Source organism: Alligator mississippiensis, chromosome 3 (assembly GCF_030867095.1).
Source record: "Alligator mississippiensis isolate rAllMis1 chromosome 3, rAllMis1, whole genome shotgun sequence".
NCBI lineage: Eukaryota > Metazoa > Chordata > Crocodylia > Alligatoridae > Alligator > Alligator mississippiensis.
Genome location: NC_081826.1, coordinates 196,642,504 through 196,786,682, shown reverse-complemented (window position 1 = coordinate 196,786,682; position 144,179 = coordinate 196,642,504). Strand labels below are relative to the sequence as shown.

Below are 144,179 nucleotides of genomic sequence, written 5' to 3'. Positions count from 1 at the left end.
TATAGAGAAATGATAATATTGATACCTCACTGTACACATAGTGAAGGTACAGAGGTATACATAAGCGACTTGTCAATACCAGATATAGCTCAATCCTACCAGATACCAAACACTGTCCTTGATCCGCAGAGCATGTCAGCACATGCTAACTTTTAGGCAGGTTAACATGGGAATTCTCAGATGCTTGAGGAGTTTTCCAGGATTGGGACCATGGCAACTCAACATTTAAAACAAGACTGGAAACCAGATATCATGACTCCTAGATCAGAGTCCTAACAACTGAAAACAAAATAATCTATGTAGAGCTTGCCATTACAGTCAACTCTGTTCAGAAATAGAGGGCAGTTTGAATGTAAATACAATGACTATCTTTTGTGCATAAGTTTGTTCTACACTAAAGAGTGCCTTTTTATAATTTAGCTGAATTGATTTTTAAAGCAGACAGAAAAAGGAATTTACTGCAAAATAAGAACATCCATACAATAACCTAGTAGTGAATACCTATTGTGGAATAGCTCTTCTACATTAGTTCTTCCAGGCCATTTCTTCATATAGACAAGTCCTTATGAATATACAGATAGATTAGTTTAGTTAAGATTGTTAATGTATCCATTAAATTTTAATCAAACTCATAAGGCACATCACGATGAGCATGCACATGTGGGTTCAGGTGCCACAAACTGCACATGGTGCATGCACACCTGTTCACCATGCTGCTAATTAGCAGTGCATTGGGATTTTTGACACTGGGAGATCCCAGTGTAAAAAAATACTGCTGCTAAAAAAAGCAGTGTGGTGCATGCAGCAGTGGTGTGAACCACCAGAAACAGAACCTGGCTGGCCAGAGCCAAGCTCTGGCTGCCTGCCAGGCTCTGAGTGGCTAGCTTAGCACTGCTGCTGCCCCAGGAGGCCATCAGGCTCCCAGATAAGGCTGCTGGGGCCAGCATAGATGCTGGCCCCAGCCTCCCCTACTGCACCTAGGTCAATTGCCATACATCGGAGCACATGTGCAGGGGTCTGCCTAGGGACACATAGCAGTGGCACAGATATATGCCACTGCTACTTGTCCTATGGGAAATGTATGTCCCTGCATGTGTACGCTCATCAGGATGCACCCAAAGTGGACTAATCACATACATACATACATACATACATACATACATACATATATATATATATATATATATATATATATATATATATACACACACATCATATGTGATTTACCTCTCAATACTGCCATGCTATATGGTAACTTGTTGGAGTTTTGAAGGTGTCTAATACTGTAACAAAAATATGGCAATGATTTGTTACTGTCACGCCAATGTGTCAAATACAATATTTTCATCTGGTTTAGCACCTGGTACACCATAATCCAAATACTCTTTTTAATAACACATTCAATTAAAATCCTGGAGTTTATTACTTCAAAATGTCAATATTTTGACAATTTATTTCAGTCTAAACATAGGATATTTTAGCTTGGATTTCTGTGAAAACAATTAAATTTCCTAGGTATTATTCCTAGATATTTCCTAGGTAGAATAAATAAAACATAATTATGTGCCCATGTCTTCATTTTTTTCTCTAATATTTTAAAGTTATTACGTTAACCTTTTTAATAGCTCCTTGGTGTAAAAGCTTCAAGGGAAAAATGCCTTGTTGTGAGTAAGCATGCATGTAAGGGTCAAGGTAGAGAAGATGTTCTCTGTATTAGTATTTATTAATTTCTATTTAAGTGGCATCAAAGACTCCCACTAAGATCAGTGCTTCATTATTCACGGCTCTGTAAATAAACATATGTTAACAATCCCTACTTCAAAGTGTTTGTATCTGTTCCTAAAAAGACAAGATAATCAAAGGAAACAGATCTTCACACCACTGGTTAGTGTCTCCTGATTCCCAGGATCCACTGGACTATCCTGCCATGTATGTATGCATTTGAATAGAATCAGAATAATATTTAAGGAACTAAGTTACAATCCAAAATCAGATCTGAAGCTGAATTTTCCAGTGTTTGATTTAACAATGAAGTCCAATAGACATGATCTTGATCTGAATGCCCATCTGATATGTCAGGTTGGAGACATCTGTTTCAGAACCATGTCAATGGTTGATCCTCCAAAGGAGTTCAATTTGCCATGATTTTCACTTACGTGTTTCAATCTGACCTTTAAACTGAATATAATTTAAAACATCAAAATGTGACTCACTGGGAAATCCTGGCGTCAAAAAAACCTTTGCCAGGAAAAAGCAGGGCTGCACATGTGGTGGCAGTGTGTGCAACCTGAAAGCAGAGCCTGACCGAACAGAGCCATGCTCTGGCTGTTGGCCGGGCTCCGCGCACCTGGATCTCCACTACTGGAGCCACAGAAGGGCCCCAGGACCCCAGGTAAGGCTTATGGAGCCCCCCCTATCTCACTGGAGCAGCTACTGTGCACCAGAGTGTGCATGCAGGGACATCTCCCAAGGACAAATATGTGCTGCTGCTGTTTGTCCCTGGAAAATGGACATTCCCCTGCATGGAGATGCATCATAATAGAGTATTTTATCTATCTCAATACCAGAATTCAAGAGAAAAAGAAAATAATGTTTTCCAAAAGCCTAATTAATTTTGATTAGTTACTTATTTATTAGATTTATTTTCTTCTCTGTCCAAAAGGCTCATGAGAACCCCTGTATCTTAATGAGGAAAACAACTAATGTTATCAGAATGTTATTTATTTTAATTTGATGGCCTTTACCCAAAGTGCTGTCTCAGTGTTGCTTAGCTTTACCTCTTGCCCCACAAAACCCTAGGGATTCAGTAGGTGTTATTGCACAGTAACACATGCCTTCTTGTTTCCTACTGCACAATTTTCACATGAAATAAAAAGCAATATCATTTATCCTTATTGCATTATTTTTCATTATCTTCCAACCATTCAGGACCTAGTGCCCTTATTTTCAGGGTTACAAAGTTTAAAATATTTTCAATTTACACATGTAACTGTGGCATTTCATTCTTTCTTTTTTGTCCCTTCCATTTTGCTACATATGACTGTGTCCATACAGAAATGGTATGTTCAGTTTTGTTCTTGATAAAACAACACCACCAAAGATTAATATAGTTATGTTTAAAGCTGTGTTTTGGAGCGTATGGTTTGGCAGATAGCAAAAGCTCTAATATCCTGAAATCCCGTGAAATTCATGCACCAACTCTGTCACTTGTGCTTAACCAGCTTTTAGAATTCTTTGTCACTTCTAGAAGATCTATCAAATAAGATTTGAAAAATAGTTACAATATTTTTCATTTCCCAGAGTTAATAGCACAGGGTGCATACAGGAAAACAGAAAGACAGATTTCATTTGCAGGTGCCATAAGCCTGATGTAGCTTGTAAAAATGGGGTTTGTTTTTGTAATGAGAGATCTGGTTCTTAGGAAACATGAGTATTTTCTTTCCTATTGAAAATTTCATTTTTGCATAAATATAGTCAATGTAAGAACTGGATGTGCTGCTTTAGCAGAGAAACATTCTACTGTGAAGCCTAGACTCATTTCATTTGGTAAATATGGGAAACAATTGTATAATATAAAAACACTCATATTCGCAAGTGCAAAGTAAACTTTACATATTCAACTTTTAATGTAGCTCTATAGTTTTATGCAACCAAGGTTCCAAATAAGATCCTAAGGAGAGGGATAGATTTGGAAAAGCACTGGCATAGCATGATTAGATAGGCATCTGCCTGGGGTCATCTGACCCCAGCACTCTTTCCTGCCTAGGCAGGGGGTCAGACTTGATCTCTTGAGGTCCCTTCTGATGCTAGCATTTATGAATCTATGAATCTATGACCCAGAGCAGGAGACAGCAAGAGGAAGAATGAAAACAAGTTCCAGCAACGGTAGGAGAAGCATGCCATGCTAGATTGCTATGCTTATCTGGTACCAACTTATCAACATTAGGCAAGGCTAGATTCTTAAGACGTACCCAGATTGTGAGTTCACTTTGTAAAGGAACCTCTTTGTAGCTTCCACAGTTCTTTTCAGCACCTCTGCAACTAAGAACTTTCTCAGAGGCATAACAGTGAGTTTTTGTGCCTTGGGTAGTGTTGGTGGCTGGGTTGGCAATGTCAACACCTGGCACTCATGCACTCCCTCCAAGTCAGTGCCCAGGGCTGGAGCTTTACCACCCTAGTTACACTACTTAACTTTCCTGACACAGAATAGTCAGGGACGTATCCTCTTACATACCTACACCAATGATGGTGGGTTCCAGGGATGGTATGAGGGGGATATGACAGACATCCTATACCTATACCAGGGATGGGCAATTTTTTTAGCTGGTGGGCTGCGTAATGAGTTTTGGTGAGCTGTTGAGGGCAGCAAAGGTAACTTCACCCCTTGATAGGTGCCCTGCCCCCTGGTTACCATCTTGGGACCAGAAGTTGCACCCCTAACCCCTGACCTTTGCCACCCAATGTCCCGCCTCTTGCCCTCAGAAGTACTCCTTTTGGGAAGGGGGTTTGCCATCTTGGAACCAAATTATATACTAAAAATGAAACATATACAATAACATATTTTCACTGTATTTAAAAAAAAATAAATCTCCTGATTTGTGTGCTTTTCTGTTGCGTATATAGAGGTGATTGCATAACAGCTCAAAATGAACTCTTACTCTTGTATATTGTGGAAGAGTTGTGGCAGTCATGCACCCGCTCCAGAACAGAAATCCCCACTGCTCCCTATGACCTGCACATAGCAGTAACTGGGGCCAGGCTGCCAGCTCCACCTTGTGTGGATCCCCCCAAGAGGTATGCAGCTTGAGTGGAAAACCTGGAAACTGCACGTGAGCCCTGTGCAACGATCTATTTTTGTGCCTTGGGCAGCATTGGTGGCTGGGTTGGCACTATCAGCATCTGGCAGTCATGCACCCCCTGCAAGTCAGTGCCTGGGGCTGGTGCTTTTCTAGCTGGGCTGCCAGCTCCATCGTGTGGGTCTCCCCCCAAGAGGTGTGCAGCTTGGGTGAAGAACCTGGAAACTGCATGAGAGCCCTGTGCAATGGAGCCAGGTAGACCCTGTGCTCCTGCTGGCCCAGGCTTCATTCTCCTGCCATCCCACCCTGGGTCCCTGCCAGCCACAGCTTCCCTACCTGTGGAGCTGGGGTCAGGATCATCCTGCATGCAAGGTGGGGAATGCACTGTGGGAATGAGCAGATCTTGGTCTCATGCGAGCACAGCAGGGGGCAACTCAGGGCTGGGCATGATATAGTGAATTGGTAGGAACCCACTTCTGGGTCAGACGAAATCACCTGGTGGGCCAGCTTTGGCCCACAGGCCATATTTTGTCTGTCCCTGACTTATACTCTCCCTCAAAAGCATATACTACTTGCCACAGTCAGAGACAGGATTACTGAGTTAGATGGTCTGATGCCATGGGCACATCTACACATATGCTTTACTGTGCAGTAGACTAATTTACTGCACAGTAAAGCATCACCATCTACACATGTGCGGCAATTAGGTCAGTGTAGACTAATTTATTGTGCTGTCAGATAGTCTAGTCAGACACAAGTACTATCTGACAGCACAGTAAATTACTGTGCTTAAACACATGTATCAATGGTGATGGGGCTGGCTGGGGCATTTCAGTGTGGGGCTAGCCGGCAGGCAGCCCCCAATGCTGAAGCACCCTTATGCCAAGCATGTGGAGCCCTGCCAGAGCAACCAACCTAGGGCTGCTCCAAGAGGGCTCCATATACTGTGGAGTGACTGGCAGCCCTTGTGCTGAAGCACCTTTGTGCCACAACCAGTCTCTTCATAGCACATGGAGCCTGGTTGGAGTGGCCCTGAGCTGGCAGGGCAAAAAAATGTCACATCCAGGAGCAAAAACCTCCAGAGCAATACGTTCTGGAGTTTATTCGTGCACAGTAATTGCATGTGTAGATGGACCCAGCATGGCATTTCTTATGCTCCTATTAAATATTTCCATCCATTTCTCCATTCAGTTGTAGGATTGGCCATAATTTTTTTCAAAATTTGATGACAATCGTTGACATTTTTTGTTGATTTTTTAAATTAAAATTTGAAATATTTTCACCACCAAATGTTGCATTTTATCTTCATTTTTATCAGCTCTTAAAGAAAGACAGGAACCAGGCTGTGACTTCAATTTTCTTTCTTTTTATAAATTCAGTTCTGTTCAGGTCCTTCTCTCACCCTGTATATTCTTGGTGATGGCCTTTGTCTGCAAATATACTTTGTTATTAAAGTATAAGCATTCCCAGTAGACTGATGTATTATACTTCTTTATTCCATATATATATATATATATATATGATTCAGTCACTTCTAAACATAGCCAGTGCTGAAGGGGCAACACCATTTCTTTTTGTTTAAAATAACCAAAAAAATTAAGCAGATGAATTTAGGGAAAGGACAGGAAAAAAAAGGAATGGTAATTTTTAGCATTATATATGCTTCTAATTTGAGCCATATATATAGCTCAAAAGGAATAACCGTTGTATGCTGACAGCAGAATTTAGCCCAGAATTTAACAACCTCTGTCAAGTTAGAGATAAAGAACGAAACTGAAGTCTCTGCCTTACATTTGAGGACCTGTTCATTTCTTGAGTAAACCACTAAGGGTTATAAAGTGATAGCAGGGATGAATTTGACCCAATGACAACTTGATTTTTGGAAGCATCCAAAACTTCAATTTATTCATGACATCATTGAGACTTTATTTTAGCCTCTTTAAATTGTTTTTGTGTCCCTGCATCCTAATTTATATATTAACACAACGAATCAACCAAACTGAGAAATAGGCATGGAACATTTCGAGATTAAGGTAGTCCTTTTATTTCATGTTTTATTTTCCATGGCACAGCTTCTACCTTTTTGCCAGCTGCTTTCTAACAGCTTGGTTTCACTGACAGTTTTTGATAAAAGCCCAGATTTGAACAGAATCCTACACAATCCAATGCATCTTTGCAATAAAGGGAACCTTCTTGAAATTAAAATTAGCTAATGTGACTTTTATTTAAATCTACAGATCAGCTTCATTTTTGAAGTAAAAGATAGGTTTTGAAAATCAACACAGCTGAAAAAATACAGACACAACGTTTAAGTTTCTGGATAAAAAAAGTGATCAGTCCTGCTGCAGCCACCCTCATAATTCCACGCAACACCTAGTTGTAAGGAGTCATTTGTGAAACAATGACACCTCTGACACTACAACAGGATGTTTTTTGTTGTTGTTTTGGTTTGATGGCCATATTGATTTATGCCAGAGAATGTGCTGAGATTAATAAATGAGAAGCAACAAAAGCTCAAGTTCAGTTGAAATGAAACGCTCCACTGCAAAACTGAACCAGCTATTTCTATGGTTGCATCTAGAAATTAAACAACAGCATCACCTAACACTCATACTGAAATCACTTTCAGTTATAGTTTATGGATCAAGGAGCATCTCTCCTGGTGAGCATTTCTGTTGCTGAATCTTGTCTTCACAAATCCCCTACTTCCTTTAAACATGTTGCATTACTGCATTACAAACAAAAACATTTGCTTTTCTTAAGCAAATAACATTTTAAGCTATTAGTCAACTTGTGACCTGTACAGGCTTTTGTAAGCCATCAGCTCATGCAGTTCTGACTCCTTACAATACCACTGCTGCCTTCTTTTGCAAAAACCTACCAACATACGAGCAATTTGGTACATTTCTCATATGAAGAAAAATTGCTGCCTGCAACATGACAGCAGTACCTGAAAATAGGTAACCTTTTTTTTTTTTCCAGGGGTATGGGAATTTATCAAAGATCTCATCATGCTATCCACTCTTTGATTTGTTCAGAATTTTCTCTTCCCTGGGTTAGAAAATGCAGTGAGGTACATGTCCCTTGAGAGACACAGAATCACATGCCATTAAGAATATGCTGTGAATTTATGGACCTTGCTTTTACATACACTATTTAATAGCAATGGGATAAGGAGGGAAATGTTGCCAGTAAATTCGCTTACAGTGTGTAATTCAGTTGTCATGTGGAAGCCTCCAATAAGCATGAGCAAAATATACTGTGAAGCATATGTGCCTCAATATTATACAGCAAAAGTGAACTTTGCAAATGCTTATGCATAATTAACTGCTTGGGACTAGTCAACTCTTGTGCAGCATGTTATATAATAATAAAAAATTAAAGGGGAAATACAGACTCCTAGGTAACTGTAGCCGTTGTAAAATTCTGCCTTCCTTTGCTTTTTTGTCATCTGGCTGTTTCTGGCATTCTATACAAACACATATTTTTGCATACATTTTGTTTATGTGCGAGCCTTGGCATTTTAGCCATCTCCTGCAGAGGCCCCTTAGTACCATATGCTTCTGTTTTTCTTCATTGTGTGATGTGATCTCTTCTGACTGTTACATGCATGTGAAAGGACAGTGGGCTTTTGGGGGAGAAGAAGCCATGCTTTAAGAGAGCACACGTCAGTTGGACTTCAGTCGTGTGGAGCTGATTGGATCTGACAAGTGTTGTAGCTACTCATCGTAATGGATGTCTCTGCTTTAGCCAAGGAGAGGTGAAAAGGATGTAATTCCCAGTGAAAGAAGGCAACATGAACTATTGTTTAATTATGGGCTAATATAAAACTCCCTTGGAATCCCTTGTTGGTTTATAGAGTTGTTATCTCTTCCTCCTTTCTTGGTTATGGAACTGCTTTTAATGCAGCCCAGTTACCTACACTTGTTCCTAGAGTGATTGCTAAAATAATACCTTCTGCACATTTTTTCTTTTATTAAGAATGAATGTTAGTATAGCTTGAATATATCTTCTCAAATTTAGAAATCTTTCTGTTTTAGCCTGCTTAAAAGATTCCTGCTCTTAATACCCAATCTGCAATAATAATTCCACATTCATCAATAACTTTCTTTTTGTTCAAGATTTGGGGGTTTATTTTAGTCACCACGAAAGTTTAATTACTCTACAGACTGAACCTCTTCAGCTGTTCTCTATTCACATACTAACGTTTCAGTTCCATCATGAACACACACAGTCCATTTCTCTGTGAAACTGAAATGCATAGTATGTTCTCATCTGGAGATATCTTTTTTCTTTTCGCTGTTGCTGTAGGAAACCTAGAGTGTGTCTTTTTTCTTTAAATAATTTATCTCTGTTATTAACTTCATGTTTTCATGGCTAAAAACTAGTGATATCAAAAATAGTGAGACAATCATAGCTTAAACTGGGGAAAACCAACCAAAATTATAATAGTGGATCATTATGGTGTGAAAATAAAAAAGTGGAGGAAATCAATAATCTGTTTGGCTCAAACACATTTAGCTAGCTTAACTCAAACCAAAAAATGTTCTGAACCTCCAGCTGATTTCAGGGGGGGATCATTTGCAGGACATAACGTGTGGCAAGAAGCATGTCTGTAGATGAAGTAGTGTTTAATTTTGCATGTTGAAATCACACAAGAAATACCAAATAAAAAAAGTATGTAGGTTACAGATAGGACCTTAAATCCCTGAAAATAAGAAGTATAGAAAATATAACTTTTATTGTTCCACAAACCCAAAACTTCATCAACAGAGAAAATATAAAAATTTTTCAGACATAAATTATCTCATATTCAGAAACTGTTGCATAGATAAATTTATGGTGGGCAATTTTGGGGTAGTTTAAGAAAAATAATTATATTTTCAACCCTCTGTAATATCTGAATTTTCTGTCAAACTGGCATTTCGTACAAGTCCTTGGACGTGATCTTCATACAGTAAGTAGGCAAGCTTTTGTAACTATTGCAGAAATAGTTTGGGAAACGGGTCATTGTACATGAAAATACAGAGCTATATTTATGCTTAGCATTTTACATATATTGGATGCTGTGCAGGCAATGCAAAAATAATTTTCAGAATTGCCCTATGAAATAAGGGGAAAAGATGATAGAAAGATGAAGTGATTTGCACAATTGTAAGTGGCAGGTTTAGGACTCACCACCTCTTTACTTCTAGAATGCTTCTCAGTCCTCCAGGCCAAACTGCCTCTCTGTTGTGTGATATGTAAGTCCCACCAGTTCCACATTTTTTCCAACTACATTTCACCCTTAATAAGACAATCTCTGTTTAGGTAAGCACTTTTTCATGTCTTTTTAATTCTTAACTTAATGCAATTTACAGCACATTAATATTTTAAACTGGAGAGACAATGTCCAGAAATTCTTACAGTACACATTGCCTTGTTGACATCATTTTATGCCAACTGAATGATGACACATCACTCTTTAAATTGTGAGTTAGCCTAAAGATAACAGCAATAGCAAAGAAAGCAAATCATCCAACTTCTACACTGCCTTATATTTAAAGAATGATTTCTACATCCCATATCTTCAGAGTTGTTCCAGTGGGGATATTGATCTCTCCAGTAATCTTTATCAATGCTCTGATGTCCCTTTGCTTTTTACCTCTTCCATGTTCCCATGATACCCAGGCAAGGACAGAGGCACCCAGACTTGTCTAACATGCCTGGTAGCTTGGCTCTGTCTGCTTAGAAAAGGGTATGCTGTTTCTCCAGAGCATGGCTGCAAAACAGCCAGTGATTCCCTTTAAACTTCCCCCACCTTCTCATCCCAGTTTTTGCCTCAATTTTCTAACTTTAATAAAATTTAGTTCATCATGCCACACTTACTGCAACCATGCATAAAATAGTGCTGCTCATAAGGGAACAATACATTGTTGTTGATGTGCCTGTACTAATGTGTAAGCTTTTTGCATTGTATTAACGCTTTCTGGGCTAAAGAAAAACTCTGCTTTTTAAGTTCCCTCCTTAACATTTTGTTTAACTTCAAACAACAACAATGAATTCCAAGGAAAAGTGAGACTATACATAAAATATACATAAACATTTTCTCCCCAAATATATGACTATAATTACTTTTCTACGATATCTTTAAAGATTGCCCTCATATATTGTCTTTTCTATATTTAATTTCCTCTATACATGCAAGACACGTGCGGTTTTTAGACTGACATCTGCACGTGCAGTCATTACAGCGCAGTAATGTTTTGTCTGCACCAACTTGGGAGTACAGTTACTTCCAAGTCAGTCCAAATAAACAGTGTTACTGTGCAGTAAGGCATCTACATGTGCCTTACTGTGCAGTAACTAATTGGAAATACATTTGCTACCTGCATGATGCATCATGCAGGTAGCAAATTTACTCCTGAGTCAGCATAAGTCACCATAGTTATGTAATGGTGCATATATAGACATGACCTTAGACTGCAACATATCTTTGTCATGACAGTGGGTATGAACCACAACCTGAGTTTATTATTGATGTCCTGTACTTTTATCGTTTTGGTTTAAGGAGAACTCCCCAAGACATCATTTTTAAATTTTCATAGACTCACAATGTTTTGCTGCCTCTGAATTAGGTGGCTCAGAACTAGAGGCACTTACCAGGACTTCTTTTTTCCTTTGGTTTGATGTAATTTCAGAGAAGGAGGTGGGCACGGAGAATTGGATAAAATTAATACACACCTTGATCATCTCAGAAACTTTCAAATGTAAAACATAATATTTTGCAAAACCAAAACAAAATTCACCCTAATTTAGTGAATAACTCATCATAAGTATTTCTTATCAACTCAGAGCCTGTTTTTATATAGCAGTCTAGGTAAAGCTTCACAAGCTATAATGACAGACAATGCAAATCAATGTAGATCACATTAATGTTTTAGTATTTTATACAAACTGAGGATTTACTCCAATTAAGAATCTTGTATAGGATTCTAATAGCTTAATATGAATAATCTGAAAACAATGCAGAGATAGCAAAAAGAAAGACGATAACCTCCTATACATTTCTCTTCATGCCATTTAAAGAAGAGAATAGAAAGAATATGTATTTGGATGAACAGACAGTGCATAGTGGACTCTACATCAAACTATTTGCATGGTTAGTTCATGTTGTTTCTACAAATATATTTGTTAGTGAGTAGAAAAGGAAAAATGCCACTATGACTTTGCTACATCCTATGCTGTGGGTTAATTATACAAAAATAAAATAACAGTTTATAAATATAAAGCCATAAGTACAGCTCTTTTGTAACTCTAACAGATTACAATATTCATATTCCAAAGAAATTTAAATCCACTTTTACATTGTTTATACCAGCAGTTTCAATGAACATAACACAGCCAAATTTGAATATAGGTGGGTTGACATTTTAAACAGAAACCAAAGGTTTGTGTCATCATTTAGTTGGCATAAATGAAGTCAACAAGACAATGTGTCCTGTAAGAATTTCTGGACATTGTCTCATCCACATTGAATGTCATGTGCAAACCTTTTCTCTACAGTGTAACATATTAATGTGTTTTAAGTTGCATTAAGTTAAGAACTAAAAAGACAACCTGTCTTAAAGTAACCTGTAGCTGCATGATCCCTAAGCTCAGACATGGACCTAGAATAACACATTTTTTGTGCTCTCCATGTCCCCCTTAGATGGGGGCTTACATGGTAGTGCAACTTCTGTGCCATCTGCAGCACACACCAATACAATGCTGTCTGCATATGAGGAAACATAAGGGCTGCTATTATTTTGTACTGCTTGCACCATTTTGCACAGATGGCACGTTTATGCTTTTCCATGCTCCTGCATACTGGACAGGATGATCAGCACAGGCACTTTATAATGGAGCTCTTTGGAGATGAGTTTTAATCTACAGTAGCCTCATTTCATTGGAAGCTCCATGAAGGACTGCAGTATGCCTCTGGCTAACTGTGTTTCTTTACTAAAGCTGAGCGTAGCACACTTGGAATAAGGCAGCGCTCCTATTGTTGCTCATGAGATTTGGGGAGCTTTAGAACCCTGGCTTTACTCCTATTAAAAGAATTTTCTCAGAGATTTATTTTCTTTTTCCTCCCAATTACCTGATATCTATTTAATCTACAGGATTTTAGGTGACAACATGTGCATAGGCTGAGAAGCGGGGGTGAGTGGGTGTACGTATTTGGGACAGCGGGAGGTATTTGTCAGAGCATGAGAGAAAATGTAACAAAAGCAACTTTATTCAACAAAAATCTAGAATTGGATGATCCATCACAATACCTGAAGACTGTAATGTAAGGTACACTGTATTGCAGGGTAAAGGCTTGATCGCAAATCCAGGAGAAAACCTTTGAGATTTACCAACTACTTCTCTTAATCATGAAGCAGGGGGTCCTTTCTTCATTTGTGGGTCCACTCACACTCCAAACAAATCTGAAACCATTACAACGCATGGCAGTTGGTCGATAGTGTGGAAAAACCTCATTTACTGACTGGCCAGACAGTTTTAAAACCTTCAGATTTTTCTAAGTCTAGGTTATTAACTGTCTGACTGTAATCACATCTTCACCATAGGGAGCTTCAAAAGCTTTTCATTTGCATTGAATCAGTTGCCTTCCTCCCTGTCTTTTTTCCCCCTGGAAATAAGCTTAAATAATTCAACAAACTGCACACATGGCTAGTGATTATTGAACCATTCTGAAACACTCGAGGCAAATGGACCATTATGTGGTGGGAATTAAAACTTTCCTTGCAGTCATTGGGAGACAGAAATATAAATACGTACATACATGTATACATGCATGCACATCTATTTGTATATATAAATAGAATCTCACACACAGGTATGTATATGTGTGTATGCAATCATTCACTACTCACACAACCATAATGACTAGAAAGAAACCTTGCTACATTAGTTACTGCAGTGCTGAAAGACTGCACTGGAGGTGATCTACTTATGTGTTATGGTAAACAGATGCTCTGTCTTCTGAAGGTAGTCCAAAAATTCCTCTTCTTTTACATTATGTTTCTCCACAGAGAAGGAATATGAATTTGTTTTCTATAATACATGTGTGTGTAAGACAGTCATACAGAAACCTGCTGCTAAGCTTTTCAAGCTACATCACTATTTTCTCAGACGCAGAATAGAATATGAATATAAAATATTCTATATTTCAGAGGATTCTTCAATCTGTGTCTATCTATAGCTATGATTCCTAATTTTAAAAAGTGAAAACAATTATACATAAATGTTGAGCTGAGATACATTTTTTGACCACAGTAGGAAACCCCCCCCCCCCCAAACATGATTCTTGCTCCCTGGTTGCACATCATATTTACATCAGTTAAATACACGCATGTATAATGAAAAATGAGCTAGAATTGGTAGGAAATAATGCTCCACAACTAATTATAATTTGGAAGTCATTTTTAATGAATAATCCTCCATGTCATACTAATTAGAATAGAAATGTTGGTTTGCATGAATATTGAAAACTCCAAAAAATTCTTGGCATGATTCGATATACGCATAGAATTAAGGGGGAAAAAGAGAGATTACTACTATGGCATGGTAAAATATTACTTTGTCAGCATAGAGATGCTAATACTATGTGATAAGTCCCTACTGAAAAAAATACTTTTTGTACTTGAGCCCATTTCAGATCTTCTTAACAGATTAAAAGAGAGCTGCATGTGAAATAGAAAAACTGACAACTGCTCACGTGGATTTGTGGGGAAATGGTCTTCAGGGTCCTGCCGCCTTCGGAATTATGGACCAAGGTAGTGCTATTGAACCATTTGAGGCATATTCAGAGCATGAGAGAAATAGGCAAGCTGATTTCAATGAGAGAAATTATCCATTGTTTCCCTGAACTGACAAAGTAGGAGGGACATTTTACTATAGGACCGTCAACCCTCCTTTTTTTTTCTCCTCATGCCATCACATTGTGTGTGTGTGTGGGGGGGGGGGGGGGGAGGGGGGGGTCCTGTGGTATCTATTGATGGAACCTATGGGATCAATTTTTTCCACAGTTAGTTGAAAGGTTGCAGACTAAGTCCACACATGGAAAATGGGCCTCTTCAAGAGTGAATATTCAAGTAGGGGTTCTAGTGTGTAAACTAAGGCTCTCTTATTTTTAGTCACATGAATAGCCAGTCCACCAATATTCACTGATATCACGAAGAACACTCACATGAGTAAAGTTCAACAAAGGCCGAAGCATTTTCAGACCAAAGACAGAGTAAGGCCTGGCAACAGTGGGAGATATTTGTATTCTGAACAGTAAAAATCAGACCTCTTAGTTAAGGTTCAGGTTGGGAAAGCCCAGCTGCTTGCCCCAGCCTTAAGACTGTGCTCTTCCTTCTCTCCCAATCCTGGTTGGGCTGTTTTCAGCACCCCGACCCCTCCATCCCCAGACAGACAACTCCCCTACTGGACCCACTAACTCCATCCCGCTTCCTATGAACCCACTAGCCCCTTCCCTTCCTGATCTGAGGTACAGAGTGGGCCACAGGTACAGACGGCTATACCCTGTACAGGAGAGATCATGCATAAAAAAGGGGTGGGGTGTAGCTTTCTATGTCAAGAAAAGCTACGTGTCCCTGCAAGCTGACATTGGCATCCATGGAGGATGACTGGAGACCCTCTCTGTTAAAACACATGGGGAATGTGGCACAGGGGACACAATGGTAGGAGTTTAACCTCCTAATCAGGAACAAGAGATTGACCAGGAATTTGCCAGGGAACTGGCTGAGGCTGCACACTATTGGTGCATGGTTGTCATGGGAGACTTCAACTACCTGGACATTTCATGGGGAGGGCACACAGCCAAATCCAAATGGTCACAAAGCTTCTTCATGTGTGTGGATGAGCTCTGCCTGACTCAAGAAGTCTATGGACTGACAAGAGGTAAAGCGCTACTGGACCTGGTACTAACCAAAGGGGATGATCTAGTCAGTGACCTAAGAAATGAAGGAAACCTGGGAGACAGTGATCATGAGCTGAACACTTTTACTATTACAAAGCTGGCAAGTCATTCAGCAATACAGAAGTCCTCGACTTTAGGAAAACTGACTTTGATAGCTCAGGAGGCTTGTTGTCAAGGCCCTAAGGGGCCATGACTCGACAGGGAGGGGAGTCCAAGATAAGCGGTTGCTCCTTAAGGGAGTGATCCTGAAAGCACAAGGGATGGCCATCCCATCTTGGAGGAAAGGTAGCAAAAGGGCACAGCAACCCCCTTGGCTCGTGGACCTCCTACATCTAAAAAAAGAGGCTTATAAAGGATGGAAGACAGGAATCACCACTAAGGAGGAGTATTCTGCAGTGGTCCGTAACTGTAGGGAGCCCCACCTAGCTAATAGAGCAGTGCGAAGCTTTGGGTGTTGATTCAATTCAGAAGAGATTTGGCCCGATTTGGTTCTCCGAATAAGGGGACCAATTAGAAGGTCCAAATCAATGTAGCGCTCTCTGAATCAGAAAAAATTTGGAGAGCTTTGATGATTCGGGCTGTCCCCCGTGGCTGCAGCAGAGACCTGCAGCCGAGTCCAAACTGGTAAGTACTAGGGGCAGGGGGTTTGGGGGAGGGGACCATGGGGGGACCCCTGCCAACCCCCATCCCCTGCCTGTTCCCCCAGCTCCTCCCCCCTATGGCTACCCCACCCACCCTAGCTCCTAGTGTTTTAAAGAAAAGCCCCAGTGATCACCAGGGGCTGCCAGGTGTGTGGCAGGGGGTGATCCCTGCTGCCCCCACTTCCCCACACTGCATGGCAGGGCTCTGCATGTGCTCCGTGACACCCCCTGCTTCCTCAGCCCCACCACGGGTGCCCTGCCCAGGTCAGCTATGGTCCTTTAAGAAAAAAAAACCTGAGAAAAGCCCCGGGACTTCCCACTCCTGCAGCGGCTTTGGGGGGGGGGTCATGTAGAGCCCCTCATGTGGTAGGGGGGCAGTGGGAATTGCCCGCTGCTTGGCAGGAGCAGTGAGTCTGGGATTTGGGGGGGTTTTTTCTTAAAGGGCCAGAGCTCCAATGGGCGGGGCAGCCATGGTGGGGTTGGGACGGGGGGGGTCAAGGGCTCATAGCAGAGCCCCCCATGCAGCATGGGGCAGTGGGGGGCAGCAGTGATCACCCCCCACCTGGCAGCACCCGCTGAAGTGGGACTTTTATTTAAACAAGTGCCAGGAGCTGGGACGGGTGGGGCAACCATTGCCAGGTTGGGAGAGTGGGTTGGGGATGGGCCTGGATGATTCAGCTGAATCAATTCAGGGCAGTGATTCGAATCACTGAATTGAATCATTGTCCCCTGAATCACCCGAATCCGAAGTGAATACTAGTCACTTTGCACAGGCCTACTAGCTGAGATTCTGATTTGCACAGGAAATTCAGTACAAGTTTTGCCATTGATTTCAGTAGTTTAAGCCATTAGTCTTGCATTTAATTTAATGGAGTACATTCCCTCTGAATTAGATACTTCTTTATTTTTAAGACACGTGCAAACCTCCTAACCTGACACATATAATCAAATAATAAGTACATTCCACTAGAATTTTATTTGTAAAAGGTATCCAGCATGTATCATTGCTTTAAGCTGATAGCTATATAATTTTACAAATTTTGTCTCAGCCTACAAATGTTAGCATCATATGTTTGAAATAACAAAGCTGTTTATTTTAGCATATGTTTATTTTAGCAAGAAAACATGATGCTCATATATGAACATGTGCTGATTGCTCAGATCAGCAAAATTGTAATAATATTTTTCATAAACGTTCAGCCAGTCACCACAAAGCACTACTTGTCTGGAAAGCGGCTATTTAAAAATGTCATGTGCCACTCAGGATATTTGCTTCATGGACTATTGGTCTTCACTGCTACTGTTATCTGGCTTCACCATTTTAGAAAAGATCGAAGATGTCACAGAACTAACATAGGCTCCAGAGTAGCAAGGAAAAGGCTTTGTGGATGGAGAAAAGAGACATGGTTGAGGACAATGTCTCTGTGTTTAGTCAGAGCCAGCTATGCTGACTTCAGTAAAAAAAATACAGGTGCTTTTTATCTATTAGCTCTGTATAGCGAACTTAGTGATGGGAGTGAGGGCTGGACTTCATTCTTTCTTCTATATCAATAGATTTGTTATTTTACACCAGGGCTCTTCAACTTCTGAGCAGCCAGGGGCTGCAAGCCCTGTGGGTCACAAGCTGCACCCTGTGCAGGCACCTCCACGCTGCACTGTGGGCACCACTCCCCAGAGGGCCAAAGTGTGCTGAGCTGGGGTATGAGCCGTGGAAGGAAGGTGTTGGCCTTCATCATGTTCTGGCTGATGGGGAAGGTCATGCTCCAACTACTGTTTAGCACCTTCACCACTCACTGCTTCAGAGCCATTTTCTTACTGCCCAACTACTCAAGGCTGCTCAGCAAAGTGTTCTTCCACTCTGCCACCACTCCAGTCCCCCAACTCTGCTGCTCCCTGAGATGGAACAACATGCCCTGCCAGAGCCCAACACCAGTCCCAGGGCAGCAGTAGTGGCGATAGCAGTGGCAAGGGAGAGACAGAGTCACAGCAGCTGCCTGCTCCCCCGCTACCTTGTATCCAAACCTAAGACAAGGGGCTTTTTCCCCTATCTTAAATGAGGGGTGGAGGATCTCATTTGGATTTGAGTAAATATGGTAAAGTTAGGAGATCAGGTGCTCAATTAACACCTCTTTTTATTAGTTTTTTAGCCACTGCTGAATAATGTCACTTATCTGTTGGGCCTTTCTGTTCAGAAATGTTCCCTTTTTCTGGTAGGTGCCTTTTCTTCCCTTTCTCTTCTCTTAGTGTAAGTAGAACTAAATTCCATTTGTAGAACAGCAGATGGCTGAATCTGTGGAACTAAACCTATGTTAATACTTATGCCAAGTTTCGGACCCCCTTTCAGTAAACCCCACACTTGAAGCACAGTTTAGGCACAGACAGAAGTCACAATTTTTGCCTGATCTAGCCCCTGAAAGCACCCTACAGCTGTGACCAAACAGAAGTGACAGTTCAGATGAAGACATTTCAAAACAGTGTCTTCAGTCACGTGCGTCTTTGCTACCTCCTAGGCTTGGAGCTGTTTTCAGAATGGGAGGGGGGAAAGGGTGTGGAGGGAATTCAGTCTGAGAATGTTTCAGCTGCTGCTGGAGAGTAGTGTGGACGGATTCGAGCCCCCCACCAACAAAAGTGGGGAGGGGGCTCCAATCTACCCACAACACCCTCCAGCACCAGCTGGAGGATACATAGAAGAACTCCCTCTGCTCCCTTTCCTCCCTCCCTTTCTGAAAACAGTGCCCAGGCTGGGAGGAAGGAGGACCCATTGCTAGGGGGAACTGGCTCCTGGCTCCAAGTCAGCAGCTAGATTTCACAACCCCCTCTCCTCCCTGGACCAAAGAGTGAACTTCTGTTTGGTCTGGGGAATCACTGTAACTGAGAATACATCCTACAAAGTGTTATGAGTTACAGCAGGGAGTTGCTCTCCTAGCTGCACCTTTTAAAACAGCACTAGACTGGAGACATTTGTGTGTGCTAAGATAGATAAATCTAGTGAGAGTTAAATTCTTTATGATATACACCTCAGCCCTATTGGTTTAAATAAGTCTGTCTGTGCATAAATGAGACCAGAATTTAACTCACATTTTTTGGGTTTTGTTTTTCTTTTAACTAAAAATATTTGCTAAATGTGATGGACAATGATGAACCAACATGGAAAAATCACACACACATATGCCATAACCAGATCTCCACCCAAAATGTGGTGAACCAAAACTTACTTGAAATTCACAAAATGTAGGGGCTTTTTTTTTCCTCTTTATTTTTCATTTTCCCATTCCCTGACTAGAAATACAAGAAAGCTTTTTTATTTTAAAGAATTCCACCCAGTTTCATGACTAAAAAGACTCAGATTTTTCAATTAAGCATCTGAACTTGTGGGTTACCTGAATTGCAGCCCTCTAGGATTCATGTCATACTATTCAGTAGCCCCTGCCCTGTTATGAGGTCTTGGTTAAATTATGCATTATCTTTCCATGTTATGAAGTAAAATTATACCTTGGGCATTGACAGCCAAGATTTTCTGCCACTAAGTGCTAATGAAAATTGCTAATCCCAACTCATTTTGTCAAGGGGATCACATGGGGCAGACATCATCCTTGTATCAAGGAATAGCCAAAGGGTATTACGCGAGTCCACACATTTTGCTGTATTCAGCAGTTTTACACATCACTTGTAATAGGTACTAAGATGAAAGAGTAAATTGTTTTCTAGTGTTAAATGTATGGTACAAAGTGCTTTTAAGAAACCACACTCACAAACACTTGTTTGTAAATATTATCCATGGTATTGCATGGCTATGAGAAGATGTCCAGCAATTGACTAAGGTTCAAAATCTTCATGTGTTTTGATTTTAGTGGTATATCTTTGTCAGTTGGGAAACAATGTTAATCTTGGAAATTTAGGGACCATTTGTATTGAGTGCACACTAGTTCAGTATAAACTCCACTGAAGCCTCGATGATGCTCTAATTTACATGGAAATAAATAATTGCACTATTTGGCCTAGGGATAAAGTTTGGATGGCGCCTTCTAGGCTACCTAGACTTTTGTACTTGCATTACTCATTTTATTTACATTTCATTTTGGGGTTTTCTTTATGCCATTTCAAAAAAGAAGGGTTTAATCAGATTAAATGTGAAGCACAGTTGATTAATTACTCTGTTACTGAAGCAGGATTGTGCAGCTTTTAATTCTAAGAATCAGCTTCTTCAGTCCCACCTCCTGCCATCATCTGTCAGATTATACTTCATTACTAGTCCATTCATTTTACAGATAACATGGCTTCTCGTTCGTATGAGCTATCAAAGAAAATAGCCTTTCATTATCACAAACTATGGAAACTGGAGTTAATAAAAATCAATCACTTTCTATCCTCCTGTACTATGATATCTGAAAAGACAGCACTCACAATTTCTGCTTAGCAGCAATATTATATGCTACAGAAATGTAATAACCTGGAGTTTGATTTGTATTTCGTGGCCTTGAAACAAATGTAGAAGGAAAGGTCACAGTTCTTAGAATTTTTTGGTACCTATTCCATTGGGAAACATGGTGAGGGATACCTTTTATAGGTTTTTATCTAGAAATGTAAATGTTTTGCCACTACATAATGAGGAACAGAATCAGATGAAGCCTCAGAAATGTGAAAGAAATCATGCCCCCACATGGAATGATGAAAAAAAATCTTACAGAATACAGAGGAATGCAAAAATATTTAGGGGACTGCTTTCTCATTTTCTCCTAATGATTAATTATTTTTCTAAGTTGTCTTCTGAAAGTCTGGCATGATACAATTAATGACAGCATTTCCTAAAGTATCACCTGTAAATGACACAATTGAACTTCCAACACATTGCATGAACTGATGCAGTTACTGGCACAAACTGCTACAACTTTTGTATGCTGTTAAGTAATCTGCTTCAATATTTTCATTGTTTGTTTGTTTGTTTTTAAATCTCCCTACTCTTCTCTCTCTGCTTGCTTTATCCATTTTTCCAAACAATGTGCATTTTGATTTAATTGGTGAATAGTGTAATAATTTTATTATGAACAGGTTAGAATTATAAAGTAGAAAAAGAATATAGTTGGAAAACTACTTATGGAAAAAGATACAATATTTTTCTACCATTGCTCCTTTTTTATTTAGAAGCTATAAAACACATTAGAAATTATTATTTATTTCCAGTGAGAGGCTTACTAAATAAACTTACTAAAATAAAAGCTACCTGAATAATTTTCAAAGTTGTTGTCTGCCTAACCATTCCTATCATGTGCCTACATCTGACAATACCTGAAAATGTATTTCAAACATGATGATTCGTATTTTGGATATTACAATAATATTCAAAATGTGCTACCTGCTGTAACAATATATAGAAAGACAGTCAATACAGGTAATAAACAACTGAGATTAAAAGTTAGATTTTATTGTAATTTTTTATTTTAAATTTAATTTACTGAAGAAATTTACCATTTTCAGACTTAGAAATAGCATAAGAAACATACTGTTTTTAAAACTTTCTTTTTTGGCCTAAACTAGGACTTTCAAAATGTTGATTGGTCAGTTTTTTCCATACACCCTACATTTGCACTGTTTTTTGCAACTGAAAGGAAAAAAAACCCATTGATTATTGTTTTATACTTTTTTATTCTTTATTTGCAATTTTAAGTTCAAAGATAACTTTTCAAAACTTCTCACCTTTTGAAAAGTTACAGTAGCAACAGAATATACATTTTTGTGAAACTTTATAAAGTAAAACATTGGACTGAAAATGATTTTGAAACCTCAATTTCCTATTTTTTTCTTTAGCTCTATACATAGCCAAATAGCAGGATTTTTTTTTCTTTTGCTTTTCTTTTTGCATAGGTCTCGGTTTTACTTCATTATTTGATATTAATATTCAGTATCCATACTTCTTTTTGCCTCTTCATAATTAAATAATGATTATTCAGTTGTCAGGATGAAGATACCAATTAAGAGTATATGAGAAGATGAGACCATCAAAAACTGGGTGAACAGAGAAAAGAGAGGCAACTATGAGAAGTAGAGAGGAAAGGATGAGAATCTTCCAAAAGACTGGCCAAAAATAGACCATGGGAAAAAAAATGGAGATTATTTGTATTTTGAAATGGATGAGAGTGGAAAGAGTGAAAGGGTAGGAATACTTTAGAGATGGTTTCATGAAGTTCTTAGGTGGAGTTAGAGGTAGAAAGTAGAAACTTCAGTAGAGGTTGGAGACAAGATGGAAGACAAGGCATTAAAGGATAAAAAGAAAAGGTGAGGGACAAAAAGTGGAGAAGGTCTGTCTGATACATTTCTAATAGCCAGCAAGGTCTTGTATAGAGAGGGAAGAGAGCTAATGGTATGTAAGGATTTTAGGAGGAAGTCAAAGGTTGAAGAAAAATTACAGAAATTATTGTCAATGATGTCACTGATGGAGAGGTGGTAGCTTTCTTTGGAAAGAAAATGGCAAAACTGACAGAAGATAAATCAGATGTACTAGAGGAAATGTATATGACATGCAGTCTGCAACAGACAAGAATCAAGATAAGCAAACACCTAACTACTGTAGAGCCAACAAGCTCAACAGGCCAAACTAACACTGGCCTAATCCTTATGTGTCCTTTGGATTAACAGAAAAATCCTCTAATCTCTATTTCTAATCCTGCTCTGTTTTTACTGACACATTCATCAAATAACTGGGACTGGGGGGGCAAAAGTAAGTGGAATAGAGACATACAGAACACCTCTATCAACACACGAACCCACAGGCCAGTTGTAAAGGCCAGATCTGAAAGACTCAGTCTGATCCACCTCTCACTTTCAGGAATGTAAACCTGCTATAACTCCACTAAAGCAATTGTGTTACACCAGAGTATTTTCCAGGGCATGCCAGCAGTTAGCAGGGACATGCCCAGGAGTTCTTACTTTCTAGGGATTTTCTATTTCAATAATGGCCGTGGGAACAGGCTCACAAGTTAGGTCTGTCTTCCGGCAGTAGCAAAATAATGGCCCTGTACCAACCAGAGCCTCTGCACTGGGATTTCTGCGGCCCATAGGTGATGACAACTGAGGTACCCCACTCTAAAAGACCAACTAACTTGAAGAAGTGGAAGAGCTCCACTGAATTATTCAAGCCTCCAGAAGTCCCAAATTATTTGTGGCTGTGGTACTCAGGCCATAAATATGCATCTCATTCCCTCTTCAGCAGAGAAAATAGTGGCATTTCTATCCTTTAACAATGGGACAAACTGAAAATGCATTCCTACCATGTAGTGAGCAGATAATTTGTGTAATAAGCTATTTTAGTTTGTTAGGCAGTGCACATGTGTAAATCAGGACTATAATTCATATAGCACAAGGGTTACTAAATTAGTTATTCAGCAATTTTTTTTGATAGAACCCGGGGGGCCTGATTTTTCACTTTGCATTTATTTTAGGCTTGCACCTGTTTAGCTGGTAGGTCCTTTTTCCTCTTCATGTAATTTTTTTTTCTGTATCCCTTGTACATATTCTTTTGCTCCTCCATTCAATATGGCTTCAAACATGCTAAGAAGAAAGCTCTTCCATACCTGAAAAGAAAACAAGTACTTTCATTCTAGGGTGTTTTACTTTAAATAAAGAGAAACAGTGAGCACACATAACATCTCCATCAGACAGGGAGAGGAGAATGTATCCCTGCCTCTAAAAGTTCTCCATCCTAAGTCTCCAAATAGCCATGCCTTCTATCATACAGCTAATGCAGATTCTAACGTTGAATGTGACTGTACACAGAGAATAAGAATCATCAATAGTTACATTCGCCACTGAAAAATGAAAACAAACTGATGATAATTTGGAAAACAGAGTTAAAAATGGTTTGTTTGTAATCTGTGGCAAGAAATACTATATTCATATAAAGAATCTGTACTATGAAAAGTTAAGCATTTTTCTGCACAAGAATATTACTTTTTATTGTTATATTTTCCTTCCAGAATGGGATTGTGGTCCTTGAGGGAGAAATGGTCAAAGCGATAGGATAAGATGGTGATCATGACAGCTGCATTCTGTGTTAACTAGAGACTGTGAGGGTGTGATGAAACTGGGGCAAAGCAGACTGGAAAAAATTTACATAAATGAAGGAGCTTATGAGAATGTGGACAACTGTTGCGTTGATCATTATACAGAAAAAAAAGGATTAATTCTTTAAATGGTATAAAGGCTAGTAACAGAATTCAACAAGTATCTAAATATGAGGAAGTAGGAATGAAGAAATGTTGTGACAGATTTTTGTGAACTTTAGGGAAGAATGGTGGTATAAAGAGTGACTGAAAAGAAGGAGATGGGAATTAAGAGGAAAGATCAGGAGTTCATTTTTAATCATAAAAGTATTTGCTGGTTTGGGTTCCTAATAGATAGATAGATAGATAGATAGATAGATAGATAGATAATACAAAAGGAATACTTTCTTAAATACGGTTCAGATTTTCTTGTCATTGCTCAGAGACATCTTTTGTTCTGTATACATATATATTTCAGTGAAGATACAGAATATTTAAAGCTTATTAATAGCCCTTAAGAAGCTATTTAAATGTGGGCATTATTAAGCTACTCTTTAACACAAGGATACATTACATGTCTGGTGTAACAGACAAGTCAGATGAGATCTTTCCAACTTTAATGCTGTCAAACTCTAATTGAGGGTGATGTTACTGCATTGATTCTACACATTTTTTGTAATAATACAATACAAATGTGAATTTAATAGGTAATTTTATTAACAGAAGAGACTCTTTCACTATAACAAAAACAAATGTCTTCTTTTTGCCAATCACAATATGCTTTTTCTTCTCAAAACTGCATGAAGATCTGTGTTTTGCTACTAGTCTTCCATTGAAATAAGATTCAAGATACTGTACCTATTCAGAGTTATATCATTAGAAATTCAGTAATACCAGATGAAATAAAAGCCACTGTACAGTAATGATGTTATCAGATTGAGAAGCTTTTCTTTCAGAAATCTCTTCAAAGTTTGTTAACTCAGTGAAGAAACTTGGAAACTAATCCTAATCATTGGGTGTTTTTTTTTCAAAGACATTTCCCTATTGAAATAATAGCAAGAGCCCAAATCACTAAGAGAGAGACAGAAAGTGAATACAGAACCTTAGTATATTCTGTCATTTTAAAATCATGTATATGTAGAAGAGACCTGAGGTACCTCAATTGTAAAAGAAATATGTTTATAAGGTATAAAAGAGAACACATTCTGGGGCATCTTCTTAAAACTTGTATGTACTAGTAGCATAGGGATAAGTATGAGCCTGTAGGTGTGTACTCTTTTACACAGTTGTGTGAGCAAATTGAATTACTGTGGATGTAAATGATTAGTTAATCAACAAGCTGTGACATACAATTCAAATTATAATGAAATTATACAAATTTCATTCACTGCAGATTTTGTTATTTTTCTCCACTTTCCCTTTCCACTTTCAAACACCTACCTTCTCAGGAGCTTCTCTTCTCTTTTCTCTTCCCCCTGTACCCCAACCAAGTACTTTTCTTCATTTCCTTCTACTTTTGCAGAGTTAAAGTAGTTACCTTTACTTTTCCTGGAGATCTGATAGAAAGAAATGCTAGTGCAATGTCTGCTGTTATCCATCATCACCACATTCCTTCTTTTTCCTCTGCTGGCTTAAGGCTACTACCAGTGCTTGGGAAGAGAGTTGGATAGGATTGTCCACTCCTTTTCTACCCCTGTATCCCTTTGTTTTTTTCAGCATCTACTCTAAGGGGCAGATTCCATGGAATTGGTAGATTAATTCTTATTCCTTTAATTTGTATAGTGGTAACAGAGAATCATTGAAAATGAGGGTTGGGAGGGACCTCAGGAAGTCATCTAGTCCAACCTCCTGCTCAAAGCAGGACCAGCCCCCAACTAGATTATTTCAGCCAAAACTTTGTCTAGTCTGGTTTTAAAAACCTCCAAGGATGGAGATTCCACAACCTCTCTAGGTAGCCTGTTCCAGTGCTCTACTACCCTCCTAGTGAGAACATTTTTCCTAAGATCTAATGTAAACTTCCCTTGCCACAACTTGACACCATAGTTCCTTGTTCTGTCATCTGCCACCAGTAAGAAGACGTGGAACCACCCTTCAGGTCACTGAAGGTTGCTATTAAATCTCCCTTCAGTCTTCTCTTCTCCAGAGAAAATGGCTCAGTACAGATATTTCGGAGGTTAAATCAGATTCAAATTGGCTGCTTGATTTAAACTTAGCTTGTCCCAGTGCCAACCTTACAGACCCCGTCTCAGTGACCAGCAATCAGTCTAAACCTATAACCAAACCTAAGTTCCGGGCACACAAGCCAGTCTAAAAGTTGCAGAACTTAAGATAAACCTGGATGTATGTAGTATTAGACTTATTCAATTTAGGTCAAACTAGTGCATGGAACTTCTGTCCACTTCCCCCGCACAGCCTCACTTTATCATGCATCAGTAGATGCATGACAAATAGATCTAAGGAGGTGATACTTCCCCTCTATGTGGCATTGGAGTACTGCATCCAGTTTTGGGTGCCATACTTCAAGAAGGATGTTGATAGACTCAAGAGGATCCAGAGGAGGGCCACTCATATGGTTAAGGGCTTACAGGACAAGCCCTATGAGGAGAGACTGAGGGACATGGACCTCTTCAGCCTCCACAAGTGAAGGTTGAGAGGTGATCTTGTGGCCGCCTACAAATTCATTAGTGGGATGCAGCAAGGGATCGGAGATGCTTTTTTCACCAGGGCGCCTCTTGAGGTAACAAGGAACAATGGTCACAAACTGACAGAGTGCAGATTTAGGCTAGATATCAGGAAAAACTTCTTTGTGGTAAGGGTGATGAAAATTTGGAATGGGCTTTCAAGGGAGGTGGTGCTCTCCCCTACATTGGGAGTCCTTAAGAGAAGGCTGGATAGGCATCTGGCTGGGGTCATCTGACCCCAGCGCTCTTTTCTGCCTAGGCAGGGGGTCAGACTTGATGATCTCCTTGCGGTCCCTTCCAACCCTAGCATCTCTGAATCTATGAAAGCCCTGGGGAAGGGAAAACTGGTCCAAGTTTCAGGGCTGCTCTTTTCACCCCTGCCCCCGTGCACTGAGTCCCTGGCCCCCAACAAGCCAGGTCTCTCAAACCCCATCCCACAAGCTACTCCAGGTGCAGCCACTTTCATCACTGTTTGCTGCTGCCAGAGCCAAGTTTGTTTCAGTGTTTGCTGCTACCAAAGCCAAGTAAGTGCCAGTGAGGAGAGGGTATAGGAGGGATGGGGGTGTAGGTTCACTCTGGGGGGACACCCCACCCCATGCCACCTGTGGGTCATGCCTGCCCCCTATCCCATTCATGGGTAGCACTTCCTCTCCCCCCCCCCCCATGCCCTGGTAGATCCTAAATCCCCTCCAGCTTCCTGGAACCCCAAGCCACTGGCTAGCCAACCCCATCCTGACTTTCCTGACAACAGGCAGCCATTTTGAATCAATTTAACCTCCCCCTAGTGCCCCTGAATGCATGCATTTTGCCAAAAAGACCAGTTCCTCAGCCTTTCATCATAAATCATGCATCCCAGCCCTCTATTTCTGTTGCCTTCTGCTGGACTCCCTCCAATTTGTCCACATCCTTTGGGGGGAGGGGGGAAGCAAAATTTAACAGAGTATTCCAGATGTGGCCTGACCAGTGCTGAATAGAGGGGAATAATCACTTTTCTCAATCTTCTGATGACACCCCTACTACTGCAGCGCAGTATGCCATTAGCCATTTTAGGAACAAGGACACACTGTTGGCTCATATTCAGCTTATTGTAACACCCAGGTCCCTTTCTGCAGAGCTACTGCTTAGCCAATTAGTCCCCAGCCTGGACCAATGCATGGGACTGTTTTTTCCTAAGTGCAGGACTTTGCACTTATTCTTATTGAATCTCATGAGATTTATTTTGGTCCAATCTCCAATTTGTCTAGGTCTCTGTAAATACTAACACTACCCTCTAGAATATCTACTACTCCCCCTATCTTGATGTCATCTGAAAAGTTGCTGAGGGTGCACTCCATCCCATCTTCCAGGTCATTGATGAATATATTGAACAAAACCAGCCCCAGGACTGCCCCCTTGGGCACTCCACTTGATACCAGCTGCCAACTAGACATTTAGCCATTGATTACTAGCCTTTCAGCCTGATGATACAGCTATTTTTCTATCCTTTTTACAGTCCATTCATCCAACCGATACTTCCTTAGTATACTAAAATAGTTCTGGGAAAGTGAGGAAGGTTACTGTAATGGGAGGGAGAGAAAAAAATGGACAGGCTACGAGGTCCCTATGTAGTTGGGAAAGCAAAACAGTCTGCAAAGAGATGGAAATTGAAAATTTCAAAGGAAAGAAAGATGGGAACTCGATAGCAAGAGTGTGATATCATTCATCTAGTAGGAGAAGTTTGTCAGACCTCCATAGGAAAAAAGAAAGAGAAAGGGTGAGGCTTAAATGATTGAGGGAATAGGTCTTAGGGAAAGATGAATGAGTGGAAGGAGGAAATAATCCCCTAGAATCTAAGAAAGGAGTAATAAGAGTTTAGGATGACAAGTAATACTTTCTTGTATATGTCTGAGACAGCAGAATCTCTACAGTCAGTCCCGTATGTGTTACACAGTTTTGGAATTCTGAGGGTAGTCAGCAAGGTTGAGCCATATGAAAAGACTCTATATCCCAGACTTTGGCCAAAAGACTGTTTTGAACTCACTGGGTGCATCTACATGTTCATTAATGCACAGTAGTTACAGTGCTGCTTAATGAAATACTAACTAAATGCATAATAACTAGTGCTACTGTACAGTAGCGCTGACATGATCTTCTGTCATGCTTACTGTGCAGTAGCCTCATAACATTGCACACTAATATATTAGCATGGTTTTTGACCAGCAAGCTACTGTACAGTGTTATTAGGCTACTGTGCAGTAAACATCTTGTGTAGATGCTATATAAACCTAAATAGAAAGCCTTTTTCTTACCACTATTCAGTACTAGTATATACAAATTCCTATTCTTATGCTGACTAATGGAGAAGATGTCATTTAAAACAAGATTGGCCAAAACACTAAAAAATATTATTCAGGAGAGGGAACACTACTACATTACTACATATTAGACTGTTACCTAATACAAGTACGTTTTGTCCATGTTTAAGTTCTATGATTCTGTGAACGTGATCTAATCTGTTACATTGTTGACTAAGATTGTACATTGTTTTAAATATAATGCTGAGTAAATTAATTCCTGATGACTACCAGATGGCCTACGTGTTGACTCTTAATCCAGTTTCTGGTACTGAAACCACATCACAAGTCCAATGCCACAAATAGTGGTGATTTTTCTTTCAAAAGCAAGTGGTAAGAAGGTGTAATGAAGCAAGATCAGGGCCCTGAGCCCAAATGCTAGGGAAGTTCATCCCATGAGGCTGCAGGGAAGCAGATGCCACCTGCAGCAAGCACCGATCAATACCCACAGCCCAGCTGGTGCTATTGGCTAGAGACAGACTTTACACATAAACTGGTATAAATGACCAGAAACTGGTTTAAACCTGTAACAGAACAGATGTTCAGTGAACACAAACCGATTTGAAAATGGCTGAATCAGTTTAGGATAAACCTGATTGAATATAGTATCAGACTTAACTGATTTGGGTCAAATCAGTTTATGCAATGTCTGTCCCAAACCCCTTGCTGGTTTAAGACAAATCAGACACTCCCAGCATCCTGGCATGCTCTCTGGGCTGGGCAGGGCCCTCTGCTCCACAGCAGGGCTGGCCTTTCTCCTCTGCTCCCTGGCGGCAGCTCCATCCGGCATGACTGTGGGCTGCTGCCCACCCCCGCTGATACTCCCTGCTAAGAGGGAATTCCCCCCTCCCCTCAGCCTTGGGGAAAGGTGTCTGTGTATTAACTAGCAGACCACATGCTGGCTATGGTCATGCTGAATCAACAAGTAGAATCAACAGGTAGCTGGTAACGTCCCTCTGTTGTTTTCTTAATGGGATGATAAACACTGAGTTAGGGTGATAAACACTGTTATCAATTCCCTGCTGGGATAATCAGAGCATCCTGCTGGGGCCTGGCCATACCCCCCTCCCCTCTAGCTCAGTGCTATGCAAGGGAAGGCAGGGCTATTCTATCACCCCCCAGCTTTGAGCCTGAGCCACTGCAGGGATGTGTTGGTATTTCTAGAACATTCATGAAGTTACAGAGTGATTCAGTCTAGCCAGGTTAGACTAACCTGCAAAGATTGAATCAATTCAGGCACAGGCATTTTGAAAGTCTGTCCCTAGCCAATAAGACAATCAGGGCAGCCATTCCTCTGAGGCCACAAGTAACAAGCTCTAACAGCTCCAGCCTTTAAAAGCTAGACGCAGCCTGGAGTGTTCTGGGCAGACTGAAGAATTTCATCACAATCTCCACATGCTTCCTTTCTTTCTCTTGACAAATCTCTGGTCCTTACTCTGGCTTTGGCTCCTGGTTCTAGTGTTTCTCCTGACATATCCTGATTCTGGCCTGGTTCCTTTGCTCTCTTAATTCTGGGAAATCCCTAGGAATCCAGCTCCTGGACTTTACCCATCTCTCAGGTGACTGCTCTTGACTGCCCATGACTTGTTCCTAACAGAATGGGACCACTCTTACCAATTCAGTTAATAACTTCAGCTCTGGACTGTAGACACATCAATGCCTTAGAGGGGCAGGGTTGGAAGCATGCACCCTTACTACCTCTGCTGAACCTCTTTCTATCAATAACCATGCTAAAAGGAACAAGAAGCTCTATAGCTATTGACTTGACACCTTTTAGGAGCCCTAAATTCACACAACATTTAAAAGAAGAGAAAAAGAATACTGAGCGGATGGCTTAGATTCCAAGAAATGCAGATTTCTTAAATTGTTCAATCTGCATTACTTAATAGAGCAGGGAACCAATTAAGAGCAGTCCCCTATTCAGTTTAATTAGGCTAACTACAGGTAAGGGAATCGTATGGTATAGGGAGGAGCATTAGATGCAAGAATCTCTCTTGTATCTCTTTCATGTCTTACTCCTCCACTGTGACAGTGTTAAAGATATCTAGTACTTGACTTTCACCCTTTTAATGCTGAAAGTTTAAACCACACACACGCGTACACACATACTTTACATTAATAACACATTAAATTGTATATCCCAGGTAAACTATGCCCAGATGCTAGAAGGAATGGAAGTGAGACAACTGACATACTATCTTTCTTCCAGTTAACCATAGTGACAAATTATGTGTAAGTCTTAACTCCAACCTTACTACATATAAACATTTTGCATAAAGCTATGTAGCTGCTTTCAAAATGACCAGATATTAACGCTTCATATGAAAGTTGAACTGCTTTCTAGATGCTAAACTTTGGAATATGGCCAAACATAACAAGATTATGAGAAAAATATAGAAAGAAGCTTTTTCTTTGCAAAGGTTTTCATCAAGCTGCATGCTACATTCTTGGTATGTGGCTCTAATGTTTTCTATTTAACAGAAAATCAATGTTCTGATACTTCCATCTAAGTTTCTCTGAATCTGCAGTCTGTAGAGATAGATGCTTGGCTTGTTAGATAAAGAGAGAAAACAAGGTATAGACATTTCCAAACTGAAAAAGGGTGCATGAGAGGAAGTGAACACACAAACAAGAAAGGAAAAAAAAAAATCAAGTTAGAGAAATCCAGGGAAAATGATTAAATCATTCCACAACACTTTTTAAATATACAACTGGTACCTGTGCAGGTTCAAAACAAAAGGATTATTTTTAGCCATTTAGATACACAAGGTTGGTTCTCATTATTGGAATATCAGAGTGCCTCACGATCTTCATTTATCCTCAGAACCCCCTTGTCAGGTAAAGAAGTGCATGAAAGACAAGGACCCAAATTAAGGTTTTGAGGCACTTAACTCACATTGGTTTCAATGGAAAATTGCCCGAGATCACAAAAGGAAGTCAATACCAGAACAAGGAACTGAACATGTTTGTCCCAGGTCCCAGCTAACAAGCTGCTGTCTGTTACTTCATCTCTGAGTCCAGAACTCTTTCCCACCTGTATATTTTTCTAAGCACCTAGCAAATTGGCCTACATAAGGAGCAAGGAGCAGCACACAAAACATAAAAAATATTTCCCAGAAACCAGAAGACTCTTGAAATAAATGGTATGCTGTTTTATTTAAAGGATGCTATATAAGAATTATTTAATAGACATCAAAGGCACAGTTTCTGGGTTTTTGAGAAAGGGCCTAAATTAGAGGACACCTGATTATCTCTCATGGTCTTCACTGTACAATCATTTGCACACTTATGCATGCCACACATACCAGTAGGCAACTGACCTTGGTCTTAATTTATTTTATTTTATTTTGCCTCTTTTTATCACAATGTTGTTCATTTGTAAATCTTTGGGGAATCAAATTTTGAATCCTTTTTATATTCATTTGATACTAAAAACCAAAAAAATCCCCAAGTTCTTAATACTGCTTCTGAACAATATGGAAAAAATGAAGACACAAACAGACAAGGAAAAAAAATCCAAAATAAAAACAGCAAGCTACACTTCATAGATTTTTTTGAAACTAGGAGGGGAGATTATAATTATCTAATCTGATATCCAGCATAACACAGGCAATAGATGCTCATCCAGACTGGGCTTGTCTCTCTTTACTGTTATAGTTAACATGCAAGTCATTGAGTACTATATAGAGATACTAGCCAATTGCATGTCAAGAATGACTGGGGGTGGGGGAGGGAGGATGCCCCACCCAATGCCACCCCACCCAATGCTCTATGCTGCCACCTCTCTGTCTCTGACCCCATGCCCCCCCTCCCCCCCATGCCTTGCCCACCTGCTCCGGTCTGGTCTGGGCCCATTGCTTCCCCCCATTCCCCCTCTGCCTCCAAGGAGCAGGGCTGGAGAGGGGTTGAGGCCAGTGTCACTGGCCTTGCCCGCTCACCCACCCACTCTGGCTCCTCAGTCCCCTCCATCATGGTGCGGGAATCAGGCAAGCCGGGAAGGCCCCATTCCCCTCCCCCTGCTCCCTTCTCCCCCCCACGCCATGTTGGGTCTGGGCTCATTTCCACCTGCTCCATCCCCCTCTGTCTCCAAGGAGCAGGGATGGGGTGATGGGGGGGGGCGAGGCCAGCACCACTGTCCTTGCCTGCCCACTCTGGCCCTGCTGGGGGATGGCAGGGACAGTGCTACCATGACAGTGGGGACTCAGGGGTAGGGGGGCAAGGGCAATGGTGCTACCCCCACTCCACCCGCTCTGGCTTCTCTGTTGCTGCCGCCTGCAGGAAGCAGAGCTGGGGTGGGGAGGGGCATGAGGCCAGCAGCACTGGCCTTGCCCCCCCTGCCCCTTCAGTTCCATTATGGTGGCGCATTGCCGCCACTACTTCCTGTCCAAAATGTTGTTGGAACACTCTGATTGGTTGTTTCAGATAACCAGAGTGCAAATAAAGCATTACAGACAGACAGATAGACTAGGCCTTTTATATTATTAGATTAGATAAAAATAGATATAGATAGATATAAATATATACATATATCTATATATTGATATCAATCTATATATATCTAAAGAGGGATATACATATATAGATAGATAGATTAGATATAGATATAGATTGTCTATAAAAATTATATTATATATACATATATATGTATATAAATATATAATATAATTTTTATAGACTATCAATCTATATATATATATATATATATATATATATATATATTCTCTCTCTCATATATATATGTGATCTTGGACCTTGTAAATCCCTCTTTATATCTATCACTTGATAGATAGATGTAAAGGGGGATTTACAATGTTCAAGATCATAAGATGCCATTGGCATGGAATTAGGGCTTTTTGATCCTGCTAGCAAAGGTGAGGTAAATTTGACACTATGCTAGTTCTTTCTCCTTTGGTTATGCTGCCAGAATGAAAAATTGATTTATTAGAATGTAGACATGGGGTACAAGGTCACCCTAGAATCCAAGTTGTCACTTTATTTCTTAGTTCTGAAACATTTCTTTGCACTTCCTACACCTTCCATTTTGCATATTGCATAATTGTGCAATTCTGCCCCTTCTCCCATTTAAGGGAGTTTCAATTGGAGCAAAATTCAGGTCTATGTTAGGAACACAGAAATCACATCCATCAATGCTATTGGCTTTGGCATGCTCCTGGCTCTTCTACTTCACTTCCAGATCCATGGTAACTTTCAAGACTCTTCATGGGAAGATTTTAATACATTGTATAGACCTTCAGCTGTCATTGAGTCCTGTTTTTAAGTATGATTTCCATTTTATACTGTATGCTGACCCAAATTGCTGAGAAAAGTTAGATAACTAAAAACACATAATATAGGTCATAACTGCTGCCTCCTTATACACAAGTGAAAAAGAAATTGCACAACTGGAAATAGTGGTTCACTATATGCCTGTATACTGAAGCTGACATCAGTTGACACAGATAGACATAGGACTATGTTGCAAATCCACCTTTAAATTTATGACACCACTGAAAATATACATTCCTTTCCTAAATGTTTTTTAATTAAAAATTTTAATAATCATATTAATCACACTTAATCATGTAATTAATAATGTAGAGCTTGGTTATATTTAGAAGTTTAATAAGCATATACCCCAAAAGTTTAAAATGGAAGAGATCAACACTTTTATGTAAGACAAAAATGCAGAAGCAGAAAGTTTATGCCCAGACCCATACTAATATTATATTTTAAACACCAATTCAAAATCAGCATGCACTGACACGTCACACTTCCAAACTACTGAAGTCAAAGCATGGGTCTTAGAAGGAAAAATAGCCTATTCTATATGGAATGAACTGTGAAACAATGAAAAATATGAAAGAAATGCCTTATGCTGAAATATGCTTTGAATCTACCACTAAATTGATCTAGGGTATTGTAAATGAGAATAAGGATCTGTAATCCCCAAGAAAGACATCCAGATGCACATCAACAACATTCAACATTTAGAGGGCAGCTGGTAAACTGGATTGTATTCCTTTTGAAAAGGCACTATGACGCAGTTGTTTATTCAGCAAAACAAACTGTTCCCTGTGTCCGTTAACAAGGCTGGCTTTGTGCAGCACAGACTTCTGCAGTGCTGACTCCTGTTTGGAACCATTTCACACTAATTAGAAATAAGAGAAAAGCCTGTGTTCATAAACAGTCCAGCTCAAAACCTCTTTCAAACCACTTTTTTCTGAAAATCAACTCAGTTGTAACCCTGCATGAATAATAGTTTTGCACAAACAATTTGGCGAAAATATATTTTTAATAATTGTCATCTTGCTGTGCAAAACAGTGATGCAAATTTTACAGAACAGTACTAAACCACATGAAATGTTTGGCGTTGAAATACTGCACAGTCTTGTTTTCTAAGGCTAGATCTATAATGATTTTGATCTATTTAGTAGCATTGGGAATAAGTGACAAGTAAAAGAGTTACTGTCAAGAAAAAACAACATCAAATAATTTAGCAAGGCACTAAATGTATACTTTATTTCCATAGTTACCCTAATTATGACTGACATTATGGAATACTTGACAATCAAAAAAGATAAAGGAACTCCACATGCATTTTCACTTAGAGACCAAAAATAAAATTGAAGACCTTATTATACATTTGTAACAGTAAAAGAATGCATATTGAATTATTTAAATTCAGACTGGATAATGTTATAGAAAATATTTATTGGGGACCAGTTTTATAATGGTAGGACGCACTAGGTTTTGTCCATTTTTAATGTCTGTGCGTAGCAGCCATATAGCTGCAAGCGATCCCAATAAACTCCATTGAGCTACTTTTTTAATTGACATCCACTGGGTGCATCTAGACATGCACCGGACTGCACAGTTGTTACTGCACAGTCATTTAGTACTTGCTTAAGCATTTAAAAACCAGTCATATGTGTGCTGCCATTTTTAAACCAGTCTATGTGTGCTGAACTTCTGCTTAAGCAAGTAGTGACTGCTCAGCAACTGGTGTTACTGTGCACTCCTGAAGCCATGTGGGTTTTTTCCCATGCTACCGTGCAGTAACGTCAAAATCATGGTTTGTGCCCGCTGATGCTATGTAGCCGTAGCAACAAGCTACAGCTGTGGTGATGTAGCCACTCAGGTAGGTGCATCCAGAGTAGCAGAAGTGAGTCTTTTGTTTACATTCAAGCTAGGTACAAACATTCAAAAAGCCCGAAGTGGCATCAAAGTTATGCGGTTTTCTGTAAATGGAGCAGATTAGATCGGAAGTGAGCAGAACACACATTTGCCCTTTGGTGCGGGGGGGTAGGGGGGGTGCAAATCTTAGACTTGGTTCTGCCATTTTTAAACTAGTCTATGTTTGCTGAACTTCTGTTCTGTTACAGGTATAGACTGGTTTATAATCACTTATACTGGTAAAAGTATAGTGTCTGTACCTGACCTTAGTGGTAAACTCTACCAAATTAATAGAATTGAGACTTAGATACAATGGCATCTGGTCTTAGAGGAAGAATGCATCCAAAATGACTCTGAAATGCCTCACTCTATTTCTTATAGCACATGAAAATAATATACATTTTATACACTTTTTTTCATCCAGCCTAAACTGACTTGAATGAATGTGCTATTTAAATTTAATATCTAAAGTTTTCTGTATGGGCTTTCAGGAAGCAACATGATGAAATTTGGTTAATTTCAAATGGAGGGGAGGACTAAAGTTATGTGGTCTATCAAGAAACTGCTACTTAGTCTCCTGGAAAATTTTACAGATTACCCACCACATAATTTCATACAGATCTTCACAGACTCCTAGAAGTTAAGGGAAAACATACTTACAATATTTAGGAAGTAAAATATTTCTTTTTAAAAAGGAACAGGAAACATTTAATGAAGACATTCTAAACATTCTTTTGTAGAATAACTGACATGCTGAAGTAGTATATACTACAGGAGCATTAAATCGACTAATAAAATATTCCATAAATGATATACCCTTTCTCATCACTAAACATTATTTTGCATTTTAACATTCTCATGGCGAGGGGAAAAAAGCATATTTCACAAATCTTTACTAGTTTGTTCCCATCCTATCTCTGTTCAAAGTTACCAAGAACCAATCAAATTTTGTGAGAATTGTGTACTTAGAAATTTCCTTTTAAGTTTTAGATTAGTATGATAAAAATAGAAAAGAACATGTTTAAACCAATTCTACAGAAAAAAATGCATTTCTTTTTATACTTAATAAAATTAGAACAATGCCAATTTACAAAAATATTAAGCCTTCCTTTTCTGAAAAGAATTAACAATTCCATGTATTATATTTTTTTCTATTTTTTTTCTAATCAGAGAAAGTGTGACAGCTAATGCTTCACCCCAATCTTTTTAATGTTGCTATTATATTTTATTACCTGTAGCTTGCACACTAAACAGCAGCAATCAGCTTTTATTTCTTATCGACTTTTATTTTCACTTTTGGAGAGATCATTTATTTAATTTGTGCATTAAGTCCATATAGTTCTTTACATGGGCATTTTGATTTCTTCAGAGTAAATGTATCAGTGCTCATTTTGTTTCTGGAAAAAAAAAAAAAACAATATTTGTTGCAACCCTGATCTGACAAGTAATCCTACCATAACAAACTGTGTACAGAATAGAAGAAAAATATGTTTGAAAATAATTTTGCAGTATGAAGTTTCCAAAGGATTATTAAAAGTGGCATTGGTAAAATACAAATAAGAGGAGTGACAGCCTGCATGTAAGATTTCTCAGAATGCTTCCATTAACAACTATAACAACAATCACATTTTCAATATTGTCGGTTGCCTTTTGTTGTTGCTGTTTTCTGATTTTAAGTAGAGGGAAGATTATTTTTTAGCAAAGTGCAGATTCATAAATACTGTGATTTGTTTTGTTTTTTTAAAACCTCTTTTGTGAGGATAGAAAAAATAAACTAGCTCTAACAACCCAGACATTGTCATATAGATTTTGCCATTTTTGGAAGTACTGACCTGAAATCAATACTTTCTAGAATGACATCAAAGGGTTAGTAAATTTTGATGCCTGAATTCATGATGTTCTTGAAAATACTGTCCTCTACTGGCTGCAATTTTGGAAACATAATACTAATGAAAGTTGGCCTTCTTGGGTCAGGATGTCTATGGGCTGCTCAAATATATGAACAGATTGTAGATTTAGTCAATTCTGATAAAAATCAGTTCACTTCTGAACAGGTGCTGCTCTGCCTCAAGATGCTAATCAATTGAAATTAATATTTACAATGCTCTGCTTTGGAAACCATAAAAGCCGTTGTCCAATAGTAGTCAACCTCAGCGGCTTAAGTAGGTGAATACCCCCATTATTCTAACACAAGACGCACAAAGACTAGGTTCATATCCAAAAATCTCCCCTTTTCTGAGGTGCTCTTTAGTAATAACCAAAAGTACATTTCAGCTTCAGCCTGAGTAATCGTTTCTGAGCAATTTCCCCACAAAGCCTTCTATTTCATTCTTCCTCAATCTCTTCTTTTCCAGAGAGAGAGTCCCTTAAAACCTTTTAAACATCAGACTGAAACTACCAGTAATGAAATTCATCTGGACAGGCTGCCTGCTTAAGTCAGCAGGAGGGACCCTCAAGGTCCTAGCACCAGCCCGTGTTCACAAGTAAGAAGATATATGGTTAAGATTAAAAAAAATGATAATACTTTGTACTTACGGTATGCTTGTATTTGTATTCTAGCTTCTCAAGGTACAATACAGCTTCCAACACACCTGCGGACTAGGTAAGCATTATCATCACTCTTTTTACAACTAGAGAAATAGATACACAGACTAGCTAAGAACCAGTTTTTCAATGCTATTTAGTCATAATTAGCAAGCTTAACATTTTAAAAATTGACTTGACCCAGGCTATTTAGCATGACAATGGCAAAGGAAGGAATAGAATTCAGAAGTTTCTGGTCTGTCAGATGAGTTCTGACCATGCATTTTCTGTAGTTCATAAAAAGCTATGGGATGATGTGATGGACTATAAGGAATGTTTATTGTTTTAAATTCGTTTTTACTATGCTCCTTCTTACTTATATTACCTTTCATCTAACTTCAAGTTTTGTAGCTTTAAAAAAAAAAGGAGACAAATAAAGTTTACTGCTAGGAGGTACTGCTATGCTGAAGCCAGTGACTTCTGATGGAAACTCCTCGATAATCAATCAACTCCACTCTCACAAATGGAAAACAAGGCACCGATAAAGCCAAGTGCCAAACTACATGTCAATTTTAGGGACTTGAGTAGTTTCACTGATTGAATGGGATCCTGAATGCACAAATGTACTATATTCCTGGAGTCTACTGATCATGTATTCACCATAATCTCCCAGTTTGCAGTACACGAGTTGTGCTGGGACCAGTTCTCATCCAGAGACTGGCTTTTTAATATTGATTGTATTAAAGAAACCACATAATCCAATTATAGAAAAACACACAGGTAAATACAGGACAGTTACATGCCTCTAAAATAACAAACACACTCCCTGATTTAATTATTTTCATTCCTTTGAAGTATGTTAGTTCATTATATCACTGAAAATCCAGTTTCTGGCATGAAAATTGTTTTAAGATCACTATTTCCCATTCTTTGTTAACTGAATACATTTTGCTCAGAATAGAAGTCATAGAAAAATGTCCTTGGCTGCATAAAAGTCCTTTGTTGGTGCTTTTGAACTCCCTAGTTGTGGACTACAAAGAGTCCAGCGCTCTGCCTCTCACCACCACAGAACAGAAGCTCTGCCTTTTTTTTTGGATCTTGATATACAGGATACATTACTGAGTGCCTATAAAAAGGTTTGTGAACCTTGATGGAAATCAGAGGTGAAAATGACAGTTCAAATGTCTGGTCTGGGTTTAAAAGATCTATGGTAATGTATTTTTACTTCGATACTGATGGGAAGAAAAAGAATTAGCAAAGCTGTGTTCAGACTTACATTACACCCTTTCTTTGAGCCCTCCTCTTACCTGAGATGTTGAACCCTTAGTATTCTCTAATACGTAAAGGGATTCCATGTTGCTTAACAAGCCATATATCTTATTAATTATAAGCATATTATTATATTATTGGTACTTAAATGTTTATGTTATTTTTCATCTACAAATATTGAAAAAAATAGAACTGTCCTGAATATAATTCAATTCAAATTTCAGCTGTTCATATTCTGAGCCTCTTTGAAAAAAAAAATGATAAGAAGCAAAAATGAATATTGGCTTAAAGATATCAGTGCATTTTTAAAAGTTTGTTCCATCATATCCACTGTCAGTTTTGAACCCAAATTAAACATGCTTTAGAAGCTAGACCTAGTTGAAATGCTTCCATCAAACCAGTTCTTGATAGAAACAAGGATTTTTGGTCAACTTTTTCAGCAAAGTATTTGTTTTCCATGAAACATTTTGGGCTTGGCAGAAACCCCCCGAAAAGTTGTCATTTATTTTTTTTCCCATTTTTTGAAAAAATTCCACGCAAAGAAATTATTCCTTGACAAACCCAATTAAGGACTTTCTTTTTCTACCTTAATTATATGTACTGAACTTCATATGGTGCCTACTGAACTCAGTCCGTAGCAAAAGAACTGAAATTGTTCAGTGCCAATGCTGGAAAGTCTGTATCTATGGTACAAATACTTATCATTCACACTGTTCATTATCTGTTCAAGGAATAGTCGTGGTAATCAGTGGTAAATGATTCCCAATCAATCTCAATGGACTTCCCATCTACTGAAATTCCAAATCCATTTTAGAATAATGGGACAAAGCCAATCACTGACTATGTCTACTCTGTCACTACAATCATGCCCCCTTCTTTAGAAGTTCCTTCAATAGAGACAAAGATGTGGGAACTGTATATGATCTACATTTAGAAGTGGGTACAAGTGACAAAGTTTAGTTCTAGATTAGAACTTTCTCAAGAAAGTTTTAGGAAATTCAGGTGCAGGGCTTGGGTTTGAACTATAATAGGTAGACCACTAAGAAACTAACAGTAAATTCCTCAAAGGTGTTGTTTAAGCATATAACTACCATTGATTTCAATTGAATTTGTTTTTTAAATATGGTTAAGAATATGAGCTAAAAGTGTTATAACAGATTTTTTTACTCATAATATGCACTGTTATTGTTACTGTGGTAGAAAATAGGGATACCAGTCACAGACCATAACTTCATTGTGCTAGACAGTCCAAGCAAAATAAAATACAGTTCTTATCCAGAGGAGCTTTTGCTCGGTACTAAAGAAGACTAACAATGGCAATAGTTCATGGCCAGAAACCTTACAGTGCAAATGACAGACTCCTCCTTGTCTACATGCAGAAGTTAGCACACAATAAGCTAGGGCACAACTTTGTATCACACTAGCTAATTTGCTGTAACTCCCCACGCATATGCTAAAAGTGCCTTTGTGTAAACTGTTTAACTCTGTCTTTTGGGAAATCTATGGAAAGCTTTGAGTTAAACCTGGTAATGAGCATGAAAAATTATTCACTATTTGACAGTGTAACTTTTTGACCTTTTATGCCTATGCCCCTTTTTGCTATTTTTCCCTGAAGCAGGTTCTTGTTACAAGTATTGCAAAATGGTTTCTCTTTAAAATAGTATTCAGAATTACAAACAAACAATGACATTTGCAAGAAATACAGCTTTATCATTGACTCCAAAAGTGCTTATTCCTTGCTCATAAAATGTCATGTCATTCAGTCAAGGACCAGAAACAATGACATCTGATTTTGATTACACACTATAATAAAAGATAGTGAATAGTCAGAGATGTACTGAATTCCTGCTTGTACACAGCTCATAAACTGAAACATCTTTATCAAAAATATTCCACAATAATGCATTATTAAAAAATGAAAATATCCCTCTCAATAATTGACTAGCAGAAGAATGAACTAAATTTGTTGAAGAGAGAGACTGAAAGCTGTCTGTTGAGAAAATCATGTTTGCAGCCAATTAGAGTTACTATTGCTTTGGATTTTTTTAAATGATCAGTGTAGCTTTAAAGCCATGACTGAACAATGATTTCTCTATTTTGTACCACTTCAGGGAAACATAACCAGACCCCATTAGAAAAGAAACCATTAACATGCAAATGAGGAATCCCAATCACCTGAACACCTTTTTTTCCCAGACCAAGGTGTAGGGAAGATCAAAGGAGCATTTACGCTGCCAGGCAGGTTTTAAGAGTAGGAATTAAAAAAAACCCAAAACCTCCGCAGTTCTAGGAAAGGGTGTGAGTTGCTATTAAATGCAGTTTACAATGAGTGTTGTATGAAGAAAGATAGACATTATTTCATTTCTGCCTACCAGATTTTTATGTATAAACAATTGAAGAACTCTAGTTAAATGCAAATTCAAATTAATGCTTTTACATAAAGGACTGTCAAAGATATGTGTACCATGAGCAGGACAGGGAGTGTTAGGAGTGGGGGGAGAAGGAAAGCACAATATTTACACAGAGGAGTCCTCTTTGACACTGAGGGGCAATGATACCAGAGGGACATAGAGTTGACAGGCTGCAAATCTAACAGGAGGAAAAGGCTCTGAAAAGCTGACAGACAATAGCTTAAAAATGGAAAAATGTATTATCTATGTTTCTTTCCTGTGGCTGTCTTCCAAACTCTACCACATTCAACAGGAGCTGGAGGAGGGGGACAGGACTTGAATGGAAAACTGGGAATATGAAAGAGCCTTAAGGAAGTGCATGTGGAAAGGAAAGCCAGCATGTATGAGTATTATTCTCATACAACAGCTAACTGAGCAGGTAGAAGTTTGCTATAATTTGGTCTACTTAGTTCTCAGTCCTTTAAAACTGAGTACACCACCAGTAGCAGGAAAAACTTTTGACTCTTGGAAGGTTAGAAAAATGGACATTGAATACTATTTTTATAAGATTTGCATTTTTCCTATCAGTGGGGAGCTGGCATTCCCGTATAGTTCACACCAATCTTCATCCATTTATTTCAGTAATGATTCATGGAGCAGGAGTCATCATAAGGAAGTCCAATATTTAGATCAGTGGACATTTTACAGTGCACTGAGCTCATAGCAGGTCAGAAGATGAATCACAACTGAGCATCATAGTTGAAGCCATTTGCCTTAGTTGGTGCAATAAATGGTGTGCATTGCAAGAATATCCTTCTGGATTCTTTGATGTCCAAGCTATGGTCACCTACTCTCCTGGAAAATGATCTTGGAGTTTGCAATGGATTAAATGTAAGGGTTCAGAGGGACATGGAATTCCACACACAAAACTGATTGGATAAGAGATGCAGACAGGACTACTGTAGTGTAGAGCTGTTGAACCTACCTGTATCAGTCCTCCTGGGAAAAAGTGAATCATGAGGAAGCCAGAATAATTTTGGAAGTAACTGGGTTAATGGACAAGGTTGGACCTAAGGCTTTTTTAGGATAATAAATTACATATCTCAGAAGCAAGGACTGACATGTGGCCCTGTGAATTTTCTATCAGGCAGAAAAAAGTGAGTAGGCAATGTAAACTGGGAATACAAATATTCTAATTACTGATATATCCAGTGAGCAGCACAGGTAAAAGCTCACAGAGCTAAATGAGTCTTTTTTGGACTGATTGCCCCTATATGGAGAGTTTGGAGAGGTTTCATTACTGAGTTTTCATTACTGAGTTAATCTCCAGGAGTAGGTCAAAGAGGGTTTCTTCCATGGGATTGGTTTAGCCATGTGGTGCAGGCCAATACATCTAATAAAATATAATATAATATTGTAAAAATATATGATATATTATATATTATAAAAACCTAATATAATAGAAGCCTTAGTCTGTCTGTCTGTCTGTCTGTACATAATGCTTTGGGCCAACTGTGCATGCGCTGCTGAGAGTGTATGCATGAATTGGCTGCAAAGGCCTGGAGGAGAGACTAGGGCACCTGGACCTCTTCAGCCTCAGCAAGAGAAGGTTGAGAGGCGACCTTGTGGCTGCCTATAAGTTCATCATGGGGGCACAGAAGGGAATTGATGAGGCTTTACTCACCAAGGCGCTCCCGGGGGTTACAAGAAATAATGGCCACAAGCTAGCAGAGAGCAGATTTAGACTGGACATTAGGAAGAACTTCTTCACAGTTCGAGTGGCCAAGGTCTGGAATGGGCTCCCAAGGGAGGTGGTGCTCTCCCCTACCCTGGGGGTCTTCAAGAGGAGGTTAGATAGGCATCTAGCTGGGGTCATCTAAACCCAGCACTCTTTCCTGCCTATGCAGGGGGTCGGACTCGATGATCTATTCAGGTCCCTTCTGACCCTAACATCTATGAATCTATGAATCTATGGAGCATTACGGGCAGAGGAGTTAAGGGAGCAAGGGAGCCACTGCATGCTTCCCCCCCCCCCAACAACAGCCAGCAGGGAGGGGGAGGTAGCAAGGAAGAGGGGAGGAAGGGAGGGAAGCAGGAAGGGGAAGAGAAAGTGGGGGTTTCTGGTGGCAGCATCCCACCTTCCACCACTGCCCCCCACCTCTGCAGGCATGGCACCGACAACAGCTGTGAGAGAGGGGGAGGTGGTGAAGAGGGAGGGAGGGAGGGAGGAGAGGGGAAGGATGTTGCTTGTCACTGGGTGTCAGCAAGGGACATGGGGGATGGGGGGGCACATGGGGCCAGAGGTGGGGGGGCACAGAGGGGGAAGAGGCACACAGGGCCAGATGTGGGGAGTGGGGGGAACACAGGAGATGGGAGCAAAAGTAACAATAAGATATGTTATTTCCAACAAATATTTGACTAATGTCTACAGTTAATTTAGAATAATTTAATTTAATTTAATTTAGAATATACCTTTTTTGTTTACTGTTAAATTTCAGTCAAGATTGAATACATAGCAGTCCATTAAATGTATGAGGGGAGGAGAGGAAGTAACAGGAATGCTTTAACAACTTACGAAACAAGCTCAGAATATTGAGAGTTAAAAATACATGTTGAGGAAATTTAAACATGTTGAGACACGAAATGCACAGTTAATGCACAAAAAAAACCACCCTTATTTGGTCTTAGGGTAATGCCACGCATTAATTATACAATTATTAGTAGTGCATAATAGTCCATAGAATTATTGTTAGTGTAAAATAATATTTGTAGTTCCAGTTTAGATGGAATGATTATATTTTATCCCTTATTGTTTCAGTGGGGGGAATAGTTAAGGTCATTCTAGTATCCTAAATGCTCATTTACTTCCTTATCGCTTTAGGAGAGTACCCCTCTGCTTCTCTATCTCCCCATGACTTTTGTATGCCTCATCTTAATGGTGTGAGGTCTGTTTTTGATTCTGGTTTGTGCTGCACCCAGTGCAGTGAATTCTACAGTAAGGCCAATAAAATAATTATAATTTTTAGAATAAGTATAATTTCTATCAATAAATACCTGATAGTTTTTAGAAGCCTGACTCTTTTTTTTCCCTATACATAAAAACAAATGCTAAGGCAGTCTTTAATTTTTTCATCCAGAAGCATACTGATTGGACTTGAATTCTTTATAAAAAATAGAATTAGTTAAAAAGAGGAAATTATTTAATAAAACATAACATTTATATGGGTAGTGTATTCATTTTGCATATTATTCCAGGATTATATGAAATCAAGAGAAAAATTACAGTTTTATACAAGACGGTTGTGGTTGTTCCCAGCAATTAATATGAGTACTGTACTTTGACCAACTAGCTTCAGCTACCCAGTAAGAGAAAAGAAAAAAAAAATCAGAAATTGAATTAAATAGAGAGTAAAAGACCATGCTCTCTAGTCCTCTACCATTTAGTAACATGATAAAGTGGCTGCTTGTATATGTATTGAACTCGGGGCTTGCAATAATTGTGGGTAGGTATATAAACAACTAGAAGTGAGAAAAAGAATTGAATACATCATGAACAATGCTGAAACATGAGGTTGTGCGGCATGAGCAAAGAAGACAAAGGTCTGAGTCATTTGTGTTTGGAAGGGGTTATGACCGATGGGAAGGCTGATATGCATGTAGTGGATGAAGTATGTAATTACATTTTCAGTGTAAATTGTGCTTGTCTTCTTTTCTGCATCAAGTGTATGATGAGAGTTTCAGCTACTGACTGGGAGATGGAAGCCTAGTATTATACAGAGACAATTAAAGACACCTGTGAAATATCCATTTTAAGAAGAGGTTTGCTATGAGCCTCTTATAGCTATATTGTTTTATACATTGTTAACAAATAAATTCAGTTGAATAAAGGTAAGATAGATTGACAGTGAATGAAACACATGAATCATGTATCCAAGAATATTGGTAGCTACCTGAAGCATATAATGAAAACAAGCATTGTAAGCAAATCAAAGGGATGGAGGACCACCGTCCCAAACTGTAATGGACAGAGAAACAGGGTCTACTTCCCCTTCCTATTTTGTGTTCTTCTGTGACAACTGCATCCAAGGTGAATACAGATTGAGATTTTATTTTGCATATTAGCATCTTACTAATATACCATATCTGCTTGAATATAAGATGACCCTGAATATAAGATGACCCCCAATAATTAGATTCTGCATGTGGAAAAATAGAAATAATTCTAATTTCCTAGAGCAGGGGAAATAAATCTGGGGGAGGGAGGGTCAGGTAGCCACCTTGCCCACTCCTTAGTGTCAGACCCTGGTCTTCCTGAGGACGTGGAACTGAGAAGCACATTTGAAAACACTAACTTTGAAATAAATACAATTTACTATATGGGCAAATTACTACAGGTACCCATAGACAGTTCATCCAGAATTGATGCATTTTTAACATTTTTTATTGAAACTGCTGTAAGTTTTAGCACAGGTACTCTATAAACACACTTTTTTACCTTTCTATATATAGTACAAACTATGCATGGTATTATACCAAAGCCACAAGGCTCATGATTTGCTATTTAGGTCATTGGCCTGGGCTGTAGAAGAGTCAACAGTGTTTTAACTCATGGTGACCTCATAGCTCAGCAGTTCTTAGTATGAGTGTGTACACCAGATACCCCCCATGAAGGATCCATGTGAAAGACATGAGTTTGAACTATCATAGTTAGATCACCTATTGCGACATAAGAGAAGATACATAATAAATGCCAGGATTTTGGACATGATTATGGAGAGCTCAAATAGTAATGAGGGCAGATGAAAGGAAACCTGACAGGATTACCATCAGTAACCCAAGTAGGGCCACACTGAGAATTTACAATGTATTTTAGACAGCCTAAGCTCTGTAGCAAGTGTGGGCAGGAAGGACATCTGGATGCATACAGCTGGTATATAATATGCTACTGAAGTGAAAGGAAAGAGCACAGGGCAGCAGAGTACCAAGGAGTACTGAAGTGCATTAATTGTGGGGAAGAGGGACACTTACAGTGGGGATGCTCAAGGTTCTTGTAAAATAAAGCTAGATCCTACAGAGGAGCTTCAGAGGCAGGAAAGATAAAGTCAGAATCTATGACAGTGGAGGAGATGCTAAGAAAACGAAGAGCTTGGAAGGAAGAGAGCAAAATTTCATTAGTCAAAGTGGCACAGCTGGTGACAGTAGAAGGGAAAGAAGGTAAGGTAAGTGGAACAAGTGACTTTGAGAAAGAGGAGAGAGAAGGGAAAGAGGAGAAAATGATACAGGAAGAAGAAGGAGGAGTGAGGTTGATCAGGAAAAGAAGAAGAGAGCCAAATTAGGAAAAGAAAGAAATCACATGCTATGAAGCTTAGAAAGACAAAGGCAAACAGAGAGAGAGATGGGAAGGGAGATGGGCTGATGAAAAGCTCATTGGAGCTAATGTGGCCTGGGACTAACAGAGAGGGAAAAGGGGAGAAAGGAAGCAGAAATGTGGGGGAGAGGGGAAGCAGATCCTTTCTTGAATGTCAAAGCAATAAAATAATTGATAAAGACCATGGGGAAGTGAAGAGGGGGAGGATTAGAGCTGACTGTCAAGCAGCAGCATAGAAGACTCATAAAGTGGTAGGGATGTGTAATGTAAATGGATAAGTAAGTATGACTGTGTATTGCATCTATAAATGTCAGAAGTGTATTATCGAGGAAGAGGTGGGATAAGATTATGCCAATATAAATGGGGTTAAAGTGGACATAATATGTTTAGAGGACTGTGGAATCCCATAGGAGAGGGATTACAAGCACTTTGTAAAGAGATGGGGATGGGGAGAATCATGATGGGTGGGGTCAGATGTAACCAAAGTGGTTGGAGTCACAGTTTTGCTCAAGAGTGAGGAAATGAAAGTGTGGCAAATGCAAGTGATTGTAGAAAGGAGAATGTAATGGATGGTGGCACAGTTTGAAAAGAAAGTGTTAGACATTTTTAGTATACACACTTGTTGAAAGAGAAGAAAGGATCACCTTGTTTAAAAAAATAGAGACATATGTAGGCAGAGGTAGGTAGCAAATTCTGGTTGGGGATTTCAATTGCATTATCAAGAAGTGGGATAGGAAAGAGGGTGGAGAGGAAGAATAACTAGACAACTCATCAAAAGTACTGATAAATATAATAAAAGAAGGAGTTTGAAAGAATGTAAGGTCTGGGGAGATGGTGATTAGAAGGGTGGAACTGAGTGGGAAACAGGTGTGGAGGATTGATTTTGTATTACTGTCAAATGGGCTAGGGATTGGTAAGAAGATCTTAGATATGACCTTCAGCAATCACCAGATGTTGAGAAAGGACATGAGTTTAGATAAAAGTGAAGATAGGAGGAAAGGGATGTGGAAGTTAAAAGTTCAATTATTAAATGATGAGAAGACTTGTCAAGAATATGTGGAACTGTATAAAGGATGGAGCACTCTGAAGAGGTATTACCAAAGCATCTGGTATTGGTGGACTATGATCAAGAGAAGAACAAGAGAATTTTTCAGAAATATTGGTTGAAGATAAATGAAGAAGAGGGTGGAAGAAGTAGAACTGCAGGCAAGGAAGCAGGAATTATTAAAGGAGGTGGTAAGAGTAGCAGCCAGAATGGAGCTATACAAAGACAGGGAATTAGGGAGGCTGGAGAATGCTAGATTTGGAAAGCTTGGTGTATACTTACTTTATAAGTATGTTTTGTAAAGGGTGAGGAAGACTGCATGTTTCTGTCATTACGTGGCAGGAAGAGCATTAAGATGGGGCATGTACAGATAAGATTGGAAAAGGCCATGGCAGTCACTGGCCCAGTATGCAAAGCTGGAGAGATTCTTAAGGGTTAACAAATTTGAGGGAGTGGGATTAGAATGTTTGAAACATTGTAAAATGGTGATTAATATGTAAAGAAATAAAGATAAGATAACAATAGTTGGGGATCTGATGGAAAGACAGATGGCAAATGTGTGGAAAAAAGTGACAGATAATAGATTGTAGGGAGAATTACACCCCAGGGAATGAAACAATTATGCACCTGCGTAATTTTGCGCATAAAATATATGACTGTGCATAACTGCATAATAGCACATAATTCCTCAGGGAGTAGCAGGGGAGTAGGAAGCAGAGCAGCAGCAGCCAGTGGCAGGCCCTCGTGGTGTTCTTGGCTGGGGCAGGCAGAGACCTTGGTGGTGCATGCCTGCAGCTGAGCGCCTGGGGATGCACGTGGTTCCTCCCTGCAGTGCTGCGAGTCCCATGTGCTGGCATAGAGCCAGCCTGGTTTGGCACAAAGGTACCTGTCAGGAGGCTGAACTGGGCTAGCCCTGTGCCACTGTGTGCAGCCAGGAAAGTGGTGATGTGTAGGGGGTGCATGGGGGTGCACATGCACCCCCTGAGAGTGCTGGTGCACCCCCTGAAAGTGCCAGGCAATCACTGCAGTCACTCCCAGAAACGGCCACAGCCACTCCTGGAAGTAGCTACAGCAATCGGCCACAGGAATCAGCCATTGTGGGATTGGCTGCTAGGGACCCCCCTCCCCATCCCAGGACTGGTCGCAGGCAGGGGCACTTGCCCCTGCTAAGGTGGCACCAGTCACCCATGCTCCAGGATTCACAGCAGCTGAGTGCTACTGGGGGCTGTGCTTCAACCAGGGGCACCCTAAAGACCTGCCAGTGGCAGACACTGTGCTGGGGAGACGGGGGCTGTGCATGGAGGGGGGTGGCAGCAGGTGCTGTATTGGGGGGCATGTGGTAGCTGGGGCTGCATACAGGGGGGCAGTATATGGCAGTGGGGGCTGCACTGGGGGTGTGGTGGGGGGGCTATCCTGGGAGGCATGTGGCAGGAGTGCTCTGCATGGGGGGCCACGTATGGTGTCAGGGGCTGTGCACAGTGGGGGCATGTGGCAGGAGGCCAGGTGGTGGGGAGCCCACACTCCCCCACAAACCCCAAACACTCCAATACCCACACCTGCCCACAAACCCCACACATATACCCATACCCTCACACCCCTTTACAACCCCCCACAAACCCCACACACACCCATAGCCTCCCACACCTTCACAAATTCCCCCATACACATGCACCTGACATCCACCCCCGAACCACATCTGACAGCCCCCGACACACAAGTACCTGCATATGTTTATAAGGAAGGTTCAAATAGTCTTATATTTAGTTTAATATGTAAAAAAAAAAAAAAAATTAATTTAGCATAATTTTGAATTTTTCTGAGCACAGTTCCCCAGGGGCATAGAGAACAGACACATATCATATGGATAATGGTTCAAAATATTCTTCTTGTAAAGGTCATAAATGGGTTTGGCAAGCTTGGCAGTGTGCCTGAGAGGGGGATGTAGGGCTGAAGAATCTGTACCACATGTATTTTGGGACAGTTCTTTTGTGCACAGGCTATGGGAAAGGATGTGTCCATTTTTTAGGCCAATCAGTATGAACTGTGATTTAACATATGAAATGGTGCTTTATGGGTTAATGCCCAAATTGCTGGACACACAGAAACTGAGAACCATATTACTTTGTGTGACATTAGCAATCGGAAAGGATCAAAGCCTACTATTGGTGAAGGGGCTGGCTTTCACCAGAAGAGAGTTTGCAGTTGGTAATATATGAATTGAAATACTATGTGCCTCAAGATGTTTATGGGATTGGGAGAAAAGAAGGCAGTGAAGAGATGGAGGAAAGAAGCATGGTGGTGTTTCTTCCAAAAGGACAAAAGGAAGGAGTGAAAGTTATTACTCCTTCCTGGGTTGGGGAGTTTTGGGAGATATTAGTATGTTAATAGTAAAAAGGTGTGTAATAAGAACAAAGTATTGTTGTAGGTGGAGGTTGTCAAGTTTTGTGTAAATGTAATTTTCTTTTACTTGTTTTTTTTTTAAAAAAAAAATGAAGAGGTTCCCAGCCATATGTTTGTCCCATATAGGTCATGTGTTTTATGGTCATGCTTAGTGTTGGTTGCACTTAATCAACTTCATATTTGGTTTCCATTAATGAGCACCTGGGGCACTGATTTCTGGCTGCAACCCTAGCACTGGTGTGATTGTGCAGCTGTGGCTGAGGCTGGTGGCAGCTGCTATTTCCACCTCCACCTAAAGTTGGTACGCAAAGCTGCCGCCTATCTTCCTGCCTTAGTTACACTACTGCTGTACTCAGGCTTGAATTCTGCATAGAACTGCCAAACACTGATACCTGTCAATGTATCTTTGCAGCTTGTTTGCCTTGGCATCCTACCAGTGATCCTGAACCTATAACATTTCCTCTGCACTTGCAACAGGGTCACAGACTACTTCTCACTATGTTTATTCTGCATGCTGACTATAAGTAAAAAGCATTACATGGTATACAGAGCATAAATATTTACTGTAGCATGCATTCATCTGACTTTGATTCTTCTTGCTATGCTCAAGTATTAATCTATTAAAATCATTGAAATTACTGGAGATATGCAGAATCAATATCTCGTCCTTCTATTCCTTTCTCTCTCTCACATGGACAAGTTATAATTGCAGGAGACAAAACTGCTAATGACCAAATATTTTTGTTAATATAAAATGGTTTTTTGAATCATCCTAGGATGACAATGTTTTTAACAGTTCTAATAAATGCACTTCTTCTTTTATACACAAATGCTAGATATTCATTATGAAATACATTATTCCACTTAAAAAGTATTTTCCCTGTAGCATCCCTCTTGTGAAGTATCCTATAAATAATAACCCATGGACTTAAACATTACTGTGGAAAAAAACTTCATTATCACTACTCTCAGGGAAACACATCCCTGTAAAACTTACCACAATGATACCAAAAAGTTTTTGCTTTCCTTATAAATTATCTTAATGTCCTACTCCATAAACTATCATAATAATAGTTTATGAAGCATACAGTATACAATATACAGGTAAGTATTTCATAAAATCTTGAGTGAAAATAGCCCCAAACACCTTCATTTTTTGTGAGATTCTCACCTTTACAAGTTATGTCCATCTTTATTCCTGATCAAGAATAAAAATAGGTGTACTATTTTTAGGTGTGATTTACTGGTATTATCTCCTACCACTTACTTTATCTATGATGATTAAAACTCAGGAAAGATTTTATAAAGGTTCAATATTTCTATGAAGATGCTTGCATAAGATTTTTATGACAGCCTACAAATAGGTGAATACACAGTTATTTTTGGAGTCTGCCAGCCCTGTAAGTTTGTCTTAACAATATGCCATGGTCTATTCTGGAGAGACTACCTTTAGCAGTAAGTGCATAATTCACTGGAAGCTACATGTCGGTTCAGTCCTTGGCCTCTTTGCAAATTCATCCAGAAAGGATGCAAACTGGCTTTAAGTAGCTTGATGTCTAACACATTGTGTATGTCACTACCTAAGTTAAGAACAACTCATTGCTATTACCCAACACAATAAACATTGATCTGAGTATAACCTAAAAACCCCTTCATCAACACTTGGCAGATATATTAAAACTAGACATTGACTTTAAGTACTAAAATTCATTTTTTAAAAGGAAAAATAGATAGTGTGATGTTCTTATTATCTCCACAGTGTGTAAGACAGTGTTAGTTTGCTTCCATTATAATTAAATGATGCCTGCAGTTAATCTTCAAAGTTAGAATGTGGTTGGAGTTTTTCAGATAAGTGCACATTTGTGTCTCATCACATCTTTTAATACTAAATGACTGTGAGGTTGATGTGGAAAGCCAACAAACAAAACCAAGACCAAACAAACAAACAAACAAGCAAAAACCACCTTAATCCTCATATCCAATATGTTGCTTAAGCTGCCAACAGGGGAAATGCTTTGATATTTTCTGTGTGTGTTTGTGTGTGTGGACAAAAACAAACAAATACATTTATTTTTTAACTGCCTCACATCCTAAAACAGTAAAAAGTAGGAACACTAACAGAAAGTTATATGCAGAATTTTTCCCAGGTTATAAGGACAGAAATTAATACTATTAGTAACATTTACCAACTCTCTAGTCTAGCATTTATGGATAAGTACAGGTATTCAAGAAGCCCAAAGCAACCTTTACTCTGAGCACTCAAGGTTAGGTCATTGGGTCAGGAGCAAGCAGAATACATGTTAGCCCTTGTGGATGGTATGGGGGGGGGCGGAGGGAAGGGTGCTCAGAGCCTGTCTGTATGATTGAGCCCTGCAGGTAGGGGAGGCTCTTGCACATCTCCCAGCATGCTTCAAGGGCTCCCTGGGTTGTTGAAGACTCCTGAGCAGAGCTGAAGAGCTCTGATTGGCTGGGGGAGACATTACAGCTGTTCACCTGGACCTGATGCAGCAGCAGCTCATCATGGCATGTGCCTTCATAGCCATGAGCCATCAGCTGGCTCTCCCATGATGTCCACCAAGCATGCCCTGCATCCACTAAGTGTATGTGTGTTTGTTTCAGATGCCTCAGTTGTGTGTGTGTGTGTGTGTGTGTGTGTGTGTGTGTGTGTGTGTGTGTGTGTGTGTGTGTGTCCAGGATGCCTGTATTCCACCCACACTAATGCTGGTGCCTCGGACCAGCAGGTTGTCCAGAACTGTAAAGCCCTGGCCAACTGTCTCTTCACCCACACAGACTGGGAGTCCTCCTCAGATGAATATGGCCAGAAGGCTTTGAGTACCCCCACCCTGGCACCAGGCCATGGGTCTCCAGACCCAGGCTCCTCTGGCTCCATGTTCTGGGCACAGCTTCCCACAACCCATTCTGGCTGGACACCATCCCCATTCCCCTCTGCCTCCCCAACCCCTGCCAGAGGCATACTGGAGTGTGGGGGAATATGGCATGAGGAAGAGATGTGCCTCAGTTCAAAACATTGTGATTTCCAAACTTTAACTGTCTTTAATAAAGAAAACCTGGTGAACATTTCTCCTCTCTCAGCTTCATCCATCCTCCCAATTAACACAAAATAGCAAATATTTGGAGGCTGGAGAAGTGGGGAAGGGGGAGGGGGTGAGAACAAGGTGACAGAACCTGGAAGGTAGTTTGAGGTTCAGGGGAAATGCTACAGCACCCGAAATCAACAAACATGAAACCTTGGAGAGGAGGCAGGGGGTAGGGGCCTTTTGATTTGGAACCCTATTTTCAAAACCAGGGACTTTGTGTAGGAAATGGACAGCTAGGTGATCCTGGACCCAATGTGCATCTGAGAGAGCTATGGTCTGGGGGGCAGCTTCTAGGCTAGAGGTGGGAAGGAGGCTGCATCTCAGGAGACATCACTGCAGTGGGTGCTGAAGACTGTTGGTCCTCCCACGTGAAAGTCCCAGCCCCTTGGCTTCCATGGCCATGTCTTTCCCTTTGAGGACCTAGCCTTTGCTGGAGCCTGGGGTTCATGTCAGGCAGCCAGGATGAGCTGGTGGTCTCCTATTCCCACCAAGGATGCACTGCTCCCCCACAGTTAGCGAGGCATTGAAGATCAAGGGCACTGGTGAAATGGAAATCCAGACAAGGTAGGCATTCTTCAAGGGAGCAATCCTTCAGTGGCAGAAGGAGACAATCCCATTGTGCACAAAAGGGGGCAAAGGGTCTAAGAAACACCCTTAGCTGAACAGGGAAATCCAGGAAAGCATAGGGGCAAAGAAAGAGGCATATAGGCTGTGGAAGCAGGGGGTAGCTACCAAGGAGGAGTATACCTTCTTGGCTCGCATTTGCAGGGAGGTAGTTAGGAAGGCCAAAGCAGCAATGGAACTCAGGCTGGCAACAAAAAATAAAGACAACAAAAAGTCTTTCTTCAGGTATATAGGGAGCAAAAAGAAGGCACAAGGTAACATAGAACCCCTACAAAACAGGCTAGGGCAATTCATGACAGATAGGAGGGACAAGGCTGAACTCTTCAATGAGTTTTTTGCCTGTGGATTCCTGAACACAGATTGAGACAAATCTCTCAGTTGCATTATAGACAGACACAGAAGGAACACCAGCCCACCAACAGTCAGGATCGACCAAGTAAAGGGACACTTGGAGGGGCTGAATGTGTTTAAGTCAGCAGGCCCGCATGATTTTCATCCAAAGGTGCTGAAGGAATTGGCCAGTGTCATAGCAGAGCCACTGGCACAGCAGTTTGAGCACTCTTGGTGATCAGGTCAGGTCCCAGAGGACCAGAAAAGGGCCAATGTGGTTCCTATTTTTAAGAAGGGGAGGAAGGAGGATCTGGGTAATTATAGGCCAGTTAGTCTCACCTCTATCCTTGGGAAAACCTTTGAAAAAATTATCAAGGATCACATTTGGCTGACCTGCTCTATCAGGCTTTAAACTAAGCTTGTTGGGGGGTGGGGGGGGGGGACTGCTGCCATTGCTGGCCCACTGACCAACCCTTGCAAAGCCAGCAGGCCAAGGCACTTAAGAGAGCTCACCCCTGCCCCAGATCTGGAATAATCTGTGGGTAAGGAAAGGGCCCTCCAAGGGGACACTTGCCTGCCTGTACACGAATGCCAGGAGCTTGGGGAATAAACAGGGGGAAATTGGTAAAGTCTTTGAAAAGATTATTGAGGCTCATATATGTGACAGCCCAGCAGGAAAAATTATTCTGAGGGGAAACCAGCACAGGTTCATAGCAGGTAGATCATGCCTGACTAATCTAGTCTGTTTTTATGACCAGGTTACAAAACACCTGGATGCAAGAGTAGGGGTAGATATCATTTACTTAGACTTCAGGAAGGCCTTTGATATGGTATTCCACCCCATACTGGTGAACAAATTAAGAGGCTGTGACTTGAATGATTACACAGTCCGGTGGGTGGCAAATTGGCTAGAGGATCATACCCAGAGAGTGGTGGTGGATGGGTCGGTATCAACCTGGAAAGGTGTGGGCAGTGGGGTCCCGCAGGGCTCGGTCCTTGGACCGATACTCTTCAATGTCTTCATCAGTGACTTGGATGAGGGAGTGAAGAGTACTCTATCCAAGTTTGTGGATGATACAAAACTGTGGGGAGAAGTAGACACACTGGAGGGAAGGGAACGACAACAGGCAGACCTGGACAGGTTGGACAAATGGGCAGAAAACAATAGAATGAAATTTAACAAGGAGAAATGCAAAGTGCTGCACCTTGGGAGGAAAAATGTCCAGCACACCAAATGCCTGGGAAATGACCTGCTCGGCGGCACGGAAGCAGAAAGGGATCTTGGAGTCCTAATGGACTCCAAAATGAACATGAGTCGTCAGTGTGATGAATTCATCAGGAAAGCTAACTGCATTTTATCATGCATCAGCAGATGCATGACAAACAGAGCCAAGGAGGTGATACTTCCCCTCAATCAGACACTGGTCAGACTGCAGTTGGAATACTGTGCCAAGTTTTGGGTGCCACACTTCAAGAGGGATGTGGATAACCTGGAGAGGGTTCAGAGAAGGGCCAATCATATGGTTAGGGGCTTGCAGGCCAACCCCTACAAGGAGAGACTAGAGCACCTGGATCTCTTCAGCCTCCGCAACAGAAGGTTGAGATGCAACCTTGTGGCTGCCTATAAATTCAACATGGGGGCGCAGATGGAAATTGGTGAGGCTCTACTCAGCAAGGCGCCCCTGGTGGTCACAAGAAATAATGGCCACAAGCTAGCAGAGAGCAGATTTAGACTGGACATTAGGAGGAGCTTCTTCACAGTTAGTGTGGCCAAAATCTGGAATAGGCTCCCAAGGGAGGTGGTGCTCTCCCCTACCCTGGGGGTCTTCAAGAGGAGGTTAAATAGGCATCTGACTGAGGTCATCTGAACCCAGCACTCTTTCCTGCCTATGCAGGGGGTTGGACTCGGTGATCTATTTATTGAGGTCCCTTCTGACCCTAACATCTATAAATCTATGAATCTATGAACTTGTCCTCCTCCTTAACACAAATAATTATGATGGCATAGGGGTAACAGAGACCTGATGGGACTCCACCCATTACTGGACCATGGGTATAAATGGCTATACCCTGTACAGGAGAGATCAAGTAGACAAAAGGGGTGGGGGCATAGCTCTCTATGTCAAGGAGAGAGACATGTCCCTGCAAGCTGATACTGGCGACCAGGGTGGATGACTGGAGACCCTCTGGGGTAAAATCTGTGGGGAACACAGCACAAGGGACACGATGGTGGGAGTCTACTACTGACCTCCCACTCAAAGTCAAGAGCTTGACCAGAAGTTCTCCAGGGAATTGACTGAGGCCACATGCTCCTGGTCCATGGTTGTCATGGGAAACTTCAACTATCCAGACATCTCGTAGGAAGAGCACTCAGCTAAATCCAAGCCATCGCAAAGCTTTCTCTCATGCATGGATGACCTCTATCTGACACAAGAGGTCTATGGGCCAATGAGAGGTAAAGTGCTGCTCGATCTGGTACTGGCAACCGGAGATGATCTAATCAATGACCTAATGATCAATGGGAAGCTGGGTGACAGCGACCATAAGCAGATCACCTTCACCATCTGCCGTAAAGCTGGCTAGTCAGTCAGCAATACAGAAGTCCTTGACTTCAGGAAAGCAGACTTTGACAAGCTCAGGAGGCTTGTCAGTGAAGCCCCTAAGGGACCATGACCCCAAGGGGAAGGGAGTTCAGGAACAGTGGTTGCTCCTTAAGGGAGCTATCCTCGATGCACAAGCCAATGCCATTCCATCTCGGAGGAAAGGCAGAAAAAGGGCACAGCATCTCCCTTGGCTCTCCAGGGAACTAGTGGACTTCCTGTGGCTAAAAAGAAAGGCCTAAAATGATGGAGGATGGGATCCACCACCAAGGAGGAATATTTCACAGTGGTCCGGACCTGCAGGGAGCGAACCAGAGAAGCCAAGGCTGCGACAGAACTCCAACTAGCTACAAGTAACAAGGACAATAAAAAGTCCTTATTTAGATATGTGGGGAGCTGGAGGAAAAGCAAGGGCAACATTGGACTCCTGCTAAACCAGATGGGACAACTGACAACCGAAGCCCAGGAAAAAGCCAACCTATTAAATGCGTACTTTGTGTTGGTCTTTGTTCAGTCCCATGGGTCTCCCCTGCCCATTATGGGACAGGGAGGCCTGAGTGAGGGAGATTCCCTGCCCTCCATCAATGCTGACCTCGTGAAGGAACACCTTGAGAGGCTGGACACCTTCAAGTCAGCTGGCAACCTACACCCCAGGGTACTCAAGGAGCTGGCTACCATCATAGCCCAGCCCTGGCATGGATCTTCGAGAACTCCTGGTGCTCTGATGAAGTGCCTGAAGTTTGGAAGAAGGCCAATGTGGTGCCTGTCTTCAAGAAAGGGAGGAAAGTGAATCCAGCAAACTACAGGCCCATCAGTCTGACCTCTATCCTGGGGAAGGTCTTAGAAAAGATTTTTAAAGAGGCCATTCTTAATGGACTGACCAACAGCAACATCCCGAAGGATAGCCAGCAAGGTTTTGTTGTGGGTAGGTCTTGCTTGACCAATCTTATTTCCTTTTACAACCAGGTGACCTATCACCTGGACAAGGGAGAGGAGATTGATGTTCTATATCTTGACTTTAAAAAAGACTTCAGTCTGGTATCCCATGATCACCTCTTGGCAAATCTGTGACCAACTGTGATCACAGATTGTGGTGGCCTCGGGTCCACCACGATCCACTGGCTGGGGAATTGGCTCTGTGGTCAGACCCAGAGGGTGATGGTTGATGGAAGTCAATCGTCATGGTGCCCTGTGACCAGTGGGGTCCCCCAAGGTTCTGTCCTATATTGTTCAACATCTTCATTAATGATGTGGACATTGGATTCAGAAGCAGACTGGCCAAGTTCACTGATGATACCAAACTCTGGGGTAAAGCATCCACACCTGAGGACAGGAGGGTGATCCAGGCTGACCTTGACAGGCTCAGGAAGTGGGCAGATGAGAACCTGATGGTGTTTAACACTGAAAAATGCAAGGTTCTCCACTTTGGGAGGAAAAACATGCAGCATCCTTATAAGCTCGGTAGTGCTACTCTGGCTAGCACTATGGATGAAGGGACTTGGGGGTCATGATTGACCACAAGATGGACATGAGCCTTCAATGTGATGCTGCAGCTAGTAAAGCAAGCAAAATTCTGGCTTGCATTCTTAGATGCTTCTCAAGCAAATCCCATGACATCATTCTCCTGTTTTACTCAGCCTTAGTGAGGCCACAGCTGGAGTACTGCATCCAGTTTTGGGCTCCACAATTCAAAATGGATGTGGAGAAGCTTGAGAGAGTCCAGAGAAGAGCCATGTGCATGATCAGAGGTCAGGAAAACAGACCTTACGACAACAGGCTGAGAGCTATGGGATTCTTTAGCCTGGAAAAGTGCAGGCCCAGGGGAGATCTGACGGGTTGGTCTTGACCTGGAAAGATGTGGGCAGTGGAGTCTCCCAAGACTCAGTCCTTGGACCTACACTTTACAATGTTTTCATCAGCGACTTGAATGATGGCATGGAGAGTGCTCTCTCCAAATTCACAGATGACATGAAATTATGGGGTACAGTAAACACATTAGTGGGAAGGGATTGAATCCAAGCAGACCTGGACAGGTTGGAAAAGCGGGCAGAAAAGAATAGGATGCAGTTCAACCAAGACATGTGCAAAGTACTGCATCTAGGGAGGAGGAATCATCAACACACCTATAGGCTAGGTGATGAGCTTCTCAGGAACACAGCAGCAGAAAGGGATCTCGCAGTCATAGTTGCTATTATGCATTAGCAGGTGCATCATGAACAGGTCCAGGGAGGTGATACTTCCCCTCTATGCAGCATTGGTCAGGCCACAGTTGGAGTATCTGTATACTGTATCCAGTTCCGGGCGCCACTCTTTAAGAAGGATGAGGGTAACCTTGAGAGGATCCAGAAGAGGGCCACCCATATGGTTAGGGGCCTCCAGGTAAGGCCCTACAAGGACAGACTGAGGGACCTGGATCTCTTCAGCCTCCGCAAGAGAAGACCAAGAGGGGATCTTGTGGCCATTTACAAATTCATTGGGGGAGGGGGTGGCAGCAAGAAATAGAAGATTCTCTGTTTACCATGGCACCCCTTGGAATAATCAGGAACAATGGCCACAAACTGATAGAGCAGATTTAGGTTGGACATCAGGAAGAACTTCTTTATGGTAAGGGTTGCAAGAATCTGGAATGGGTTTCCAAGGGAGGTGGTGCTCTCCGCTACCTTGGGGTTTTTTTAGGAGGAGACTGGACAAGAACCTGGCTGGGGTCATATGACCCCAGTTCTCTTTCCTGTCCAGGGCAGGGGGTCAGATTTGATGATCTATTGAGGTCCTTTCTGAACCTAGCAACTATGAAACTATGAAACAGTAAGACCAAGGCCAGGAGTGGGACCATGGGGAGTGGAAGAGGTCCCTCTGCGCATCCTGGTTGTGGGTGGGGTGGATGAGTTGGGACTACTGGGCTCTGCTGCTAGAAGCTGCCCCGGGGAACACCTTGCCCGGCGGCCTGGTGGACCACCCATTCCCCTGCATTCTGAGCACTCCTGCACCCTTTTGGTTCTGGTCTGGAACCTCTTATGGAGCAGTCAGGGAGAGCGAGTTGGGCCTGAAAGGGGGGTGGCTTCCCTGACAGACCCAGCAAAGGGTCTTAAGCAGCTAGGTTCCATTCCCCTATCCCATTGGTGATCCCCAAAGAGAGCCCTGCTGAACCATGTTTGACCAGCTCCCATGCACCAGATCTCCTCTCCTGGCTAACCTTCATCCCCCAGCACCTCTCAGTCACAGCATGGTGCAGAGCATTCCCCTACAGACACCATTTTGGCCACCCCCTTAGAATCCCCATTTTTGTCAGCCCAAGGAAGAGTCCTTGGAGTGGGGCTTGCCATGTCCAGGGGAGATGAGTGGCAGCCTGTCCCACACATGCTGCGTAGAAAGGTTATGGGTGAACCTTACCATCATGGGTTGCATGGTGTCTACTTGTGTGGCCTAGCTCATCAGGAAAAGTGTCAGGAGAATTGGCCATGGGTCCTGTGCATGAAGCCAATGTAGCAACCACTGTGCTGAAACAGGGGGGCTTCCTACACACTCTGCATCTCTAAGAAGGGCACAGAGATGTGTGATGGTACTCACTCTGGAACTGCCACAACCCTTGTGTAGGGAATGGTGTCATGGGGCCTCCTTGTGTCTCCATTTTCTCCAGCGGGGTCCCTACAGACAACTCCTCTGCAATACTTGTGTACTTGGGTATGGGGGCAGGTGTTTGCCCTGTTCTTGGTGAGGAAGTGGCACAGGTCCTCATAGAACAGGATGCTCTGCCTCTGGTGTGCAGACTGCTTTGTAGCATCAAGCAAGCAGTAATAATATATCTTTATCAGCTTGGTCTTGAGGCACTGTGACCAATTTCTGTTGTTATCCCTCACCTGCATCTCCTGGGTGATATGCTTAAAGATATCTCTGATTCAATGCCCTACCTGGAGATGGTGCTGGATGTGTTTCTCATCCCAGATAGTGATGAGATCCTTTATTTCCCTAAACTTCTATTTGTGTTCCTGAGTTTGGATGGTGGTAGTGGATGGATTGGGTTTGTCCATGGTCCACAGCAATGCCCATAGGGTCTTGGTGTTCATGGGTGGGTGAGGGTCTGGCTGAGCGAGGGTGGTTGGAAGACTACAAGGATGGGAGGATGGATGAAAGCAGCAGCAGATGCATGAGGGTGCAGTTCTTGGTGCATGGTTCTCACCCTCACTTCAGATGCTTGGTTCCCCTGCTCCCACATCACCCGGGCTCTGCTGCTAAGGTCACCTCCAAAATATTGAATTGTCCAGGGGATTTCATCTATTGCCCTTTGATTCTGACAATGCTACACACACTACCTGGGCTCTAAAATTCAAGGGTCCATGGCCCACATGATCCCTTATGTTCAGGGGGGGGAGGGGTGCCTGCTCACCCCAGCTTGGAGGTTCAGCGCCTCCCCCAACCACATCTCCCCACACAACTAAACTACCTAGGTGATCATCTACTAGCTGTCTGATCAGTGAGGAAGAAGAGGGAGAGTCAGTCTGCACTGAATGAGAATGAGGGACATGGCAGGAGCCCTCCCTCCAAAAAAAAAAAAAGAGAAAGGGCAAGCATAAATATCTAGGGCCAAACTCAGCCACCCTTAATTTACATCCTTATAACATGGAGGACTTTAGTGTAGTTCATTCTATTACTGGCATGCTATGAATTTCAATCCCAAATAGTACTTGCCAAATTTTATTAGATAAAATTTTTTCATTTTTACTTTTTCTTTCTTCATCCTTTAACTGAAACTATATAAAGTCCATGTTTTGAGGAATTTCAATATGAATATAGACATCACAAATGAAAAGGCACAAGGCAACACACTATCAAGTGATTGTTTTGTATTCTTACAAATTCATTTTTAAAAGAGACAAGATCACTGGGGGGGGGGGTCTAAGGCAGAGATAAGGAGAGATCATCTCCTCTCATTCCTTTCCATTGTCCAGAGTTATAACTTCAAGAACAGACATAAGCAGAAGTATTTTTGTGTTGGAAGCAAAACCATAAGCCAGGTTCAGATCCAAGACTCTTAATGGAAACACTCCCCGATGTACCTGAATTGAAATTTCATATTTAAGGCTTTATCACTTTCTACTTGAAAGTGATTTTTGAGTGAACTAGACAAGTCCGGAGAATTTTTGTTTCAGAATTCAAAACTAACTTAAATCTCAAGTAAATACAAACTTGGTTTGAACAAGACAGTGTTTGCATCCAGATATTACAACAAACTTTTGAGAGAAAGCAGCCACTTATGGCATAAGATGCATCTGAAATCACTTTGGAGAAAGCATGATGGAGAAAGTAGATATTATGGATTGTAGGTACCAAAAACAAGAAATCTAATTTACTTTTTAAATTATGTTTTCCTCTACAAAAACTTTCAGATGAAGTAAGAAAGTAGAGTGGTATTAAAATATTTCAGGAAAGATTTTGCTTCCCAATTTATAGCCACATACATACCTGACTATTATTTATGCTTTCTTTACAGCTGTATATAACTCAGCAGGTTCACCTGGTAAACCTTATTTGGCTTCATTCACCTCTGCAATTGCTGCCTTCCTCCCTTTCCCCCAAACTGTAGAATTTTTGAATATTTGTAGCTGCTTTTAATGATTACCTTGCTAGGGATAGGATTTTCTGCAGCTCAGGCAATTTGTCTAATTCAGTGGCTGTCAGCTGGGGTACGCGTACCCCTAAGGTTACTTAGAAAGGTTGTAGGAGGTATGCAGAACTAATGTGGCCGATTAATGCTGTGTGCGTGCACACAGTCACAGAGCAACATGCAGGTGGCCAGAAGAGCAGCTGGGTTTGGCTGGTAAGTGTGTTGTGAGGAAAGGGGCTGGGGGGGGGGGGGCAGATTAAGGCCCCAGAGGGGGGAAAGTAGTAGGACTGGGGCAGGGGCTGCCCAGTGTGAGGGGTGGCTCCCACTGCTGCACACACCCTGGGAGGCATGGGGGGCTCATACCTCTGGATCTGCATGGGGCAGGGTGGGCTGCTGCTGTGGGCTGGGGCTTCTCCGGGCTCTTCCCAGTGGCGGCTGGGCCAAGCTGCGCTCAGGGCAGGTGGCAGTGGCACTGGGAGAGGGCTATGGGAGGGGCTGCAGGCACTCCATAATTCGCTGTAGTTCCCCTAATCCCACCCCCAGCACCACCGCCACCTGCCCCAAGCACAGCCCAGCCCAGCCCAGCCCCCTGCCAGGAAGAATCTAGTGCTGGCCCCAGCCTGCAGCAGCAGCCCACCCTCACCCTGCATACAGATCCAGGTGCATATACCCCTCATACCTCCTAGTGGTGCACGTAGCGGTGGGAGCCACTCCCCACATGGCTCAGTCCTGTGCTCCTCCCTGTCTGGGCAGCCTCTGCCCCTGCCCCAGCCTCACTCCCTCCCCCACTGCTTGGCCAGCCTGCCCCACCCTGTGTGCCACTCCAGGGGTACATGCCCCCTCCCATTACCTCCTGGGGTATGTGCAGCAACAGGACCTGCCCCCCCCCACACCCTCCCAGATGAGCCACTTGCAGCTCCATCGCACACTCCACCCCAGCTGTGCATCCCCAGCCCCAGCCCTACTCCCTCCCTCACTATGGGGACCTTCATCTGTCCCCCCACCCACCCCTTAAAACAAGAAATAATATAAAGGGGTACATGAGCTGAAACTTTAAGGGAGAAGGGGTACACTTGTTAAAAAAGGTTGAAAACCACTGATCTAATTAATTTCTAGGAGACAAAACAAGGGCAAGCTAGAGATGTACCTTATAGACTAACTACTACAATACAAAGACCCAGGCCTGCTTTAAATAAAGAGAAAATTATCCCCAAATTCAGATTGAAATATTAATACATTTCAACAACTTGCTTTTGACTGAATAACTATATGATAAACTTAACAGCCCCCTCCCCCAAGTTCACCAAACTGTCCATTAGACCAACTCATAAAACAAATAATGACAGTGTTATTGCCCTGAGTGCAAACAATACTTTTGAAAACCTTTGAGCCACTTCCTATTAAACAGTGTATTGTCCTGGCTCTGCAGGTCATGGCTCCACTGCCTGTTCTTCAGCTACAGAATGTCTATTAGCTGGTAATGTTAGGGTGTCAACTAATTAGGCAATTAAAAAAGAACTGATGGAATATTGACATAGTACCAAATACCTGGTGATCCTTTTGGGGTATGAGTCAGCAAATGGGACAGCCTGACTGCCTCCACTCACTAGGGCTTCAGGTGTCTGCTTGTCTCTTGGCTTCCAAAATTCTGTATAGATTTTTGGGAATCTATTGGATTCAGAAGGGAAAATAAAATGAAACCAGCAGACTGGAAGGCTGGGGAAAGTTTCCTTTCCTCTCATTGAAGAATGTGAGGTGTTTCCTAAGGGGAACATCACAGACACTGGGCACATCTACACATTCCTTAATGTGTAGTGGTTACTGTGCATTTAATTTAGTACTTGTATAATCAAGTACTGAATAAATGCACAGTAACGAGAGTTGCTGTGCAGCAGTGTTGGCGAATGCCTTTTTAGTGATGCTACTGTGCAGTAGCCTAATAATACTGCTCAATAGTGTAATAGCACTGTTTTTGCTGTGACACGCTACTGCACAGTATTATTAGGCTATTGCTCAGTTAATGAACATGTCTACACAAGACCCTGTTTCCAAGAGGTTTTTGGGGGGTTTTTTTGATTGCTTAGTGGCTCTGAGAAAGGAACACTACATTAAGGCTTGCAAGACCATTGGATATTATTATTCATATAGCCAGGAAAAGTGACAGCTGTAAACTGGTAACTAATAAAACAAATAATGTGGGAGCCTGACTAGCTAGCTGCCCTATGTATATAGCTATGGGACTCCCAGCAGCATACCTCAAACTCTGTAACAGACCATCTAAGCCAGCTTTTTATCAAGTGCACATGGTTCCAAACCATTACTCAAATGACCAGAATTATTAGAAATAGGCTTTAAGACATGAGAACAGAGCAATGCTCTTTGCTTCTTTATGGCCTACTGAATAAATTGAAGATTTCTTGGACTTTGCATCTGTGAGCTGGACTCCCGGGTTTCTGGTCCTGCATCCTGTATGGAGCACAGGCAGTGTAAGTGCTTCTCACAGTCTACATTTTATACGTTCATTTGGCTTCCCCAGACAAGTCAGAAAGTAGTGATACTACATATTAATATGCATAGGTGTGTAAATATACATTTTAACCATGTTCAAGTATATTTTTTTACTTTCCTTAGGGAACTTGCCCATTGCCAGAAATCAGTGCAGAAGAATCAGTGCTTAAACCAGATTGACTATGAGCGGAGGCAAAATAACAGCTAACCCACATTCAACACTTGCTTACCTGCACCCATGACAAGATACAATAGGAGAAATTCAACAATAAGAAGTTTTCGTTGTGTGCATGAATCTGTGCTAACCGGAGGGAGGATGTGGGTTGGCCTTGGACAGAGGCTTCACTGACTCTTGTCAGTGACTGCCCAGGGGTGGGGCTTGCCCAGCACTTTGACAGAGGATTCAAGCTCTGCCCAAGGCTGGAGCGCCAGCATCTGAAGTGGGGTGAGCAGGGGGCTGCAAAGCCCCATGGGTTGCTGGTGGAATGTGTCCTAATGTAAGCCATGATAGGATCTGGTACAGATGTTCATTACAGTGCTCTAAGCTACAGTGCTGAAGTCTGACCCCACATCCATCCAGGGTTGTCTTAGAACAGGATCCACCATTTTTACAGTACTGTATGTGCCTTGACTGTCTGTTTGGTTACAGTTGTAGAGAGCTTTCCGTGTGCTTCCTGCACAATAAATGTAACTTTTGTACCTGGACTATATTCATAAATCAGTATACAGCCATCCAAATTCTTAATCTCATTGAAGAGAAAGGACAATAGAATATTACCTTTGGAAACAGGTTCTTCCACTATCTATCTTGATAAACAGAAGTGATAATTTTATTCTAGTGCTATGATGAAGAATGCCTCACACTGCAATTATACACAAATATACCTGCAGGTCTGTCCTTCTGCCATAATGAAATTTAGAGATAAATGTACTATCTTAGACATATATGTTTCAAACCATGTTGCAGAATAGAAAAATCCAGATGTTGGGTAGGAAATAGTTATTTTTATGATACCAAACCGAACTAGCTCTAACATGGAACTTGCTCGCATAGATTGTGAAACGACAGTTTACTTTGGCACAAAATGATATTTCTACCTGATATATCTGCCATCCTCTTGATATAGTAAATGCCTTCAGAAAGATAACACATTATCCATATATTGTAGATATACATACATTGTTACTTTTAGTTTTTATGTACATTTAAGGTAGGCATGTAGTCAGATCTTCAGTTAAAATACCCTGTTGAAAGATGGTGAACAGTAGTGTCAGCTCTGAAAACCTCTTACATCTATGTTTGTAACAGGCACTGGAATTTGAACAAGGAAATAAAGGTAGGATTACAAAGTTGAGTTGATTCTACCATGAAAATCCATTCATATTTGAATATGTTACTTGTGATCTTGTAGAAAGGAGCTGTATTTTAGTACATACCCCAACGCAGACTAAATTCTGTTTCTGTTTGCTAAAACTTTTATTTCCTAAATTTGACTGTTTGATTTTGCAAGTTAAATAGTAATTCTTTAAAACAGTGTGTTTAGATAATGAATATCCATATTTATATGTTCTATTTTTTATTTATTTGGTTTATTAAATAAAACAAAACTTATTAATGAAGCTTTTAAGGCTGAAAGTATGTATTAATGAGGTCTAACAGAAAATAATTTACCCAATGAAAATTCTAATTCTCCTGTCACAGAAAAGAGAGAGAGAGAGAGAGCGCTATTAAACTCTGGAACTGAACAATTAAGAAATATGAGAATGAAAATCTTCACTCATGCCACATAGTTACACTTCAATTATAAACCCCAGCAAGTTAAATATGGAGGGTTACAAGTTGCCCTAATAGAAGATGTAATATATTTCAGAAGGGCTTCTGGAGGATTTTTGTGTGGCTCTGGAAAATTCATAAGTAACTAAGACCTACATATTTATGCTTTTTCCTGTTAACGTGTCCATTCCAGACATATGTTGGTAAAAGCATTATACCATATCATATATTGTCTGCACATGCTGCAAGTGTTCCAAAGGATGCTATGGTATCCCTTTATGGTTAATCTCTCTTTCTGTGTCCATTACAGCAAAGCACACTGTCCACTGAACTCCTTCACAGCATCTTCAGTCATGTCACAGAAAAACATTCTGGAATACCTCCTCATACACTTTTAGCCTCCCTCCTCTATTAGGTATCTGTCTAACTAGGTCCAACATAATCCCGCTACTTCCAATGGGATTTAATATTCTAAATTTTTGTCTTTTATATCCCACAGCTAGCAAACATTTGCTACAGGATTTAAACATATTCACTTCCCTTAATACCTTCATTCAATCTCAATCCCTCCAGCAAGCAACAAGGTCTCTACCAGGAGTTGATCTCAGCAGCTCCAGCTTTACTGCTTCCTTCCTTCTAGGATCTCCCTTTCTCTGACAACCACTTCTTTTCTAGAACACCAGATGAAATCAGTAACCTCTCCATGTGCTTTTCATTTTCCTTTCCCTATCATTATTCTCACCCTAAATAGTGCAACTTTAGTAGGTGGCCTTAAGTAGGCACCCTGTGGCCACACAAACACACACACACGCACACATGCATGCACACACACACATGCACACACACATTAGCAATATAGAATGGCGACCATCTTAGGCCCAAAACCCCAAGCCCCAAACCATAACTTCTCATAAATCTCAGGCCAGATACAGACATTACACTTTTACTGTCATAAGTAGAATCTCTATACCCGTAACTGAACAGACATTTGGCACAGAAAACCAGTATGTGCCCACAACAGAAAAGAAGTTTAGCATATATAGACTGGTTTAAAAATGACAGAACCCAGTCTAAGATTTGCCCTGGCCCCTCCTCCCCTGCCAAAGGGTGAATGTGTGTTCTGTTCACTACTGATTTAAACTACACCACTTACAGAAAACTGCATAACTTAGATCAATTCTGCCTCAGGCTTTTTGAATGTCTGCACTAGACTCAGGCTATTTCTTACTGCATGGTGCTGTTTTTAACACATCTGTTGAATCTTTTATTCCACTAAACCTTTCCAAAATATTCAACTTCCTGATATCAATTTCTGATTTTTTTAGGTTTATTTACATCTCTAATGGCTTTTAGGTCCTTAGCTATCCTTTAAAAATACAGGAATTGTACTAATTTCATAATGATTCTATAGAAATTCTATTTTAAGGCATTGCATAATGTACAGTAGTTAATGGGTCTCTTTTCAAACATAATCTTAAACCTTTACAGCAAAGGGGCTTCAAATTATACTACACTGTGGAAAAGCATATGGTATTATAAAAGAGGTGAATAAATGTTCACTAGTGACTTGATAAGACCATAAAGTAATTTTGACTTGTGAACCTAGAAATGATTTTTTTAAACCCTGAAAACAAAGGACCACTGGTCCCTGGTGTATGCCTTCCCCAAATTACACAGACAATAGTGAACTTATAGGCGACTCCAGATCAGAAATAAGACTGACGTTGTGTAGATTTGTTTATCATCAAAGGCATGTTCAAGTACTGTACTGAACTAAATTATGTTTATTACAAAGCTGAGTCTTGTAGCACACACCCGACCAGCACCAGCAAGGCAATATTTCTGATGAAGGAGCTACATAGCAGTGTAAAATCTCATAACAGCAACAGTTTAAGGGACAAAGTTGAGCACCAACAAGAAACAACAACATGGAAAAACAGCTTTGCAGCCTTTGGAGATCCCAATATTTTAAATGTATACCTCCAATTTTAGGTCCACTAAAAATGATTTTTTTTCTTATGAACAGAGCTGGCTTTAGGGGTGGGCAGCATGAGCAACCAGCCAGAGTGTTGTGGTCAGGGGGGTGTCTCACACACACACACACACACACACACACACACACGCACCCACCCACCCCTGGCTCTGCCCCACTGCTTGTGCCAGGCAGGAGCCATTGGGGGACTTCAATGGTAACTAATCCCAAGGGACAGACATCAGGGCATGCCCTCCGTCTCCCCCTGGCTGTGCCCAGAATTGATTGGAGCCAACAGGGACTGTAGGATAAAGAGTCTCTGGGAGTCAATGGTGGCAGTGGCAGGTGCTGCTAGGCAGTATGATGGCTTGGAAGGAGGGCATTGAGAGCTGGGCCAAAGGCAAAGTGATGGTGCACAGTGAGCAGGTGGCATGGCTGAGTGGCCCTGGCTTACTCACCAAGAGCTTTACCATCACTGACCTGCTGCTGCTGGAACCTGAGCTGCAGCCTCCTCACAGCCACAACCACCACTATTGAGGGTGGGGGCACAGAAGGCTGAGTGACTCTGGGAGGTAGCACCCTGCTTCTGGGCCTGGGCTTTCTATGCAGGCAGCTCTGCCAGATGTCCACCCACCAGCTCCTTCTAACACACCATGCTGAGTGCCAACTGCCCCCCTAGCCATGCTACCCAGCACCAGGACAGCATCTTGGGTGAGCAGATATGCACTGCCCTGAGATAGCCCATGGGGTCCCCTGCTATGTGAAGACACTAGGGCATGTTTGCCCCTCAGATATGCACCCCACACACACACCTCTCCAAGTCCCCGGCCATACACACCACCAACAACCCCCCCCCACTCTCCCACACACACCCTACCCCAACCACCCCCACCTCCCCCATGCAACCCCCAAAACTCCTCCCTCCCTACACAATACTGGTGACTGGGGGCACCAGGGGAATGCAAGTGGTGGAACCAAAATCAAGTTCGTCCAGGGCATCATTTTTTGTAAAGCTGACTCTGATTACAAGGGTTCTCTGTGTTAGGTCTTCTGCTGGATTCATGGAATGGAGATGAGTATCTAAATCCCCCAAAAGAGCCCAAAATGGAGGACTTTGGGAAAGGTGAGTTGATTACAAAGTATTGTGTGTGCACACACAACATCCCCTACTCACCTTCCCCCCCCCCCACAAAGCTTTCTTCATATTAGAAAAAACTACCACGTTCATAAATTTTAGTAAAAATGAACAAAAATCAAACTTTCAGCCAGCTGCCCCAGAATTGGCTATATAGGGTTTTTTTTTTTTCTTCTTTCTTTCTTTCTTTCACCTTTCTCTCTCTCTTTTTTTTTGTAAAGTTAATACAGCCCTGTGGATATCCTTATTGTTTGATACAGTGGGAATTGCAATGAAAGCTCAATGTGAGAATCTGAAATGCAGTATTTCAAAATGACTACCACATGCAGAGCAGCAGTTGTAATATTTCTATTTCCTCTGCCATTAGTCTAGAAACAGTAAAGCTCCTGCTGGCAATCTTATCAGAGATGTGGACAAACTAAAGGAAAGATCAAGATCACCTTTGGTAAAAACAAGATGAACATCTCTGTGCTTTAATATAGATGTTCAGCACTTCTAGCTTGATACAGAATGACTCATATAAAATGCAGAGGAAAGCATGGCTTTGAATGATAATCTTGAATTGCTTCCCTATATAATTTGTAATATACATTCTGTCCTGTATACAATATTTCTTCATGAATCACAAAAAAATTATTCCTCCAGTGTGGGTAAGACTAACAAAACAGATATAAAGGTGACATATATTAGAAATATAGAATGGATTAGAGAATAGTTATTTATAAGACTTTTGGCAAAATCAGGCCAGAATAAAAAATTAGAGAAATTAAATATATGCTTAATATTTGATTTATCTGATTTTTTATAAAATAGTCTGAATAGAAATGCATTACACATCTAGGTACTTACATAGCTCCCATAACTATTGTGTGTCACAAACATTCCTGAATTTATTAGTCTTTCCTGTAAATGTACTATTCACAGATGAATCATAAGATTTTGAAAAGGGACCTGTAAGAGGGACCCCTTGCCCTGTTACTGGCAAGTGGTATGGCCCCTTTAAGGGCAAGGGCTTCATAACACAGGAACAGGCAGCCAGAAGTGTAGGAGTTAAGGCATAATCCTGTAGTCAAGTCAGCTGACAGAGGATGCACATGACTATGAGGGGGCAGGGCTTGAATAAAATTAAAGCCAAGGCTGGAACCAAGGCATTCAGTCTGGCCCTGCAAGCTACCAGGGAAAGAGCTCTGGTTCAGGGAGGGTAAAGGGAACTGCCTGGCTGAGTAGAGAGGCCCTGAGACCTGTAAACTCAGGGCCTGTGGCCTACAGGGAAGTAGAGCCCAGTATGGGAGACAGTCTGGTGATTCAGAGTGGGAGTGAATATGTAGGATGAAACCCAGCATGGGGGATAGTTTTCTGTTGTAGCCAGAGGACTTTTTGCATTGGGTTGTGAGGTAAACCGGTGGTTTGGGGAGACTGTGAGGGGTGGTTCTTGGAGGTCACATTTGTAGTAGTAAGGGTTAACTGACAGGAAGTGGCTGGTCGACCATTTTGGGCCAGAGGTTAGTTGTTACAATAAAGGCTTAATGAGAACAAGGAGTCTCCCTCTTCCTAAGATCCAAAATAACACATGGTATCAGCAGTAGTGAATCCTGCCACCAACAGGAAATTGAACAGGTGATTCCCAACTGATGGATCTGACTCTAGCAGTAGCTGAATCCAGTGCAGAGCAGAGCTAGGTGCCTCTACTTGCAGCACAACTCAGTACAGTGCTGAGGCTAGCTACAGAGACCATGCAGGCATTCAAAGTTGCACCACCAGAAGTTTGATTTCCAGTCCCCTGGAATATGGCCTTGATAGATCAGGCATTTTAGTCACTTCAGGGAAGTGTTGGGTCTGGGCAAACTCTTGGAAGCTTGCCAAGGGAGTACTCTTATCTACTGTATAGGAGATCAGGCAGGTGAAATTCTGCTGTCACTGCCTCTTACAAATGTGGAGAAAAAGCAATATGCTGCAGTGATAGAAGCATTAACTGATCTTTTTGTGAGCAAAAGAAATGTGATTTATGAGTGAGCTAGATTCAAACTCCATAAACAGGAGCCTTCAGAATCTGTGGACAGATTCATCACATCTTTGTGTACAATGGCCAAATCCTGCCAATATGGGGCAGTTAAGGAAAAGCTAATTAGGGACTGCTTAGTTGTGGGGCTTCATGATACAGAGCTCTCACAGAGATTACATTTAGACTCTGATTTAATGCTGCAGAAGGCTATCACACAAGCCCATCAATCAGAGCTAGTTAAACAACAACAAAGAGAAAGCAGGAGTTATTCTCAGTCCTGTCAGGCATTACTTAATATAGATGCAATGCACACTGTAAAGAAACTACAAACAAATACAAATCAAATTTATAGGCACAACGAATACAGGGAGTGGTCCCTCCAGTGCCCACAGTGGCAAACAAGTGGGAAAGGAGGCAAATGCCATGGGTGTGGACAAACTCCAAGACAGTCGTGCTCACTGTACTGCTACACAAGAGATATGTTGGTGAAGTAAAAAGAAAGGTCACTATGCTTCAGTTTGTTACTCCACCACCAGAGTCTGTGAAGTCACAGAACAGGATGCAGAGGATTGCACAGTACTTTTAGATGAAGTCACAAAGTCTTCATCAGATCCAGTAGTCTGGATGACAGAAATTGAGCTGAATGGACAGTCAATGCTATTTAAAATATATACAGGAACAGCAGTCTCAGCTATCCCTGATTCTTACTACAGTCCACATAGGGATGGGGTTCTCCTTACCCTTACTAAACAGCTATGGGGACCACGTGACACTACTTTCAAAGTACTGGGATCCTTTAATGTAAAGATGACACTAAAGTGGAGATGTATAGATCAGGAAGTCTATGCAATTGGTAATCTTGTTTTGCCTTTATTTGGCTTACCGACTATACAGTCACTGCAACTTGTCCATTGACTACATGAAACAGTGGACTAGAAATCGTTGGAGCAATACTACAGAACCATATACCTATCAGTCTTTTCTGGTCTGGGAAAAATGTCAGATGAATATCAGATATGCCTAAAAGCTGATACCATTCCATATGCATTAACTACTCCAAGATGAGTACATTTGCCTTTGATAGACAATGTTAAAGAAGAGCTAATATGCATGGAAGAAATGGCAGTAATGACAAAGATTGAAGAACCTACTTCTTGGTGTTCTGGGATGGTGGCTGTTCCAAAACCCAATGGTAAGGTTAGGATATATGTTGACCTCACACAGCTGAACAAGTATATTCTTCCTTCTGTGGAACACACCTTGGCTCAACTTGCAGGAGCCAACATTTTCAAAAAATTGGATGCTTCAGCAGTGTTCTAGCAGATTCCTCTAGAAGTTGAATCGTCCAAGCTAACAACATTTATTACTCCATTTGGACACTACCAGTTTAATAGCTACCTTTTGGAATTTCATCAGATCCAAATTCTTTTAGTTTTGGATGTCACAGATATTGCATGGTGTAGAAGGTGTTCTTTGCCATGCTGACCTGGACAGCCTCGTAAGGTGGGCAGAGCAAAACCTGATGACGTTCAACACGGAGAAATGCAAGGTGCTCCACCTTGGGAGAAAAACCCACATCATACTTACAAGCTCGGCAGTGCTACATTCACTAGCACCATGACTGAAAGAGACTTGGGGGTCATGACTGACCACAAGATGAACATGAGCCACCAATGTGATGCCACAGCCACCAGAGCAAATAAAATTCTGGCTTGCATCTATCGATGCATCTCAAGCAAGACCAAAAAGCCATCCTCCTGCTTTACTTGGCCTTGGTGAAGCTGCAGCTGCAATACTGCATCTAATTCTGGGCTCCACACTTTACAAACTGATTACAAGCCCTGGCATCTCTGTTGGGAGACAACCCTCTTGATTAACTTTCATCAAGAATCCAGAGATTTCACCTCAGAATGATAAAATTCACCTACAATATAGTATATATCCCAGGAAAAGAGTTACAAACAGCTTATACTCTTTCTAGGGCACCATTACAGACTCCACTGTCTCCTGAAGAACTCCTCCAGGAGTGAGATATTGCTGTTTATGTGGACATTATTGCAGATGGGTTATCCATATCTGCTTCACAAGACACGAGAATTCAGAAAGCTCAAGAATTCAGAAAGCTGATTCCTCTTGCCAAAAGATAATAAGTACCAATTGGAAGGATGCCCTCAAGTAGGATTCAACGACACCAAGTTATGGGGAAGTGTGATCACACTGAAAGATAGGCTGCAGATACAGGTGGACCCAAACAGGCTGGCAACTTGGGTGGATTGGAACCAGATGAGATTTAACATCGAAAAATGTAAAGTGCTCAACCTGGGGACGAACAATCCCCTACACACCTACAGACTTGGCAACACTAATCTGACCAGCACTATGAATGAAAGAGATCTGGGGGTAATAATTGACCACAGTATAAATGTGAGCTGGCAGTGCAATGCTGAAGCCAGCAGGGCAAATAATACTCTGGTGTGCCTCAATCAATGCATCTCCAGCAAAACCAAGGGAGTGATTATTCTGCTCGATTATTCAGCATTGATGAGACTGAAGATGGAGTACTGGATCCAGTTCTGGGTGCCACACTTCAACAAGGATGCGGAAAAGCTCAAGAGAATCCAGAGGAGGGCCAGCCATATGATCAGAGACTTGCATGGCAAGCCATATGAGGTAAGGCTGAGGGACCTGGGACTCTTCAGCCTGAAGAAGAGGAGGCTGAGAGGGGACTTGGTAGCAACTTAGCGCTACATCAGGGGCGTACAGCAAGGGCTTGGTGAACAACTGTTCACCAGGGCACCCTTGGGGAAAAGCAGAAGCAATGGTCACAAACTCCTGGAAGACTGTTTCAGGCTCAACATTAGGAAAAACTTCTTCACAGCTAAGGTGTCCAGACTGTGGAATAAACTCCCTCCAGAGGTGGTGCAATTGCTTACCATGGAAATCTTCAAGAGGAAACTGGGTGGTCACCTTGCTGGGGTCACTTGACCCCAGCGTCTTTCCTGCTTGGTGCAGGGGGGCTGGACCCAATGATCTTCTGAGGTCCCTTCCAGCTTACATTCTATGAATCAAGTACTGTGAACTGGCAAGGTACCAACAAGAGAGAGACAATCTTCATGTTGTCAGAGACTTAGTCATGTTGCACAATAGAGTTTAGATACCTTTAGCGCTACACAAGGAAATCCTAGAAAAGTTTCATAATGCTCATGAGGGCATTACAAAATGTTAAGCCAGGGCTCATCAGGCAGCATGATGGCTCTCCATCTGTGATGACATACAGAACTGGGTGGCCAGTTGTAAGTTTTGTGCTCAATACCAACCAGTCCACAAGGAGCCATGCCTCACACCTGATTTACCAGATCATCCATGGCAAAGGTTAGGAACTGATTTATTTACTTGGAAGGGTTCTGTTTACCTCATTGCTATTGATTATTATTCCCATTACTTGGAGATGGTCCAATTACAGAGCACCACAACAGAGAGAGTTATAATGGCACTGAAGTATATATTTGCACACCATGGCATACCTTCAGTTTTAAGAACTGATAATGGCCCACAATTTTCTGGAGTCATGTTTAAGCAGTTTGCAGCCCAGTATAACTTTCAGCATGTCACCAGCAGTCCACATTTCCCCCATAGTAATGGAGAAGCAGAATGTTGGTTTGGACTGGGAAGAATTTGTTCCAGAAGAATGAAGATCTGTATAAGGCACTTTTGATCTACTGTTCAATGTCACTGTAGTATGGGTGGAGCCAGCTGAGTGGCTTCTGAGTTGTTGACTCTGTACAACCCTCTGTACCAGTATGATCAATGACTTGGTTTCAAAACTTGTCGATTCATAGGAATTTCATGAGAGACAAACAGATAAAGGACCATCAGAAATGGAACTATGACACCAGGCATGCTTCAAGACATGTACCTGCTCTTTTTCCCCAGCACTTTGGATCCAAGATCCAGAGGTCCAAGGCACTGTTCAGACTAGGACAGATACCCCTAATTCATACTGAGTAGAGATACTTAGTGGTCTTCTGTGTATGAATTAAGAATATCTTCATCAAATTTCACCTGTTTACCCCACTAGGTCTGGATGTGCCTCAGTTCCACTGAAGAGATTAGTCTGGTCTAATGTAATAGACTTACCCATATTTCTGCTTTATTTAGGTTCCTTTTGTAACAGTGTACCAAGTTTTCCCCTGAGAGGGCAATGTAGCAGTAAGGGTTAACTCCCTTACTAAAGAGTGATGTTATCCATAGGAAGTGGTCAGTCAGCCATTTTGAGTCAGGGGATAGCTGCTACAATAAAAGCTTAAGGAGAACAAGGAGTTTCCCTGCCTCTTCCTAAGATCCAGAATAACACACCATTAGTACCCTCGGGGCACATGATTGCCTTGATCCCTTCTAGGGGCAGGCTCAAGGTAGTCACAGCTCCCAGAGCCTGGGGAAAGGTAAAGTGTGGAGGCGGCAGGGCCAGAAGCCCTGATAGGGGCAGTGTGTGGGGCTAGGTCCCAGAAGCCAGGTCTAGAACAGTGGGCCTTGGCTAAGGGGCTAGCCAGAGTAGAAAGGCAGAAGCCAGGAAGGCTGAAGCTCCAACAAGAAAATGAAGGCCTGAGGTAGCTTGGTGACTTAGGGACAGGTGTTCCACCTGATTGCTGACCCAAGACATCTGTGAGGCATGAGATATGGTATGAAACAGATGGAGCTATAAAATAAGACCTTAAGATAAGCAAGGTCAAAAGAGTCGACCACTGATAAGAAAGAGCACCTTAGGCTGAGGGCAGCCTCCCTTTCATGAAGTTTCCATCAGGACATGGCAGATTCCCTATCAGGAATGAGGGGGCCTATAGGGGGCAACACAACAACCCTCAGGCATCTAGCCTGTTACAGGAATTATGCCCTAAACTCAGAAAAAAATCTCTCAGATCTTTTGAAAATCTCAAATCATAGCCAATGGACCATGAGATGTGAGTGACTAGTATGCAATAGGGCTGTGCAAAATTTCACCGGCTGTTTTGATTCAACACTGTTTTGACTCATTTCAAGCTCAAAACAGTGAAATCAAATCAAAACAAAGGGCTTCAAAACAGCCTCTAAACAAAATGAGGCTAGTTGAAACCTTTTGAAAGCCAGACTATTTTCTACCATGGGTATTTCCCATGCTTTTGATTTTGCCAGTTGTACTACCCTGCCCCTCCCCCCACTTTTTCTGCTATGTGTTTCAGGGTGTTTTTAAACATTCCCAGAGACACTGGGTGTTGGCTATAGCTAAGGCTAGGGGCTTTGACTGGGGTGTGCCAATGCTCCAGCTAGAACCGAAGCCAGAGGTTTCTGGCTGGAAGGTCTTGCCTCTCTGCTGAGGGCCAGACTGATTGTCATATTTGGGGTCAGGAAGGAATTTTACCCCATGATCATATTGGTATGGACTGTGCCAGTTTTTGCCTTCCTCTGTAGCAGGGGGTGTGGTTCTCTACCTGGAACTTCTTGAACATATATTGACAACATCTTATAGAAGCAGGACATTGGCTGCCATGGTTCCCCTGATGATTCTGTGGCAGGTTAGTATGTAAGGTCTATGATGTGTCAGCATTGATGGTAGTTTTATTTAGTTCATTTAGACTATGGTTGTAGAGGGTGGTTTGGATAGGGCTGATGACCTCTGTAGGTTCCTTCCAGCCCTTCTTCTCAATGACTCTATAACTCTGTGTAAGTAACATGGAGTGGGGGGAGGGACAGATGGGATGGGGAGATGGTGCTGTGGATCTATAGTGGGGCATTAATGAGATTGGGGTGGGAGTGCTGATGGGTCCATAGGGGTCCACAAGGAAATCGTCCTTTTTGGTTGTGGGGTGGGAGGTCAGGGGGATAGGAAGAGCACAGTCCCAGGGCTGGGGCAAGTAGCTGGGCTTGCCCAGACCTGGGGCTGCTCTTCAAACACATTCAATAGAACAAGTTAACATGTTTCTAATCTGAATTAGTTTACCTGATTTAACCCCTGACTTAACCCCTGAACACCTACACAGATGGCCCTTTATATTGACCTAACTCTAGTTAGGTTGTTCTAAACCAAGGGTTGGCAAAATACAGCCCATGGGCCAGATATGTCCTGCCAAGGGAATTTATCTGGCTCATGGTGGGTCCCTTGGCCCTGCCCAGCCCTGACTTGGGGGTAGCCTGGGCCATGTTGCATGCAGTTGATCCTGCCATCCCAAGGCATGCAACAGGGCTGGGGTGGCATGGTGGCTGAACTCTGCTTCCCAGCAGCCCCAATAGTGATGGCTCCTTCTGGCTGTCACTACCAGTGTTGCCACCATTGCTGGGCCTGGCCCCATTTTCTGGGCACTCTGACCCATCCACCCTGAATCCACTACTAAGAATGCTGGATAGAGCAGGAGTCTCCATGGAGACCAGCCTGGAACCCCGGCGGGGAGGGTGTACTCAGCCAGACAGATATGATGGGTCAGAGAGCGGCATCTGGCAGCAGGACGGGTCAGCAAGGAGCAGTGTCCAGGAATGGGATAGATGGGTAAGACCTAGGCTGGGACCAAGGTTCGTATTGCAGGACAGTGAAAGTGGAGGGCCAAGGCCCAGGGCAGAGCCACAATTTCCTGCCCACATGGTGGATCATGACCAGCCTGACCTGGGAGGGGGGGCAGAGTGTGCACCTGTGATGCAGCCCTTGTTGCCCCCACCTGTGTTGCAGCACAGACACATGTGGGTAGCCCCAGTACAGTGTAGTTGCAGAGCAGTATAACCCAGCCATGTGGGATGCCTAATTTGGTCACAATCCATCAAGGCAGCACCACACTGCTGGGTCATACCACTCCACAGCCATGCTGTACTAGGACTGCCTGCACATGTCCTCTGCAATCCTAATCTTGTGTAGGGAGTAGGGTAAGGGCAGCAGGGGCTGAGTCATGGGGGTGGTCATGATCAATCATGCGGGGAACTGATCCCCAGCCCCACACTGTCACTGCCCACCAATCCTGATCCCAGTTCTAGCCTTGGTCGTGCCTGCTCATCCCTGTCCTGAATGTTGCTCCCCACCCACCTATTCTGTTCCCACATGCTGCTCCCTGTCCCATCCCATCTGTCCGGCCAAGTGTGCCCTGCCCATGTGGGCCTCCTAGGAAATTTTGGTGAGATGTTTTGTGGGAAGGGTGGTGCTGAGCCAGCCCTCAACAGCTCACCAAAACTCCCTAAGTGACCCTCCAGCAAAGTAATTGCCCATCTAAATGGGCAAACTGTATGTAACCTAATAGTAATTCAGTGACACTCAGTTCACAGAACAGATTTAAAAAAAAAAAAAAAGGAAGCATTGAGAAGACCCAAAATATTATTCACAAACTAATCTAATTGCTTGAAATTCTTCAGAATGAAAAAAGCAAAATTGGTGCTTGGGTGACAAAACAGACTAAGTCACATGCAAACCTTGCTACACTGTGAAAGCTCACAGTGCCAGCTGCCTGGAGAGATTTTATAGATATGCTCACAGCTTGTCACCTAGAAGAGAGGAAGAGAGAGAGAAAAGACACAGTCCTTAGACATAAATGCCTTCAACAGAACCATATTTTGTTCTACTCTGTCTAAAAGATATGTCTGATTTTAAGAGGCAGAGAGAATTTCTATATATGAAAACACATACATACATATAGTCTATATATGAAAACATACATGCACACTGTAGATATGTGTTTTATTCAGAAGGAATATTTGTCCTTAGGTCTGCTTTAATGATAGAAACTTGGTCACATTCCTTAAGAACTCTGGAAAGGAATGGCTGCATGTATTTTTAAGATACCATTATTAGCATCCATTTGCAATTGGCTAAAAATTAATAGAACTATTTGAGAAACAGGCTGCTGAACACACAGGATGTAGTAAATGGTGGACTGTTGTTCTCACATGGACCTCACCTGTACATAATGGGGTTTCTTGTGGACAACAATGTACACCTTGGGGATTAAAGCATAACTTACCCTAAATAGATTATCCAGAGCATAGCAGGGCTAATGTGGTTAAGGTACACCTCATTTTGTAGCCAGGGGCACACAAGGGAATGATTTAGGCAGCATAACCTCCAGGAATCTTTGACTTCTCAGGCCAAATGATTGGATACCCATTTATTTATACCTGCTCATACTGGGACAGCCCTTGGTATAATTTCACAGCAGAACTCAAACACTGTAGTTATGTCTTAACCAGCTGTCTTAACTTAGCTGTAGATATATGTCTTAACCACTCTTCCACCATACCCCAGATTCAGGCCTTACTAAAGAAAGGGTGGGAAAAAATCACAAAATAAGCTTGTGAAATCAATACACATACACACACACACACACACACACACACACACACACACAAAACAATTTATAGTCTAACATGTGGGAAAGCTCAGAAATTTTGTATGTGAATTTGATTATTTATATTACTTTAACTATATGGAGAATTCAAGCTATTCTAAGTCAGTTAAAAAGCCTTTCCTATAAACAAGTATACTACCTTTTAAAGGATTTTTTTTATCATTACATTTAAAGCATGGGCGATTGGCACTTGCCCCCCCCCCCCACCCCCCAGGAGCCAGTCAGCAACTGGGGTGGGGGGGGGGTCACCCTGCAGCTGATCATACCAACTGGGGAGGGGGGGGGGGGCATCCTCCAAAGGCTGATTACGCTGATGCAGAAGTGCTGGCACTTCCAGGTGTGCCGCTGGCACTTCTGGGATGATGTGATTGGCCACAGGGGAATGCCCCTCTTCCCCCTGATTGGCCCCAGGGGGATCGTGAGGATTGCTTCTTCTGGCTCCCCCACTCCCCGGCTGGCACTTTCAAGGGGGGCACAAGCACTCTCGCCTGCTCCCCTGCCCATCACCTAAGCAGGGAACATTGCTGTCAGGACGTGCACCAGCACTCTCAGGGGGTGCACGTGCACCCCTATGCACCCCCTTACGCATCGCCACTGATTTAAAGTCTACTCACTTTTGTCAAATCTAACCCTCCTCGGTACGTTCAATGTCTTCATCAGCGACTTGGACGAGGGAGTGAAGTGTACTCTGTCCAAGTTTGCAAATGACACAAAACTGTGGGGAGAAGTGGACACGCCGGAGGGCAGGGAACAGCTACAAGCAGACCTGGACAGGTTGGACATATGGGTGAAAACAACAGAAAGCAATTCAACAAGGAGAAGTGCAAAGTGCTGCACCTAGGGAAGAAAAATGTCCAGCATACCTACTGCCTAGGAAATTACCTGCTTGGTGGCACGGAAGCAGAAAGGGATCTTGGAGTCCTAGTGGACACCAAGATGAACATGAGTCGGCAGTGTGACAAAGCCATCAGAAAAGCTAATGGCACTTTATCGTGCATCAGCAGATGCATGACGAATAGATCCAAGGAGGTGATACTTCCCCTCTATCGGGCGCTGGTCAGACCGCAGTTGGAGTACTGCGTGCAATTCTGGGCACCGCACTTCAAGAGAGATGTGGATAACCTGGAGAGGGTCAAGAGAAGGGCCACTCGTATGGTTAAGGGCTTGCAGGCCAAGCCCTATGAGGAGAGACTAGAGAACCTGGACCTTTTCAGCCTCCGCAAGAGAAGGTTGAGAGGCGACCTTGTGGCTGCCTATAAGTTCATCACGGGGGCACAGAAGGGAATTGGTGAGTATTTATTCACCAAGTTGCGCCCGGGGGTTACAAGAAATAATGGCCACAAGCTAGCAGAGAGCAGATTTAGATTGGACATTAGGAAGAACTTCTTCACAGTTCGAGTGGCCAAGGTCTGGAACGGGCTCCCAAGGGAGGTGGTGCTCTCCCCTACCCTGGGGGTCTTCAAGAGGAGGTTAGATAGGCATCTAGCTGGGGTCATCTAGACCCAGCACTCTTTCCTGCCTATGCAGGTGGTCGGACTCGATGATCTATTGAGGTCCCTTCCGACCCCAACATCTATGAATCTATGAATCCACAGGAGGGTCAGAGTACAGTCAATATTGCATTTAGGGAGCCCAGGCAGGGAAGGCACAGAACAAAGCTTGCACAGGCTTTCTGAACTATGATGTGGATGAAGCTTGGAAAATGGGGTGGAGGTTAAGGAGTGTGGTTGTTTTGCTCCCTGTTGTTGTTTTCCATACATAGCTGTATCTGCCATACATAGAGACTCCTGCAGAGAGCTCTCTAAAGGACCAGAAGCAGATAGGGTATTAGTCTATTATCAGCATGCAGTTTGGAGGGACCTTTCCTAAATCCCACATAACTCCCTGATATATAGAACACTGTAGCTGTGCACTTGCATAACAATTTGGCCTGACTGATAAGATTGGGATCTTACAATTGTTCTGAGTGAGGAGCATTGTACAGTTTGGTTGCCCTAGAAGCCGAGCACAAATCAAACTATGACTCTGGCTGAGTCTCCTTTACTTCCAGGGAAAGAAAGAAGTTAGCACTCTTTTTATGTCACAGTTTATTTTCCCCTCTGCTCCTGCTCAGCTGTGCTTCATTGGCTGTGTGCCACTCACTATCCTTGCACATGTGAGACTGGGTGACCAAAGGCCTTGTGGTGGCTATCTTCACTTGCATTATGATTCATACTATCAGTATCATGTTTCCTCCCCTTCCTCTCCTGTGTGGGTGTGAAATCTGATTCATAACTGAGTCCTAACTTATTATCAGCTGTTAAATGTATATTTCAGTCTCACAAAGAGCTTTGTTGTTTTCATTTAAATTATTCCTCATACAGCTCAGTTAATATGTGCAATGGTGTATTGTTCGATTCTACAGAGGGGCAGCTGTGAACCTTTACCTAAGTAGAATGTGTTTAAATGTATGAATATAATCAGTATCTTCCATTTCTCGCTGTTCGTATTTTCTTCCATAAATCATCTTCATTTATCGCCTTTTTAATTGCCAAGCCATGACCTCATGTTTTGTAACCTTTTCTTTTATCTCTTTATAACCCTAAATGATTTGCACATATCATCTTTAATTGACACCTCAGTGTGACATCAGCAAATGGTGAGAGAGTAGACTACTGAAAACAGCACACTATCCTAGTCATTCCATTTATAACATTTCAGAAAACCGTTACAGACATTTGAATTTTTTTAACTGCCTTTGGTAGCATGTCTTTGTGCAGATTGCTCTGAAGTTACTTAGCAAAAAAATCAGAACGGCTTTTTTAATCAGAAGCCAGGAAACTAAAATCTACTTATAGAGTCTGATGCCAACCATTCGAAAGTGTATGCATGTATTATTTGTTCTAAAGAAGGAAATGAGTCTGCTACCTTGTCCCCAGGACCAGTGCTAGGCTCTATACTAGAGGTGGGTAATTATTTCAGCTGGAGGGCCACTTAACAAGTTTTGGTGAGGCCGCAAGGGTAGCCCCTTGACAGGTGCTCTGCCAGCTGGTCACCATCTTGGGAGCGGAAGTCCCATCTCTAACCTTTCAGGACCTTTGCCACTGGAAGTCCATCCCCTCACCCCAGAAGTACTCTTTTTGTGAGGGAGGGTACTCCCAACTTGAAAACAGAAAAAAAATCATATAATAAAAATCGAACATTTACTAAAACTTATTTTAATTGTATTCGTAAAAAAATGTGTTCTGATTTATGTGCATTTGCATAGTGTATCTAGAAGCAATTGAATAATAGTTCAAAATACAGTCCAATTCTTGTATATTGTATGGGGGAGGGTGTGGGTGTGTTTGGGGGCATGGTGGGGGGCTGGGGTGCGTGGGAGTGTTTGGGTGCGTGTGTGCACATGTGTCTGGGAGGAAAGTACTTGGAGTCCCTGGAGTGTTGCAGTCCCTGGAGCTGCATGTGGTGGCAGCAAGCAGGGCCAGCCCTGCCTAGCCCAGCTCATAGCATGCAGGTTCCTGCATTCCAACCCTGATCCCTAACCATGGGTGGTGATACTATGCAGGGCCAGCCCAACCTAACCCTGCACAATGAAACCAGCAGTGCAGGTCATGTAGCTTGGCTGGGGCAGCAGGGACTGGGGTGGATCTGGCACAGATCCATGACATTGAGCTCCCCACCATTCCTCATGACCTGCACCTAGCAGCGAGTGGGGCCAGGATGCTGGCTTCATGGCACACGGCTCTCCTCAGTTCCAGTGCCCAGGCTCCGTACTCCTGCCACCTCACCCTGGGTCCCTGTCAGCCCTGGGGCACTAGCACAGGGCTGAATGGGTCTTACTGCTGCCGCTGCTGAGTCCTGCTGCTAGCTCTTCTTCTCACTGGTGCCTCATCAGCTTTGACGGGCAGCCACCAGCAGGTAATCATTTTCTAAATTGTAGAGCACCCTGTGGGCCAGACAGAATTTCTTGGTGGACTGAATCTGGCCTGCGGGCTATATTTTGCCTGCTCCTACTCTATACTTCTATGAGCCATATAAGTACATATAGAACGGTCAGAGAACACCTAATTTGCGCATACCTAAAATGTATAAGGACAACACTGACAAATGCAGCAATCAATCAAAATGAAAAGGTTTTCCCTTTTTTAAAAGCTCTTTTTTATTAAAACTATTATAACTATTTTTTTTATTATTAAAAGCTCAGGTTGTGATCAAAGTAGGCACAGCTGTACTTAGATTAGCCTGTAAATACATTAATGGACTGGGCAGAGAAATGTGTCCAGCAGAGACAAGCCAAAGGAGGGTGGCCATGACATTTTGTCTTTGCCAGTGATGCTGAAGATGTAAATAATAATAATAATAATAATAATAATAATAATAATAATAATAATAAATGAGATACAGAAGATTTTCTCCCTTCTCTCTCCCCATATAAAAGCCATGATTAAGAGTCTCTAAGTCTTGTGCATTTTCATTTTGTTTGCTCTATTAAACTGCCTTAAAAATAAAAGTCCAGAAAGTCCAGTTCTAATGGCCTAGGAATTTCAGTATGTTCTATGTGAATTGTAACATCATGCACTCCTCTGTGACCTTACAATAGGATGTAACAAGAGGATAGCTAAGCCATGCAGCTAACACCTGAAGCACTGCTTTGAATGGGAAAAGAAATTCGAGAGGTATAAGACACAGTCCTACAGCCTTAACTCTGAATGTCCTTGCTTACTGAGTTTGTCAAACCTTTAACATTATTTTAAAGAATATTCTTTGTGCTTTAACATCTATTGTGAATTGGCTGCTTTAAGACATGCCAAGCACATCTTTGGTCTCCAATAACCTCAGGATGAAAGAAGCAAAAAAAGTGGTATAGGACCAACTTTATGAGAATGCAGCTATGAATCTAGACCCACAGAGCTTCTCAGAATATATATATTTTTATGATTATTGCTTGTGAAAAGGAGGAATGTGTTGTTGCTGTTGGTATTTCTTTTCAGTTGGAGCTCAAACAGGCCAGGGCCATATTCTGCTGGGAACTGCACAGATATTTACTACATGACCACACCAAATAAAGGCAAGTATTTGTTAATTATACTACCTGTGTAGCTCCAGTACAATTACCTCCTGAAGTATATGCAAAACCAAGCAGAATGAAATAACCATATAAAATGAAGAGTTGGGCTAAACTGGTTTAGTGTACTGCAGATTTTTCCAAACCTTATGCAATTCTCTTTAAAATATTGTACCGGGGAACCCCTGTCCCCGTTATTGGTGAGGCCTGAGAGGATAGGAAACCCAGGGTCAGGAAAGGCGGTTCGGAGTAGCAGACAGGTGGACTGAGCCAAGGACTAATAAGGTCAGGCAGCTAATAGAGCAACTAGATTCACCAGGTCACTGGGTGTAGAGGACCCAGTCATATGGCCAGAGGGAGACTGGGCTTAGGGGATTTAAGCCTGACCTCTAACCATGCTAGAGGGCTCTGCTTGCCTGCAGCAGGGAGAGAAGCTCTCAGGAGTGAGAGGCTGCTGGAGATGAACAGACAGCCATCCAGAGGGACCTGGGGGCAAAGACTACCATGAAGGTAGGGCCTGCTGGCAACATTTACCCCATGAGCTAAGGCAGGCGTGGGCAAAATGTGGCCTGGGGGCTGGATGCAGCCATCTAGACCATTCTATCTGGCCTGCGGGGCCCCTAAAACATTTAGAAAATTAATATTAATATACCCTGGGCTGCCTGTCATGCGGCCCTCAATGCCTTGCCAAAACTCAGTAAGTGGCCGTCTGCCCAAAATAATTGCCTGCCTTGAGCTAAGGTTTTGACTAGTAGATCAAGGTGGAGGGCATGGACAGAGAGAGAAAGGGGACCGAGGAGGTGATAGTTGGAGCCCCAATAAGTCCTCAGAAACCTGCAGGATATCTCCCTTTAAAGGGGAAGCACCATAGGAGGGCAAAAAAACACAGTTAGGGGGCTGGCCTGGCCAAACATACCAGGCTACCCACAAGGCTGCCATTGGCCCCAAGGTCCCACCTTCACAACAACAAACAACATTGAAGTATGGCAGGTGAAAGACGGGAAGTGAAGGCAGACTGGGAAGAAGCAGGCAAATGGGGCAGACCCCTATCAGTCCTACATGTATCGGAAAATCTGTTTGTGAAGTAATGCCTTTTGGGATAGCATAAATGTTCACATAGAATTCTAATTATAAATGATTATCTACTATGTTGACTCTGTGACTCCTAGATAAATGGCTCTTGCCATGAAAAACATCACCAAAATTGCAAATAATATGCAATTTATATGATTGCATATAAATTGTTTTCATTTCCCATTGAAGTCAGTGCTCTGCAGAAGATCAGTACTGCACCCTTTATCTTTGATACAGTAGCTCTGGCTTTGGCTCCAGCAACAGGGAGGGAAGAGTAGTGGTGGCAGCACAGGAATAGCAGCCAGCAGTTCAGTGCTGCTAGGGAAGATGTCACCTCCTTTATTGCCATGATGCATGCTGAGCAGCCAAAATAACCCTGGTTTTGGCAGTCAAAAAAGGAGGTAATATCTCTTCCAGCATCAGGGTAACTCAGACTATCATGTGCCACCACTGCTTTTCTTCTGTCCCTGTTCAGGGAAGGTCCAAGGTGTGTGGTGGGGGGAGGAAGAAAGAATGGGAAGGTGAGGTGTCCCCCTAATTCCATTCTGGTGCATGCACACGTGCACACCCACACCCCCGTTAGGCTGTGCTCAGGGCTAGTGCCCCACTAACATTGTTATGCTACTTCTGCTCTGTGTTACACAAGGGTTTAGAGACCAGCAGGCTAACAAGGCAGGTTGAGTATTCCTGTGCCATCTTTATATAAGATGTGAATTATAAAACTAGGAATTAAAAGGGATAGGTATAAAGATATAGATATATCTATCTATCTATCTAGATGCATATGCATCTATCTATCACAGTTAAAACTTGTGAGCATGTCAAATATTCTCTAAATCCTGGGTGAGGTCAGTGACCTGATGTGCACAAAGTAGATTGAACTGACTAGTAAGATAGTACTTAATAGTGCCATAGGAAATTTTCAGCCCATACAAAGGTTGCTTACAGTGGTCTACTTTCCATTTTCATGTATTTATCCGTTCTTCAATATAAACAGGACTTGAAGCTAGCTCATTTGTAAACCAACAATTTATCTTGAAATGCTTACTGATAAAAGAAGAGATTTAAAAAAGGTGTTGTGGAATGAGAAATAAATGCCTGCATGAATGAAAATCATCTCCAGGCAAAAGAATAGCAGTATTGCTTATTTGAATGGGTGGTTGTTTATGAAACTTTGACAGATGACCTTCTTTTTGTCTTGCAATTTCTGTTCAAAGAAAAATCTTGTTAGCAGAAGCTTGAACTTTCTCTCTACAGACATTACTAAGCTGTTTAAATAGATGACGTGCTAGAACAGCTTTGAACTGAACTCTAATTTGGAGTATTATTGATCCTGATATAATCTCTGACATTGCTTTTTAAAGAATTTTAGACCTGCAATTTCATCATATTAGCACTTTTTTTTTTTTAAACTGCACACCTGTTATCTGCACAATTTAATGGACAGTTTGGATAACTGGGAACACAAGTGGCTCATTTGATATCAACTTGGTCTTTTGCATGTACAGTTACAATAACTCCATGTATATCTGTGTGGATTTAATTACACATGCATACTTTTCAAATTCAGACCCTTACTGTAGGTCGAATGCCAACAATGTTTTACTTTGGCTTGTTAATTCATTTTCTTGATTCTCCCCCCCCCCAAAAAAAATCTTTTTATAATGATTACATTCATGATCTATAATATGCCTGCTGCTTTGCAATATAAATGAAGTAAGATGAATGAGAAAAATCAATGTATTCTTACAATACCAATTCAGTTTAGGCTTCTCGTGAATTATGATATATTGTTTTACATTTATAAAGCAGTAAGCAATGCCAGCTGGAAGAACTAGAAAGCAGCAGGTATTATTAAACTTGTGTGGCAGCCACAGTATGAGTACACTTAAATGTATATAAAAACTGTTCCCACTGACTGTGGGGAAAAAACCCATAACATTCTTCTTCAACATAATGTTGTTGAAAATCTTGAGTTCGATGATAATATTATCAACATTAATAATATCAAATGGCATATGATTGGTTTATACTGAGTATCCATTATTTCAGGTGCCAGGTTCACGTGCGTTTATCACCTTGAAACTGTCCGAGGTTACAATAGTATTATAGGACATTGTTTGTCCTTTTATGCACCCCCACTCCCCAGTCTAAATACTCCCTTTTGTGTAAAAGGCAGTCTGCTGTACTACATGTTTCAATGACAAGATTTGTCAGCTATGCTGATAAAGCTTTTGAAGAAAAAAACACTAAGTATAAACCTCTATATACCATGTCTGTCCAAAAGTATTGGGAAAAACCAGAATGTTTTCTTAAAATGGGTCCATTCTGATGAGAGAGATTCTCAGGTCTGGGTTGGAAATTCTGGTCAAAACCACAGACACACACCACTGAAAGTCCCAGCCAAGAACAGAAAATAACTAGGTGGTGAGGATACTCATATCAGACACAAAAGATCCATGAAGACCCTTGCTCTACATGATTTGAAACAAGGATTTCAACATGAATCTTTCAAATCCTAAACAAGATCTCAAACCCTAGACTCTTAGGTATTCTTGGGAGTGGGAGGAGGAAAAGTGGGGGAGAGGGAAAGACATGGGTTTTGTTTATGCTTTTATGCTTCTTTTACACTTACACACACACACACTGAACATTTCACCACAGTAGAATAAAACATTTCAAAGCCTCAACTAGGTTTTGGTTACTATGGAAAAAAAAAAAAAAATGGTTCCAGGAAGTCCTACTTGCCTACCCTTATGCACAAGGTTTAGCTTATTCTCCAGGAATGTCAGGTGGGTTTTTACACTTTCTTATAGTCACATGTGTGTGATAGGCCAAGGAATAACTGATCCCTAAATTGTACTTCTCTCTTCAGCCTAATGTCAGCTGTTTAATAACTGCCATCAAATGACCTCTTCACATTTTTTCATAGTCCTACTTTCTGTTGGCACTTTCCTTTAGGAACATGAGTTGTTGTTGTTGCTGCTGCTTCCCCCTAAGTATATTGCTATAATTAATTTACTGTGAAATCCCTCTCTCAGAAGAACCTTATAGGGTGCATGAAGGACTGCTCTTGGATAGAAAAAAGACATGTATTGGACAAAGATTCCACTTGTCTTTTACTGTTGAGAATTCATTTCTTGATCTTTCAGATCTGAAAACTTAAGTATAGCAGTTCTTTTTACTAGGGATTATTTCAATTATCATTTCAAAAGGGAATCATTGTTTTCAATGCACGTTCTCTTTGACTATGGGCCATAGAGCTTTTGCAAGTCAACTTTCAAGAAATTTATTGGGGGAGGTTCCTCCCTATTTATGTTGTCTGGCAATCTAAGTAACTTAAAATGTATCACTCATATCTTGTTCTTTAACACTACTACCTCATCTTATACAAGTTTTCTTTCACTGGAAATGCAGATGCAAGAAATGGCTTGATAACATGTAGACATTTCTAAAAATTGCTCTTCCTATTTGTCACTTTCTGGGGCAGTTTCAGAAAGTAGCCTGCTTAGCTACTCATAACATAGGATCATAAAGATCTTACCATGGCCCAGTCTGCCACTGCTGGTAGTCCTGTTAATACTGTTCCCACCAGTCTCAGCTCCTTCAGTGAACTCCTCTCCCCTTGTTTTATCTGGGTGTCATGACAGGGAATTGGGAATGAATCACTGTTCCCACCTACTTCCTGATTGATCATATAGGTGCTTACAATTGTAACACCTGAAATCAGATGCTTTGCATTAAACAAGTGATTCAAATGGAGTTAGGTGCCTGTGGCCTCTATATAGTCTATAAGAATAGTCATTTAAAGAGTCCAGAGGAACACTAAAGGGAAGCATAAAGCATCTTGACCATCTCAATCTCTCTGGAGCTCATTAGGTGTGTTTGTTTACCTGGGATCTGAAAACACAAGTCATCCTTCTGGGAGTAAGCACCTAACTGACTACAGTACTTGTACCTGCTCATTACTAGAAGGCTTACTGTGGAAATAGGAGACCAGGGATCCAGGCCACCCTTAAAAGTTCCCTCCTGTTTCCTGGAATAATGCCTTAAGATATAGTATAAGCTGGATGGAACATTCCTAATCCTCCTGTTGAAATTGGGCAACTGAATATATAACCCTACTACCTGGGCTGGTGTTTTTTCTGATACTCAATGACTATCTAATAGAAAGTGCATAAGAATCTCTTGGAACAGAGACCAGAAGAGCAACTGCCCTCTGCTACAAATTTGCCCTTACAACTGAGTAATGCAGTAATGCTCCCTATTTTCTTGCTCTCTCTGGACCCATGAATCTTCCGTTCTTAGCTATTCAGTGCCACAGCTTCCCTGAGAGAGGTATACACCATGCTCAGGCTATTCTATAGCTTGGTTGTTAAGACACTATTCTGGCAGGGCTGGGTTTAAATGTCCTCAGGCTGAGTGTTTCATGGATTCCAGCTGTCCCACATCCTAATTAAATGCTCCAGCCCCTCAGCAATTAGGCAAAAAGTAGGCTTAACCATTATTAGATATGCTCATGAGTTTAAATGGCTATGAGTGTGAGTTGCACGTGCTCTGAGAGAGCTTAACAGATCAGTCCCTTCAGGGAATCAATCTGGACCATGGCAGAGGTAAGACCAGCTGATTCATTCTAAGTATGTGTAAAAGCCCACATATAGGTCTCCAGGACACTTTCCATGCAAAAATGGAGGTGTGCAATGAATGTAAGCATCTAGAGGGGTTATGGATACTGGAACAATGCTATTTTTCAGAATTGAATTGCCTAAATTCTGCCTATTTTCTTTTCAGGTGCCCATGGGAACAATTTTGCTATACTTGCTATATGCCTGTATCTCCTAGCTGTCTTGCAGTTCTCCCTTTGTCTCCATGGTCTCAGTGAGCTTGTCCCAGCCTGTTAGGAGTGCTTGTGCATAGAATATCTTACCTCCACTATTTAAGTCTTCCTATTTCCTGTTCACATGCCTAGTGGTGACAGCATACACCCAATTGGGAGTCAGCTCAGGAAAATGTGAGCTTACTTAAAACACACTTAAAATAATATAACACTGAAACTGGGAAAATAATTTATAATTTATCTGGTTATGTTTCCCTTATTTTCTTTGTTAGACATTGCACAATTCTCAGGTTTGTTACTTTCACTGTGCACCATACTATACACTTGTTAATGTGAGTTGGATATACCAACTCAGAATAAACTGCATGAAGGAGGAGAATAGACTCTAGCTTTGTATAGTTCTTGTTGTACAGATTATCCATAAACATTTCACAGTGGTTGCGACTACATCACAAATGCTGTTTGGTGGAATACATCCCTGAAACATAGAAGACACCAAATTTTAGCTAATTTTGGATTTTAAACTCTATTGCAGAACAACAAGAATGAATTTTAAGCCTCCTTGATCTACACAACAAAGAGCAACTTGGAACAACTGACAGAGACACTCTCGTGGACCCAGAGGGACAGATTTTCTATCTCCGGTTTCCTCTGTGCAGAAATGAAGTTTACTTCCTACCTATGGAGATTTCTTACCATCTTTAATTTTCCCAGAGACTGATGAAGCGTGTTTGAGTCCGAAAGCTTGCAGAAGATTTTATTTTATTTTTGCAATTTCCTAGTTGGTCTAATAAAAGGAATCACTTCTGAATCAAGAGTTCTCGATTTTTTGCATTTCTTTTTGTCTCAGACCAACACAGCTACCAAATACATCTCCTACCCCGGGCAGACTTTTACACATGTGGGGATGTGGGAGCAGATTTGCTACCCATGGCAGCAGTCTGCTCCTGCCTCAGCCAGCCCTGCACTGGTTGCCTGCAGCAGCTGGGGGAGCTGAAGGCACCAGCTGCAGCTGTTTGTGGCCAGCAGCCATCTTTAAAAGGCAGCCCCACACACTGCTCCCAGGCCATCTGCTTTCCTGGCCTGGAGTATCACGCACAACATGGTGGAAGCATACAATGACTGTTGTCACAGCCTCTGCCTGCTGTGCTATTGCTGCTCCACCCCCAGGCCCTGGGAGTGATGTCCGCTGCCCTGGGCCCCTGTTTGCCACCATGCATGCTTGCCATGTGTGTGACCCCCCTGGAAGTAGTGCTGGGGTTCAGTCTTAGCCTGATAACCCTCCTGGCTCACTGCAGTCCCAAGCCTCTTGCCCCCATACTGCTGCCTCTCAGACCCTGTGCTGCTGCCTGGACTCTGGCAGTGATGCAGATGACACATTCTTGTATGCCACCACCATGCCTGTCTATGTGTTCCTGGGCCTTCAGCCCCACTGTCTGTGGACCTACCTGGCCAGCCAGGACTGAAAGCTGCATATTATCCAGACCACCTAGAATGATAAGCAGTGGCTGGAGGCCTTTCACATGATGCTGGACACTTTCTAGGACCTCTCTTGAGCAGCTCCACCCCAACCTGGAGCAACAGGATACCAGTACATAGTGGCCTCTCCCCACAGACACCTTGCAGGCCATCACCCTGCTTGAACTGACCATTCCTGCCAGCCTCCACTTTGTTGGTCATCTCTTCAGTTTGGGCAAGGCAACTGCCAGGGAGGTCATTCTGGAGGGGTGCAGCACCCTCCAGGACATGCTCAGGTACACTGTGCTCCATGTATGTGACAGCCTGGAAGTGGTGCTGCGGTTCCAGGCCCCAGGCTTCCCCCAGTGCACCAGGGCCCTGGACAGGACCCACATCCCTGTCACCTACCCTCCCCCCCCCGCCCCATAGTGACAGCTCCTACTAGTGTCAGTGGGGCTTCCACTCCATCATGCTCCAAGCCATCAACTTGTAGACCACTGTGGTGCCTTCATTAATGTAAGCACAGCTGGGTGGGCAATGCCCATGGCATTTGTGTCTTCCGCAACTCTGCTCTGCCAGCCCTGATGAAGATAGAGTGCTACGTGCCAGGGGTGCTAGACCTCCAGTCATGGTGGTGATCCTGCCCCTTCTCATTAGGGGTCCCATCTACCTACTCTTCCCCTAGTTCATGCAGCCCCATACCAGTGAGCTGGACTCCCACCAGGCACACTTCATGGGCTGGGCTCATGCACTCATGTAGCGCACCTTAGGCCGCCTGAAGAGACACTGGCACATCCTCACTACCTGCCTCAAGGTTGCCAAGGCCAACACCCCTGGGTCATCATTGCAGCCTGCATGCTGCATAACATCTATGAGGCCTGGGCAGAGGAGACACAGCGGGTGTGAGGACACTTGGCACTGAGAGTGACAGGGGCAGCCCCCTGCCTTCCCAGATGAGGCCCCAGGTGAGCTGCTGATCCACCAGTGGGGGCCAGGGTACCAGGGTACCTTCTGCACTTCCTTCTGTAGCTCACCTGGACAGCCATCCATGGACCCCCACCCCACTGTGCACCCCCAGCACTACACTCAGTGTGGACAGTTCTCAGAAAAGCACTTTATTCTCCTCTATAAACACAGGACTTCCTCCCTCACACCAGCCCCAGCCCCAGCCCCAGCCCCTCCTGCCCTGAACCACAGAGCCCCTCCACCTGCCTCCCAGAGAGCTCCTCTACCCCCTACCAATAAAGCATCCTCTTCCCTGTGCAGACCTTGTCTAGTGCTATGTGTGCTGTCCTGGGCTCAGGGGCTGTGGGGTGGGGGCACCTAGGGGGTGGAGCCTGGGGACCAATTCCCAGTATCCTGGCCTCTGTCCACTCCCCCATAGGTGCACACACTGTGGTGAGGCCGGTGAGACGGGGACTTGCCTGTGGGTGACAGCAGACACTGCTTTTCCCTCTCCTGCGGCCAGCAGGGTCCCCACATGGTCATGGCCCTGCTGCAGACTGCTCCTGTTCCAGGGCCACATGAAGCCAGGGAAAGTGGCGGGGCTGGGATCAGGCAGGGGGGCTGGGTGGTAGGGGCACCAGAGCAAAGGCCAGAGCAGGGGCACCTGGCCAGTGGAGGTGCCACTGCACCTCATCCCAGACCTGGAGTGGCCAGAGGCTGGCTGCAAGTATCTCAGGGCCCCAGTGTCCCCACAAGCTTTTAAGGGCCAGGCATGAATGACGCATGCCCCTGGTGGCTGGGGGGCACAGCAGTGGTGGAAGCATGGCGGTGGCAGCAGGTGCATGGTGGCAGTAAGTGGAGTGCTCCCACAGATGCTGCTGGTGCTGTCAGTGGTGGGGGAAGGGTGGTGAGCACCAACCAGAGGTTGGCGACCACCTGCAGATGCCACCAGCAGTGTCAGTAGTGGCCAGCAGGTATCATGGACTGCCTGCAGATGCTACTGGTGGTGTTGGCGATGGGGTGGTGAGCAGTGACCACCTGCAGGTAGGTGGCACCTTTTTGTAGGGGGTGCACCACCATGCTCAGGGGGTGCATGTGCACCCGTGTGCACCCCCTACACATCTCTCCTGGGGCCAGGGGATGGAGCAGGCAAAGAGTCGTCCCAGTCCTGAGGCTGGAGAAGCTCCCAGCCATGGGGCTTGGCTGTAGGTGGCCCCCTTGGTGGTGGGGCTGACCAGGAGCAAATTTGCTCATGGTCAGTGTCTACACATGCATTAGTGTGCAGTATGTAATTGCGAGTAAATTTGCTACTTATATTTACAGGTTGCAAGTTTACTCACAATTACAGCAAAATACTGTGCAGTAAGCATCTGCATGTGTAAATGGTGATGCTTATTGCACAGTAACTTACTTTAATAGGAAGTAAAGCATCTCATGTAGATGTATCCAGTTAGTTGCAGTTGGACCATTTGAAACTCCATGTTGTTTTATTTCTGGTTCCTGATTGGATGATGTATTTAGCTAATCATTAATTGTGAAATAGACAATATAGGATTTAGAATTTTTTTTTTTTATTGAGTATGCATGCAATCTAGGTAAAGTATAATTTTTTACTAAGCTGAAAAGCTTAGTCATTCATGGGAACTGAACAAGGAAAGATCACAAATAAAGACAATTTGAAATTAATTTTTTAATTCAAATGAACATTTTCAGAATTTTTTTTCTCTCAGATCATTCAGCTGTATTTAATGCTTAAAAGGCTGTCTCCTACTGCCCCTCAGACAGTTTGCAGTTTTTCATTTTCCATGTAATCTTCATTGATTGCAGGAGATTAATTTTGTTCACTACAAAGACAGAGGCTCAGTCTTTATGACAAATGAAAGAGAGAGTCCCAAAGAGCTTTTGTTATGTTCTCAGCAGTGTAGTTTAATTTATACATTTGTTCTTCATAAAAATTGATTTCTTTGTTGATGTTCTTCCACCTTCTAGAATGGAGCCGACCAATCAAAGCCATCAAACAGAATAGAAGCTGTAGTATACTGTGACCTTATTCAAACCCAAAAACTGAGATAAAAAATAAAATGAAAGCTTAACTAATGAGTCAAGTCAAGTACAATGAAACTTACTTGGGTTTCATTTGAAATCAGTATCAGTCTCAAAATGAAAAATTAAGTTACTTCGTGCAACAGAAGCAAAATATCTGAGGAGAAAACAGACAAGCTGTGACTCATTATGTTTTTTTCAGGTGAGGGCTAACTAAACTTCTCTAATGACCTTCCTTCAGTGGAGGCTGGAATCATCCATTAGTTGCCTTTCACACATACTGGGAATGTTTACACGTATGCATTTACTATGCAGTAACCAAATTTACTGCACAGTATGGGCATGTATCTACATGCGCACACCTGTACTGTTCAATAAATACGGTGAATTATGCTGACTTGAGTATAAATTTGATACTTGCATCTTACAGATATCAAATTTACACCTGCTTAGTTTCTGCACAGCAGTGCACATGTAGATGCCTTACTGCACACTAACACTGTGTGTATGGAGTGACTTGGGATTAACTGTAACAGTTTTAAGGCATTTTAATGCCTGCCCATGTGGACACCGGCCTATTCCTACTTACTGAGCAGTAACTTACTGCACTGTAAATTCCAGCTGGCATAAATGCACGTATAGATGTGCCCACTTTTCCTTAAGATCCCAAGCACTGTGAAGCACATAGTATGTCCAAATAATGTATATTGCATCAAAAACTCTACAGTCTCTAGCAGTAGTTCCATCTTGCCTTTAGCTGACCAAAGAAACAATCCACTGCCATCCAATTGTCTTTTGCAGACCTCATTGACCATTATGACCATGTGCAAATTGAGACTTTCTAATGCCAAACCATTTGTCAGCAGATCTGCCAACTTCTAGAGGATGAACAGCAACAGACTTCTGAACCATTGCTGATCCTCTCATCTGGATGTTCCATTATTCAAGGTATACATACATCTCCAAGTCTGTATCATTTATCCAGGCTATGCACGGACTATTTTTCAAAAGGGGGCTGGGGCAGGGGGCGGCGGTGCGGGTGGGCTGGAGGTTCGCAGTGGGGCCCGCTGAGCCTAGGCGGGCTGGGCTGTGCCACTGCTGCTGCAGGGGCCGGAGCAGGCCAGGCTGCCGGGCTGGCTCTGTCTCTGCTGCCGCAGGGGCCAGGGCAGGCTGGGCTGCCGGGCTGGGCTGTGCTGCTGCTGCGGGGGCCAGGCAGGGGACAGCAGCGTGGGCCAAGGCAGGCCGGGCTGCACCGCCATTGCACTGGGGGTCAGAGCAGGCCGGGCTGCGCTGCTGCTGCTGTGGGGGCCGGGGTAGGGGGTTGCCGAGTTGGGCTGCATCACCGCTGCCACGGGGGCCGGGACAGGCCGGGCTGCACTGCTGCCACGTGGATGGGCTGGGGGGCCGCATCTCCTCATCGCCTAGGAGTGCGGGGAATACAAGGGTGTGGGCTATTCATGGAAAATTATGCGAAAATGCAATTTTCCACAGGTTATGCATGGGTGCGGGTTATATTTGTGTGCAGGCTATATGCGTGAAAATACGGTAATCTATTAATATTGATATCAGCTCATTTACAGCATCCCATTCAGTTGTTGTTGATCTGTTCTTAACAGCAAAACACTGCCTTTGTCATTTATGGCCCCCAAAACCTACTAGTATCACCCAGAAGCAGACAGAAAGCTAGTGTGAGGAAATCCACCCCCAAAAAAACAAACAAACAAACACGTTTCCCCAGCACATCCTGCAAATGTGAACAGAGTGAATGCTGGCGTTATCAATTTCAGGATATGAACCCAGAAAGTAATATTGTCTTCCATGGCTTACCACCTGCTATGATGCTGATATTCAACATAAAACAATATATGTTAACTTACATAAACAATACGGTCATGAACTGCGACAGGGCATGATGAAGGCTGATTACAGATGTTAAAAAAGACCAAAAAATGATGCTTTACTTTAAATTTGGCATGCTCCTGCGCCAAGCCCAACACATGTCAAGATGAGGCAGTGTGTTAGTTGGACCCAGCTTGCCCAACCTCTATATCAATTGGGCACTTTAGTGGAGCTTTTTTGGTACTTCTATCTATTAGCTGATTAAATCAGCTTTAGATAAAGCGGCAAAAAGCCCCACTGAAACACCTGATTTATACAGATGCTGCAGAACTGAGTCAAAGTAATGCGCTGCTTCTTCTGGTCAAGCACGTTTGGTTCTTTTGCCATTTTTTTTAATGTCTGCAAGCAGCCTAACTGGCTACTTCTTACATGTTTAGAATTCAGTGTAGCTAAATAATATGTAGATTTAAACTAGGCATCTAGTATAGTTCATAAATGTTTTTGATAGGGATTTTAAAATATGAATTTCTTGAATGAATTTTCATTTGAATAATAAAAATAATTTCACTATTAAAAATAATAAATATTGTCAAGTGCTTACATTACACTGTTATCTCCTAATTTTTCACATTTCTGACACAATTTAGCATTACTGTGGCAAGGCACTGTTTGTGCCTGCCACTTTAAGGGCCTGAAAACAGCAGCCAGCAGGTGCCTGATTAGTGCAGCCATTTTGGATTCAGGGCTGCCCATATAAACAAGGCATTTTGCTGCTGGAAGGCCAGGCAACAACATTGCCTGACTGCAGGGCTGCTGGTATCATCTAGAGGTAAGAGAGGAGGGGGATGGTCAGGAGGCTTCTGGTCCTGGGCATGACCTAAAACTGCACCCTGCCAGGAGTGGGTGGCCTGGTGGGGCTCTCAGTGGTGTGGAAGCCCCCAGGAAATGCCAGGCCAGTTACCACCCTGGTGAAAGGTGGGTCGGGGTGCCTTTACCCCAGCTACCACAACTGGGTGCGTTACCTCCCTGTAGGTAACCCCTGGTGGATCCCAGTGAGAGAGTGGGGCCATAGACTCAAACCTGTCTTGACATCCCCTGACTGGTCCATGCTGGGGCCAGGACTGGAAGGGTTGAAGGGCCAGGGGCCCACCATGAAGGATGCCCAGAGCTGAGGGCCTGGGGTTCTGACTGGCCTGGAGGTGGGCCAGGGCTAGTGAGCCAAAGGTCCCAGGGGGACCACACCCATAAGGGGGAAGCAGCTCAGGGAGCTATGTAGCCTGGAATGAAGGCGGAATAGGCTGCCTGAATGGAGGGATCCAGGTGGGGTCCAAAGAGCATGATTCTGGGGCCCAGTGTGGAGCTGGTGATATTGATAACATCTGGATGTCATCTGCGAGGCTTGGGCTGCGGTATAGGGGAGGAACGGAGCCACAGATAGTGACCCCTGGCATCGGGACAAAAAATGGGCAGCCTCCCACTTAATTAACATCAATTAATTAATTAACAACAAGGCATGGCAGGAGAGAAGGTCGGAGGTTAGCTCAGAAACAGGTGGGCGGGCCACAGGGAAATCAGCCTCAATAAGACCCCCTGTTACAATTACCTAAGATGCAAAAGAGACACTGCCATGATAAACAATCACATATTTCTTTTTTAATGTATATTTATGGCAGCACTGGGATTTTTAAATTGAGTTGATTTGAAAAAATTCAAAATTTGGTTCTTCACTTATTTGCTTTTTGCATTTCTGTTAGAATGAGCAATGAATGGATTACTTTATCTTAACACTTAACTTTCATGGGATGCTGACTTAAAGGCCATATACAGATCATAGAAAGTTTGGGTTGGAAGGGACCTCAGGAGGTCATCTAATCCAACCCCCTGCTCAAAACCGGACCATCCCATATAGATGTTCGGGAAGCCTGAGGAAGAATTGATCTAAGTTGTGTGGTTTTCTCTAAGTAGCCTAGTTTAGATTGGGAGTGAACAGTATATATAGTTGCCTTCTGGAGGGGGATAGGGTGTGCAGGCAGCCTGTACTGGCTGAGGCCCACAGGTGGGGGCTGCTCCTGCATGCTTCCCAGTGTGCCCTGCAGGCTTCCTGGGCTGCTGGAGACTGCCAAGTACAGCCAAGTGACCAGACTACTGCTGATTGACTGCCTGGCATGGGCAAGCATCCCCCAACACCCCTGTCATGTCACCTGGGACCTGCTTTGAGGCTTCCAGAAGAACCTCAGAGCAAATGCCCTCCCTCGTGAATTGTGCATGCCTCCATGTCCTGGTCTTCCTGCACCCAGTCATGGTGCCCTACCACCTGTGCCCAAACATGGATTTCCAAGAGCTGCAATGTGTCCTGCTTGACTCTTGAAGGAGGGTCCAGGACATCATGCACACACATCTAGACATGATGTAGCAGCTGATCTCCATGGGATATGACTTTCTGCTCCTAAGCCAGGGACCAGAAATCCCAGGCAGGGCCACCTAACACACCCTGTGTCCACCAAGCATCCTGGGCTTCCTAATGGCCAATGAACGGGAGGCCACCCAGGACACGAGGGTGCTCTGGCATCACCTCCAGAGTTGAGTGCTGGTTCTGGGCCCACACTGCAAACAGTAACTGGTGGGAACAGATTGTTGTGACACGTGTGATGATGAACAGTAAGTCCAGACCTTCTGCATGGGATGGGTCACCTTCATGGACACTATCACAAAAGTAGTCCCTCCAAATTGTATCACAGGAGATCAGCATGACGCCATCACTCACTCCAGGGAAATGGGTAGCCCTTGCTGCCATGAAGCTGACCACCCACAGCAGTCTCTGCTATATCACAACCAGTTTGGCATGGGCAATCAATGGCCAGGGAGGCTATCCAGGAGGTGTGCCTGGTCATCCAGAAAGTCCTTGTCATCCACTTCATCCATATTATCAACTCACAGGAGGTGATCACCGGCTTCCACTGCATGGGCATCCTCAACTGTGCGGGGGCTGTGGATGGCACTTGTATTCCCAACCTCTGCATACCCCAGGATGCCTGGTTATTCATCAACCACAAGAGCTACTTCTCCATCATGCTGAAGGGTGTTGTTCACCAGCAGGGCTGCTTCACCTCCATCTTCACTGGCTGAATCCATGATGCCTGAGTCTTCTGCAACTCTCCACTTCCCCAAATGATAGAGAGTGGGCACTATAATTCAGGAGTCTCCAATTTCATCATCAACATCATTGTTGACCCTCCCTGCATCATCAGAAACCCAACTTATCCCCTCCTGCCTCGGCTTCTGAAGCCCTACATGAGGCAGCTGGATCACTAAAAAATGTACTTCTACTACTGCCAGAGCACCTTCAGCCACCTCAAAGTATGCTGGTGAGCTCTCAGTGTGTGCCTTGAGGTGGAGGAAGAGAACCTGCCTGGCCTCATCATCACCATATACAACCTTCACAACATCGGCAAGACAAGAGAGGTTGTTTCTGCAAAGCCTGGGCAAAAGAGATATGGTGCTCTGAGCATGCACAACACAGGGATTCTCCAGAGAGAGTCCCCACTGATGTTGGGGGTATGAACCCCACACTGCTGCATAGAATCTTGGCCTGCAAACCCCTCGTTGACTACCTCCTTGCCCTTGGAGACTGGGAGTACTCCCCACATGAGTAGGGGTGGAGGACCCAGTGACAGCCCTGCTTAGCAGGCTGATGGGTTGTGCTCTCCCCCACCAATTCTGAATGCTCCTGTGCCCCACTGGGACTGTCCTGGAACCACTTGGGTGGGGGGCTGTGTAAATGGGGTGACAGCCAGGGCTGGGGGGGCACAAATTAGCTCAGGGGGTGGCATGGTGTCATAGGTGGCCCTAGCACTGGGGTCCAGACACCTCAGACTCACTCCCCTCACCCACTGCTGCCCACCAGAGTGGACCCCATCAGGGGCCTTTCTGCTTCCCTGGACCATGGGTTACCAACTCCCTTGAGTCACTTCTCCTGTCCTGGATACACCTCCCACTTCAGTAGCTCCTAATCTTGATGTGGTGGGGACTGTTACCCCCCTGCTGGAATACAGAGGTCCGCCCATTCATGTTGCCCCTGGGAAGGCTCCCTGGAGTGGGGCATAGCATTCTGTTGGGGGCAACCTCTCCTACTACTCCCAACCTGTGGGGGTATAGGTTCTTTGTAGGAGGCAGTGCTGGTGACATTCAGAGGTGCCATAAGTGACTGCAAAGCTGTGGCAAAGCTGTGGCTGTGTCTACCCAATAAACTTATTGAACTTATTGAATTGATACAGAAGTTTGATGCACTAGTCTAACCTAGATTGACCTGATTTGAGTGTGCATCAAACCAGGTTTATCTTAGATTGCTTGTGCCATTTTTTGACCAGTCTATGTGTGCTGAACTTCTATACAGTAATGAGTTTAGATGAATTACACTTAGGCCAGTCTAAGTGTAATGTCTGTACATGACCATTGTGGCTAACAGCATCACTCTCAAGCATACCATGCCACTTCATTAACAGGAGGCAGGGAAGTGCCTCTGTGTGGTGCCGGGGTGAACTAATTGGCTTTTGAGCAGGATAATCAACCCTGTCAGATGCAGTGCTCATTAGCCTGTCCAGAGAACCACCTAGATATCCTACTTGGAGCTGCACATTGCGTTTGAGAGAATTGCTTCTAGATTCAGTAAGTTTACCATGTAGAGAATAGTAGCAGACCACAATGTTTTTGCCTGCCGTTCACAGGAACAATAGTTTCCATTATGCGTCGTTTCATTTTCAGGTTCTCAGTGCTTACATTTCACATAATGCTTAGTAACATTTAAACAGAAAAAATGTGGGGGTGATTATTAAATATACCCTCAGATTTGGCATTTGGTTTAGCAAAAGGCCATTGGTCCCTGTTGAGTTTTGCATGGAAAAAAATCCTTCCTGGTCACTTGAGATGACTGTTCCGGGTGGTGACTAGTTAAAGAAGTGAAGTTGATGAATGCTGAGGCCTACACTTTTAATCATTCTATGGTTGCTAAGTCTCATTATTTCTAAGTGCACGTGAATCACTTTTAAACAAACTTTTGTTTATTACATAAAAGATACAAAGAATTTATATTCAAGGAGTGCTTAAAGAGTAACACATGAACAATAATGAGATGTCAGGAACATTTTATCATATGCTTTATTAGCACACTACATCAATACTACATCATGACATTTCTCACTGAGCCATTACAATCTATGAACCAAGGTTATAAGATGTGTACCAGCAGGGAGTGCTAGTCTATTGTGAAAATGCCTTGTATTTTTTTTAATATGGTATAATAAGTATTTATTATGTTTTATAGATTCATTATTGCAGCTACTGTCATTAATAAATACTGCTCCAACTAATCACAGTTTACTAATGAAATATAGAGCATATTTATATTAGGAGAAGTGAATACACCAGTGGTCCCCAACCTTTTTAGACTCAAGGAATACCAGGGAAAATGCCAGCTTTTAGTTTTTACTCAATTGACTTCAGAAACATAATAGAGGACTCATTTGCAAAGAACTCCGAAAGATCACAACAGGTCACAATACTTTTTAATATTAGGAATTTCTATTTTAAATCTCTTCATTTATCTCAGGAATCATATCTACACACTTAACTGTACTAATACTGCATAACATATTGCAAAAGGCAATAAAGGCATATTGATAGGCTATAGAACCCAACTTGAGAATGGATGGAATACACCATCATTTACCTGATAGATTGAAGTGTAACATGGCATAGAAATGATGATCACAACTCCATGCTTAAGTTATGCAGTTTTATAATTTGATTAAAGCAATCATAATTATTTCAGAACCCCCTCCTTTCATAACTAAGCACCTTCCTTTCCCTTTCCCAAACCCATAGCTATTTACACGATATCATTGCTACTGCCAAAAATCATTAAATTAAAAATTATACTGGAAGATATTATCCTGTGATAATAGAGAGGTAGATCAGACATACACGTATTGTATGTGTGTGTGTATATCTATATCTATAGAGATACAGAGATATAGAGATATCTAGATATAGATATAGATATCTATCTATAGCTATCTATAGCTACAGATAGATATAGATAAAGCGATAGATATAGTATATGATGTTCAGTTGGTTCGCTATACTGTTTGTTAATTCTGAGAATATCGCACTAATTTTCTGAACCATTTGGTCTGTAAGGTGCCACCCTACCATCTATTTGAAAGTAACACAGTACATTTTCAAATTTACTGTTTTGTTATTTACAATTTCAGTTATTCAAAACATGATTGTGTCTTCTTTTGTGTTTTATGTGGTGCTGAGCACAGTTTCAGTACTTAACATATACATGAATAAATTATTATTTATTGTAACAATTATTTTTATCCAATTAAATTTCTAATAACAATTACTGCTGTACTAAATATTTCAGCTTTAAATATGGCTTATTGGTATCTAATCTCTTCAAATAACAAAATTAAATAGGTTCATAAGGAGACATTTGTTACAGTAAATGGCTGTATCATTTATCACACAGATGTAATAAAACAAAATCCTAGAAACAAAAATTATATTTATTGTTAACCAGTATTTTTTTCTTTACTCTAGTAATAGCAATACCTGAGTGCTCAATTTTTTCACAAAGCCATTGTAGGCTGAAGCATATACCCTATTTTAATATAATAAATCCAGTCACAGAAATTAGAGCCAACATGATTTTGTAAACTCAGAATTTCTAGTTCCCTTGACAAATAAAGGAGTATATTTGTCTACACAACACTTATTTATCCCTCTGTGGAAATAATACTATGTGTTCATGTAAGTAAAGACAACTCTGTTACAATTACTATTGATCAGAGACATTTTGATACGACTAATTTTTTTGAGCCATGCATTTGTGCCAAAGTTCAAATACACTGTCAAAAGGATCAATTTTACTAGAATTCATTTTACCAGGAAAAAAGATCTGAATGTTTTGAAATACCTTATATTTTGATATTTTGAATGTTTTCAGCATAGTTTGATATTTTCAAAATAATGTTTCATTTTTATGTTCTTTATTTTTGTATTATTCTGAATAATATACATTAAATATAATATATATATTAAATAAATATAGTAATCATATAGTATTGCTATAATGTGTGTTATAGAATACTTTAATAGCATAATATAACAGTTTTTATTTTGTTAATTTTTAAAACCCTATGACACAGTAAAATATAATATGTGTAGCTTCAGTGTGAAGTTGTTCCATGCATGAGTGCACAACTCATAGAATCTCACATAGAAACTTCTGCTTCAAACCCATACTTTATATTTGAGCCATAGCATATCTTAGGAAAGAAACGCCCAGTCCTATTTTTAAGACTTCCAGTAACAGAGAATCTACCGCAACACTTGGTAAGTTGTTCTAATGATTTACTGCCAACACTGTTAAAATGGTGCATCTTATTTGTAACCATTGGGTCTTGCTGTATATTTCATAAATCTATATAAGTTTGTGAGGGTTGTGAAGCTTCCCTTGAATAACATAAATCAACTGAGCTTCTTAAGGCATGTTTTCCAGGCTCTAAATCATTCTTTCAGCTGTTTTATGAATTCTTTTAATTTTTTCATTATTATTTTCCAAGTGTAGATATACAAAAAATGGACAAAGTAATCGTGTAGTGTTCACTCACTAGTGCTGTGTCCAGTGATAACAATAAATATGTCCCTGTTTTTGTGCATTTGGTCTCTTATGAAATGCATCACTTTGTAGCTAGAAACAAATGTCACTTTTGTCACAGGATCAGCTCTGCTGGGATGCATCTCAGGCTAGCTCATTCTATTTGACTGGTAGGTGCAGATCACCTAGGGTCACTGTCCTGTAGGATTGGGCCCCTGTCAGTCCCAGCATCCTGCAGGACAAAGGCCCTGGATGCCTGGCTCTGACCCTGGGCACCTGCTTGCAAGCACAGAGTGGGGAACTCCACAGGGTTCCCTTGCTCTGCTGCATGGACGAAGCACATGGGAATAATCTCCTGAAAGTGAATTTGTAGGACACATGCCTACAAGCATGGAGCCCTGTGGTGCTATCCTGAGAGACTAATCAGTTGATCCTTTTTTGAATCAGCACTTTCCAAAGTATAACCTTACAGGCATGATCAATGTATTTCTTTTCTTCTCATAATAACTGTCTTTCAATACCTGGAATGATTATGGTGATTGAAAGACCACACAAGCAATTTGGAAGTGCCCTATTTGATAAAACTGACACAATCATAATTTCTACAGCAAAGACTGAGGAAAACAACATTGAAATCCTGGCCATCAAATTCAACAGAATCATAATCACTTCAGTCTACCAACCACCAAACACAAGTTTTGACTTTACAGATACACCATGGATCACTCAGAATAAACCATGGGTGATCACTGGTGACTTTAACAGCCATGCAAGCAGCGGGGTTAGAATGAGACCAATAAAGATGATGAAGCTGTACAAGCTTGGTCAGATGCATACTAGCTGAGTTTGATTCATGTTAACCATCACAGAAGAATGCAGGAAATCCTGGCAGACCATGATTGAGTCAACTGATATGATGCACAGTAGTAAAAGGGGTGACAATGGCAACAATATATGAACTAACTGATGACCTACAAAAACAGATCTCATAATGTCACCACTAACCAAATTGCTTACCTGATGCTTCTCAATGGGAAAAGCCCAAAAACCAAAAACACAAACAAAAAAAGCCTCGTACTGAAAATACAAACACCCCAAAGCCCTGGGTTGTACAAGCCCCTTCTCAATGATAGAGTTGAATGCTGGTATTAATACACTGAAGACTGGGAAAGCAGCTAGGCTTAGTGACAAATCAAGCACTCAACAAATCAAGCAATTTGGACCCCAGCCTTGAGAGTGGCTCCTCTGCCTCTACAATTCATGCACAGCCAGTCAAAAAATTCCAAAGATGTGGCAACATCTTCAGGTAGTGGCACTTCTAAAGCCAGGGAAAGATACATCTGAGTCAAAAAGCGACATATCTATCTCTCTGCTACGCTACACATACAAATTGTATGAACGACTGATACTGAACCAGCTTACCCCACGCATAGATACATACACACCTAATCCCTAGGGCTGTGCAAAATTTCACCGGCTGTTTCATTTCTATGCTGTTTGACTCATTTTGAGCTTAAAACAGCGAAATCAAAATGAAGTGAAGGGCTTCAAAACAGCCTCAAAACGAAACGAGTGCAGTCGAAACATTTCAAAATGTTTCAAGTTTCGAAGCTGAAGCTGGGCTTACTTTCTTTTTCCATGCAATCAAGGAGAGGGAGGAGGAAGAGGGTGAAAGGATTGCTCTCATATTGACTAGCTGGCCAGAGACTGTGATCCTTCCCGAGGTCCCTTCTAATCCCAGTGCTTTGGGGGAGGGATGGAAAAACAGCATAAAACTGGCCTGCTTTCTGCCTTGTGATCTTACAGTTATTGAGCTATCTTCTAGCACCTCAGGAGTGTTAGACAACAAAGTGTACTACTACCACAAAGTCTACTACTACCATTGCTAGCCTAGCAAATGGGATTCCATAATACCTTTTGCTTTCTTTCTAGACCCTTTTATTATTATATATTTTTTCTTTTCAATTTCATAATTATATTGGATATTATACTATAGAATTTATATAGGAAGGCAAATACATTTATATATTTTTCTTTCTATACATATATATATATATATATATATATATATCAACATATAATATAGAATTTATATATGAAAGCACATGTATATATATATAGTCTTATAAAGACATGATACTATGAAACATACCATGAAGCATGCTGGAAAGGCAGCCTTCAGGGATGAGAGGGAGAGGGGTAGAGGGAGAGGTGTAAGTCCCCCCACCCCAAAAACTGAGATGCAGCCTCTTTCCTACAACTAAAAGAGATAAGGCTTCCAGTTCTACAGGCATCAAGGAAATGGGAGCAGAGCCAGTGCCACTGCCTATGCCTGGCTCTGCATCCCCTCCAAGAGAACCAGCTATAACTCCCACCACCGCCACCACCACCATGACAACAAGCAGCAGCACCAGCATGACAGTTTCCTCCACCCCAATTTCACTTCCCATGCTGAGCCTTCCAGTGCCAGAGGAAGAGCTGGAGCTGGAGCTGGATCTGAGTGCCCTAGCAAGGGAAATTCTTGGGGAAGGAGGGTGAATAATCTGAGTTTGTGCTCCATACCCCTCAAGTTTCCCCTAGATCCAGGTCTCCTTTCCCAGAAGGCACTTCAGAGGAGGCTGAGGTAGAGGTTGCAGAGGCAAGCAGCTCAGCTGAGTTGGCTCCTCCTGTTGCTATGCCTCTGCCTGCTGAGGAGTGGGAAATTGTAGCATCCACCCCAGGAATGAGCAGGTAGTCTGGTCTGGGATCATTTTGAACTGCTAGATGATCCCACATAAGCTATCTGTCTGCACTGCTGAGCCAAAACCAGCCAGGACAAGGAAATAAAATGCATGAGCACCATGGGAATGCTGATGCATCTCCACAAGCACCATCCCCTTGCCCTTGCTCCTCCTTAGCCTGGCACCAGCAGAAGCATGCCCAAAGGTAAGTCCCTTTCTTGTACCAAAGCTCCCGTCCCACCAAAGCAGAGGCAGGCCATTCTGGAACAGTCAGGAAAAGGTGAACCAAAATGGGGGTGCATTGCAAGGGCAAGCAAGATCACCCAGAACACTGGGGAGATGCTTACTGTGGATGGCCAGTCCTTCTCCTTAGTTGAGCGGCCAGGGTTCAGGTGCCTCATAGCGCTCGTGGCCCTATCCTACCAAGTGCCTGCATGCACCACCTTCAGCATGGCGGTGGTGCCCTCACTCTATGAGGCATGCAGGGAGTATTTGAGGGAGGAGCTGCGTAAGACAGGTCCACAGGTGGCCTTACACTTCACCTCAGACATCTGGAGCAGCCAGAGTGGAGAGCATGTCTAGTTCTCCCACACAGGGCATTGCTGCGACCAGTCAGGGCTCTTCTTCAAGTCAAAGTGATGGATGAGTCCCACACAGCAACCAAGATCATGGGGGCCACAAAACGCTTGGTGCAGGGGTGGCTCGTTGGGCAGGGTGAGTTCACCCACAGGTTCATGGTCACCAAAAATGGTGCCAATATGGTCAAGGCAGTCCACAATGCCAACTTTGTTGGCATGTGCTGTGTGGTACACAAGTTCCACCTCATTGACAGAGATGCCTTGGAGGGGGACAGGGCTGTCAGTGACAGTGCCAACACTACCAGTAAGCTCATTTACAAATGCAGGAAGGGGGAAGGCTACTTCCACCAGAGCCTCAAGGGGGGCAAGATGCCATGGGACAAACAAGCAGAGCAGAACATCCCGCAGCACAAAATCATGCAGGATGTAGAGACTCGGTGGAACTCCACCTACCTGGTGCTCAAGAGGCTGGTGGAGCAACAGAAGACCATCCATGAGATGACCTTGCTTGGGGACAGTGGGATCAGTGACCCCCTTAACAAAGCTGAGTGGGATACCATCTCCCAGATCTTGGTGGTCCTCAAGCCCTTCCTCAAGGCCACTGGGACCCTCAACACAGGTGATGCCCTCCTTAGCCAGGTGATCCCTGTAATGATGGAACTTCAGAGCCAAATAGAAAGCTTTCAGGGGATCAGTGTTCCTGACTGGGGCAAGCCACTGTCACCAGATGTGTAGGCACTGGTGAGGTGGGTGAAGGTGGGCATCAGAAAATGGCTTGATCCCTTGTGGTCCAGTATGGTCCATGCGCTGGCCACCATGTGTGACCCGAGGGTGAAAAGCAGTGTATGCAGCAGCCAAACCCTGGATCAGTGGACAGAGGTGCTGGTGAAGAGAGCCAGGGAGGCAGAATGGTGGAGGCAGGGGGACATGGAAGAGGGGGAGCCACTGTCACATGCCAGCATGCCATCCACCAGCCAGTCTCCTCCTCGACCACAGATGCTGCCAATGTAGGCTAAGGGCATGGCTTCCATGGTGGGGTCCAGAGGCATCAGACCCCACCACCAGACAGGTAGCACTCAGGCTTTGATAGCTGTCTTTCTTGCTGAGGATGTGGAGCCGCTGCTCTGTGATCTCTTGGCTTACTGGGCAAGCTGTAGCCAGATGTATCCAGCTGGTTTTCCTCAAGTTGAACCTCCTGCTGCTGGGGTTCCACAAGCTCCAGGTGCAGATGGAGTGAATGCCACCCTCCTCACTCTGTCCACACTTATTTCCTTTTTTCATTTTTTAAAAATCATGTAATACTCCACACTCAGAGCTGGAGCGGGCAATCACTGCATCACCAGCCAACAGGGGAAGAACATTTTCCTTCTGAGCTTCTGTGCCAGGACAAACTTGGACTGGGGCTATGGAGGAGGAGGCCCCAGGTCCTGTGCATGACCACTAAAACTGCACTCTGCCGGAGTCAGGGAGTCCTGATGGGACTGTTGGCATCATGGCAGCCACAGAAAGTGCCAGAACCAAGGATCCCCCTGGTGAAAGGTGGGTAGGAGGTGCCATAACCTCCAGCCACCACACACATGCACACAGTCCTGACTGGACAAAGCCCAGACTCATCATGTCTTTGACAGGCCTGAGCTAAGCTCAGCTTAGCTGCCTGGGAAGCCAGCTTTTGGTTTGAAAAACCCTTTTTCAGGTGAGGAAGCACATGCAGTTGCTGTGTGTGCTGTTCCTGGATGGAAGGAATAGTAAAAAATCCAGAGGCCGGTATGCAATGCAGGCAGAAAGCCAGTAAGTGAAAATGGAAATGGAGGCATCAGGGGGTGAGAGACAGGCTGGGGTGGGGGGGAAGCGGGATGTAGCAGCGCAAGTAAAAGTGGAGAGGTACCTGGGGAGTCAGATGTCCAGCAGGTTGTAGTGTGTCAGAATTCCAATGTCTATATTGAGTCCATGAGTTTCTATACTTAGGAGGCTGATGATGTGAAATTCATAGGCTCATCTATAAAAAGTGGTTTGTAAATTCCCTTTGAGGATCAGGCCAGAAAAATTGGAGACAGGTGGTGTTGTCTTTGATAGCTATTTGGTGTGAGCTCATTCTGGTGCGCAGTTGTCGCTTGGTGTCTCCTACGTATTTTCCTTCAAAGCATTTGGTGCCCTGATGGACATATGTATTGTATTGTGAAGATATCTCCATACTGGAGATATTGTTGGCAGGTTTTGTGTGTCTTGTCATGGCCTGGCCTAGATCCATTAGGTGTTTTGGGCTCTAGGAAGTTGGCATCTGGTGATGAGGTTAGTGAGGTTCAGTGCTTGTTTGAATTTACAAACTACTTTTCACAGATGAGCCTATGAACTGCACCTCATCAACCTCCTTGGTACAGAAACTCATGGACTCAATATAGACATTTGAATTCTGACACACTGCAACCTGCTGGACATCTGACTCCCCAGGTACCTCTCCACTTTTACCTGATACATCCCTCTTCTCCCCTCCCCCTCCCCCCCTTACCTCCTGACACCTCCATTTCTATTTTCACTGACTGGCTTTCTTGCCTGCATTGCATGCCAGCCTCTGATTTCTTTACTATTCCTTCCATCCAGGAAGAGCACACACACCAACAGTAGGTACTTCCTCAGCCTGACAAAGAGGTTTTTAATCTGAAACCTTTCTAAGATATATTTCTCTAACTATTCAGTTGGTCTACTAAAAGATACCACATTTATCCAAAGAACCTTGTCTGTTAGCGTTATGTCCTTAGACCAACATGGCTACAACCTATACCCCTAGTACCTGTCCCCAGTCAGGTGAATGGAAGGAGGCAGGGCCCTGGGCACATCTAAGCATCAGTGCTGGGGCTGGCAGACAGAGTTGTCTGGCAGCTGCTGGAGAAGATGCTCCTGAAGGAAAGGAAAGAAAGGATCTGTGACACTTTGGCTGCATGACATGCTGCTGGTGCTACTGTGCTGCTTACTTACCTGTTGTTATTTAAAGTGCTGGACCAGACTGAGACTGTAGGGGAGGAGGAGACCTCATTGGGATACACTACTGTATCATGGACAGGCCCCAGTGCCAGTGAAGGCATGCCTTAACACACACAGTCACATGTCATGAGTTCTACTTGTCAGCAGCTTGAGGTACAGTTTCCCAGAAGCCCCTGCACCTATCTCCTTGAACCCTGGAAGACAACATGGCCTAAGAAGGGGCTACCATGTCTGCTGCTTTCCCCCGATGCACCTTAACACAGTCACATGTATGTCACTAGTTTTGCTTGTCAGCAGCTTGAGGTGCAGTTTCCCAGAAACCCCTGAACCTACCTCCTTGAAACTTGGCAGGCTTAATAGCCTCAGAAGGGTCTACCATTCATTTGAGTTTAATCTGAATCAGGCAAAAAATGACAATGTTATAGGCAGTTTTATGCTTCCCCATTATAGCCTATAGGTAAAACATCAAAACAGCATTGAAACAATGAAATGGTTTTGACAAAACAAAATGTAACAATGGTTTTGAAATGAAAAGAAACTTGAAATGAAACACTGTCCCATCAAAATGGTGAAATGGAAGTTGAAACAAAACAGTGCTTTTTCATGCGGCCCTACTAATCCCTGAACAGGGTGGCTTTTGCCCTGGAAAAATCAACAGTGAGCCAGCTGATCAATCTAAACATATTGAGGATGGTTTTGAAAGAAGCCAAATTACTGGAGCAGTATTCGTCAATGTAACAGCCACCTATGATACAGTTAACCACTGACAACTCCTCCACAAGACCCTGGAAATGGCAAATGATCTACAACTTACAGAGCTGTTACAAACCCTGATCAAAAACTTTTTTTTTTTTATTAAACCAAATGGAAGCAAAGTACATGGAGGCAACAGATTAATGGCCTCCCCCAAGGAAGTGTCCTTGCACCACTTATATAGCATTTGTATGAATGACTAACCAATGGATTTGGAAGCAAAATGTTTCATTTATGCAGATGACCTGTGAATAACAGCTGAAAACACTGTCTTTGACTATGTTGAAAAATCCCAAAGTGAGACACTATCTGGTGTAACCTCATACTACATTGAAAACCAATTATGTGCCGAACCAGTGAAAATGCAAGTATGTGTCTTTCATCTGAAAAACCATGAAGCCAAATGCCAGCTCAATATTACATGATCTAGGACCCCAATGTAATGCCATCAAAATCTAGTTTACCTTGGAATCACCATTGATCAAACCTACAAAAATACAAAGAACACATCATGAAGATAAAAGCTAAGGTGAGCACTCATAATAACGTTCTATATAACTGGAAATGGGAAGCTAGCCCCTCAGCTATCTGAACCACTGCTCTGGTCTCAGCTTCTGTTCTGCTGAATATGCATGCCCTGGATAGGAGAGATGTGTACACGCTAGGCTCCTTGACCCCATTTGGAATGATAGCTGCTGATGCATCACAGGATGTCTGAAGCCTGCTCGCCTAAACAATGTGTACCTCCTGACTGGCATCACTCCACTTGACATCAGAAGAGCAGTGGCCAGCTGGATAGAATGATCAAGACAAACTGAAGATGTGAGACACCTGTTGTACAACCATTCTGCAGCACAAAATGGTTTAAAGTCACATAGGAGCTTCCTCACCAGCAACCAACCTATGGATGCCACACCGAGGGGAGAAACAACTATAGATGAGGAATGAGAGGCTGAAGAAAATACCTGATAATGAAAAATTACATTCCAGCAACCAAGTCCTTACCATCAGGGGCTGATGAACCATGTCAAAGGTGTTGATGTCTCAACCACCTATGTACTGGAGTTGGACATTCCCAGGAACTAATGAAGAAGTGGGGTTATATCATCAGTTCAGCCACCTGTGATGGTGGTACAGACACTCAGACTATGCAACACCTGCTACAATGCCCACTGCTCAAAGGCACATGTACAACGAAAGACCTTGCAAAGTACAATAAATGAGAACAAGCATGTGTAACAAAATGGTCAAATGTGATGTAGAGCAGGGGTTCCCAAAGTTTTTATCCTGTGGCCCGGCAAACTATGGCACAGAAGTAGCCAAAGCCCAGCAAACCGTGGCCCAGCAGTCACAGCTGACAGTGGCCAGAATTTCTGGTTGGAAGACAGGTAAGGATACCCCCACCCCCTGAGTGGGGGAGTGGGCCAAACCCTGCACTTCTGCAGGCCCAGCAGAAGGAGCCGTGGCCTCTCTGCCAGGCTCCGGGGGGCTGCAGCTTGCCAGTCCACAGTTACTTCCAGTCTGGCAGCTGATCACGCTGTGGACCAGCAGCTGACCTGCTGCAGCCTGGCACCAGGCTGTGGCCCAGAGATTGAGAACCCCTGGTATAGAGGAATGAGAAAAAGTACTGCACCCTATGGGGACCCCACTACAAGTGTTCTTACTGAATGAATCGCTCACTATTTAAAATAAATTTGTAAAAATGGTTGATTCGTTTTTAATAATTTTATGTGCGCAAAATTGATTTTGTTTAATTCTATTTTTTTGGTCTAATTATCTAATCAGAAAGCTCCTTCTGTTGGCACTGGATTTATGACCCATATACCTTGTTCTGGGTGGACCCAAACCCTCAGACTGACCACGACCTCTCGATTCAATAATACATTAATTTTATTGATACACGGTGATAGCAGATAAGAATAATGCAAACAATTCTATATCTACCAGTCCCAGGGTTCACAGGGTCAAGGTACATCTGGCCAGTACGCAAGCTTCACTCTGAGGTTCTCTCTTCAGTGTCAGATGTTAGCAGCCTGGAGGTCAGAGGCTCAGGCCCATACTCCCTCAGCAATGGTAAGATGGGCTGGTGGTATGTTCTCTGTCCGCAGTGGCCTCCGGTTTCCTTCTTGGGGACCCTTTACTGCTCTGAAATCCCTCCTTTTGTATCCTCTTCCTCCTCTGATGACTCATCTTTGGGAATCATTTATTGGTCTCCCTGTGATTGTCATACTGCCCCTGTTCTGTCCTGTCAGTGTATTTCTTTGTTTCACAAACCCATCACATGTACACATCCTAATTTGGGCTTTTACCGGTTTCTCAAATTTGGTCCATCTACCAATACCGGAAACCCCAGGGGCTCTGTAGTGGGCACTGTGACCTCCCACCAATGCTGCCAAGTCCCTTATCTCTGTTTGGGTAAACTGTTCATGTCTTTAATTTCCCAGCCTGTGTGTTTGCTTGCTTCTTGCCTGTGTCAGATACAGTGGGCCTTGAAGGAAACTGTCACAAACATGGCTTTTAGAAATCAATTAACCCTTGCTATTACCCTGGGCTATTGTCCTAATGCAATATCTACTTTATGTAGAGGCCAATTCTCAAAAGCAAACCTCTAAATACCATTTTGTAACCATCACTTTCAGATGCTTGAAAGCAAGTTATCTGCTTCTTGGAGATATAAAATGTTTAACTTTAGCAGATGCTAGTTAACATCCTCCTTAGTTACTGTTGGGGAAAAAAAAGTATTTTATGATCTCTATAACCTGTGAACGTGTCATTCTGCTTCTTCCCAAAATACAGAATAGGAATATGTACTGAATACCTTTTCTATCCCATTACTAACAATATTACTGTATCTGTATCATAACAGACTTAAACCATTGCTATAAATTCTTTTGTCCCTAATATATTTACAAAATTCCCTATTAACTGTAACCCTCCTTGTCATACATTTTTCACTGATACCAATAACTTCTCATATCTATTGAATATATTTTATAATGGCTAAGTTAATTCTTCTTCTCACCTGCTATACATTTTGGAGATTTTTATCATTATTTTTACTTCCCTCCTTACCCAAGATAGTTTTTAACTGAAGAAGACTTCGTTTTGAGCCTAATTGGAGCATGGATATTGAATTGAATTTTTTTCCCCATCTTCATGGTAAAAAGGGAAGGACAGATAATGCAGTGACCACCATTAACATCTTGTACCTGTCAGATAGAACCATAAAGGTAGATCCAGGTTAAAAGATTACATTCTGATTTTGGGAAGCATATAATAAGCAGTTAAAAGCAGAGATGCACTTCAGACATTGTTATTAACATCGAATCCCCAGAATTATACTGAAGACCTTAATTTTTCAGTAAAAATAAAATACTGTATGGAAACAATGATAATCCTAGAAAAGTATAAATCCTTAAAGTATTGACATTAGAAAAGATAACAATCTTCTAATACTAAGAATACTCATAATATTGTATGTTCTTTAACATGTTCATTCAAATAAGATTTTGATTAGTAAATTGTGCATAGATCTGTGTATGTAATGGACTTTTTGTTTCAGTAGCCAAACCAAATAAAAAGGAAAAAGGAAGAAAAATCTGTATTAATTGAAAAGAAATAGATTATTTTGTGGGAGGGGATCTCCAGCTCTGTAACCTCAGCCCCAGCAACAAGGCCTGGCTGACCATGTCACTGCTGGTTGCCAGTAGCACCAGCTCCTCCCTTGGGGCGGCCCCTGCCCAGGCAGCCACATGCCATGCCTCTCAGAATGATGACTCCATCTGGACCCACAAGCCATAGCCACCACAGTGGACTAACCCGAGCCCTGCCTGCCAGCCCTGCCCATATGGTAAGCCCCCACACTGATGGGAGGACTTTCTCCGCTCCAGCCCCTGCTCCCAGCTCTTGCCTCCTGTCCTTACCTGGCCTGGTCACACTTCCCTAGCCCCCAGCTTCACCTGCCACAGCACACAGGGAGTCAGGAGGTAGTGCAAAACTTTATTGAGCAGCCTGTACCCTCATAGCTAGGCAGGCATGGGCCTCTCACATACCAAGGAATGCGTCAGTGCCAACAGCAATGCCCTCCTCAGCTGTGGGGAGCAAGGACAAGTAGTGCAACCACTGGTAGCCCTGAAGGCAGTGGCAGAGGTTGCAGGACAGTGTGGGCTTCCTTGCTGCACCATCAAAGCTCAGGGTCCCATGCCAGGTGTGTAGGTGTTCATGGGGCACCATGGCCAGCAGCAGCAGCAGGGCATAGTGGATTGGGCAGCCCTCAGTCCATGCAAACAGCTCCTCATGCTGCACCTGGGACATGTGCAACAGGGTCATGCTCGGGGTGCAGAGTGTGGTGGGGGAGGGGGAGCTGGCCCCAGGGCATCTCCCTGGAGAGGCCCCCTGTGGAGAGGTTGGGGGCATGGGCAGCTCCACGTCCCAGTCATCTGGAAGCTCTGCACCCTGGAAGCCCGGGCACCATGGGCTTGGTGGCAGCACAGGAGACAGGCTGGGCTACCAGAGGAGAAAGCAGGAAGTGGGTTCTCGAGTCATGACAGTAGGTTCTTCCAGGAGCCAGGCCAGTTGCAGCCTGAGAAGGGGGCAGGGGAGGCAGGCTGCCTGCGGCCAGCAACGAGTGTCCTGCTGGCCCTGCAGAGCAAGTGGGGATGGGGGGCTTGCCTGGCAGCTGCCTGAGCCCAGGCCTGCCTGGCCAACTTACCATGGTCATTGGGCACCTGTGTACACAGGACCCCTGATTTGAGGCTATGCAGCACCTGACTGAATATATTTGTACAAACTGTGACTTTGCAAGTGTTTTACAAACAAAATACATGTGTACAAGTGTTCGTAGAGTATGAGCATGGTGTACTGAGGATCTATTTCTACCTCAAATAAAGGTTCACAAATTCATTTCTGTTTTTACACTATTAAGTCTGCTTTAGCAGACACACCTACTTGACATTTTTGGTTTTGTAGAACATCGCTAGCAGAAACTCTATTCCTCTTTGTCCTTCCTAGCAGCCTTACAGAAGCCAAGTCACTTAGATGAAAGTCTCAAAGAACCATCATTGCAGAAACAGCCATAAGTAATTGTACTTAATGCATAGGGAAAATAAAATATTTAAGTCCAAAAATGAATGCAGACTGAAATTTTACAGTTAATTGGGATCACGTTGTAGGTCCTATAAAGGATGGCTTTTAAAATTAAATTCAGATGTCACTCCTTTTGAATAAAGAAGCAGTTAAAATAAATATTGTTCATGGATAATTTATATAATTTATCCACTTAACTTACTTTTGCCAAAAGCCTCTCCCTGTATTTAAAATTATTGAGTGAGGGGCCCATGCCTGCCTAGTAATTTAGACTGTATGTGCTGCAATAAACATCCCACAATTTGTAACTGCATTCTAAAGAGACCTTTGAAAAGAGTCTTTTGGTTTTCAGAACATTTAGGTGTACTTTTTTAAAACCAGTTTTTCTTCTTTTTTCATTTGGTTCTGCACTAACCACAATCGAGTGAATGTATTTAGGAACTCAATGTTCTCAAAAATTTGTTAAATGGATTACTTATTATTATGGGTTTAAATGTATTCAAAACATAACACAAACGATCCAAGGACATGGTCATAATTCAAATTTTTTGCCGACAGAAAAAAATTCTCGGAGAAATTTACTAACAAGCCTGACCAAAATTAGATATAACTATGCATGTGTTCTGACATGTGATCCCTAAACTAAGCAGTTAATCATTTGAAAGACAGCTATTAATCATTACTACAGAGTTTTGTTTTTGTATTTGCAACAGCCCATCTTTTAAGATATGCCTATATTGCAGAGTTAACCTAAACCATACTGCTACCTGCACACAAAACCCTTTAATCTAGGCTTGTTTGCCTGGTTGATGTTTGAACCCGGGGGCCTCATCCGTACAAGTAGTAGTATGTAGTTGCCACAAGGAAAAAAGCAGTGGCATAATCATGCCACTCCTTTTTGCCCATGCCCCTGCACATGGGGTTAGCACAAAGAAAAATGCTCTGGATGAGGTAAGGGAGGCTGAGACCAGCACCTGGGCTGACTCCAGCAGCCTTACCTGAGGTTCCCGGGGCCTGCTGCAAATTAGCAGCACGACAAATGCCTGTATGTGCAGCACTACAAACCGGTACCTGTGTACTCATCTGAATGTGCCTGGGTTGTCCTGATATGTATATGCCCAGACACACTCTGATGCAGGTGATTCAAGGGTGAAGATCTCAAGTATTAATAATCTTCCAATGCCCTTCCCTCTTTCCCACCCCGAGTTCCTTAGGGCTGTATTTTCCTAACCTTCTATCTGCTTATTTTGTACTCACCTACTGGAGTTGCCTGCCAGTTTATCTGAACCTGGTCAGTGTTTACTCACTTCTGTTTATGCAGCCTGCTTCAGTTGTACACAGCTCAGAATAGATCAGGTGAACAGCAAGAGAAAGCTCCATCTGGGATAACCCCAACCAAACGTGCTTCTAGAAGGCCAGGGTTCTGGTGTCTCTCTGCTATAATACTGTACAGCAAGGAACTTGATTTTGGAAGAGATGTACCCAAAATCAGGATCTGAACAAGAACATCACTATGAGTGCTGCTAGAGTAGGGAGCCCAGCAGTGGGCAGTGGAACTGATGACACACGACACAAGCCACAAGCAGCAGAAAGTAGAGGGACAGTAACATGACAGCACTGGAACAAAACCTAGAACAGGCCATGCAGCCAGATTGGCTAGCAAGTGTTTTAAGTTCATATTCCAGCAGTCTGTTCAGGCATGGGCCCAGCAATAAGCAGTACCAATCATAGACACCTTGATAAGCCTTTATTTTGAGGGAATAAATTCCCTTCCTGTATAAATGGGTAAACCCCAGTTCCTTGATAGTAATAAGCCTCGTGGTTTTGTATCTCACACTCTGGTTCGTGAACCACCTTTGGAGCTGGCCAAGGTATCTACATCACACCCTGACCCTGGGTTTAGTCAGATGTGTCTTTGAGATGCAGTCCCAGGGTGTTCTCACACCTACAGATGTGCCCTTTAGCCCCAAATCCCTCTCCGCTGTCTGCTATTTGACTACTAAGAAGAGACTGAGAACTGCCAAGGGACCAGCTTCTTAGCCAAAGGTCCCTCAGCTTTGCCTGCGTCACCAAGGTCTTGTCAACTCTTAGCAGGAGATTTCTTTGCGCTAAAAGAACTACACCCTTGTCCAGTCATGTGCTCAGATATTATATATCCTGCCTTCTGAAGAAGAGGCCTGCTGTGATCAAATGCCGTGAAATCACACCTACCACTGAAAATAAGTAAGTCAATAACAAAATGTGATTAACAAGATACTAAGTTACTAACAAGAGTAATCATAAGAAAACAGTAACCAGATGTTGAGGTACAGACAGACATATAAAAATTAGTGAACAAACACAAAATCAAAACAATGATTTTATCCTATCCTTGGATCTTAGCTATAAGCTCTCAGCTCGCTTCTCAGCTCAACAGGTTCTCTGACCTTCCTGCAGATTTTCTTGGCAGCCTGTTTCACTCACTATTTCACTAACTAAGAAAATAAAGCACCTTCTGCCCAGGAAACTTTAGACAAACATTTGCTCGCAAGCAAGTCTGAAGTACTTGTATTTATCTGACCAATTCTATTCTTTTATAGCAGTCTTAGAGACCAAATATGCATATAACCTCCTGCCCGCTAATGTAAAATCCATTTGACCAGTCAGGCAACTTTAGTGACACATTTATGACTGAGGGAATATTTACATCCTTTCAGAAATAAGAATAATTAGCCCAGTCTTCCAGTTCTAATCAAATACTATCCGTGTACAAGATTGCATTTCAAGGGAAACCAATTCCTTGCCTGAGTCAGGCCCTGGTGCCTCATGCCCACACCCAATATGCACAGCTATGCAAAAGCAAATTTTCAGTGTTTATTTCTCCCAACCATCTAGACCTTTATTCCTTCTGAAGTCCCATCAGCCCTCTTTGACTGGCTATCTTTATAAAAGTATAGAAATACATCCATATCCAACACCCTAATTTATGTACGCATACAAAATTGGACACGGATTATCTTTAGTTGTTTATAGATACCAAACACATTATATAAGTAAACTTAATTCAGAGAAACACACATGACATTCCACAAATGCCTCAAAATATTGTGCATTCATAACAATATCCATAACTATATCTTCTGTGGTTGACGTATTTATGTGCTGTTTGTGTTGGGTCAGCTATGGAAATGTGTGCCATCATTATCCCAGATTGTTCCAGCCAAAACCAGGAGCATTTCATTTTTCTGAGCTAGATCTATGCATTCATTCACCCCTTTATAAATCCATGATGCATTCACACCTTAAATACTGTACCCATTTTTGGTTCCCACACCTCAAAAAAGATATACAAGTACTAGAGAAAGTACAGAGAAGGGCAAAAAGGATGATCTGTGGTATGGAGGGGCTTCTATATGAGGAAAGATTAAAGAGGCTAGGGTATTCAGTTTAGAAAAGACATGCTTGAGGAGGGACATGGTATGGGTTTACAAAATACTAAATGGTGTAGAGAAAGTAAATAGGGATTTATTGTTTACAACCTCTCACATTATAAGAACTAGGGGTCACAAAATAAAACTAGTAGGTTGTAAGTATAAAACTAACAGAAGGCAGGTCTTCTTCATACAGTGTATAATTAAAGTGTGGAACTCATTGCCACAAGATGTTATGGAAGCTGTCAGTTTAACCAGATTCAAAAAGAACCTGGATAAATTCTTGGAGAAAAGGTACATCAGTAGCTATTGACCATGGGAGTTACAGCACAGCATCTGAATGAGAATTTCCCAAACCATAAATGCTGGATGCTCCAAATGAGAGAAGAAACACTAGTCATATCCAGTTCACTTTCCCTTTCAGCATCCCTACTGCCAGTATATGACATAGGATCCTGGGCAAGATGGACCTATGGTCTAAAGCGATAAATGGCAGTTTTTATGTTCTAAGTTCTTATGTTCTTTTGGCACAAACTGGAACAAACAGAAGTAAGGAGTGTTACAAATCAAAGAACTCTTTATGTTTCTGTATAGACAATTTAAGAAAACTTCTAGATTGCTGCTTTAGAAGAACAAAGAAAATAACTCTGCTTTTGATCAAAGGAAGCACATCTGAATTTTGCACCCACCTAGGTGCGCTGGCTTGACACACAGGTCCTCAGAACACCAGTCAAGAGTTGGTATTTTGACTGCAAAGAGGAGTCAACAAGAGAATTGTTTTCAAATGGTACAAATATTCACCTTTCTTTTTCTTTTCAGGGTAATATCTCTGCAGTGCCTCACCTAGATACGTTTGTGAGAGGTATAAGAAAATAGCTTAAACAAAGTTTCTTTTGTTTTAATTTTTTTTGGCACTAACTTTGCTTTATTGTAAATTGTATGTCCCAATATGCAAGAAAACCCTTAAGTGTGCTGAATAGCCAAGCTATCCTTCAACTCACCTGTGATCCCAAGCATGAACAGTGACATTGTTTCCAGGACAGTATTTTTCACTGAGAAAAAATATGATGTTTTAGTACGGATAGGGAAAAATGCTCACAAGTTCCTAGCAAAATAGAATTACAATACAGTCTACATCCTTCAGCTCTTGACCACCCCATCCCTGGCAGTTAGGATTGCAGAAACTGTGCCACTGTTTTAAGAGTTGACATAAGACATTTACTAGCCCTTTAAAAGTTACCATATTAAACTTTTGCTTCCTTTGAAATGCTTTGTGTTGGCCTTTGTGCTGAAAGCACACAGAGGAATAGTGTCAATGATAAATGCCAAATTGAGGGAGATCATTATAAACACATCCCTCTACCCAGGGACTAGTGTATAGGACGACAAGCGAAGCTGTGGTGTAGGCTGCCCTCAGTAGGAACTCCTTTATAATTTCTAGCAGATATGTGCTACAGGTTTGAGGGTTAGGTCAACAGCATGGGTGAAGAACTCATAACTTTTTAAATGAAGCTAATGATGACAACAGTACATGGGACAGCTTAGGTTCACGAGAATGCAATAGTCATTTAAATCCTTATTCTTTGATTCACATAACTTTGTGCATGACCTTTCCTGAGCCATTTCATGTATGTCTTTCCCCCTATCTGTACAAATGGCTAGAAGGATCATCACTAGAGCTGCTTGAAAATATGAGAAAATATTGAACTTGTCTGTATGCTTTATTGAAATTTTGTTTTTGTTGGAATGTTCTGACTGCTTCTACTATTTAACAGCTACCATTGTAAAGCTTTGGGATCTGAAAAAAAAGCAAGACAGTGGGTACCTATTACCTGTTATTTTGAGAATTAGGAAAATAGGAGCTAGAAGCAGCTTTCCTGATCATAGGGTCCAGTACTGTACATTCATGAGAATCATTTACTTAGAGCATCTGAAAAACTATCTACTCTACCTCCTTGCAAAATACAACCACAACACATATTACAAAATGAAAAACAACCCACATGGTTCTACAATCAAAAAGCAGGAAAGAAAAAGGAATAGCCAGTGCCTTGCTGGTGTATAGGCAGAAAATTGGTTAATATATGCTGAGAGGATCTGACGTATAGGACCAGGGAACAGTACAGAGAAAAAGCAAAATCCCTACAGTCCTTGCCAATCTGACCAAAGAGAAAAAGTCCATAATGGTATGGCAAACAGTTGACAGAAAAGAAAACCCTTTCCCTTAACAGAAAAGAAAACCACCTTGCCCAGTACCTAACAATTCAAAATTCTCACCTTTACCAATAGCCAACATCTAATGCTTCAGAGAAAAGCAAAAACAAAAACAAAACAGCTAGATGCCTATAAAGTAGTCATGAAGAACAGTAACTCAAAAAACCTTTCGGGCCTCTACAGATGACCAGCAGAACTTCCAGAACAGACATTTCTTGTGCAGAAAAAGAGTTCTCTCTCCATCCCAGTATAAAAACTGTAAACAACTGAATCTACATATTACCTTAGTAGTTAATTAACGTAAGAATGCCCTATTCTATTATACTATTCTTCCATTAATTTATCAAGTTTCCTCTTGAAGTGATCCAAGTTGTTTGCCTTCAATATTTTGAAAACCATTCAAAACCCTTTCCTTCTAATTGGACTCTATTTATTTAATTCGTACTTTAAGTTTGTTTATAACCAATTTAAAATCTATCACAGAGTGTCCCCCAGGGAGGGGTGTGAAGGGTGGGGAGTACTTAATCAAGAATGCTGAAACCTTGTTTGCTCTCTGATAGAGTCCCTTAACCCCCACTCCCCCATGCATTGGCATGTTTATCTCCTCTGGTATTTGGTATCTTACCTTCTTTGATATATCAACAAAGCCATTCAAGACCTTCTGATCCTCGAAGTCCATCTTGTCTCCTTCTGGACATAGCCAGCCCTGACACCTAACTCTCTATTTTCTGTGTACAGGCCAGGAGGTACACTGAGTCACACAATATTATAACAACATGAACACAGGTAATGGAGAAATATCACAAGAAAACCCATAATCTGTCACATAGCCTTTAACCTTATGCTGGTATTATTGTTTAACTTGAATAGCTCTTCTCCATCTCTAAGAACAATGCCATAAATGTATTTATAAAAAGTAATCATATCCCCTGTTGACCTTTGTTTGCCTTTGTTAAACAAGTCAAGCTCTTTGAACCTTTCTTACCATTCTTGGTGGCTATTCTTTTTTGAACATCAGTAACCAAAACTGTACCTAATATTCTAAATTATATCTTAGCAGTGCTTTGCACAATGCTTCTAGTATCTCCTTGTCTCTACTGATTATATCTCAGGTAATACACCCTATAATTCTATTTTCCTTTTCCATGGCCACATATTACTGGCAGTTTGTGATCATTTTATGGTCAACAAATGCACCTAGGTCCCTTTCCTCTGTTGCTTCCAGCATGTGAGCCTCCATTTATAACTAAAGTTATTTTAATGGTTCCTAAATATATGACTTCACTTCATACCATTATACTTCATACTGTTTCTCATGCTCCGTGCCTATATAATTAATTCTATATAACAATCTGGGCATTCTATGCATTGGCAATATCCCCCAGTTTAGTATCATCCACAAATTTCATAAGCACACATCTAATTCCTACACTGAGGCTGCTAATGAAAATGTTAAATAAGAGGGGTTCCAAGAGTGATCCCTGAGGAACTCTACTAGTAACCAGTCATCTTTCAATATATAATCTGCTGTTTTCATCATTTCAGCCAGCCCCTTATTCACCTCATATTCTAGCTTTGATCCCTGTCCTCTTCAGTTTGGCTAATAATTTTCCATAAGGCACAGCATTAGAAGCTTTCCTCAAATCCCAATAGATGAGGTCTGCTGCACTGAATTGAAAATAGATATTGCAGATGGTAGTTATTTTTACTGATAAAAAGTGACCTCTTGAGAGAAATATTACTGCCAGCTGAGATACAGTTTTTTACATGCTGAGCATGTCACCAGTAACATGTGATTCTCTTTTTCTCTGCCTAAGTGTCTTGTGCCTCAGAATAAAGCCTACATATATCAATGGGAGAACATTTATTGACTTCAGTGGTCTTTTGATTGAACCATAACTGTGTATGGATTATTCCTACTGGAAGCAAAACCAGACACGGTTTTTCTTCTTTGGAATTTAGGGTTGGTCGAGTATAAGTTGCCACGACGATAATAATAATAATGTAGAAGAATAAAGCAATAATTATATCTCGAGACTCTGATCAGTAAGGGTCACATCTAAAATGAAGGCAAAAATGTGTGTTATGCAATTTTTATGGGCAAAACAAATAATGATTCACCCAGCCTTTTGTGGATGCAGTAATTTTACAGGGATCTTTGCAAGTGTCCCTTTATAATCATTTGGTTCCTTATAGTTTTTTTTTCCACCTATTTGAAGATAAATGGTATTGAATCCCATCGGAGCTTATATTCCATTCCTATATACTAGGTGTGAGAGATGGAAGAAACACACACTTCTAAGGCATGTGCTTGCCCCATTTGGTTTCAAATATTGCCAGATTATTTAGGAACCAAAGTTTACCACCACTGTAGTTGGTGATAAGAGCTCAACTGATGGAAGAGGAAGCAGAATTGGGCCCTTTATTATTTAGATTATGAAGAGTTAATCTAATAACAAAAATTAATAGCACACTCATTCCATTTGCCTGGCATATCGCAATTCCTTTGGCTTCACAGAAAACTTTTTTCTCCTCTTGGCTCTATTGTACTAATAAACTCTAAGAGTTGCAGCCTTGACATTCCAGCAGCAAATAGGTGATATTCAAATCGACAGAAAGTACTCAATTGTGTGAGTTTAGTACTTCCATAGAAATACAAGATACATGTTAATAGTTCAACACTAAAAACTGCAATATATATCCACAACAATTAAAACAGCCAGACTCCATTATGGTACGGAAGGTAAAAAGCACTTTATAATCATTAATAAACAGCTGTTAAACACATTCTTTTAGTCATTTATATGGCAGTCAAACCAGACAGCCTAGTCGGCAAATACTGAAAAAGTTTGTCTTGGAAAGAAAGTAAATTTCTGCATGACTATTCCCAAGTCCATCCTTGATACTATCATACAAAACCCTGAAGTCAGGGCCCAATAAAGTTATAAACAGTTTAGGCTTCTGTGAGAGATCAGATTATGAAGTCATGTGATGCAATTATTACAAAGATAAAAATTAAATAACTAGTCCTCATAGTTGTGAAGTAAAGCTTGAAAATGTTTAATTAACCATGACATCTAAAAACACCTGCCTGAGTCTTGCAACTGCCAGAAACACTACTCCTGAGAGATATGCATTGCGTCAATCACTTAATGGAGTTTTAACTCTAAGAATTATTGTTCTAAGGGGGCAAGCAACCCCCTCACCCCAAACCAGATGTGATAATAGATGGGTACAGCAAAACGTGAGTGAGAAAGACCTCTGCTGTTTCTGCCAGAAGGTAGATCCTAAATTGCCATGCATTTCTCACCTGTTACTGCCAGACAAGGAGAGAAGAGGAGCATTAGGTATGCCAAAGACCTAGACTGTTTTACCCCAGCTCCATATTCACTCATTCTTCTTCAACAAGAAAGTTTAAAAAGACAAGGAGTCCAAAAAGTTTATATTTGTAAGTGATAGTGAATCATGAGGTTGTTTGAGTTTAGAGAGCAGCAGCCTGCCAATTTGAATGACCAAACTATGCTCTCAGAGTCATTCTAATTAAAGTGTCCCTCCCCACCTGTGGAGCATGTGTAAAGATGCCCTTAGTGTTCTCATCTTGGAATCCAGATTAATATTTGCATTATGCCTTTATGATGTACAGTGATCATACTAATGAAGTTAACTTGCAAATCTAGCTGTGTTCTTATCAAACTTGTGAGGATATATGACACTAATTTTAAGTTCCAGTTCAGTTACTCTAAAAGCTTGAAAGAAAAATTAGTTGAACTGTAGATTGTCTTTATATTCTCTTTTTGAAAACCATACATGTTGTACACTATAAATATAAACCATAAATTGACTTGTGCTCCTTCAAATTTGAGTCCTGTTTTCATACAAGGATTTACAAATCTGCAGATGAAACTGCATGGCATTTAGAATGCATTTAGAATGGATAAGGGGAAAAATCCTGGCAAATTATTTTTTTTGGTTTCCATATACTTTTCACAGATCTAATATTTACCCCAGTTTGAGAAGATCTGAGAATCTTTAGAATAACACTGTGAGTCTGTAACAGAAACTTTCAAATAGAACCTTGTTATAATGCTGTTATGAATGATGCTTTTGTTCAAGATAGCAATAATATGTGAATAAGTTAATAATGATTCCTTAGAACCACTTCTCTTTATTCTTACTAGGTGTAATGATTTGTCAAGATAAGTTATGTAAGAAATTCTCTAAAATCACACTACAGAAGTCCAAATAATAGCTTGTGGCCGAAATTCTGATATGCTTCATTTGTCATCTAAATCTTTTTTTTTTTTTCTGTAAAACTTCTATAAATATCTATTTGTTACTGGGGAATCTATAGACACTTTTACACATGCTTCGGGAGTAGGGAAGGTGGTACTTTAATTAGAGTGGCTCTTACCACTCTAATTAAAGCACTGCTGCATCTCATGTGGATAGAAAACTTTGGATAGAAAACTGGCTGGAGCATCAGGCTCAGAGAGTAATAATCAATGGCTCAATGTCTATTTGGCAGCCGGTATCAAGTGGAGTCCCCCAGGGGTTGGTTTTGGTGCTTGTTTTGTTCAGTATCTTCATCAACGACCTGGAAGATGGCATAGAGCATACCCTCAGCAAGTTTGCAGATGACACAAAGCTGGGGGGAGTAGTAGATATGCTGGAGGGGAGGGCTAGGATTCAGAGTGACCTAGACAAATTGGAGGACTGGGCCAAAAGAAATCTCATGAGGTTCAACAAGGGAAAGTACAAAGTCCTGCACTTAGGATGGAACAATCCCATGCACCAGTACAGGCTGGAGGCTGACTGGCTGGGCAGCAGCTCTGCAGAAAAGGACCTGGGGGTTACAGTGGACTATAAGCTTAATATGAGCAAACAGTGTGCCCTAGTTGCCAAGAATGCTAACGATATCCTAGGCTGCATTGGTAAGTGTGTTGCCAGTAGGTCAAGGGAATAATTATTCCCCTCTATTCAGCACTGGTGAGGCTACATCTGGAGTACTATGTTCAGTTTTGGGTCCCCCAGCAGAAAAAGGATGTGGGCAAATTAAAGAGATTCCAGCAGAAGGTGTCAAAAATGGTGAGGGGGCTGTGGGATAGGACTTATGAAGAAAGACTGGCAGAACTTGGCTTATTTAGTCTAGAGAAGAGGAGACTTAGAGGAAGCTTAATAGCAGTCTTCAACTACCTGAAGGCAGGGGGGGCGGGTCAAAAGAGGATGGAGCTAAGCTATTCTCAGTGGTGGCAGATGACAGAACAAGGAGAAATGGTATCAAGTAGCAGCAAAGGAAGTTTAGGTTAGATGTTATAAAGAATTTCTCACTAAGAGAGTAGTACAATGCTGGAACAGGTTACCAAAGATGTGGTGGAAGCTTCATCCTTGGGGCTTTTCAAAACCCAGCTAGACAAAGCTTTGGCGGGGATGATATAGTTGGGGCTGGCTCTGCTTTCATAGATTTCATAGATGTTAGGGCTGGAAAGGACCTTGAAGATCATCAAGTCCATCCTCCTGCTCAGGGGCAGGAAATCAGCTAGGGTCAAAGGATCCCAGCAAGATAAGCATCCAAGCATTTCTTGGATGAGTCCAGAGTAAGTGCCTGCACCACTTCTGGAGGGAATCTATTCCAGGTCTTGGGGTCTCAGATGGTAAAGAATTTTTTTCCTATGTCCAGCCTAAAATGGTCTTGGAGGAGTTTATGACCATTGGTCCTTGTTTTTCCTTGGGGTGCTCTGGTGAACAGACATTCTCCCAGATCCTAATGTGCACCCCTTATGTACTTATAAACAGGCACCAGGTGCACTCTGAGCCTGCGCTTTTCCAGACTGAAGAGTCCCATGGCTCTCAGCCTCTCTTCATAAGACCTTTGAATGGGGCATTGGGCTAGATGACCTCCTGAGGTCCCTTCCAATCCTAACTTTCTATGATTCTACGTATCAGTGTCCCCATGGTTAAAAATGGCAATGGAGGCAGTTGAACTAAAGCTTGTTGAACAAGCTAAACAAAACAAGTTTTAGTTCAAGCACCCCCACCACCACTTTTAAGCATGGGGACACTGATACATGAGATGCAGGAGGATTCTGAAGCACAGAAATTGCCACACTCCAGGAGACTCGATTAACTGAGCCTGGAATTCCAACACATTGGATCAGCTTCGGTGCTTATGCATTGGCACCCTATGTGATGAGACAGACCTTGCCTTTGTAATGTTTCGAATATTTTTTAAGCATTTCAAAGGGTGAGTAGTACAGATATGAATGAAATTAGATCATTCCAGTCAAGGCTTTGTTAAGCTGGATTTTAAAAACCTCCGAGGATGGAGATTCCACCACCTTGCTAAGTAACCTGTTCCAGTGCTTCACCCCACTTCTAGTGATAAAGTTTTTCCTACTATCCAACCTAAATTTCCTTTGCTTGAACTTGAGAACACTGCTCCTTGTTCTGTCATCTGCCACCGCTGAGAACACTCTAGCTCCATCCTCTTTGGAACCCCGCTTCAGGTAGTTAAAGGCTGCTATCAAATCCCGCTTCAGTCTTCTCTTCTGCAAAATTAACAAGCCCCGTTCTCTCATCCTCTTCTCAGAAGTAATGTGCTCCACCCCTTCCCTAACCATTTTCATTGCCCTGCACTGGACTCTTTCCAAATTATCCATACCACATGTGAGGGAGAGGAAGAGCAGAACAGACTGTGGGCACTCTTCACAATTGGGAGACCCCCCCCAACCCTCTCCTGCATCTGGGACCCTGGCAGCTCCCTGTGCTATGGGTGCTCCTGGGACCCTGGAAGCAACTGGCACATACATAGCTCCCCAGACTCTGGACACTTCCAGAGTGAAGGACTTTCAGCACTCCTGGCACTGAAAATCTTCATTGCTCCCCACTGCCCTAGCTGGAGAGTAGGGAATTTGAAGTCCTTCAGCCCAGGAGAATGACAGGGGCAGTTTCTATGTCCAGCATATCATAATGATGCTTTCTGAAACATTTCCAAGCCTTGTACACTTGGAAACATTTCAAATGCTACGTCTGTGTCCACCCTATGAGCCATTATGAATACAAAATAGTCCATTTAGATCATTTCTCTTTCTTTTAGTTTTCATTGTGACTTTGACTTTAAAAGACTGGTAAGAATCTTTCAGCTGACTTTGGTGACAGCTGGATAAGGATACAGATGTAGTAATTCTAAAGGGTCACGGTGGAATTGGGTCATCTTTTTTTCTGGCATGTTTACTTATGTACAAATAAGCAGCCCAAAAGGTCACAGGTCATAATATTAAAAACTTCCTCATAAAAATCAGAATCTACAATTAATATCTCAGCTGTAACAAAATGCATCCATAATTGTTACCCTTTTCAAGATCTTCAGACAGTTCATTCATGTGATACCTTTTCATATTCAGCCCAATTTGAATGACATTTTTACCTAGCAATTCACGATTCAGTGTCAAATATTTTATTAAAGAATGGGTGCACTACTGTAATTTTATCATTAAAATAATCTGCCTAGTCAAGTAGGAGCTCAGTCAAATCCTTGAAACAATGGAAGCGTACTGTTCAAAAGAAGTTTCAGCAATTTATGCCAATGTAGAATTTAGTTCGTTCTGGTTATTGGTCATATTACTAGCATTTTCAAGATTTTTCAATACTATTTTTAGTAAGATTGAGATTTATACAGTTATTTCATCTCTGATACAGATACTCTCTCAGTTCAGATATGTAAAGTTCTATTTTATCTAGTATCTATATTTTAATGCATGCTTTAGAAAAGAAACAGAATGATCCCATACAGATATATTACTAACATATTTTGTTTTGAAAAAGGAAGAGGATGCTGCCACCACAACAGGATCCAAATCCCATAAATTACTGAGAAAGAGGTACAGTGAAAGAATGCACTTATGACTGTAGTTTTGCAAAATATTTGCACATCACCTATAACAACAACTTTCTTAAAATTTTTTGAAAGGTCAAATACTCACAGTTTTTGGAAGCCTAGCACTATAAACCATTTAAGCATGTGCCTAAACTTTAACACCTGAATAATCCCATTCCTTTGATGACTCATGCTGCTGTTATCAAACATAAAGACTTCTTAAAAAGTTTTAAGAGGTTTCTGTCATGAGGTACTGCAAAATATTTATCCACTGAAGTCCATAGGACTCTTCACATACTAAGACTATGTTTATATGAGAAACAATTTGCCACTATAGCTATATCTAAAGACACCCATCAACATAAATATCCTATATTTCTGCAATGGATATATAGGCTGGTAGAGATGTAATTTTACTGCTTTACCAGATCAGAGCCTTTAATGTTCATAAAAATATGTAGATTTTATGTTTCATTTTTACTTAAGCTATTTTTCCTAGTTTTCCACAATGTTGTCCTCTGAGGGTGAAAACAAAAGCTTGTTGACCTCAGTCTACAATCATATGGTTTATTTGAAGCCACATTATTGTAGATCAGGAATAATGTGTACAGACAATTGTTAGTTCCAGGAGCTATGCTAGGAACCCAGTGTAAGTAACTGAGGGTGAGGGGAGGGGTAGACAGGATCGAAGAGGCTGGTGGGTCACGGGGGAAGGGGTAGTGGTTGGTGGGTCTTGGATTGGGGGCCTTGTGGGTATGCAGGGAGGGGGTTGGTAGGTCTGCAGAGGGGGTTGTCCATCCAGCGGGTGGGGAGGTTGGGGGGCTAAAAATAGGGTGGGGTAAGATAAGGTCATGGTATGGAGATAGGAAGAATACAGCCCTGGAGCAGGCAGCTGTGCTCCCCAGAGCTGTGCTCCAAACATGTGCAAATGTTCACTGGATTAAGTTAACCCATTTTCATCTAAGTCAGTTCACCTACTGAGTTTCTACCTGTTTTTTCTTAGTTTATACTTGATTTTTTTTCTAGCAGCCATTTCTCTAATTTCCTTGTCACACTCTGTAGAAACTCTTTCACTCTCTGTTATTCTAAAAGTAATAACATACAGTAAACATTACAAGATTTTAAAGTTTGATTATAACTAATACCTAAGGGACAAAAGAAAATAAGTCACAAATAAAGAGTGAGAAGTAGTGAGAAATTAGGGGGAAAAACCCAAAAAGGTGTTTCTTAAAAAAGATCTTAAAATATACCACAGAACAGTATGATAAACCTATGTGAACTAACAGATTAGCAGCAACAATGTACTGGAATAAAGAAAGCTGTCATTTTAAATGATAGAATAGAATGATCTAATCCCAGTGAAGGAAACAGGGGTCACTCAAAAGTTTTTCTTTTTTCTTTTTACAAGAGGATAGATTTGCTTGCTTGTTCTTCCTTTGTCTCTCCTTCTCTCTCTTTATATTCCAAAGTACAAGTATCTCTCCAGATTATAATTACTGATTTTTTTTCAGAACCCAAGAAGAATTTTATTTAATAAAGTTTGAGCAATATACAATATTGGCTCTTATAAGACACTAATTGAATGATTTATCTACATTTCTTTTACCCATTTTTCACCAAGTTGATAACTTCCCAGAAACAATGATCAGACCAGCCTAGAACCTTCACATTTGGAGGATGTGAAATTTGAAGAAAAGGAATAAGGAAGAGGGTATATGGCACATATAAAAGAGTGGCACACAACTGTGAAATGTCACAGGAAAACTACAAAACAGAAATAGCTTGAATTTAAAAAATGGAGAGAGCTGGCAGGAGTAGAGTGCAGTAAGTTCATAGTGAGTTTTGAAATGGGAGGGCAAATCTGAATTGGCTTCTGAAATTAATAGAAATCCAATCAAAGCAAACATGGATGAGGGTGAAAGAGTCCTGTCTCCTGTAGTCTAATAGTAGTCTAGTCACAAAATTCTGGACTCTCTCAGTTTAGTAGGAATTATGAAGACAATAAAAGATAAAATAGTAATAGCTAATGTCAGACAAGGTTCTTTGGGTGAATCGGATATCTTTTATTAGACCAACTTAAATAGTTGGGGGAAAAAGAATTTAGCAAGCTTTCAGGTTTAAAAACCCTTCATCAGGCTGAGGAAGTCTCTGCAGTTGGTACGTTTCATTCCATCCAGGAAGAGCACACACTAACTGCAGATGCTTTCTCAGCCTGATGAAGTGTTTTTAAACCTGAAAGCTTGCTAAAAAAACAAAAATGCAACTATTTAAGTTGGTCTAATAAAAAATATCAGATTCACCCAAAGAACCTTGTCTGCCTATGTCCTTAGACCAACATGGCTACAACCTACACCCCTAATAGCGAATGTGGAATACAATAATGATATGATAAATCAGAATTTCTGCTGAAAGGTAGTCCTGAGTGAAATATATAGACATTACTGAATTTCAAAACTTAGAGCAACATTCAATTTTCCTAATTTGAAAGAAGGGAAAAGTAATCAAATTTAAGATTATGATGAATATGAAGATAATAACCTTTCAATGCATTTTTGGTAAAATTATGGAAACACCAGACAGTTTATATTCAGTGACCTTCTGCAACCTAAAACCTTGACAGTTTAAAAAAAAAAGTGATTCAGGCTTTGTGAGAGCTCTATTAAAATTGAGAGAGAGAAAGAGACAATGACCAACTTTTGTAATTTATTTGAAAGAAAATCCTGTCCTGAGTTAAGATCTGTTATTTCAGTGCATGAGGATATACACATACAATATCCATTAATAAGATGAGACTATACCAATGAGATAAAAACCCTATGGTAGACTAAGTACTACAGGACTCCTTCTAACAAGGATGAATTTGAAAAGGCTCTAGGCAAGCATTTGTTTATAAACTTCTAGAAAACACGGCATGTGTGCAGAAGAACATGAAAAATCAACCTTGGTATAGTTTCAGATAAAAGTCCAAAATGGCAATTGGAGTTTTGAGTGCTTAAGAACTTTGGGATTTAGCCCAAAAAATGTTGCAATGGTTTCCTTCACATGGAAATGTTTTGGCTGCCATTACTAATCCAAGAAGAAAACAGGGACAAAGAGTGATTGTTTCATCTGGTGTTCAGGGCGCTCATGTAGTAGTGGGGATACCTGGCCTCCCGTGTCTGATCCAATGAATATTGATTAAATTATGCAAAGTGACAACACCTCTGTAAACAATATTGTTGTTATTACTGACTACAATGGACCCTTTTAGCCATAAAATCTATGAATATACGAAAACAGAGTAATTCATTTCTTTGGCATGAGGGTTCCACACTCTAAAGCTCTTTCTTAAAATTACCAACAGCTCCTTATTTATTTATTTATTTTGATTTTTTCCACAGCTTTATTTTTTTTTGGAACTTCATTGTACAGAATGGTCATTAACTGTGATGCAAACGCCAATGTTTCCATGGAAACCCCTGTCCACTACAGAATATACTAGAGCAATTTTTGAACCATTTGTCCATTTGATTAATTATGTCTTTGTGCTGAAGGCGGCTTGGCTTGATTGTCTCATCATGTATTAGAGAAGCTACTGCTCTAACAAATGGAGCTATTGTTTTGGGTCTATTCATCTTGGTACATCCCTGAGAGCTGATAGACATTTCAACAAAATGACTGTCCCTTAATGAGCTGCAGCTTGTCAGAATTGTTTAGGGCTTCATGCTAGGCACAGACCACTGTCATGACAGCTTCAGTTATTATGGCAATGAGTAGGATGTCTATAAAAGAGTCTATACAATACAATGACCCTGGTTTTGATATCACATAGTTTGTAATTATCAGCTATATATACTATATGATAGAATCATAATAGTTCCCAAAGTTTTGAGGGAAAAAAAACTTGACAAGAGAGTTTTCTGATGAACTAGCTAGCACTTCACAGCTCAAAGTGAACAGATAAAATAGTTTGCATGAACTTTTTAGTAGCTTTTTAATATGTATATATACATATGCATACACACACACACACACACACACACACACATCTCTTTATGTCAATAATCAGATAAGCCTTGATTTTCTTCCATTTAGAAAATTTATGTGATTTACCAACAAGCTAAAATGAATACCATAATACTGGTTTGTATGTGTGTGTTTATACATATGAATATACAAATATACATATACATATGCATATATGCATGTGCATATACCTGTATATGTATATGTATATGCATATGTATATGTATATGTAAAAACACACCCCTGCACACACACACATAAACCATTATTATGATAATAATTTTAGTTTATTGGTAAATCACAGAAATTACCTAAATGGAATAAAATCAAGGCTTATCTGATTATTATGCCTTAAAAAACAAACAAATATTACTGGGACTGAAAATGTACAAAAGGTTATATTAACATTTTAGGAATAGCATATGTATATCTTGGAAAATGAAATTTTATTTTTTTGTGCCAAAATATCTTTTTTAAATCATGGCTGAATATATTTTGCTCAAGTCCTTGGTCTGTCAGCTACTATCAACATTTTCATAATTTTAGTGGACAAGTCTGTCAATGTGTTGTTTATATTAGTGAATATTCAGCTCTGAAATGTAAGCAGCTTTAGTTGAGTGGGATCTGTCATACACATACCTGCTTATTTCTGGCAACAGGTTTCATATATTTTGAATAATCATAATTGAAAGATAGGGATTTTTTATGTTATTTTCTGAATGTTCACAGCAGCAGAGGCTTCCTCTTACAGAGATATATGCTTCTTAAAAAGAAAATGGAAAACCTGGCTCAGCATAACACAAACTAAGAAGCCTCTAACCAAAACTAATTATGAAAGCCAAGAAAAGCTTTCTATATATTTAAAAAAATGTAGATTTAGATTTGAATCCTTAGATGTTCCATTCACTGAACAAGCAGGAGTCAGTATATATGACATTTGCTTTAAATATTTCTCAGTACAAAATCAGTGATTAAGCTGTGCCCCTAATAATCACAGATGGAAGTCAGCACCCTGTAGCTACCAACAGCCACATTTAATCAGTTAATAACAGTGGATTAAACTTAATTCAGATTAATTTGTATTAGTATAGAATTTGTAACTCAATTGCTTTCATATTAATTTACATCTTGTCTAGACATGACATCATATTGACTCTTTGTTTGGTCCAAACACTAATTAACAACCTTGTAACTAATGGATGCAAATTTACAGTTTAAAAACAAAAAAGGATTTCTGTCTACACTGTACCAAAGAAAACTCAATATTACAGTTTACAGTTGCAGACTTGGCATTGTCTGGGAATAGCACTTCTTCATTTGCACTTCAACCTCCTTAAACAAAATGTGTTGTTTCTACGTGAAGAATGTGGCTGTTGAAAAGGGAAGTTACTATCATCCATCAAGAATTGTTAGCTTCAGATTCTTCTGGGAGAGGCCCAATGAGGAAAAGAAAAGGGTTAAAAAAAAGCCAACAACAATAACTGGCTGTGGTGCAAATTGGACTGGACCACTGTCAAGGTTATCCTATCATTTTTAATTGTCCTTGTTCTGGGGAGCTTTCACATGAACCTGAGCTCTCCAGGAGAGGTTCACAGTTCTTTCTTACACTTCTTGGTGCAATATTTAGATTCTGAGAAAGAGACAGTGGTGAAAAAGATTATTAGTTTCCAATAATTTCTCTTATAGCTTTTCTTATTATTACTGTGGATTATTTTTCCTTGGGTCAAGACATAATAAAATATATTTTACAGAGTGGCAAAGTCCTGCTAATCCATTCTAAAAATCACTTATTAATTTGAGATTTTCTGGGTCAGATCATTTCTATCAATCCAAAATTGATGGTTTAATATTTTTCTTTTTTAGTTTTTGTCATAGTGTTATTTTAAATGCCTTCTATTTTTAATAGTTCAAACATACATATATACTAGAATTCAGAATAAGACAATAATTTCATATTGTGAAGCCAAAGTATTGCTAATTTCTATCTGCACATTCCTTCATAATGGTGGGAGGACAAGTAAAAACTAAATAATAAACAAGGTAATCAACAAACCACAAAGCACTGGGTTATTACCTTCCCACTACCTTATATGCTCTGAACAGATGGTATTATTTCTATTGTACAACGTCACGATAACTGTGGGTTTTTGTACATAGATTGAACAACAGTCATGAAGTAAGGGAAAGGTTAGTGCTCAACCTGCCTTCTTTAATGTTAAACATTTTTTACCTACTAGATAAATAAAGGTTTACATGTACATCTGCAGATTAACAGTGACATCTAGTGGCTCTAGTTCCTTTGGTTATTATAAGCTTCACACCCCAAGCAAACTCCCCAAGATTTTTTTTGAACAGGAATATATTTATTAGTTTTCCAAGGAATGGACAGAGATGAGGGGGAGAGAGGGGCATGGAGCAGGGGGTAATTGTAGTTTATTCACTTATTGTGGTTGTAATAAATACGTTTTCTGCTCCAATCCTCTATGATTTTTATTTAAAATATGAGACATATTCAAGGTAGTCTCAACCTGCTCTCTAAAACTAATAGTGCAATTTTATATGGTTTGCCCAAATAGTAATTCACATCTTAACTGTATACATGCAGAAATAATGTTGCTTATATCATAGCAAATTGCATAGCTACACAACTATCCATCACAATTTTCCTTCGGTATTTTTGCATTTTGCATATATTATTTTAAAGGGTATATTTTAAATTGTGTCCTATTTCTGCTTCATATATGTTGTAACCAGACGTAATGAAGAACAAGATATAGTGCATCATTTCTTCATTCAGGACTCTTAACTTCAGAAGATTGTCTTGCCTTCAGATGGTATATGAAGAAATAAAAAGCTGTAATTGGATAAGCTATGAGATCAGAGGTTGTACACATCAAAATTCACAGAATATTTCTCTCTGGCCATTTTCTCAAGGAAGGAAGAGGGAAGGATTTTATATTTATCCCTACAAACAATGTATTTAAACTAGCATCATCTGCAAAACAGGAGCAAGCTATTGCACCCTTTTAATATTACCTGGGAGACTCAACAAAAAAGCATCCTTTTACTATCCATAAGTGAAAATTTGTAGGAAAAATTATCTCTCTCATAGTATATGAGATCTAAGCAAACAAATATTACAGTTAACTCTGTTGCTTAAAATTGTGATTCATGTGTGAAACTTCTAGTAGTAAAAGCCACACAAAAAGTCTAGATCAAGCTGATATATATTAATTTATTTAGCAAACAATGATAACGCAAATTAAAGGGAGAAAAAAAGTAAAGGGGAATTAAAATGCATTGCCTGGATTTGCCATTGACTTCAATGGAAGTAAAATCAGGCCTTAAGCATTTAGTCGGGACGATAGTTTATGGCAGGGTGCAATTTCGCTGGCTGCTTCTAACGCTTAAATAAATAATTCCCTGTAGCACTACTACACTCAATGTGCTCAGAGAATTATGCCTTTCAAACTTGAACTTTCTTTCTTTTGCTTTCTCCCTTTCAAATTTCACTTTAGAAGAATGCCCTAAGCAAAATAACTGGAAAATATTAAATGAACATGGAAGATTGTATCTTGAGTCAATATACTTCTCCAGATTAAAAAAAAAAAAGCCAGTTTACTCTTATGTAAAAAAAAATCCCAAAAGAGGTTATCTTTAAGAGAGGTTATTTATAACCACATATGCTTATTGACATTGAAATTCACCTCTATAAAACAAGTGCTAAATTAATATTTATAAGAGGTCTTAACACTGCCAACTTCAGGGCTGATGAGATGGTTAAAATGCTACCGACAACAAACTCCATAGGTTGAGAAAAAATACAGAAGTACTGAGGCTCTTTTAACAGCATCCTATTTCTTCCACAAATGCACTGTATCAGGAGAGTAAGCAGTTTTTGTAATTAGTGAAACAGGTAGAAAAACTTTCCTGATGTTGCTGAACTTCACAGAAAACATAATTCACTTGAATATTTTATCTGATACACTTCCAGTGGTTAAAATTAAAATATTTGTGTCTTTCCATTTCTCTGCTCTTTAATGAACAGATTGTGATGATTTAGGGTAAATATTCTGATTTATATTAGAACTACTCTGAATTGTGAAGATACTACATCCGTTAACTACAGGTTCCTGGCTGACACAATTAATTGTTCTAGGTCTTGTTGTCATATTTCAATGACACTCTTAGATGTATTTTTTCCTTAAATTGTTTTTGGTTTTATGAATTTTGCCCATAAGATCAGTAATAGCTATGGAAATTATGATATCAAATAAAACAGTACCCAGAACATCAAAAGCAGGTATCCACCTTGAGAACAACCATATTATAAAGATTCATATAATTACACTCTGACGCACAGGTGAAGTTCAGCCTAAAGTCAACAGAACCTTGTAACTTCCCACATAAGTTTTGTAAGGCTAATTACATCTCTAAGCCTTTCTCATCTTTTCCGTACTCTTTCCCCCTCCCCCTAACCCTGCAGCCCTTAGATCTCAGGTACCCCCTCTTTCAAGATGAAATCATATGTTTATCCCAATCTCAGTATGGACCTTGGGCTGAAGTCTTAGTTGCTAACTGTAATTATCTCAACAGGCCAAACTAGTAACTGCAATTCAGTCTGCAGAAGTAGTATGACAGTGCTATCCTGTTACCAAATAGATTTCCAAAAACAGAAAATTGTTTACTTAGAAAAGAGTTGGGTGATGTGTATGTGTACTTGTCAGTGTGGGTGTGGCAAATATTCCTTTTGCTGACAAATGCATTTTTGGTAAACCAGAAATTATCCACCAGTTTGCTAAATAGTTTAGGCTACAAACATTTTCTAGAGCTATAGTTATAGTACTAATGTTGGGGGAAAGGGCATGTTAGAGGTGATGGCACACACCTTTACTCAATAGAGAAGTGGCCAGAATAGTCTACCACAGCAGTTCCCAAACTCTGACAGATTGCTCATCACCAATTTAAAATGATACAACTTTAAATACCACCAGCATTTTTTTCAGTTTAACCATAGTACCACCAGCAATTTTTTGACATATAAAGTAATTATAATAAATCTTTTAATGCATACCACTGGTATATTCCATTTGGATTTGGATTCGGCCTGAATTGGGGAAAGTGATTCAATTTGTTGATTCAGATCACTGTCCCCAATTCGATTTGGCCAAATCAAAGATTCAATACTGATTCGGAGAATCAGTGAATTGGCCGTAGGCACAACTTTAAATGTTTTTTCTACATACCTCGAGATACCAGCCATGGCTTCCAGGTCCACCGGGGAGTATGCTGGGGCCCCCGCCATGCCTCCCTGGCTCCATAATCGGCTACAGGGGGACCCTGGGTTCCCTGCCCCAGACCCAGGAGGCACCAGTTGCCAAGCTGGGAGGTGTGGGAGTGCCCCCCGGCTCGCTCACTAGTGGACCCAGAAGTGGACCAGAAGTGCTTCTGGTCCACTTCTGGGTCTGCTGCCGAACATGCTGGGGAGCCTCCTGTGCTCCTGTGGGACACTTCATCTGCCCCAGCACTGCAGCATTCACGAGTCGCCTGGTACCAAGAGGTATGTAGAAAAAACATGCAAAGTTGTGTCTATGTCCAAATCTCCAAATCTCTCCAAATTGATTTGGAGGGTGTCATAGGATGGGGTCCTCAGGGATGGCCATAATATCCCTAGGTCTCCTTGACCATGCCAATCCTGCCCAGTGGGCACCCTCTTTCTCTCCTGCCATGTCTTGTTATAATTATAATATGGGGAGGCTGCCCTTGATCTTATTGTCTGGACATGGTCCTGATGGACCCCACTGAACCTCATGTGTTCTCAGATCCCATTTTTGGAGCCCACTCAAAATAGGTGCCTCCCAGGACACTCTCAGCCTTATGGGCTAGATGTGTGGCTGCAAAACCACCCCTTTACCACACCCCAAGCCTCGCAGATGTCATACCAATGTTGTCTCCTTCAATTGCAGCCTCAGCTTAGTCCAGCCTCCGCAACTGTGCCCTCTGGTGCTGGGGTCTGCTCTCCCCCTTGTCACTGCGCCCTCTGGTGCTGGGGTCTGTTCACCCCTGAACACTGTGCCCACACTGGCGCTGGGGTTTACCACACTGTAGTGGGCCCCCAATGAGGCCTTCTCCTTCCCCAATAGCCTCAGCCTGATCCTGCAGTCTTATAAAACAGCAACCAAAACATGCGCCCCTGGGCTATAACATAACACAAAAGTTCAGGGTGTGCTCTGCCCCTTTAAAAGAGTCCAACTTCTTCCCTGACACTAAGAGCCTAGTAGGCAAGGGTAACTGGTGAGCTCCTGGATCCCCATTAGCCCTAAGTGCAGTACATCAGGCAGCTGCAGTGTCTCTGGGCAATTCCTCCCTGGAGGCTCCTTCCCTTTTGGCTGCTGGCAGGGGACTGCCTCTCTAGTCCCAGCCCTGGGGTTTATATGGGCCCAAGGCCCTGACTCTTCTGGTCAGCTGACCAGGTGCAGGCTAATTTGCTTGTTAGCCTGTTGCCATGATAACCTGCAGGCTTCTCCTGGCTCTTTGGGCTCTTTCCCCAGGCAGTTACTTCTCTTAGAGGAGAAGTCACCTTAGTGCCCTGCGACAGAGGGTTCTGATTCAATTCAGAGAAATTAAAGTGTCTCCTGATTCAATTCGGATTTGGAGATTTCGCCACCAAATCGGGCTGAATCTCCACCAAATTAAATCAGGGACTGAAGCTTCACACAGCCCCAGTATGCATACCACAGATTGGGAACCACTAGTCTACCAGGTTGTGGAAGACCCAGATTCAATTTCCTCCTCTGCTTGATTGCCCAAACCACCAGAGTACAAGTATGCTGGGCTGCAATACTCACGTGGATATTCATTGGTACGAGATTAGGAATTCAGGAACTGCTAGGTAAGTATCCAACCCACCAGGCTAGATTGTGTCTCATACTGACTCTCTATTACTCTGTGGAAGAGCTGGTCAGCATAGACTAAGAAGGAATTTATCACAGAATACTAGGCTCATCTACAGGAGATGCTTTACTGTGCAGTAGACCTAATTACTGAGCAGTTAGCATCCATGTCTACACATGCAGATGCTTACTGCACAGTAATTGGCTCTAATTATGAGTAAATTTGCTACCTGCAAATGCAAGTAGAAAATTTACTCATGATTAGTAACTGTGCAGTAGCGCACATGTAGACCCCTGAGCAGAAGCAAAAGTGCTCCTGGTCAGCTGGGCAACAGGGGGCAGGAGATTGTTTCCTGAGCCTGGGAGCTACCTGTTGCCAGGGCAGGCTTGGCCACCAGAGCCCAGGCAGGGACAGAGGCACTAGCCCTGGCAGCAGGGAGTTCCTAGCTCCTACTCCACGATCACAGGGCTGAGGCTTGGAGATCCTTCTCTCCCAGCCTGAGTCCTGCAGTTGTAGGGCTGACACTGGGAGATAAGGATCTCCCAGCCTGGGCCCCATGATATTGGGACTTGAGCTGGGAGATAAGGATCTTGCAGCTCTGGCCCTACAACTATGGGACTCAGGCTGGGAGAGAAAGATCTCCAGTCCTGTCCCCACAAGCACAGATTGGGGGCTGGGAGCTCCCTGCTTCTGGGGCTGGGGGACACTGTCCCCACCTGGTGGTGGAGCAATGTCCCAGCCCGCACTAGGAGATAGCTGCCTCCTGTCCCCTGGGCTAGCACCCAGTGGGAGGCTAGAGCTCCCTCTGGCTGTTGCAGGGACCAGTAGCAGGGCTATATGTTGCAAGCAGTCTGCTGCTAGGAGCAGGAAAGCTGTTCCCACATTCCTGCACATGTAGACACATGCCCTGGAGAGTTTACTCTCAAGGAGTTTACTCAAGAGTAAACTGCTCCCGGATCACTTGCACACGTAGATGTGCCCACTGTGTAGCCTCATGTTGAAGGCATTTTACTGATACAGAAAATGTTTCTTTAATTGGGTGGATTTTTACTTTACTCTCCCATTTCCTAGATGAGTACTCTTGCTGCTGAACTACGCATAAAAGGAAGACACTGTCTCTTATTTCTTGCTGGTTTTGTGTATGGTGTCCAAGTGTAGCCCTT

At 42.0% G+C, this 144,179-nt stretch overlaps 1 long non-coding RNA gene across 1 annotated transcript; it reads right to left on the bottom strand.

Annotated features, from left to right (window-relative positions):
- Positions 1–36,050: 36,050 nt before the first annotated feature.
- LOC109280783 (uncharacterized) lies at positions 36,051–92,111 on the bottom strand. Its single transcript, XR_002087197.2, has 4 exons — positions 91,265–92,111; positions 39,144–39,238; positions 37,841–38,005; positions 36,051–36,673 (listed from the first exon to the last, which is right to left on the bottom strand). It is a non-coding gene; the product is annotated as an uncharacterized LOC109280783 (long non-coding RNA).
- Between the last annotated feature and the right edge of the window lie 52,068 nt (positions 92,112–144,179).